General features: G+C 47.2%; 6 protein-coding genes, 1 long non-coding RNA gene, 1 other non-coding gene and 2 pseudogenes across 12 annotated transcripts; 6 read left to right on the plus strand and 4 right to left on the minus strand.

The window, feature by feature from the left end:
* Nucleotides 1-7,771: 7,771 nt before the first annotated feature.
* Nucleotides 7,772-16,014, plus strand: PSME3 (proteasome activator subunit 3). Of its 2 annotated transcripts, none has more exons than XM_003942736.4 (11): nucleotides 7,772-8,052; nucleotides 8,712-8,744; nucleotides 8,864-8,926; nucleotides 9,122-9,226; nucleotides 11,369-11,417; nucleotides 11,815-11,927; nucleotides 12,444-12,512; nucleotides 12,658-12,725; nucleotides 12,824-12,878; nucleotides 13,007-13,093; nucleotides 14,286-16,014. In XM_003942736.4, the coding sequence occupies exons 1-11, from the start codon at nucleotides 8,011-8,013 to the stop codon at nucleotides 14,364-14,366; spliced, it is 765 nt and encodes a 254-aa protein (XP_003942785.1). In that variant the 5' UTR covers nucleotides 7,772-8,010; the 3' UTR covers nucleotides 14,367-16,014. The 2 variants fall into 2 exon arrangements, with proteins under 2 accessions (XP_003942785.1, XP_010328888.2); XM_010330586.3 differs by lacking the exon at nucleotides 7,772-8,052 and adding an exon at nucleotides 8,086-8,623.
* A 100-nt stretch (nucleotides 16,015-16,114) lies between these two features.
* Nucleotides 16,115-23,950, plus strand: AOC2 (amine oxidase copper containing 2). The gene is made up of 4 exons (XM_003942737.4): nucleotides 16,115-18,999; nucleotides 21,823-22,108; nucleotides 22,346-22,475; nucleotides 22,823-23,950. The coding sequence occupies exons 1-4, from the start codon at nucleotides 17,412-17,414 to the stop codon at nucleotides 23,087-23,089; spliced, it is 2,271 nt and encodes a 756-aa protein (XP_003942786.2). The 5' UTR covers nucleotides 16,115-17,411; the 3' UTR covers nucleotides 23,090-23,950.
* A 343-nt stretch (nucleotides 23,951-24,293) lies between these two features.
* Nucleotides 24,294-31,159, plus strand: AOC3 (amine oxidase copper containing 3). 2 transcript variants are annotated; one of them, XM_074389113.1, is made up of 5 exons: nucleotides 25,233-25,323; nucleotides 25,500-26,034; nucleotides 27,504-27,789; nucleotides 28,527-28,656; nucleotides 29,344-31,159. In XM_074389113.1, exons 1-5 carry the CDS (start codon nucleotides 25,315-25,317, stop codon nucleotides 29,617-29,619), a joined length of 1,236 nt encoding a protein of 411 aa, XP_074245214.1. In that variant the 5' UTR covers nucleotides 25,233-25,314; the 3' UTR covers nucleotides 29,620-31,159. The 2 variants fall into 2 exon arrangements, with proteins under 2 accessions (XP_039332722.1, XP_074245214.1); XM_039476788.2 differs by having other exon boundaries at nucleotides 24,294-26,034.
* A 2,453-nt stretch (nucleotides 31,160-33,612) lies between these two features.
* On the plus strand, nucleotides 33,613-48,941 carry LOC101047774 (amine oxidase [copper-containing] 3). The gene is made up of 4 exons (XM_010330583.3): nucleotides 33,613-38,059; nucleotides 42,172-42,457; nucleotides 43,784-43,913; nucleotides 44,834-48,941. Exons 1-4 carry the CDS (start codon nucleotides 36,463-36,465, stop codon nucleotides 45,107-45,109), a joined length of 2,289 nt encoding a protein of 762 aa, XP_010328885.2. The 5' UTR covers nucleotides 33,613-36,462; the 3' UTR covers nucleotides 45,110-48,941.
* LOC104650041 (uncharacterized) lies at nucleotides 42,369-68,527 on the minus strand. Of its 3 annotated transcripts, none has more exons than XR_743779.3 (5): nucleotides 68,443-68,527; nucleotides 67,792-67,876; nucleotides 65,225-65,311; nucleotides 44,375-44,646; nucleotides 42,369-42,527 (listed from the first exon to the last, which is right to left on the minus strand). It is a non-coding gene; the product is annotated as an uncharacterized LOC104650041 (long non-coding RNA). The 3 variants fall into 3 exon arrangements; XR_012514761.1 differs by lacking the exon at nucleotides 68,443-68,527 and adding an exon at nucleotides 68,243-68,426; XR_012514762.1 differs by lacking the exon at nucleotides 67,792-67,876.
* On the plus strand, nucleotides 52,771-53,730 carry LOC141581936 (thioredoxin pseudogene; annotated as a pseudogene).
* On the minus strand, nucleotides 59,793-59,899 carry LOC120366999 (U6 spliceosomal RNA). The gene has a single exon (XR_005581504.1). It is a non-coding gene; the product is annotated as a U6 spliceosomal RNA (small nuclear RNA).
* Nucleotides 68,528-71,084: 2,557 nt separating the features above from the next.
* G6PC1 (glucose-6-phosphatase catalytic subunit 1) lies at nucleotides 71,085-84,973 on the plus strand. The gene is made up of 5 exons (XM_003942732.4): nucleotides 71,085-71,516; nucleotides 75,981-76,090; nucleotides 79,206-79,311; nucleotides 80,603-80,718; nucleotides 82,590-84,973. The coding sequence occupies exons 1-5, from the start codon at nucleotides 71,281-71,283 to the stop codon at nucleotides 83,099-83,101; spliced, it is 1,080 nt and encodes a 359-aa protein (XP_003942781.1). The 5' UTR covers nucleotides 71,085-71,280; the 3' UTR covers nucleotides 83,102-84,973.
* A 22,856-nt stretch (nucleotides 84,974-107,829) lies between these two features.
* On the minus strand, nucleotides 107,830-108,954 carry LOC101033250 (hsc70-interacting protein pseudogene; annotated as a pseudogene).
* An 11,213-nt stretch (nucleotides 108,955-120,167) lies between these two features.
* Nucleotides 120,168-134,648, minus strand: AARSD1 (alanyl-tRNA synthetase domain containing 1). The gene is made up of 12 exons (XM_039475991.2): nucleotides 134,546-134,648; nucleotides 134,261-134,392; nucleotides 129,809-129,968; nucleotides 126,843-126,900; nucleotides 126,418-126,574; nucleotides 126,208-126,324; nucleotides 125,886-126,016; nucleotides 125,527-125,593; nucleotides 125,245-125,336; nucleotides 124,092-124,146; nucleotides 121,884-121,978; nucleotides 120,168-120,370 (listed from the first exon to the last, which is right to left on the minus strand). The coding sequence occupies exons 1-12, from the start codon at nucleotides 134,582-134,584 to the stop codon at nucleotides 120,235-120,237; spliced, it is 1,239 nt and encodes a 412-aa protein (XP_039331925.1). The 5' UTR covers nucleotides 134,585-134,648; the 3' UTR covers nucleotides 120,168-120,234.
* Between the last annotated feature and the right edge of the window lie 1,276 nt (nucleotides 134,649-135,924).

Below are 135,924 nucleotides of genomic sequence, written 5' to 3' on the forward strand. Positions count from 1 at the left end.
TTGCCTTCTTTGATTATTTAGTTATTGGATTCTTAGTATTTTTCTCAATTTTTTTGTTTTTTTGAGATGAGGTTTTGCTATTGTTGCCCAGGCTAGAGTGCCCACCACCATGCCAGGCGAATTTTTTTGTATTTTTAGTAGAGATGGGGTTTCCCTATGTTGGCCAGGCTGGTCTCGAACTCCTGACCTGAGGCGATCCACCAGCCTCAGCTTCCCAAAGTGCTGGGATTACAGGCGTAAGCCATCGCACCCGGCTTTTCTCAATATTTTTAGTAATTTTTCATGTATGCTTTAACATTTTTTCCAGATGTTCAAAACAGTTCCAAATTTTCAAGTCAAATTTGCTCATTTTTCTTGATGTATATTGCTTAGAAAGTTATTCCCACTTTCAGAAGTGTCTTTCTTTTCTTTTAAACGTATGTGGTCTTCTTATAGTTGGTATCGAATGTGATATGTGGAACTAATTGATTTTTCTCTTGGCTTTGTGACTAGTTAGAGATAGTGTTTACAGTTCTTCTTCCTCTTGGCTCTTTCAGCATGAAAGCCCCTGTGGGGTGGTGACTGGAATTATCCCCAGAGAATTCTCACCTAGTCGTGGTGTGGCTGCCTCATAGTCCTAGGTTTCTTCCTATTTGGCTGTCCCTAACACCATCTCAGAAAAGCATAGAGAAGTAAGGCGCTTCTAGAGAGGTCATGTTACAACTGAGGATTTGGAAGTTGAGACCACCTCGCTCTTTACCATACACCAACCATTGTGCAATGTATTCAACTGTTCTGGGCTTTGTTTTCTCATTTACAAAATCAGAATTTTAGTATACAGTAGTATATATTATAAAGTGTAGTGTGATAAATGAACAGAGGGCAATGCCTGGCACATTGTAAATGCTGTGTGTGCCCTCCCACTTGGGAAGTATACATAGTCACTGCATGTAGTGCTTGAGGGATTGTGAATAATCAACAACATATCCTAAATCATCAATTCAACAGATGTTTATTGAGGATCTGTTATGTGTCAGTCCCTATTCTAGGTCTGAGAGGATATATTGGTGAGCTGTTCTAATAGTTTACATTCTCAAGGAGATAATTTGACAATAAACATGTAACCAATGTTTGGTTAATAACTTGGTTAATAATTTCAAATAATGGCAGATGCTATGGGTTGAATTTTGTCCCCCGAAAGATGTTGAAGTTGAGAAATCACATTAGAGTGGACTGGAGTAAATGGGGCATGAGTGCCTGTGAATGTTACCTTTTTTGGAAATAGGATTGTTGCAGATGAGGTCTTTAATGTTAGCCCTAGACCAATATGACTGTTTCCTTATAAATAGGGGCAATCTGGACACACAGAAAGACATGTACTGCGTCTGACAGAAGATGATGTTAAGAGACACACAGGGTCATCTCTAAGCCAAGGAAGACCTGAGGCTATTGGAAGCCAGGAGAGAGGTCTGGAACAGATACTTCTCTGACTCCTTTAGAAGGAACATCAATGTTGAACTGCTAGCATCCAGAACTCTGAGACAATATATTTCTCTGGTTCTAACAACCCACTTTGCGGTACTTTGCTACAGCAGCCCTAGAAAACTAATACAGTAGGTAAGAAGATGATGTGATAGAGAATAAGTTGGGGCAGAGTGGGGGTAGCTACTTCCACTGGGGGATTCAGGAAGGCCTGTGTTATCTGGAAACCACTGAGGGTGATAAGTAGGGAAGAGACATGGCTGGTTTACTTTAAAAAAAAAAAAAAACTATTTACTGGGAGATAGAATATGGATAGAACATATAGGGGAAAGGACAGAAATCATAAGTGTATTTCCAATGAATTTTTTTTTTTTTTTTTTTGGTAGAGTCTTGCTTTGTTGTCCAGACTGGAGGGCAGTGGCACAATCTTGGCTCACTGCAACCTCCACCTCCCAGGTTCAAGCAATTCTCCTGCTTCACCATCCTGAGGACCTGGGAATACAGGCACATGCTACCACACCTGGCTAATTTTTTGTATTTTTGGTAGAGAGGTTTCATCGTGTTAGCCAGGAGGGTCTCCATTTCCTGATCTCATGATCCACCCGCCTCAGCCTCCCAAAGTGTTGGGATTATAGGCATAAACCACCATACCCAGCCTCGATGAACTTTTACAAAATGAACACATCAGTGTAACCAGTACCCAACTGCCTTTCCCATGCCTCCTTCTAGTTGACAACCACCCTAAGGGCAAACAATATCCTCAATTCTAACACCCTAGATTCAGTTTTAACTGTTTTCTGAATTCCATGTAAATGGAATCATACATGACATACTCGTTTCTGTTTTCTTTCACTCATCATGAGATTCATCCATCTCGTGTAGTTTTAGTTCATACATTCTCAATGCTTTGTAGTACTCCATTGTGTGACTATATATATATATATATATATATATATATATATATATATATATATATTTTTTTTTTTTTTTTTTTTTTTTTTTTTTTTTTGAGACGGAGTTTCGCCCTTGTTACCCAGGCTGGAGTGCAATGGCGCGATCTCGGCTCACCGCAACCTCCGCCTCCTGGGTTCAAGCAATTCTCCTGCCTCAGCCTCCTGAGTAGCTGGGATTACAGGCACGTGCCACCATGCCCAGCTAATTTTTTGTATCTTTAGTAGAGACAGGGTTTCACCATGTTGACCAGGATGGTCTCGATCTCTTGACCTCGTGATCCACCCACCTCAGCCTCCCAAAGTGCTGGGATTACAGGCTTGATCCACCGCGCCCGGCTTGTGTGACTATATTAAAATGTCGTTATCTCTCTTGCTGTTAAGAGGTATCTGGGTAGTTTCCAGTTGGGGGCTGTTGTGAATAGTGTTGCTATGAACATTCTTTTTCATGTCTTTTGGTGAATATATTTATGCATTTCTCTTAGGTAGGTCTCTAGAGTGAGGTTTCTGGAATATCTATCTATCTATCTATCTATACATAGAATATGGGCAAGATTTAGCTCCATAGATAAGGACAGAAACACAGGTCTGACAAGTTACATCGATATGTCTATGAATATAGATCGATAGATATAGATATATATTCAGCTTGAGTAGATACTACCATAACTGTGATTGACATATTAAAAGATTATTTAAAGCTGACCTGATGTGCACCTGTAATCCTAGCTCCTGAGCAGGCTGAGGCGGGTGGATCACTTGAGCAACAGCCAATTAATGAATGAATGATAGATTTTGGGTGCTGAGTGAAGAATAGAATGTAATAGTTGTTGGGGGGTGGCACGAGTGGAGAGACCAGACAGGAGCCCAATGCAATAGTCCCAGCAAAGGATGACAGTGGCTTTGTCCAGGGTAACAAGTGAAGAGATGGGGGAAAGCACTCTCACACAGGGAAGGCTGATAGGACCTGCTGATGGGTTGAATGTGGAGACATGAGGGAAAGAGAGGAATCAAGGTTGACTGTTAGGTTTTTGGTTTGAACAACCAGGTGGACAGTTATGTCAGTTACTGAGATGGAAAAGAATAGGAAAATCGCCGGTGTGTGGGAGAATCAAGAATTCCGGTTTGGCCATGTTAAGTTTGATATGCTCATTAGGTTTCTAAGCAGAAATATCAAATAGATGGTTGTAACTCAGTGAAGATGTCAGGATGGGAGACATTAATTTGGGGCTCTCAAATCAGCATACAGATGACATTTAAAGCTATGAACAAGCACAGATCCTCTTAGGGAGAAAGTGTAAGCAGAGAATAAAGGACATAAGTCTCCTGGAGCATGCCACCATTAAGAAGTGGAGCAGAGGGCTGGATGTGATGGCTTACGCCTGTAATCCCTGCACTTTGGGAAGCTGAGGTGGGTGGATCATAAGGTCAGGTGTTTGAGAACAGCCTGACCAACATTGTGAAACCCCATTTCTACTAAAAATACAAAAATTAGCTGGGCATGGCGGTACACGCCTGTAATCCCAGCTCCTTGGGCACATGAGGCAGGAGAATTGCTTGAACCTGGGAGGAGGTGGAGATTGCAGTGAGCCAAGATTGCGCCGCTGTACTCCAGCTTGGGCAACAGAGCGAGACTCTGTCTCAAAAAAAAAAAAAAAGAAGTGGAGCAGAGGAGAAAGACCCAGCAAAGGAAATGGGGAAACCTCTGTTGAGGTTTTACAAAGATCAGAACAGGTTGCTGTGTGTATTTTAAGAAGGGGAGTAGCTAATGTGTTGAGTACTACTGAGAGGTTCAAATAAGAAGAGAGGTGATCACTGATGCTGTCAGCATGAAAGTCACTGATAACCTAACAAAAACTGTATCAGTGAAAAAGTAGGGTTGGGAAGTCTGATTAGAGAGGAATGGAGTAATGGGGCATGAGGTCTTGCCAGAAAGGAATGCACAGAAAGGGTGGGATAGCTACAGAGGAACCTGGGTTCAGGGGAGGGTTTTTCTCAAGACAGGGGATATTGGTCATGTCTGGAAATGACCCAGCAGAGGATAAATGTGATGTAGGAAAAAGAGGGGCTAATCATGGGCACAGACATTAAGAAAGTGAAAGGAGATGGAATCCAAAGCACAAAAGGAAGAGATGGGAACAGGTACGCTTCCTTCAATGAAAGAGGAGGAAAAGCAGAAAGCATTTTGCAGACTGGCAGATTTGGTGGTGAGATGATGAGGAAGCTCTCATTTGCTTCTGTTTCTCAATAAGGAATCAGCTCAGAACATAAATTGGAGGTGGGAGAGAAGGAATACTGGAGGTTGAGGGAGATGAGAAAGTATGACAGTCATTGGGAGGGTGGGAGAGCAAACGTGTCAGGAGCCACGTAGTAGGAGCTCAGGTAGTGTTGTGCACTCATTTGAGATTTGGGGACATGAATTTAAAATTAGATCAGTCATCAGTGATCACATGTGACTTGTAAGCACCAAGAAATAAATAGTTATTGTTAAATGGAGTGGTACTCTCCAGTTGTTCACTGAATAAACAAGTGAATGAATGGAGTATTATATAAAACATTTGGATGGGGAGGAGGAAGGGAAATAAAGAATGTGTATCTGTCTTATAACCTACTTGAAGGAGACAAAACATAATTATTTGAGAACAAAGCATATTTTAACAGGCACAAACATTAAGTTTTCCAGTTGAAGTTACAAATTCTGAAAGAAATACAGAATAGTGGCATACTTAAAATAGGATGTAGTTAATGTGGGAAATAATTCCCGAAGTTAAGTTTCAAATCAGATCTCAAAAGTTCCCAGGGAAATGTGTTAACAAAAAACAGAGGCAAAAGGGGGAAAACTGTTAGATGTTTATGAGCAAGATGGATAGTATGGGCTATGTTATATGTGGCCTTGTATAAGCTGAAAAGGACTTTGAGCTTGAAAGCAGGAATGAAGATAATTACTCTATTTTTTTTTTTTTTTTTTTTTTTTTTTTTTCTGAGATGGAGTTTTGCTCTTGTTGCCCTTGCTGGAGTGCAGTGGCGCAATTTCAGCTCACTGCAACCTCCACCTCCTGGGTTCAAGTGATTCTCCTGCCTTAGGCCTCTCAAGTAGCTGGGATTACAGGCACCCGCCCCCATGCCCAGCTAACTTTTTGTATTTTTAGTAGAGACAGGGTTTCAGCATGTTGGCCAGGTTGGTCTCAAACTCCTGACTTCAGGTGATCCACCAGCCTCAGCCTCCCATCGGCCTCCTAAAGTGCAGGGATAACAGGCGTAAGCCTCCATGCCTGGCCATAATTACTGTTATTTAAGGAGTAACCTCTTTATGCTAAGCACTAACAGATCACTTACTCATCTGACAGTGGCTATTTTGCATCTAAGCACTGTGCTAATTGTTTTACATATATTATTTCTTTTTTTTTTTTTTGAGACGGAGTTTCACTCTTGTTACCCAGGCTGGCGTGATCTCTGCTCACCGCAACCTCCGCCTCCTGGGTTCAGGCAATTCTCCTGCCTCAGCCTCCTGAGTAGCTGGGATTACAGGCATGCGCCACCATGCCCAGCTAATTTTTTGTGTTTTTTTAGTAGAGACGGGGTTTCACCATGTTGGCCAGGATGGTATCGATCTCTTGACCTCGTGATCCACCCATCTCGGCCTCCCAAAGTGCTAGGATTACAGGCTTGAGCCACCGTGCCCGGCCATACATATATTATTTCTAATATTCACACCACTACAAAATTATATACTAATTATTAAAATTCCATTTTACAGATTAGGTAATTGAGACTCAGCATTTCAATAATTTGCCCAAGATTCCATCCAGTTAGTGAGGAGCTGAGGTGGGATCTGAAGCCCAGGTCTCTGATTCCAAAGGCCATAGTCAGTGTTCTGTTCTTCATTACATTTAATTGTGTATTTCCCTCATTTCAAGACAGGGGATAGCACAGTAGAGTGGGCAGACTAGGATAAATGTTCAACAGCAAGAGCGACCCCAAAATATAAATCTGATGAGCTTTTTTGCACTTAATCTAGATTGTTTACTAACAACCCTCCTCACCCCCAGCTCACTGGTCTTTGTCTTCAAGACAGCAAGACAATCTCTTTCCTTCCCTAGAGCATTTACCTGAGCTGCACTTAGACCTCTCAAGTTTCTTCTCACTCTTCCCATGTTAACCTCTTTATATCCTTAGATCACAGCTTGTCACTTGTTCAAAGAGGCCTTCCTTGGCCATTCTATCTAAAATATATCTCTGGTATTTTTCATGTCTGCCACTTGTTTCCTAACATTTATCAAATTTTGCAGCTAACTTGTCAGTTTACTTTCTGGTGTTTTTCCAATATTATGCCCCATTGGAGCCAGCCACCTTGAGTCTTGTTTGCCTTTGATTTCCCAGAGCTGTGCTGTTCAATACAGAAGCCACCAACTACATGTGGCTACTGACCACTGACAGCAAATGTGGTGTTGCCTTATTGTGATGTGCAGTTACGTATAAAATATGCACTGGATTTTGAAGACTTGGTATGAGAAAAGAATGCATAAGATCTGGATTTTTAAAATGTTGATTACTTGTTGAAATACTTGGATAAACTGGGTTAAATACATAACTAAAATGTTCAGTTGTTTCTTTTACTTTTTAATCGTGGCTGCTAGAAGATTCCAGCCTACGTATGTGACTCACATATTTCTAGGTTCTGAGATAGTGCCCTAGCCCATCTTATTGAACGAAATATCCAATGTCGAGAGGTCGAATTAATGGGTGAATGAAAAGGTAGAGTCTCAAGCTTCCATTAGAAAAATAGATACAGCATTGCCGTGGAAGTTAGGAGATACGGGTTCTGGCTCAGGATGTACTGGAAACGCCTTGGACAAGCCCTACCCTACTCTGGCCGTCAATTTGCCCATTAGACAATTTGCCCATTTAAGGTCTGGAAGCTTACGAGAATCAGTGGAAGAGAAATGTACCAGGAAAGCTTGATAACAACGGCACTTGTCTTTTCCGCTCTAGCCTAAACACTTGACGCTCGGCGGAGCCAGCGGGAATCAGGGACTACACCCCGAGAACCCAGTACCCGGGTCCGCGACTTCCCCGAGCCTACGTCACTGGGGCGCGACGGCGTTGTCCTCGGGACTGCAGCAGCTGAGAAATTCCATTCAGTGAAGGCGAGCTCTGGGCCAACAGAGGGTCACACCGTTTCCGAGTCCCTCGGAAGCTCAGTTCTCAGTGCACCATCGCCCACCGCTCTCCCTTTTACTTCACCCTATCTGACTCTTGCCCCGGACCTTGTGAACCCCGCCCGGAACGTCCAAAGCCGAGTCTCATCGCGGCTGCGCAGGGCACGTGCACAACCTCGCAGAAGTCTCGGCGATTGGCTGTGACGCAATTTCCGGCGTGAGCGGCGAAAGCCGGGAGGGCGAGCGAGAGTGCGACCAGGCAGCAGGCTGCCGGCGGGCGGGCGGACGGCACGGAGGGAGGGAACAAGCGAGCAGTGAGTGAGCCAGTGAGGGCGGCCGGGTCCCGAGGTCAGCCGAGATTCCGCAGGTACCTCTGGCCCCCTCCCCGGAGTCCACAGCGCCTCCGGTGTCCAGCGGATCGGACACGGCCCGGCTCGGCCATGGCCTCGTTGCTGAAGGTGGATCAGGAAGTGAAGCTCAAGGTAGCGGCACCGGTCCGGCCTTTTTGCCCCTCGCTTTGATCCCCCAGCAGTCTGAACGGCTTCCTACCCCCCATGGCGTCTTTGTCTCCCTGGGGATACCAGCTCTGAGCTTCCGCTCGGCTCAGCCCAGCCCCCAGCTCCCGGGGTCGGCTTCGCGGGAGAAGAAAATATAGGATGGCTTTCTGTACCGCGTCTGATGATGAAGAGTGCGGGGGACACCTCCGCGAACACGTGTTGGACTCAGGGCTTTAGGCCGGTGACAGCTGGAAATCCCCCAGCCCAGCAACGTACCCGGGCACTGCCCCTGCCCTTGGTGGCTGGTCTGCCTCGTATCATAGGCCAGATCTGGGTGGGGGTTGGCACGTTTGTGAGCTCACATCTCCCCTAACTACCTATCTTTTGTCTGCTTATGAAATTCAGACAGCATCAGACACAGGGAGGGAGAGGAGAGGAGACAAGCAGGTGCTGCCCTCAAGCCCTGCGTCCTTCTCCTGAGATGGAAAAATGGGTCCTCAAAAAAATAAAGTATTTGCAGTCTGGGGGCCTCTCAGCTTCTTATTACAGTTACAAGGTGAGGGAAAGACAGTTGGATTTGGGATTCTCTATCCTGCTCTTACCTCTGTCACCAGGTACTCAATTGCTCTCTTTGTTAATTTTAGGTTGATTCTTTCAGGGAGCGGATCACAAGTGAGGTGAGTGAAATAAATAGAAAAATAGGTGTTGGTTAATTGAGAGTTTCCCAAAGAGGAGATATCTATATAGAGAGAGACCTTCCCACAGATACTAATTCAGCTGTATTTTCCCTCTTTAGGCAGAAGACTTGGTGGCAAATTTTTTCCCAAAGAAGTTATTAGAACTTGATAGTTTTCTGAAGGTGAGAGACCCTTTTCTTTCCTCAGATTCCCCAATATTTTTGGCCCTGGTACTACTGTCAAGTGGGACAAATTGTGTGTTGATTCTTCTTTTTATTTTTTTAAACTGTAAAAGCACTTTCATTTCTTGCCCTTCAAATCAAATACTTCTTTGCTCAACTTGAAAAGATTAATGTTTTGGGGTGGGTGTCTTTCAGGAACCAATCTTAAACATCCATGACCTAACTCAGATCCACTCTGACATGAATCTCCCAGTCCCTGACCCCATTCTTCTCACCAATAGCCATGATGGACTGGATGGTGTAAGTGTCCTATGTTTATCTTTGTGTTCTTGAGCAGTAGGTCCTCTGTCCTCTCTTTCCTTGTCAGTTTAACATGTACAGAGGGAACAGTGGGATTTGGACCTGGGAACCAGGACTCTGTTATAGACATGATGACTCTAGTGTACTCCTTTTATTTCTTATTTATTTATTTATTTTTGAGAAAGAGTGTCACTGTTTTTTTTTTTTCCCCGGGCTGGAGTGTGGCAGCTCAGGCACTGCTCACTGCAGCCTTGACCTCCCAGACTCAAGCGATTTTCTCTCCTCAGCCCCCCAAGTAGCTGGGACTACAGGAGTGCGCCACCATGCCCAGCTGATTTTTGCATTTTTTGTAGAGACAGGGTTTCACCATGATGCCCAGGCTGGTCTCAACTCCTAAGCTCAAGCAATCAGCCCACCTCGGCCTCCCAGAGTTGGGATTACAGGCGTGAACCACTGCATGGGGCCTCTAGTATATTCCTTTTAGACCCTGAGTTTCATTTGTGACATGAAGTCAATATGCTAATGCTACTCTCAGTGTTAGAGTGAGTTTCAAATAAAACTGGCTTCATCAGGTTACCTGGATTTTCCCATAGCTCTGAAGAAGACTTTACTTACCTTTTTACTATGTCCTGAGTAGTATTATGGAATACAAAGTTGTTCTTGCTGTAAAACTGCAATCATAGTCTTTGCTCTGCATTTTTAACACCTCGTCCTTATCAGTCATGTGTCCACATGCTGTTAGAACACTGATGATACTGTATTATTGTCTGTAGTACTGCGTCACTGATGGAACTTGTATATCTGGAAGGCAGAATCTATCTTCTTTTTTGTTTGTTTGTTTTTTGAGACAGAGTCTCACTCTTGCCTAGGCTAGAGTGCAGTGGTACGATCTTGACTTAATGCAACCTCTGCCTCCCAGGTTCAAGTGATTTTCCCTCCTCAGCCTCCTGCGTAGGTGGGATTACAGGTATACACCAACACGCCTGGCTAATTTTTTTATTTTTAGTGGTGGCAGGGTTTCACCATGTTGTCCAGACTGGTGTCGAACTCCTGACCTCAAGTGATCCGCCCACCTTGGCCTCCCAAAGTGCTGGGATTACAGGCATGAGCCACCGTGGTCCAGCTGGAAGGAACTGTCTTAATCTTTGTATTCCCAGCACCTAGTGTTGATCCTGGTCTATGGCAGTTGCTAAATACATGTTTGTTGACTGAACAATGTGCTCCTTTGTGGAACCAGCAGATTTGTACATATTCCCTTAATTGCCTTCCCTGCTTTGATTGGTTCGTTTTTCCTATTCTTTATAATACTTAATGTCTTGTATTTCTGGAAAGATTGGTCTTCCCAACTAGAGCATAATTTGCTTTGTGGCAAGAACCCTTTCTTTTTTTGAGGGAGGACAGAGTCTCACTCTGTCACCTAGGCTGGAGTGCAGTGGCACAGTCTCGGCTCACTGCAGCCTCAAACTCTTGGGCTGAAGCCATCCTCCTACCTCAGCCTCTCAGATAGCTGGGACTGGAGGCACATGTGCCATCATGTCCAGCTAGTTTTTGTAATTTTTGTGGAGATGGGGTTTCCCTACATTGCCTGGGCTTGTCTCAAGCAATCCGCATGCCTCGGCCTCTCAAAGTGCTGGGATTACAGGCGTAAGCCACGGCGCCCAGCCCAAGAATCTTTTTTCTTTTTCTTTTTCTTTTTTTTTTTTTTTTTTTGAGAAGAGTTTGGCTCTTGTCACTCAGGCTGGAGGGCAGTGGTGTGATCTCAGCTCACTGCAACCTCTGCCTCCCAGGTTCAAGCAATTCTCCTGCCTCAGCCTCCCAAGTAGCTGGGATTACAGGTGCCTACCACCACGCCCGGCTAATTTTTTGTATTTTTGGTAGAGATGGGATTTCACCATGTTTACCAGGCTGGTCTCAGGTCATCCACCCACCTGGGCCTCCCAAGGAGCTGGGATTACACGTGTGAGTCACTGCGCCCAGCCTCCAGGAACCTTTTCTTAAAGCTTTATATGTACTTAGGAAATTGTACAGAAATTAATAACACAAGCTATGAGGCTGAGGAAGGGATTAAACTTGTTTGAAGTATCTTGTGATGGAGATGTGGGTGTCAAAAGCAGGCTTATTTCTGCCTCTTTGTATCCATAGCCCACTTATAAGAAGCGAAGGTTGGATGAGTGTGAAGAAGCCTTCCAAGGTAAGAGCCACCCTTACCTCCTCTCCCCTCACCCCACCCCTGACTTGCAGCCCTGAGAAGCAGGATGGATCTAGTGTTCTCCTGACCAGGAAGCAAGATCTAATCTTATTTCCCAGAAGTAGCATTCCCAGCTCCTCCAAACGTGCTCATTATTTAGTGCTCTAAATCTGGTTTTCCAATAAACAGAGTTTAAGGCTTTTGTCATATTTTAGATGCTCATCTGTTGTTCTTTTGTTCATCCATTCTCGTTGATTCTCACAGTGGTGTCATGGTAGGATTGTGACAAATGGAAGGCAGAGTTCATAGCATGTGATAGGTGTAGGGAAAATGAGAGAAAAGTAGGGGATGCTGTGTCCTTTCCTCTTCCCTGATCGTTTGACTTTTGTATCTCTGCTAGGAACCAAGGTGTTTGTCATGCCCAATGGGATGCTGAAAAGCAACCAGCAGCTGGTAGACATTATTGAGAAAGTGAAACCTGAGATCCGGCTGCTGATTGAAAAATGTAACACGGTGAGGCACAGGCTAGTGACCTATGGGCCTGCCCCAAGTACCCCACTTGAAGTACAAAAAACAGTAGGTGTAGGGGTGGTGTGGGAATTGACAGACTAGGTTTTGTGTGTGTGTGTTTTTTGAGATGGAGTCTTGCTCTGTCACCCAGGTTGGATTACAGTGTAGCCATCTTGGCTCACTGCAACCTCTGCCTTCTGGGTTCAAGGGATTCTCCCGCCTCAGCCCCCCGAGTAGCTGGGATTACAGGCACCTGCCAACACACCCAGCTAATTTCTGTATTTTTAGTAGAGACGGGGTTTTAACATGGTAGGCCGAGCTAGTCTCAAACTCTTGACCTCAGGTGATCCACCCGCCTTGGCCTCCCAATTTGTTGGGATTACCGGCGTGAGCCACCATGCCTGGCCAGACCAGGTATTTTGACTTCTCTGTTCCTGGCTCTGGTCCCAGCAGTCTGAATTGTGTACTTCATGGCTTCAGCCTTCAGGCAAAGGTCTTCATATATTTTTTGGCATCCAGGTGAAAATGTGGGTACAGCTCCTGATTCCCAGGATAGAAGATGGAAACAACTTTGGGGTGTCCATTCAGGTAATGTACCTGCATCACGAACTAGGAAGAGAGGTTTGGGAGAGATGCTCTCATCTTTCCTGCCTTATCTTTCTTCCCTTTCTCTTTGGGGCTGCTATGGATGACATGGCTTTTGATGCACCTGTTGTTTGTTTGTTTGTTTTAGGAGGAAACAGTTGCAGAACTAAGAACTGTTGAGAGTGAAGCTGCATCTTATCTGGATCAGATTTCTAGGTAGGGCTGCTTGGGCTTGGCGAGGCACTGGGGGCTGATGAGGTGGTGGGCATCATCAAGGGTTTCCTGCAGCTTCCTCCTCTTCTCTCTCCTTCCAGATATTATATTACAAGAGCCAAATTGGTTTCTAAAATAGCTAAATATCCCCATGTGGTAAGTAAGGGGTTTGTGGCCTGAGGGTGGAGGTGGCAGCATAGTGAAGAGTGACTGCTACTGGAAAGGAGCTGTCTGGGAGCAGCTGGGCCTCGGGGACTTAGCTTTTTCCTCTACTCTCCTTGCAGGAGGACTATCGCCGCACCGTGACAGAGATCGATGAGAAAGAATATATCAGCCTTAGGCTCATCATATCAGAGCTGAGGAATCAATATGTGAGTAACCTCAATCCTTGTCCATAGTTGCTGTGGTTTCTCTTAGTTGAGAATATTGAAATTTTCTGAAGGGCTAAGATGAGGGTCTGAGGTAAAATGAGTAGAGCAAATTCTGTTCATCAACTCAATGTTGACAACCATGAAGTCATCTAGCAGGATATCTCACTGCTTTCTACCTGAGTGGAGGGGTGTGCAATATAGTATGGTTAAGATACGGGTGTCAGAGTCAGACAGACTTAGGTTTGCAACCGGGTCTACCTGTATTGTGTGACCTGGAACAAACTGTTCAAGCTCAAACTTCAATTTCTTCTTTAAAATGGGACTGAAGAGGCCAGGCACGGTGGCTCACACCTGTAATCGCAGCACTTTGGGAGGCTGATGTGGGTGGATCACAAGGTTAGGAGTTCAAGACCAGCCTGGCCAACATGGTGAAACCCTGTCTCTACTAAAAATACAAAAGAATTAGCCAGGCATGGTGGCAGACACCTGTGATCCCAGCTACTCCGGAGGCCGAGGCAGAAGAATCGCTTGAACCCAGGAGGCAGAGGTTGCAGTGAACCAAGATCGCACCACTGCACTCCAGCCTGGGCAACAATACTGAAACTCCGATTTTAATAAGGGGTGTGGGGGACTGAAGAGTACCTGCTGCACAAAATTGTTTTGTTTTGTTTTTTTAAATAAGTGAGATAACACATTAAAGGACTTGGTGCAATTCTCACTATGTTAAGGGCACAATACATGTTAGTTGTTATTAGACACTTGGGGCCTTGGAAATACCCATTTACACCCAGTTGTAGTGTAAGAGAGGTGGCACTGCCTCCCTGAATGCAGGCTCTAGTGAGATTAGAATTACAGGAAGTCCTCACTTAACATTGTCCATAGGCTCTTAGAAACTGAGACTTTAAAAATGATGTATGTCAAAACCAAGATTTTTTTCATTAGCATTGTAACAAAACGACATTGAACAAAGTGACATTGTTCGAAACCATGTTATCTGGGGACTTTCTGTACTTGGTTTGTTTACCTGCTGTACGTTGATTTGCTTAAAGTCGAAGTTGCTAAGAACTTATTGATGACATTAAGGACTTACTGTATGCAAATGATTGCTTGGGGATTTGTGGAGGGGTCTCTCATTTTCTTGGTGAGGTAAGCTTGTACAGATGTGTGATTCTCCTGATTCCTCTTCTCCCAGGTCACTCTACATGACATGATCCTGAAAAATATCGAGAAGATCAAACGGCCCCGGAGCAGCAATGCAGAGACTCTGTACTGAGGCCAGGGCCAGGGCCAGGGGACTCTGTGAGTCTGGCTCAAGACCGACATTGCCTTGGTTTGTTACATGACTATCGTGATGGGGAAACTGGCTGGAAATAGTAATCACACCTCTCTGTTTTTAGTTAGAGTCTAATGAAACTCTCATCTAGTTCTGTGATGTGTTTACCTCTTTTTTCAGGCCTCAGGAACTCTTCTATTTCCTTCCCTAATACCCCACACCCAACCTGTCCTAATTTCTGGAGAACTCCAGGTTTGTGTGTGCAGGATGTTGGCACAAAAATACTTGTGTTTCCACTCTCCTCTCCCTCCTGTGTCTTGGGCTTTATGTTTTCTTCCTTTTGATGATTAGTTGGTTAAAAGCTGAGGGAATTGGAGGGAAAGTGCCAGGTGTTTTTTAGGAACTGGGGTGGTGGGGAGGGGGGATCAAGTCTTCCTCACATGAGGTTATTGTCTCTTTCCTCTATGGGCATTGGATCCTCCCAAGTTGCCCTGGTGATGACTTAGGGCTTCACATCTGTGTACATCCCACCTTGAATCTTGATCATGACGAGAAACACCTTAGGCCTTCAGTCAATTCCCAAGCTCCTTCAGATGTTTTTATAATGGGGGTTTTCACATGCACATATGTGTATGCATGTATACACCCATGCAGACATGCGCACACACCCTCCTACTCCATTACCTAACATACCCTCTCTTTCCATGATCCCTGTCACATACCTTTCAGGAGGTGATGGTTGTCTTAGTTGTCATCTACCCAGACAAACATCTTGGGCCTGTCCTCCCTCCTAATACTGTAGCCTGTTGGTACCCAGGGTGAGTTGGTGGAGAACACAGAGATGAGAAGCAGAGGACTAGGAGAAGGCCTGTCCCTCTCTGACTCAGTCCTTATTATCATTATTGCAAAAGCTGGTCCTTTTGACTCCTGTTTGCCTTTTCCCAGGCAGTTGTCAGTTGGGGTGAAGGTGTCGGCAGGTGTGAGGTCCGGATGCTGCTGCTCATGTTGGGCTTTCCTTTTGGGAAATACTTCTCTTATATATAGTGTTGGGACTCCAGGGAAAGCAGTCATTGGGGTGTGTGTGTGTGTGTGCATGCACACACATGCATATACATGTTTGTGTATGTGGAAATGTGCTAGGCAAGTGAAAACTATAGAAGAGTTGCCTCCTGTCTCTTGAATCTTCCAGAGATACCACTTAATTGTTAACAGCTTTTGTGTTAATCCCCATCAGCCCCCAGCTCTTTTATTCCACCACTGCTGGAGAGTTGATATCTGCAGTCAGCCTGCCAGTGACTCTTAGTGTCTGTTTCTTTTATTCTTCCTGTCTCTGTCTTCCAACCCCCAATAATATTTCCACCTGGCTTTTTTTACTCCCAATATTCTGTAGAGAAGGAGTCAGGATGCTGTCTTCCCACGAATAGTACTCAGTAACAAACCAATTGCATTTTAGTTGGGCAGTGCCCCCGCCCACCCTCCAGATCGCTTCCAGTTGAAACCCTTCCCTCCTCCCACCATGTGTTCCTCAGTTTCCCTTTCTCTTTGTTGGATTGTTCCGCTGCCGCCCCTCCTCACCCTACCACCCTTGGATCGTAATGTAAAATTCTTTTACCATGTCAAGAAATTATTAAAAATACAGGTACTTTGACCTCTTTCTAAAGCTGCAGACCCTGGTGCAATGCTCTGGTGGCTCAGGACGTACTCATGCTCACGTGTGCACGTTCGGACACCCACCTCCATGGACACCTAGCCATCCTGTCGTGTGTCCTGATGCCAGTCAAGCTGAATCTTTTCCCCAGTATAGTGGAAAGACTCAGGCTTCTGCCTACCAAGCAAGGGTGGGTCCTTCATTTGTGTTCATTCTGAATTACTGAAAGTGAGTTCTTCCCAGACCTGAGCTGCCTTCTCTCCCTACTTTCAGAAGATCCTTGTTCCTTCCTTCCCCGGCGATACCCATGAACTGCCAGTAGAGGCTGCTGTAGTTCCGTGTGTAGGAAATGAACTGGTTCAAGGCATGTCCTACCCAGTCATTTTCTTTACCTTATATGAATCCTCCCTGAATAATGTCTTAAGTTTCTTGAGGAGACTCTAGTTTTGGTTTTCACATTCCTTGGAGGGCTGCCTAGGAATCTATCTCCCTCTGAAATAAAGTTTCCTCAACTTCCACCTTGCAAGTAGCCTTCTGGTTTCCAGTGATCCCCTCGTGGTCTCTGTAAAAAGAGTCTAAGGTCTTGAGCAGTGGAAGGGCAGCTAGCTGCTATGTTGTGTTTCAGAGATGACTACCAAAAGCCAGCAGTTTGTGAGTGCCCCCGCTGGGCCAGGCTGTTAAGTACCTGATGTGCATGATGACATTTAATCTTAAGGAATATGTAGAGTAGTTGTATCCATTTGTTACAGATGAGGACACTGAGACTCAGGATGAGTATTCCCGCTAGGGTTACACAGCTGAGGGAACTGGGATTGGTGGACAAACCTGATTACTAAGGCCAGGCCCTCAACCACTCCACTGGATGGAAAAGGCCTGAGACTACAAATTAAGGGCTTGGCGTTAGGCCACAGGCAGAATTGAGTGCTTACTGCTGAACAAGGCAGTACATCCTGGAGCTTTGAGTTGCAGCTCCTGCCAGGAGGTAGGAAAATGGATAGTTTAGTGCTTGCAAGCAGGCTGCAGAACTTAATTGGGCATCTGAGGTTTGTACTCTTCCTGAGACCCATTCCGGGTGGAAACTGGAGGTCAGCATTGTTAACTCTGATTCCCTCTGATCTGGTCTAAATGATGGAAATCAGTAGTTGGTACTGACTGCTACCAGTGGGACTTCAGGGGCGAGGAAGAGGCTGTGCATGTGGAAGTAGTGCCTTGGGCCAAACCACAGGACAGAAAATTGGAACAGAATTACATAAAACAAGGTCAGAAATTTCCTGTCCAACCCATGGGGTGGAGTTTTCTCCATTTCTCTCCATCCTAGTGAATATAAACCTGGACTTGATGTCAGTAACTGGAAGGAGCAGCTGTTAGAACTCTGATTTCAACTCTCAGCATCCGCCATGCATCTCAAGATAGTCCTGGCTTTCCTGGCACTGTCGCTCATTACCATCTTTGCCCTGGCCTATGTTTTGCTGACCAGCCCGGGTGGTTCCAGCCAGCCTCCCCGCTGCCCCTCTGTATCCCACAGGGCCCAGCCCTGGCCACACCCTGGCCAGAGCCAGCTGTTTGCAGACCTGAGCCCAGAGGAGCTGACAGCTGTGATGCGCTTTCTGACCCAGCGGCTGGGGCCAGGGCTGGTGGATGCAGCCCAGGCCCGGCCCTCGGACAACTGTGTCTTCTCAGTGGAGCTGCAGCTGCCTCCCAAGGCGGCAGCCCTGGCCCACCTGGACAGGGGGAACCCCCCACCTGCCCGGGAGGCACTGGCCATCGTCCTCTTTGGTGGACAACCCCAGCCCAACGTGAGTGAGCTGGTGGTGGGGCCGCTGCCTCACCCCTCCTACATGCGGGACGTGACTGTGGAGCGTCACGGTGGGCCCCTGCCCTATCACCGTCGCCCGCTGCTGAGAGCTGAGTATATGCAGATGTGGACACATCTGAAAGAGGTGGAGCTACCCAAGGCACCCATCTTCCTGGCTTCCGCCTTCAACTACAATGGCTCTACCTTGGCAGTTCTGCATGCCACCCCTCGGGGCTTGCGCTCGGGGGACCGAGCTACTTGGATAGCCCTCTACCATAACATCTCAGGTGTTGGTATTTTCCTTCACCCTGTGGGGCTGGAGCTACTACTGGACCACGGGGCCCTGGACCCTGCCCACTGGGCTGTCCAGCAGGTCTTCTACCTTGGGCGCTACTATGCAGACTTGGGCCAGTTGGAACAGGAGTTTAAGTCTGGCCGGTTGGAAGTGGTTAGAGTCCCTCTACCCCCACCAAATGGGGCTTCATCCCTGAGGCCTCAGAATTCCCCAGGTCCTCCTCCCCCTCTTCAGTTCTCACCCCAGGGTTCCCAATACAGTGTACAAGGAAATCTGGTGGTATCCTCCCTCTGGTCATTTACCTTTGGCCATGGGGTGTTCAGTGGCCTGAGGGTTTTTGATGTTCGGTTCCAGGGTGAGCGAGTGGCCTATGAAGTCAGTGTCCAAGAGTGCGTGTCTATCTATGGTGCTGATTCACCCAAGACAATGGTGACTCGCTATCTGGATAGCAGCTATGGACTTGGCCGTAACAGCCGAGGCTTGGTGCGGGGAGTGGACTGCCCCTATCAAGCCACAATGGTGGACATCCATGTATTAGTGGGCAAAGGGACAGTCCAGCTGCTCCCGGGTGCTGTGTGTGTGTTTGAGGAAGCCCAGGGACTGCCTCTTCGAAGGCACCACAATTACCTTGAAAATCATTTCTACGGTGGTTTGGCCAGCTCAGCCCTTGTGGTCAGGTCTGTGTCGTCTGTGGGCAACTATGACTACATTTGGGACTTTGCGTTCTACCCAAATGGGGCACTTGAAGGGCGGGTCCATGCTACGGGCTATATCAACACCGCTTTCCTAAGAGGGGGAGAGCAGGGTCTCCTGTTTGGGAACCGTGTGGGGGAGCACGTGCTGGGAGCGGTGCACACACATGCCTTCCACTTCAAGCTGGACCTGGATGTGGCAGGTGAGTGCTGAGCGGATGAGGATGGAGGTTGGGGGTAGGGTGGGGTGGGCAGAGGGAAAGGAAGGGAATCTCTCAGGTCAAGCTGAGATCTCGAGTGGCAAGAGTGAGGTGTTCCAGCACCACAGCTCCAGTGGCAACAGAGCAGGGACTGTGAGCATATTCAGTGCAGTCAGCCTGGTACTGGGCTACTGGGTCTCTGGCAAAAGGTGAAAGGTGTTCCCCTGCCCAGCCCTTCGGACTTGCTGTGATTGTGAAATTAGTTTAAATGTAATGCTGGGCATGATTGCCTTAGCCTCAAGTGACACTGGGTAGGTGAACGGGCCCTGTCAGAGGCCCAATGGGGCTGGAGTTGGAGCACTTTGCTTCTTCCTTTCTGAGGGCCAGTGGGGGTGGGGAGAGCAGGGATCTGAGCTGAGGTCGGGAGCGATCTATCTAGAGTCTTCAGGGTGGGGGTGGACCTGGAGGCTTGAGAAGGGGAGGGTACTATAGCTGGGGTTGTTCCCCAGGATAGGGCCACTGCTGGTTGGGAGGGCCATCTCATTCCTGTCATCTCTTGACTGGTGACATGGCAGACAGCTTGGTGCGGGTATGGAAAGGGATTTTTCAAGCACAAAGGGCTCAAAGCACAGAGGACTTGCTGTTCCAGCAAGACTTTGTCAAGGACAGAAAAACTTCAGAATCACAGACGTTTAGATTCACAAAGAAAATTAAACTCACTGGACCCTCTCCATTTTAAGGGAAACTAAGGAAGGTGGGGAGAGATGGGACAGGAAGTGACTGCCAAAGTATAGTGCAACGTAAACTCAACTTGGATTTCTTGCGCGATGTTTCCTCATCCTCATGACATGTGCCTGCCTGCGTGTGTCTGTATGCGTGCACTTGCACTGTGGTCGCAGTGGGCTGGAGGGCAGAGAGGACTAATAGCATGATTGGAATGATCATATTAACTAGATTATCCTTTGACATACTTGGATTTTGACTGTCTTCTGATTGGAAGTTTTTCTTTAGCATCAAAGAGCCTGGTTTTGGGAAGTAACATTTATTGGATCCCTAGCATGTGCAGCATGGGCTGCGGCTGTGGGCCAGAGAGGCTGTGTCAGGCACCAGTGCACAGGATGGCTTCAGAGGCACCAGCATCAGCACAGTGTCTCCTGTGCCAGGTGCCTTCATATAGGTCTCGTTTAAAGGAACTAACAGTCCAGACCTGCAGAAAGTGTGTGGCCAAGTGCTGAGTTAGGCGACGCAGGTTATGGATGCTGTAGAATTCTCAGGAGCTCCCAGACAAAGGTGTGAATGTGCTCGCTTCTGAAAAAGACCGACAGTACTTCCTACCTTGCTGAGATCAAAAGTGAAGTCAGAGCAGGGAGGAGTATGTGGGGGACCAGGGGAAAGGATTGGATTTTCTTTTCTTTTTTGAGGCAGAGTCTCACTGTCACCCAGGCTGGAGTGCAGTGGTGCTGTCACAGCTCACTGCAGCCCCAACCTCCTGGGCTAAAGCAATCCTCCTGCCTCAACCTCCTGAGTAGCTGGGACAACAGGCACACACCACCATGCCCAGTTTTTTTGTTTGTTTTTTAATTTTTTAAACAGTCTAACTCTGTCACACAGGCTGGAGTGCAGTGGCACAATCTCAGCTCACCACAACCTCCGCTTTCCAGGTTCAAGCGATTCTTGTGCCTCAGCCTCCAGAATAGCTGGGATTACAGGCATGCACCACCCCAGCTAATTTTGTTAGTAGACACGGGGTTTCACCATGTTGACCAGACTGGTCTTGAACTCCTGGTCTCAAGTGATCCACTCGCCTCAGCCTTCCAAAGTACTATGAGCTACCATGCCCAGCCTTTTTTATTTTTTTTAAGGCAGTGTTTTATTCTGTTACCCCAGCTGGTCTCCAGCACCTGGGCTCAAAGGATCTGCACCACCCTGCCACCAGCCTCCCGAGTCACAAGCCCCCACACCCGGCTCGGGAGTCAGTTTTTCAGCTAGCTTGTCCAAGACAAATACTGTTATCCCTTTCATAGTTAAAAGAATGTCACCAGTCAACTGCATGTGCCTTTCTATTTATTGGGGACAGCCATAGAACAGCTTTAATTATGTCCAGTGTAGGGATTCAGAAAATGAATCTGTGAAGCAAATTAGTCTAGGGACTGTTTGGTAGTCCATTGCTAATAGAACTTTCTGCAGGGATAGAAATGTTCTATATTTGTGCCACGACTCTCAACAATAGTCACTATCCATGTGTGGCAACTGGGTGCTTTTAATGTGGCTAGTCTCAGGGATTTATTTTATTTCATTTTTATTTTATTTTTTTGAGACAGGGTCTTGCTCTGTTGCCCAGGCTGGAGTGCAGTGGTGTGAACTCAACTCACTGTAGCTACAACCTCCTGGGCTCAAGTGATCCTCCCACCCCAGCTTCCCAAGTGGCTGGGACCACAGGCATGCACCTCCATACCTGGCTGATTTTTTTTGTTTGTAGAGTCAGGGTTTCGCCACGTTGCACAGACTGGTCTGAAACTCCTGGGCTCACATGATCCACCTGCCTCAGCCTCCCAAAGTGCTGGGATTGCAGGTATGAGCCACCTCACCTGGCCCTGAATTTTAATTTTCATAGCCACATATGGCTAGTGGCTACCCTATTGGACAGGCAAGTGGGAAGAAGATAGGAGTTTCCGCTTGCCCAGACCTCCCGGCTTCCAGCACAGTGTGCTCTGATGCTCTCCACCTTTTGTCACACCAGTGCAGTGGACATCATGGAAAAGACAGGGATCTGGCCCAGAGACCTTACCTGGTATGGAACTCATCTTCCTTCCCTCACCCTGGCAGGGCTGAAAAACTGGGTGGTAGCTGAAGACGTGGTGTTTAAACCTGTGGCCGCCCCCTGGAACCCAGAGCACCGGCTACAGCGCCCACAGCTGACTCGGCAGGTGCTGGGAAAGGAGGACCTGGCAGCTTTTTCCTTGGGAAGTCCCCTACCCCGCTACCTCTACCTGGCTAGCAACCAGACTAATGCGTGGAGTCACCAGCGTGGGTACCGAATCCAGATCCACAGCCCCCTTGGCGTACACATGCCCCTGGAGAGTGACATGGAGAGGGCCCTCAGCTGGGGGAGGTGAGGAGGGCCCTGGACTGGGTGGAAGGGAAGGACTGTTTCTCCCCCACCCCAGCCCTTGGAGACTCCCAACTCCCTGTCCACGGCTACCATTCATCCCTGTACCTCCCCTCACACCCAAGTTAGATACACAGTGGGAAGTGGTCTCACACAGAATCTGATGTAAGGGACTTCTGGGGCCAGTAAAGGCACTTGGCATTTTCCAACACCACCTTCTTGACAATGATTCCTGGTCAGATACCAGCTTGTGGTGACCCAGAGAAAGGAGGAGGAGTCACAGAGCAGTAGCATCTATCACCAGAATGACATCTGGACACCCACAGTTGCCTTTGCTGACTTCATCAACAATGAAACCCTCTTAGGAGAGGTTGGTTGCCCTAGGGATGGAGGAAAGGGACACCCGTGGGCATGGCATCTTGGCTATCCGGCCTCTGGCTATAGGTTAGGAGGAATGGCTGATTTCCAGTTCATAGGTTCACAGGCCATGCAGTTTTCTGATGACCAACACAGGTCATCCCTCCTGGGGTGAGATTAGCTCTGGGACACTGGCTCCCTGGCTCCCTGCACAGCTGCTTACATTGATTGCTCCTCTTGTATAGGCACAAGCCGGGGCGGAGTGGAAGCCAGGCTGAGGCTGGAGGCTGGGATTGTGGCTGAAGGGTGGTTCTTTGGGTCTTGCTTCCATAGTCTTCCAGCTCCTCCCTCTTCCTGCAGGATCTGGTGGCTTGGGTCACAGCCAGCTTCCTGCACATTCCCCATGCCGAGGACATCCCCAACACAGTGACTCTGGGGAACAGAGTTGGCTTCTTGCTCCGACCCTATAACTTCTTTGATGAGGACCCCTCCATCTTCTCCCCTGGCAGCGTCTACTTTGAGAGGGGCCAGGACTCTGGGCTCTGCAGCGTCAATCCCGTGGCCTGCCTCCCCGACCTGGCAGCCTGTGTCCCAGACTTGCCCCCTTTCTCCTACCATGGCTTCTAATCCTGAGGGTGTGGTGGGGGCCGTGGTTAGGCACAGGTACCTTTCTCTGTTTCCACTTTCTGTTCCATGTGCTTTTATTACACCTACTGCCCATATTCCCACCCTCTCAATGTTCCTCTCACACTAAACCCCCATCCGTCCCTTTGGTTAATTCATTCTTCCTGTTCATTTCTAAAATTTTAAGTTATAAAAATGATTTAAAGCCGGGCGCGGTGGCTCAAGCCTGTAATCCCAGCACTTTGGGAGGCTGAGGCGGGTGGATCACGAGGTCAAGAGATCGAGACCATCCTGGTCAACATGATGAAACCCCGTCTCTACTAAAAATGCTAAAAATTAGCTGGGCATGGTGGCACGTGCCTGTAATCCCAGCTACTCAGGAGGCTGAGGCAGGAGAATTGCCTGAACCCAGGAGGCGGAGGTTGCGGTGAGCCGAGATCGCGCCATTGCACTCCAGCCTGGGTAACAAGAGCGAAACTCCGTCTCGAAAAAAAAATAATATTAATAAAAATAAAAAAATGATTTTAAAATATTCAGGCAAAAATACCACAACTCTTACTACTCAGAAAGAGCTGGTGTTCACATTATAGTAGACATTTCTTTATGCATGTGCGTTCAAAAAGAAAAGCAGATAGAATTTTGGAGAACATGTTATATGTAATTTATAATAAAAAATATGAGAGGAATTTTACTTGAATTTATTGTTTGACATTTTAAGTATCTAGGGTTTTCCAGAGAATACTAAGGACTCTGGCCAGGGAACTTAGCGACGGAAGACAGAGGGTAGGGGGATAGACCTGGCCAAGGAATGTTGTTTGGAAAGCGAAAGGGGCAGGGGGTGGGGGTCTTTGGAAGGAGAACAATAGTGTGAAGTTACAGGAAAGAACATCTGGCCCTGACTAAGTCGGGGGTTGGGAAAGAAGCTGGGCTGAGGGCAAGCGAGGCCGCTCTGCACAGATCCCCTCCCTTCCCGGGATGAGCTGCATTTTCATGCTCAGCTTGGCTGGCTGCATTATCTTGAAATTTTCCTTCCCCTTCCCCCAAGCCTCAACTCTCCCCAACTCCAACCCTGACCCAGAACGTAGAATCTGATTTGGAGCGTGGAAGACAAAACCATGTAAGGTCTGTGGAAATCACAGCTGCTCAGACCCGCCTCCAGCTCCGGCCACCCCGCCCCCTTGCCCGAGCCTCCCTGTGTCCTTCCCACCCTTAGTCCCAGGCATCTGACTACTGGGAACCTCAGCCAGAGTCCAGGAGTGCCCCCCGCCACCATCAGAGCCCCCGTCTTGCTGGCCTGAGAATACATTGCTCTCCTTTGGTTGAATCTGCTATCCCTCTTCATGGGAAAATGAACCAGAAGACCATTCTGGCGCTCCTCGCTCTGGCTGTCATCACCATCTTTGCTTTGGTTTGTGTCCTGCTAGTGCGCAGGGGTGGAGATGAGGGTGAACCCAGCCAGCTTCCCCGCTGCCCCTCCGTATCTCCCAGTGCCCAGCCTTGGCCACACCCTGGCCAGAGCCAGCTGTTTGCAGACCTGAGCCCAGAGGAGCTGACAGCTGTGATGCGCTTTCTGACCCAGCGGCTGGGGCCAGGGCTGGTGGATGCAGCCCAGGCCCGGCCCTCGGACAACTGTGTCTTCTCAGTGGAGCTGCAGCTGCCTCCCAAGGTGGCAGCCCTGGCCCACCTGGACAGGGGGAGCCCCCCACCTGCCCGGGAGGCACTGGCCATCGTCCTCTTTGGTGGACAACCCCAGCCCAACGTGAGTGAGCTGGTGGTGGGGCCGCTGCCTCACCCCTCCTACATGCGGGACGTGACCGTGGAGCGTCATGGAGGCCCCCTGCCCTATCACCGCCGCCCCGTGCTATTCCGAGAGTACCTGGACATAGACCAGATGATCTTCGACAGAGAGTTGCCCCAGGCTTCTGGGCTTCTGCACCACTGTTGCTTCTACAAGCCCGGGGGACGGAACCTGGTGACAATGACCACGGCTCCCCGTGGTCTACAGTCAGGGGACCGGGCCACCTGGTTTGGCCTCTACTACAACATCTCAGGGGCTGGGATCTTCCTCCACCATGTGGGCTTGGAGCTGCTGGTGGACCACAAGGCCCTGGACCCTGCCCGCTGGCGCATCCAGAAGGTGTTCTATCAAGGCCGCTACTATGACAGCCTGGCCCAGCTGGAGGCCCAGTTTGAGGCCGGCCTGGTGAACGTGGTGCTGATCCCAGACAATGGCACAGGTGGGTCCTGGTCCCTGAAGTCCCCTGTGCCCCCGGGTCCGGCTCCCCCTCTGCAGTTCTATCCCCAGGGTCCCCGCTTCAGTGTCCAGGGAAGTCGAGTGACCTCCTCACTGTGGACTTTCTCCTTTGGCCTCGGAGCATACAGTGGCCCAAGGATCTTTGACGTTCGCTTCCAGGGAGAACGACTAGCTTATGAGATCAGCCTCCAAGAGGCCTTGGCCATCTATGGTGGAAATTCCCCAGCAGCAATGGTGACCCGCTATGTGGATGGAAGCTTTGGCATGGGCAAGTACTCCACGCCCCTGACCCGTGGGGTGGACTGCCCCTACCTGGCCACCTACGTGGACTGGCACTTCCTTTTGGAGTCCCAGGCCCCCAAGACAATACGCGATGCCTTTTGTGTGTTTGAGCAAAACCAGGGCCTCCCCCTGCGGCGGCACCACTCAGATCTCTACTCCTACTACTTTGGAGGCCTTGCAGAAACGGTGCTGGTCATCAGATCTGTGTCCACCTTGCTCAACTATGACTACGTGTGGGATATGGTCTTCCACCCCAGTGGGGCCATAGAAATCAGATTCCACGCCACAGGCTACATCAGCTCAGCATTCCTCTTTGGTGCTACTGGGAAGTACGGAAACCAAGTTGCAGAGCACACCCTGGGTACAGTCCACACCCATAGCGCCCACTTCAAGGTGGATCTGGATGTAGCAGGTAAGGCATTTTGGTGGGGAGAAGACTTCTGGAAGAAGGGCTGGCAAGTTGTTTCCATTTGCTCTGGTTTTATATATATCCCAGAAAGGAAGATGTGGATTTTTTGTGCTTCCCCTTTTGCTGGATGAGAGAGAGTTGGCTGCTGAGTTTTATTTGGATCTTAGCTCACTGGCTGGGTGCAAAGCTGCAGCCTTCCTCCACGTGATCTCATCAGAAGATCTTGGGAAATGGCCAAGCTGAGGGAGGAAGCAGGATCTGGGCTAACAGGGTCCCCATTGCCCTCTTCCCTCCCTTATACTGATCTGGGCTCCGCTGCTGGGAGGCAGCCCTCCGCTTCTCAGCTCGTTTCTGTGTCTGGCCTGTGGTGCTGGTGTGTTGGAGGATCTCTTTGTATTCTACCAAGTCCCTGGCATGTGCAGGTCAGACATGGAACATTCCAGGTTGCACATTTCCTTTGGAGATGGACCCTCCTCTCTGATTTTCCTTCTTTCTCTGGGCACAATTCACTTAAGTGTGAGGGGTTGCATGGATCCTGTCGAGCATTCTAGATAGATCCTGGAGTCTGGTCACAGGGAGAGGCAAGGCTACATGATGGCTTGGAGTCTTCATCTTTGTCATTTCACTGTCCTGCCCCACATTGAGTCCATCATCAGGTGGTTTTTTTTTAAATTTTCCTCCGTTTTGCACCTGCAGTATCTCACCGGATCACACTGCCATGCCCTGCATGCCCTCTCTCTGCTGTTTCCACTGTTCTTGCTCTCGGATCCAAGAGCCACTCTGCACCCAGAGGACTTCCCATGCACAGCAGCCTGCCCTGCACTCAGTTCTCACTTTCCTCCTTGCCTGTGGGGATCCCATCCACAGAACCCCCTCAACACTCTGTCCTCCACAGTGCGGCTCCAACCTGCCTGGCCGTGCTCCGCGCAGCTGCGCCCCGACACTCCACATCCCTGGACACGTTACAATCAGGCATCCTCGTTTTTCCTTATGCTTTGTTTCTCCTTAGAATGTCCTTCCATGGCATCTCTTTTGGTAATGTCCTTTAAGGCCAGGCTGAAAAGTGGCCCAGAAGGGCCCCCATTTCCTGCCTGCACCTGTATTCCTCTGACCCGGAAGCTGCCTAGGCCATGCTCCTCTCACAGGACAGGCCAGTCAGTGGTTTGCCTGTCTGCATGGAAAGCGAGAGGGTAAGGATGATGCTCATTCATCTCTGTCTCCGGGGGCGAGTACAGTCCTCTCTGCTAATGAATGCTGAAAGAATGAATGAGTGAAATTGAATGAAATATTTTAATTTATAGGTCAACAGCTTTGGCTGAAGGATTGCAGGTATCTTGGGGAGGGGGAAGAGAAGCAGGGCACACTGCGTTCTGAGCTGCTCTTTGGCCCCCACTCTGAAGCCAGGTGGGGGCAGAGTCCAGAGGAGCAAGGGCAGTTGCATGACAGGCCCTCCCCCATCCTACCCCGAGCAGGACTGGAGAACTGGGTCTGGGCCGAGGATATGGCCTTTGTCCCCATGGCTGTGCCCTGGAGCCCTGAGCACCAGATGCAGAGGCTGCAGGTGACCCGGAAGCTGCTGGAGACGGAGGAGCAGGCCGCCTTCCCTGTGGGAGGTGCCACTCCTCGCTACCTGTACCTGGCCAGCAACCACAGCAACAAGTGGGGTCACCCTCGGGGCTACCGCATCCAGGTGCACAGCTTTTCTGGAGAGCCGCTGCCACAGAACAGCTCCATGGAGAGAGGCTTCAGCTGGGAGAGGTGAGTGGTCAGCAGTCAGAAAGGAAGGGGGCGATCAGAGTGGGAAAGGAGCGTTGGAGGACATTCAGCTCACACTGTATGGGAAGGGAGAGATCTCTCAGGAAGGCTTTTCCTTTTTTTTTTTTTTTTGAAACGGAGTCTTGCTCTGTTGCCCAGGCTGTAGTGCAGTGGTACAGTCTCACTGCAACCTTCGCCTCCCAGGTTCAAGCGATTCTCCTTCTTCAGCCTCCCTAGTAGCTGGGATTACAGGTGCACACCACCACGCCTGGCTAATTTTTGTATTTTTAGTAAAGACAGGGTTTCACCAGTCTCTACTAAAAACACAAAAATTAGCCAGGCATGGTGGTGTGCCAGGCTGGTCTTGAACTCCTGACCTTATGATCCACCCGCCTCAGCCTCCCAAAGTGCTGGGATTACAGGTGTGAGCCACTATGCCTAGCCAAAGGCTTTTCTAGTTATCCAAAGGCACCATGGTGGGCAGGTTTTCCCCTTGAAGGCTAAAGCCCAGTAGTGAGAACTCTTCTGTTTTGGATGTGAGAGGGGTTGTGCTGTGAAATGGCTGGGGATAAAAGGAGGACCAGACTCCTCTTAGGGTGTCGTCAGGGATTCTGTAGCACTGAGTCGGTTGTGTGAATGCAACTGGGGAAGCTGAACTCTGAGCACTCAGCTCTCTTTCATCATAATCAGACAGCAAGATGGGGTCAATGGCCATGGAGGCCTGACCAGTGCCTCCCTAGGTACCAGCTGGCCGTGACCCAGCGGAAGGAGGAGGAGCCCAGTAGCAGCAGCGTCTTCAATCAGAATGACCCTTGGGCCCCCACTGTGGATTTCAATGACTTCATCAACAATGAGACCATTGCTGGAAAGGTCAGCTGGCCAGGGTGGGGGACATGGGAGGAGCCTTACTTTCTCTTGGGAGGGTCCCTGAAAACCACCTGCTTTCCTCAGGGGTGCTGTCTCCTGCCTTCTGCACTTCAGGGGATCTGATTATTATCCTTTGAGGGAATCATCCTGAGCTAGGTGTCCATATGCAGACAGTAAGTGAGGCTCTGGGACTGAGATCCTAGAGCCCTTGTAGTTCCAGTTTCATGGACTGAATCCTTTCCAGGCTCCAGGACTCAAGGAGGGATGGAAGTTACCAGGGAAAATGACATCTCCTGTATCTGAAGCTTCTCTCATTCCTGACTTGATGAATTTCACAATGTTGGCCTGTTTCTGCTTCCCAGCTGTGGTTCTCACTCCTCCACCCTTCTTCCCTCAGTTGTGGGGAACTGTTAGAGAGTTAGGGAAAGAGGAGCTGAAGTAGCCTGTGGGTTTCACCCTGTGGGGGTAGGTAGGCAGAGGGCAATATAATGGGAAATGTCAGAGATGGAGGCTGCAGGCCGGGGGCAAGAAGGCAGGTGTTCCTAATATGAAATGGACTGCTTATGCTTTGACTTCCATCCAGTAGGAAAAAATGTTTAAAGACTCCAGACTCCTTGGTAGCTGAATCCCTGTCAGGAAATGTCCTCAGCAAAGCCAGACCTCGTGATCCTCTTCCTTCACCCCTGCTAGGACTTGGTGGCCTGGGTGACAGCTGGTTTTCTGCACATCCCACATGCAGAGGACATTCCTAACACGGTGACTGTGGGGAACAGCGTGGGCTTCTTCCTCCGACCCTACAACTTCTTTGACGAAGACCCCTCCTTCTACTCTGCCGACTCCATCTACTTCCGAGAGGACCAGGATGCCGGGGCCTGTGAGGTCAACCCCCTGGCTTGCCTGCCCCAGGCTGCTGCCTGTGCCCCTGACCTCCCTGTCTTCTCCCACGGGGGCTTCTCTCACAACTAGGCCGTGCCTGGGATGGGGCACGTGGCCAAGGGCTCCAGGGCCAGGGCGTGAGGGATGGGGAGCAGCTGGGCACTGGGCCGGCAGCCTGATGTCCTCTCCCCTGCACCAGGACTCTTTCTTCTACTGCCCTCCCTCACATCCCCCTCTATGCCAGGAGCCTCCTGAGCCTGCGATGGCTGCCACAGGGGACACTCAGCCTTGTGGATGCCAGCCGTGCTGAGTTCCCATCCAGAGAGGCGAGGCATGGTCCAGCCTGGAGCCTGGAGCTGTGACCGAGGGCTTCCCTAGATAATTCCCTTTTTTTGCTATCTGGCTTTCCCAAATCTTTTTAGGCCACTTCCAAGGACTCTAAAGGGGGATGATTCCCTGGAGACCCCATGGTAGGGTTACCAGTCCTGCAAGTCCATACTGAGCTGGAAGGGATGCTTCTGCTCACATTCCCTCTCATCCAGGTTCCTTCTCTTCCTCTCTCTTACCTACTTCCTCCTCCTCCTGTTCCTGCCTTCTCTTCCATCCTGTAATTTTTCCTGAAGCCTGACATGATATTCGTACCTCCCAGCCCCTGGTGCTCCCCCAGCCCTAAGTTCTTAATAGCTTCAGTCTCCTCTCCAGCCCTGTGGAAGTCTCAAAGATGCAATGGGACACCTAATTGGAGTGGCCAATCCTTGTGTGTCCCTTGTGTCTGTTGCTTATTGGGAGTAGGAGTTGCTCCCACCTCTGTCCTGGGGCAGGGTGTGCTTCAGGACAGCTCCCTCTGCACATTTGTGTCTGCCTGCCTTGTGCTCTCTAGAGGAGGATGGTCATCGTGACAGAAGCAGCTCAAGTTAGCATTTCAAGTGGTTTTGTGGGTTCAATGATAATGAAGAATAGTCATTTTGTGCCTGGGCTCTGTATTCTGCAACAGCCTGTTTGGGAGGCTGGAAATGAAGGGTGAGCATCAAAGGTGAGAAGCCAAAGCCCCTAGAACTCCAGCCACTCAGCCAGGGGCTGTCCAGTCACATTCAGGCATGCAAATGAGCGGGGCCCTGGGTGGTGGGGGGGAGGGGCCTGGCCTAATGGGAAGGGGCCTGGCCTTTTCCAGGCTTGGGCTCCCCGCATCACTGCTATCCCTCCTGAGGTCTGGATTGGGGATGGGAACAAAGAAATAGAAAGAGTTGAGAAACAACAGAAATGTTTCTCCCTGAAGGATTGGTTAAATCAATTCTCATACAGCCTTACAATACTATGCAGCTAAAAAATAATTGTATGTCTTTATATACTAATATGTAATAATCTTCAAGTGAAAAAAGCAAGGCACAGAAATGTGTATAGCGCACTTCCCATTTGTGTTTTAGAAAGGAGGAGAGTATAAATACATGTTTGCTTATGTATGTCTATTCATTCAGCAGAGATGGATAACACTGATTACTTCTGGGAGGGGAACCAGGAGGTTGAGGGCAGGGGACGGAAGGCTCTTAGCACTTACGCCCTTTTGTACATTTTGAATTTTGAAACATGTGACTGTATTATCTATTCAAAATAAACAATAAATGGGCCCAAACAGGATTGACTTTTTTTTTTTTTTTGAGATGGAGTTTCACTCTTGTTACCCAGGCTGGAGTGTCATGGCACAATCTCAGCTCAGCACAACCTCTGCCTCCTGGGTTCAAGCAATTCTCCTGCCTCAGCCTTCTGAGTAGCTGGGATTACAGGTGTGCACCATCATGCCCAGCTAATTTGTAAATTTTTAGTAGAGACAGGGTTTCACCATGTTGACCAGGATGGTCTCGATCTCTTGACCTCATGATCCACCGGCCTCAGCCTCCCAAGACTTTTTTTTAATTACATTTTTTTTTTTTGAAGCAGGTTGGGGATAGGGTAAAGTGGGTTAAGGAATGGGATCTGGGATGAAATTTTCTCAAGTTCCTGAGAGCCAGAGAAGCAGGTGTGGCCTCTAGTAACTCCTTTTGCCTTCTCATGTTTGTACATCTTTTTTTTTTTTTTTTTTTTTTTCTGAGACAGAGTCTTGCTCTGTTGCTCAGACTGGAGTGCAATGGTGCAATCTCGGCTCTCTGCAACCTCCGCCTCTCAGGTTCAAGCAATTCTCCTGCCTTAACCTCCTGAGTAGCTGGGATTACAGGCGTGCACCACCATGCCCAGCTAATTTTGTATTTTTAGTAGAGATGGGGTTTCACTATGATGGCCAGGTTGGTCTTGAACTCCTGACCTTAGGTAATCCGCCCGCCTCAGCCTCCCAAAGTGTTGGGATTACAGGTGTGAGCCACCATGCCTGGGCTGAACTTCTCCTTTCAATGCATATACTGTTGTCCCCACCTCCTTACAGCTCCTTCTAATGTCTACTTGCATCATTGTCAGTGCTGGGGGAGGGGGAGCAAAGAAATTCAGATATCCACCCCCACCCACTCAGCATCTTGTTCACTTGAATTTAGTTGCCTTGAACCCCATCTTCAGACCAAAGATCATGAGTATATGTGGTGTGTGTGTAATTGTGTGTCAACTGTCACACACTTTTAAATGAAAACGTGACCTGTTGTGTCTGCCTCCTTACATCTCAGCATGGTGATGATGCCATCTGCTCCAGACCCCAGATGAGGGGAGGCAGAATGGACATCTAGATTCTTAGAGCATCAGTTAAGCTCAGGTCAGGAGGGCCGCAAGCTGAACCCCCAAGCCACATGCCCCAATTCAGTCTCTCAGACCACAGAATTTGTCTGGAGTCTTGGCCTCAGACTTGTGGTCAATTGTCTAAGAGTGATTACTGGCTGAGGATGGCAGGTTCTGAAGGAACTGGTGCCACGAAGGCTCAGATCTTTAGGACCTGGGACCCAGTGGCCTGAGATGAAGGAGCTCGACAAGGAAATCCCTAAGGCTTGGGTCACAGGGCATGACTGGGACTTCTCCAGGAATGTGGACATGGCAACCCCCTGTGAGGACCTGAGATGTGGCCACTTTCCTCACCTCTTTTGTTTTTGAGATGGAGTTTCACTCTTGTCTCCCAGGCTGAAGTGCAATGGCACCATCTCGGCTCACTGCAACCTCCGTTTCCCAGGTTCAAGCGAGTCTCCTGCCTCAGCCTCCCAAGTAGCTGGGATTAGAGGCGCCTGCCACCACACCCAGCTACTTTTGTATTTTTAGTAGACATGGGGTTTCTCCATGTTGGTCAGGCTGGTCTTGAACTCCTGAGCTCAGACAATCTGCCCACTTCGCCCTCCCAAAGTGCTGGTATTACAGGCCTGAGCCACCGCACCTGACCTACTTTTCTTTTTGTTTATTTTTCTGAGATAGTATGTTGCTGTGTTCCCCAGGCTGAAGTGTAATAGCAGCTAATTTTTTTTTCACTTTTTTGTAGAGATGTGGGTCTCACTATGTTGCCCAGGCTGATCTCAAACTTCTGGGCTCAAGCAATCCTCCTGCCTCAGCATCCCAAAGTGCTGGGATTACAGACATGAGCCACCATGCCCAGTTACCTTTCTTTCTTTCTTTCTTTTCCTTCTTTCTCTCTCTTCCTTCATTCCCTGTCCTTCCCTTTCCTTCCTTTTCTTTTCTCCCCTCCCTCTCCCTCCTTCCCTTCCTCCCTCTCGCCCTCCCTCCCTTCTTTCCTTCCTTCCTTTCTTCTTTCCTTCCTTCTTCTTACTTTTTTTCCTGAGATGGAGTCTTGCTATGTCACACAAGCTGGAGTGTAGTGGCACAATCTTGGCTCACTGCAACCTCTGCCTCCCAGGTTCAAGTGATTCTTGTGTGTCAGCCTCCCAAGTAGCTGGGATTACAGACGTACACCACCACGTCCATCTAATTTTTGTATCTTTTGTAGAGATGGGGTTTCACCATGCTGGCCAGGCTGGTCTCGAACTCCCGATCTCAAGTGATCCACCTGCCTCAACCTCCCAAAGTGCTGAGATTACAGGCATGAGCCACCTTGCCTGGCCTTATTTTTTTTTTTTTATATTAGATAGCCAGCTCTATGACCTTAGAAATTAGGGCCGGGCATGGTGGCTCACGCCTGTAATCCCAGCACTTTGGGAGGCCGAGGCGGGTGGATCACGAGGTCAAGAGATTGAGAACATCCTGGTCAACATGGTGAAACCCCGTCTCTACTAAAAATACAAAAAATTAGCTTCCCACATTGATCCAGGGTATGGTGTCACGCGCCTGTAATCCCAGCTACTCAGGAGGCTGAGGCAGGAGAATTGCTTGAATCCAGGAGGCGGAACCGAGATTGCGCCATTTCACTCCAGCCTGGGTAACAAGAGCGAAACTCCGTCTCAAAAAAAAAAAAAAAAGAAGAAGAAGAAAAGAAATTAAACTCCAGGCATGTTTGTTGAGGGTGCTCATCTTTAGGTTTAGGTCAGACTCTGGAATCTGGGATTTTCCAGGACTCTCTGCTAGTCTTCAGTGGACAATGATCACTACTGTTAAACTCACTTTGCACTGCCCTTGCCAAGGTGAAGACAGAGGAGGGGCCTGGGCATGAGTTCCTCTCTGAGGCTGTCACTTCCCTAAGGCCTTGTTTGGGTGGGAGAGTGGGCTCTAGCCTCTTTCCCTCAACACACACACACACACACACACACACACACACACACACACTCACTCTCTCTCTCTCTCTCTCACACACACTCACTCCCTACTTGTGAATCTCACAAAATTCCCCAAAGACCTGCCCTCGGTAGGGTACCTCTCAAAAACCTTTCTGCTTCCCACGTTGATCCAGGGAGCTGTCATCTGTAATCCAAGCATTTAGGGAGGCTGCAGCACAAAAGCCCAGGAATTGGAGATTGCCATGAGCTGTGTGATGACATCACTGCACTCCATTCACTCCAGCCTGGGTGACAGGGCAAGACCACGTCTCCAAAAAAAAAGTCTTTTTAAAATAGCTTTTTCATGAAGAGCTTTTACAGAACATGAAAACCAGCTCAGCAAGAGAAAATGTGGTTCTTGGTTTCCCTGAGGACAAGGAGGGCTCGCCTGACTGGAGAGGGGAGTTATGTTGAAATTTCATCCTGAGGACAAGGGGAACCTACTTTTCTCACAGCCTTGAGATGAAAAGTTCTACAGCTTTAAAGAATAAGAGAAAGAGGCTAGGCGCAGTGGCTCACGCCTGTAATCTCAACATTTTGGGAGGCCGAGGCTGGAGACTGTAATTACAAGGTCAGGAGACCAGCCTGGTCAACATGGTGAAACCTCGTCTCTACTAAAAATACAAAAATTAGCCTAGGGTATGGTGGCATGTGCCTGTAGTCCCAGCTACTCTGAAGGCTGAGGCAGGAGAATTGCTTGAACCTGGGAGGTGGAGGTTGCAGTGAGCCGAGATTGTACCACTGTACTCCAGCCTGGGCAACAGAGTAAAACTGTCTTGAAAAAAAAAAAGAAAGAGAAAGAGGAAAAAAGGAAAGAGAAAAGAAAAGAAAGAGAAAGAGCAAACAAGAGACAGAAAAACCAGGCAAGTTTCCTTATCAAAATACATCCAATGGCATAAACATTTCTGGATAGCCTGACCCTTCTGGTGTTGATTTATCTGGTTAAACTCTCCAGGTTTCCAGGTGCCTATCTCACTGCCTTCCTGCAACCACAACCTTGCTGAAAACATGCGCCACACAAGACTTGATGATCCTACCTCCTCTGCCCACTCCCATCCTCATCCCCAACTCCCACCAAAGAGGCTGATCCTTGGATGCTCCCCGCTTGTGCTGAGCTTTTACAGGTTCCAGTGTCTTTGCTGGGACATCCCCTTCCCCTTCTCTGCCAGGTGAATGCATCAGCTTCAAGGTCAGCTCATGTAGTGGGGAGACCCCATAAAAGTAGCGAGACAGGAGCCAGAAGCCTCAGCCTATTTCCATATAAATAATGAAGAAGAAAGTAACTAGAAACATAACCGTAGTAGTTATTCATAGGTGATCTAATTCGTTTACTAATGCCTCTGAGGTCGGAAGTGTGAACCTGGGGTGACATTGTGAAAGAAATGACCCATTGCACTCCAGCCTGGGCAACAAGAGGGAGACTCCATCTCAAAAAAAAAAAAAAAAAAAAGCTGGGAGCCATGGCTCACACCTGTAATCCCAGCACTTTGGGAAGCTGAAGTGGGCAAATCACAAGGTCAGGTTTTTGAGACCAGCCTGGCCAATACAGTGAAACCCCGTCTCTACTAAAAATACAAAAATTAATTGGGCGTGGTGGCGCATGCCTGTAATCCCAGCTACTTGGGAGGCTGAGGCAGGAGAATCGCTTGAATCTGGGAGGTGGAGGTTGCTGTGAGCCAAGATCGTGCCACTGCACTCCAGCCTAGGCGACAGAGCTGTACTCCGTCTCAAAAGCAAAACAAAATAAAAACTAGAAGAGGGAAGGAGGGAATCTGGCTGTGGGGGGTGGCCAGGTGAGTCTCCCTTGCCGTCTTGCAGCCAGGAGAAAAGTTGCATCTGGAGGGAAGAGAAAGGAGAGCTGAGGACGGTCACCTCGCCTTCCTCTTGCACCTTCCCAGCTCTGATCTCCAAACCCACCTCTCCACCCACTTGGTTCATTCACCCTGACCCAGAGTGAGTGGTTTGATTTGGAACAGGAGCACAGAGGCTCACATGGGCCTTTTAAAGTCAAAGTTTCTAATTCTGCCCCACCTCCTGAACCTGGCCTGATTCCTAGTGCCCTCTAGCTCCACCTCCGACCCCTCTGCCCTTGGGGTTTTTCACAATATCCATTATTCCTCTTTACCAGCAGCACCACACAGAGACCAGGACCCTCCAGAGGCTGAGAGAAACATCCCAACCCAGGTCCTCTCTGTCTGTTTATTGTTCTGTCTATTTGCACTCTTGTCTTCACAACCAAGAGCCTGAAGACGACCCAGGAGCTTTAGCTATGCCTGTCTTCATTATTTTGTCCCTATTTAGTGTTCTGCTGACAGGCATGAGTGAAGGTCGGGCTGGGAGTGAGAAAGGAGGTGAGAGGGAATGTCAGCTGAACCAGCTTCCCCGCTGCCCCTCCATATCTCCTAGTGCCCAGCCTTGGCCACACCCTGGCCAGAGCCAGCTGTTTGCAGACCTGAGCCCAGAGGAGCTGACAGCTGTGATGCGCTTTCTGACCCAGCGGCTGGGGCCAGGGCTGGTGGATGCAGCCCAGGCCCGGCCCTCGGACAACTGTGTCTTCTCAGTGGAGCTGCAGCTGCCTCCCAAGGCGGCAGCCCTGGCCCACCTGGACAGGGGGAGCCCCCCACCTGCCCGGGAGGCACTGGCCATCGTCCTCTTTGGTGGACAACCCCAGCCCAACGTGAGTGAGCTGGTGGTGGGGCCGCTGCCTCACCCCTCCTACATGCGGGACGTGACCGTGGAGCGTCATGGAGGCCCCCTGCCCTATCACCGCCGCCCCGTGCTATTCCGAGAGTACCTGGACATAGACCAGATGATCTTCGACAGAGAGTTGCCCCAGGCTTCTGGGCTTCTGCACCACTGTTGCTTCTACAAGCCCCGGGGACGGAACCTGGTGACAATGAACACAGCTCCCCGTGGTCTACAGTCAGGGGACCGGGCCACCTGGTTTGGCCTCTACTACAACATCTCAGGGGCTGGGATCTTCCTCCACCATGTAGGCTTGGAGCTGCTGGTGGACCACAAGGCCCTGGACCCTGCCCGCTGGCGCATCCAGAAGGTGTTCTATCAAGGCCGCTACTATGACAGCCTGGCCCAGCTGGAGGCCCAGTTTGAGGCCGGCCTGGTGAACGTGGTGCTGATCCCAGACAATGGCACAGGTGGGTCCTGGTCCCTGAAGCCCCCTGTGCCCCCGGGTCCGGCTCCCCCTCTGCAGTTCTATCCCCAGGGTCCCCGCTTCAGTGTCCAGGGAAGTCGAGTGACCTCCTCACTGTGGACTTTCTCCTTTGGCCTCGGAGCATACAGTGGCCCAAGGATCTTTGATGTCCGCTTCCAAGGGGAGAGGGTGGCCTATGAAGTCAGCGTCCAGGAGGCCTTGGCCATCTACGGAGGCAATTCTCCTTCTGCTGTACGAAGCCGGTACATAGACAGTGGCTTTGGCTTGGGCCACTTTTCCACGCCCCTGACCCGTGGGGTGGACTGCCCCTACCTGGCCACCTACGTGGACTGGCACTTCCTTTTGGAGTCCCAGGCCCCCAAGACAATACGCGATGCCTTTTGTGTGTTTGAGCAGAACCAGGGCCTCCCCCTGCGGCGACACCACTCAGATCTCTACTCTCATTACTTTGGGGGCCTTGCGGAAACGGTGCTGGTCGTCAGATCTGTGTCCACCATGCTCAACTATGACTATGTGTGGGATACAGTCTTCCACCCTAATGGGGCCATAGAAATCAGACTCCACGCCACCGGCTACATCAGCTCAGCATTTCCCTTTGGTGCTGCCCGGAAGTATGGGAACAAAGTTTCACAGCACACCCTGGGCACAGTCCACACCCACAGTGCCCACTTCAAGGTGGATCTGGATGTAGCAGGTAAGGCATCCTGGCAGAGGCAAAGGTGCGGGGGGGTGAGAGGCATGAGCTGAAGTCTCCATGCCTAGCTTTAAAAGTTTTCACTGGGCTGGGTGCAGTGGCTCATGCCTATAATCCCAGCACTTTGGGAAGCCAAGGCGGGTGGATCACTTGAGGTCAGAAGTTCGAAACCAGCCTGGCCAACATGGAGAAATCCTGTCTCTACTAAAAATACAAAAATTAGCTGAGCATGGGCACACTTACAATCCTAGCTACTCAGGAGGCTGAGGCAGGAGAAGCACTTGAACCTGGGAGTCACAGGTTGCACTGAGCTGAGATCATGCCACTGCACCCTATCCTGTGTGACAGAGCCAGACTTTGTTGCCAAAAAAAAAAAAGTCTTCAATACTTTAAAAATATTACCTCTTTGAGGCCGGCCATGGTGGCTCATGCCTGTAATCCCAGCACTCTGGGAGGCCGGGTCAGTAGTTTGAGACCAGCCTGGCCAACTTGGTGAAACCCCATCTCTACTAAAAATACAAAAATTAGCAGGACACGGTGGGGCATGCCTATAATCCCAGCTACTTGGGAGGCTGAGGCAGGAGAGTTGCTTGAACCCAGGAGGCAGAGATTGCAGTGAGCCGAGATTGTGCAACTGCACTCCAGCCTGGGTGGCAAAGTGAGACTCTATCTCAAAAAAAAATACTACCTCTACTTTTATAGAATTTATTATATTGTATACTATGTACAAATATGATATACTGATATAAGTATTTAGATTTCTATTACTCAAATGTTATCATAATGTACCTATGTTTTGCCACTTCTGTTTTCTCACATAACAACATCATTCAAACAAGTAACGAAAATGTGTGAATGCACACTTGCACCAAGCACCCCATTATGCAAGTTAACAAAAGAAACAACATTGTTGTTCCCAGGTGGTTTACATTCTTTTTTTTTTTTTTTCATTTCTTTTTCTTTTTTGAGACAGGGTCTCACTCTGTCACCCAGGCTGGAATGCAGTAGTGTGATTATAGCTCATTTCAACCTCCAACTCCTAGGCTTATGTGATCCTCCCACCTCAATCTCCCAAAATGCTGGGATTATAGGTTTGAACCACCATGCTCAGCCCTTATCATTTTTTGGTGGTGACAGCACTTAAAATCTACTCTTAGCAATTTTCAAGAATATAATACATTGTTATTAACTATAATTACCATACTGTACAATAGATCTCTTTGGGGTTTTTGTTGTTGTTTGAAACACGGTCTTACTCTGTCACGCAGGCTGGAGTGCAGTGGCGTGATTATGGTTCACTGCAGCCTCAACTTCCTGGCCTCAAGCAATCCTCCCACTTCAGCCTCCTAAGTAGCTGGGACTGTGGGTACATACCATCATGCTTGGCTAATTTTTTTTTTTTTTTTTTTTTTGAGACAAAGTCTCTGTCACCCAGGCTGGCGTGCAGTGGTGCGGTCTTGGCTCACTGCAACCTCTGCCTCCCAGATTCAAGTGATTCTTCCACCCCAGCTTCCCAAGTAGCTGGGACTACAGGCGCATGCCACCACACCCAACTAATTCTTATATCTTCAGTAGAGACGGGTTTTCACTGTCTTGGCCAGGCTGGTCTCAAACTCCTGACCTCATGATCTGCCTGTGTCAGCCTCCCAAAGTGCTGAGATTATAGGCATGAGCCACTGTGCCCTGTTGCTTGGCTAATTTAAAAAAAAAATTTTTTTATAGAGATGAGGATCTTGCTGTATTGCCCAGGCTGGTCTTGAACTCCTGGGCTCAAGTGATTCTCCCTCCTCAGCCTCCCAAAGTGCTGGGATTAAAGGCATGAGCCACCATGCCCAGTCCAAAAGATCTCTTGAACGTCTGAAATTTTGTATCCATTGAGCTACATCTTCCCAACCTCGCCCTCCTTAAGCCCCTGGTAACTCCATTCTACTCTCTACTGCTATGAGTTCAACATTTTTTAGATTTCACCTATAAGTGAGATCATACAGTATTGTCCTTCTGTGTCTGACTTATTTCACTGAACCCCTAGGTTCATCCATGTTGTTGCAATGAGATCTTCTTTTAAGGCTGAAGAGTATTTCATTATGTATATATATAATATTTTCTTTATCCTTAAATTTTTTTTTCCTTACTCCTTATACATTTATTGATTGGGATTTTCTGTAAGGAAGAGTTGTCCTTCCTTTTTCACTTATTTGTGTTTTCAATTATTTATTCAAATTGTATAGATTCATAGCTTTTTACTATACTCTAAGGGTTACAACCCAGTACTATCATTTATTTTGTTCCTTACATTTTTCCAACTTTGGCCATTGGGAGGTCCTTCAGATTAGTTCCTTTGTCCTTTGCACATGCCTCCACACTTTTTTGAGCACTTCCTTGCTTTCTGGCACCCAAAAACGTTTCAGTTTCATCTGGCATTTTCCCTGCTCCTACCCTAGAATTAACCTGTCTCCAAGGAGATCAGATTCATTTTACTGGTGAATGGTATTTAGAAACCAAGATCTGGGCATCAAGTGTGCTCATTATTGCTGGAACGTCATTGCTTTTAGGCCCTCTCAGTGGACTTAGCTAGAAAATTTAAGCATATATCTAACCAACCCATACACACACATCTATCTTTATCTCTGTATCTAAATGATGACAACTTTTAAAGCACTTGGAACAGTCCCTGACACATAGTGAGCCCTTGAGAAATAATAGCTATTGTTGTGATTAGCCACATGAGCCTACTTGTGTGCACGGACCATAAAGAACTCTTAGTCTGTGGCCGGGTACAGTGGCTCACATCTGTAATCCCAGCACTGTGAGAGGCCGAGGCAGGTGAATCACCTGAGGTTAGGAGTTCAAGACCAGCCTGGCCAACATGGCAAACCCTGTCTCTACTAAAAATACAAAAATCAGCTGGGCATGGTAATGTACACCTGTAATCGTAGCTACTCTGGAGGCTGAGGCAGGAGAATCACTTGAACTCAGGAGGCAGAAATTGCAGTGAGCCAAGATCATGCCACTGTACTGTAGCCTGGGTGACAAGAGAGAAACTTCATCTCAAAAACAACAACAACAACAAAAACCTGTTAGTCTGCAATTCTCACCTAAGGGTGGAAACACTGGGATATGGATTACGGGCAATGAACCTACAAAAGGAAACTAAGTGTTTGCTGAATCAGTCTCTTCTCTCTCCTGGTCCTTGTAAGGTGCAGAGGGAGCTACCAGCAGGGTTTGATTTATTGTTCCTTGTCTCAGATCACTTAACTTGACTCCTAATATAGGACCTAGTTAGGCTCAAAATCATTCAGACTCCAAAAGTTCAGGGAACAGATTGTGTCTTAAACCCTGCTCCCAGCTCCCTGCCTAGTTTGAAGCTGCAAAAGCTCCCTCCAAGCCCCAGCAGCATCAGGCCCAGTGTTGGTTTTCTTTCTCTTTGGTCCCCACGTCTGCTATTCCTGTGTTGTGGGGTCTCTCTATGCGGTCGGTCTTCCCCTATGTGCTGATGTGTGGGCAGTGTAAGGCCAGACTAAGACCCAGTTCTCCAGCACTGCCATGGTATTAACCATGTCTCCTTATTGACCAACCAAGGTACATTATTGAGTTTTCTCAGCCTCAGTTGTCCTATCTGTAAAATGAAGACGATTATAGTTCCTCCTTTATGAGATTGTTGTAGAAGTGAAAGCATTAACACACAGAAGGCACTCTGCATGCTGCCTGCACAGCTCCATCAGGCTCAGTCAATGTGAGACTTATTTTCATGATAAGGCAGTCCTGGCGATGTCACAGAGCTTCAGATGTGAGGGGAAGGCTTCAGGTTAGAGGGAATGCCACCCGGCCCATTGCCCATGAGGTTGTTCTAACCTCAGGTAAACAGCCTCCCTTGCAGCCCGTCAGAGGCAGGAGGCTGGTGGAAGGCATCTGGAATCATTATGAGAAGACACTAGAGAGAAACACCTCCTTCAAATCCCTGGACTGGGGCTATCTCAGGGAGAGGGAAGAGAAGCAGGGCACACTGAGTTCTAAGCTGCTCTTTGGCTCCCACTTTCAAGCGAGGTGGGGGCAGAGTCCAGAGGAGCAAGGGCAGTTGCATGACAGGCCCTCCCCCATCCTACCCCGAGCAGGACTGGAGAACTGGGTCTGGGCCGAGGATATGGCCTTTGTCCCCATGGCTGTGCCCTGGAGCCCTGAGCACCAGATGCAGAGGCTGCAGGTGACCCGGAAGCTGCTGGAGACGGAGGAGCAGGCCGCCTTCCCTGTGGGAGGTGCCACCCCTCGCTACCTGTACCTGGCCAGCAACCACAGCAACAAGTGGGGTCACCCTCGGGGCTACCGCATCCAGGTGCACAGCTTTTCTGGAGAGCCGCTGCCACAGAACAGCTCCATGGAGAGAGGCTTCAGCTGGGAGAGGTGAGTGGTCGGCAGTCAGGAGGGAGTGGGGCAGGCAGACTGGATGAAGTGCTCCACACTGCTCTACCTCCTACAGGTACACACAAACACACATACACATTCCTATGGCCACAATCTGTAGCCACTCAAAACAAAGCCTAATGGGTGGGTGGAGGAATGCCAAGATATGAGATATTGAAGGAAATCTAGGAAAATATTAGTGGTAGACTCTAGACTGTGAGTATGTTTATGTTCACCATAGAATTCTTCCAACTTTTCTGTATGTTTAAAACATTCACTGGGCCGAGTTCGGTGGGTCACACCTGTAATCCCAACACTCTGGGAGGCTGTGGCAGGCAGGTCACCTGAGATTGGGTGTTCAAGACCAGCCTGACCAACATGGAGAAACCTGGTCTCTACTAAAAATACAAAAATTAGCCGGGGGTGGTGATGCATGTCTGTAATCCCAGCTGCTTGGGGGGCTGAGGCAGAAGAATCGCTTGAACCCAGAAGGTGGAGGTTGTGGTGAGCTGAGATCGTGCCATTTCACTCCAGCCTGGGTGACAAGAGTGAAAGTCCATCTCCAAAACAAACAAACAAACAAAAACGTTCACATGAGCCGGGCATGGTGGCTCAAGCCTGTAATCCCAGCACTTTGGGAGGCCGAGGCGGGTGGATCACCGAGGTCGAGAGATAGAGACCATCCTGGTCAACATGGTGAAACCCTGTCTCTACTAAAAATACAAAAAATTAGCTGGGCGTGGTGGCGCGTGCCTGTAATCCCAGCTACTCAGGAGGCTGAGGCAGGAGAATTGCCTGAGCCCAGGAGGCGGAGGTTGCAGTGAGCCGAGATCGCGCCATTGCACTCCAGCCTGGGTAACAAGAGCGAAACTCCGTCTCAAAAAAAAAAACGTTCACATGAAAGGTTGGAAGAAAAACACAGTGAGCTAGCGACACAGATTGGAGGGAGGATTCCCCAAAATCGAGGCATTTGAGGTACTGAGCTTGACCTAAGATGGGAAACAGGCCATGTCCATATGTCTGGTTCCAAGGCCAAGGCTCAGCATCATGCTCTGATCCAGATGGATGGATGAGCAACATTCCTGCCTGAAGTCTTCTGGGCCAGTTGATGTTTAAGGTACAGGAGAGAGGATAAATGGGGAAACTCTACAGAGGAGAGAGAGAGAGAGAGACAGAGACAGGCAATGAGAAGTGGACAGAGAATGATCCAGAGGCTCAAGACTCCAAGACTTTGGGGCCCATTTCCCACTTGTGTTCACTCTTTGGTGCAGCTTCAGGCAGTGGCACAGTTGATGACCTTGTAGCTCTAATAAAAAACTCCTATAGGTACCAGTTGGCAGTAACCCAGAGGAAGGAAGAGGAGCCCAGTAGCACCAGCATCTACAATTTGAATGACCCTTGGACACCCACTGTGGACTTCACTGACTTCATCAACAATGAGACCATTGCAGGGCAGGTCAGTTGCATGCAGTGGTGAACAGGGAGTTGGGGGTGGGAGAGGGGAGGAGTCAGGGGAACCAGATGAGCCCCTTCACTACCTCCGAAGCCAGATTCCTCGGGGATCTCCAGAATCCACTAAGAATGAAACTTTGACCGGGTGCAGTGGCTCATGCCTGTAATCCCAGCACTTTAGGAGGCTGAAGGAGGTGGACCCCTAGCACTTCAGGAGGCTGAGGCAGGTGGATCTCTTGAGGTCAGGAATTCAAGACCAGCCTGACTAACATGGTGAAACCCTGTCTCTACTAAAAATACAAAAAAGAGGCAGGGCATGTTGGCTCACACCTATAATCCCAACACCTTGGGAGGCTGAGGTGGGCGGATCACCTGAGGTTGGGAGTTCGAGACCAGCCTGACCAACATGGAGAAACCCCATCTCTACTAAAAATACAAAAATTATCTGGGCATGGTGGCACATACCTGTAATCCCTCAGGAGGCTGAGGCTGGAGAATTGCTTGAACCCAGTAGGTGGAGGTTCTGGTGAGCCCAGATCACGCTATTGCACTCCAGCCTGGACAATGTCGTGATCTAAACTCCATCTCAAAACAAACAAACAAAAACTAGCAGGATGTGGCAGGACACACCTGTAATTCCAGCTATTCGGGTGGCTGAGGCTTGAACCCAGGAGGTGGTAATTGTAGTGAGTTGAGATCATCCCACTGCACTCCAGACTGGGTGATAGAGCAAGACTCTGTCAAAAAAGAAAAGAAAAGAAAGGAAAAAAAGAAAAAAAAAACTTTATGATTTCACATTTTTCCTGATGAACTAAGAACATGTAGGTAGGTGAGCTGACTCCCTGTCTACAGGGTCACTGTGGGAGGCAGGGCACATCCTCAGCAAAACCAGAGCTCGTGATCCTCTTCCTTCTCCCCTGCTAGGACTTGGTGGCCTGGGTGACAGCTGGTTTTCTGCACATCCCACATGCAGAGGACATTCCTAACACAGTGACTGTGGGCAACGGCGTGGGCTTCTTCCTCCGACCCTACAACTTCTTTGACGAAGACCCCTCCTTCTACTCTGCCGACTCCATCTACTTCCGAGAGGACCAGGATGCCGGGGCCTGTGAGGTCAACCCCCTGGCTTGCCTGCCCCAGGCTGCTGCCTGTGCCCCTGACCTCCCTGTCTTCTCCCACGGGGGCTTCTCTCACAACTAGGCCGTGCCTGGGATGGGGCACATGGCCAAGGGCTCCAGGGCCAGGGCGTGAGGGATGGGGAGCAGCTGGGCACTAGGCCGGCAGCCTGATGTCCTCTCCCCTGCACCAGGACTCTTTCTTCTACTGCCCTCCCTCGCACCTCCTCTATGCCAGGAGCCTCCTGAGCCTGCGATGGCTGCCACAGGGGACACTCAGCCTTGTGGATGCCAGCCGTGCTGAGTTCCCGTCCAGAGAGGCGAGGCATGGCCCAGCCTGGAGCCTGGAGCCTTGGCTAAGTGTTTCCCTAGACCACTCCTGGTTTTCTTAACAGTTTTCTTTTTTTTTTTCTAATGAGACATAATTTACTTACCATAAAATTCATCCCTTTAAAGCATACAATTTCATGTTTTGTTTTGTTTTTTGAGACAGTTCCATTGCTACTAATTCGAGAACATTTTTATCACCCCAGAAGGAAACCCTGCACCTGTTTTTTTTCTCTTGAGATGGAGTCTCGCTCTGTCACCCAGGCTGGAGTGCAATGGTGGAATCTCTGCTGACTGCAACCTTTGCCTCTTGGATTCAGCTGATTCTGCCGCCTCAGCCTCCGAGGTGGCTGGGATTACAGGTGCCTGCCACCATGCCTGGCTAATTTTTGTGTTTTAGTGGAGTCGAGCTTTCATCATGTTGGCCAAGCTGGTCTCAAACTGCTGACCTCAAGTGATCCGCCTGCCTTGGCCTCCCGAAGTGCTGAGATTACAGGCGTGCACCACCACACCCTGCTAATTTTTTTTGTATTTTTAGTAGAGACGGGATTTCGCCATGTTGACCAGGCTGGTCTCAAACTCCTGACATCAGGTGATCCACCCACCTAGACCTCCCAAAGTGCTGGGATTACAGGTGTGAGCCACCATGCCCAGCCTGCCCTGGGTCTTAAAGGTGAATAGGAAGCCTCTAGAGACCAGACTGTTCTCCCAAAGCCTCAGGGCAAGTTCCCCAGTAGAGGTGCATCTCAGTTTCAGGCCTTAGACAGCTGGTCCTTCTCTCTGTCTGTTCCCTCTTACGCTGACAAAGTCCTCCTCTTCCTGGTCTTTCTGCTACTTCAGCTTCCATTCCCTACTGGGTTTTGTTTTTGGTTTGAGACGGAGTCTTAGGCTGAAGTGCAGTGGTGTGATCTCGGCTCACTACAACCTCCACCTCTCAGGTTCAAGTGATTCTCCTGCCTAAGCCTCTAGAGTAGCTGAGACTACAGGAGTGCATCACCACACTTGGCTACTTTTTGTATTTTTTTGTAAAGATGGGGTTTCACCATTTGGCCAGGCTGGTCTCAAACTCCTGACCTTAAGTGATCCGCCCGCCTCAGCCTCCCAAAGTGCTGGGATTACAGGGTTGAGCCACTGCCCAGCCTGTTTCCTGCTGTTTCTAGCGGAGGTCGTGTGGGAGTGTCCCTGCTGCCTCAGGTCTTGCGGTTCCTTCCTGCACTCTTCAGTTCTGGTGGCCTCCACTGTCCCTGGGCTGGGGAAGCCTTGGATCTGCAGGGACTGTCTTGTTTGAAGAAGGACAGCGCTTGGTTATCTCCTTGTGGGAGACCCATGTCTCTGAACAGCTTTCTTCGTCTTGTCTGTCTGCCTTTCATTGTCATAAAAAATGTTTCTCCTGTCATCTTGTCATCTGCCTACACTGACAAATAATCCTCTTACGAGTTCCTGCATTTACACAGGCCATGCAGAGTATGCATGTGTGAGGGGGAAGAATGGTCAAGTGTCAGCAGCAGCCTAGGGGGGTTGTGGGTGGAAGGATGAAAAAGATGGAGGGTCATCTGGTCCCAGGGCCCTGGTGACAGTAGCCTCTGTTAATCTGCAGCAGCCAGTGTAGGTGGCCAGAATGTCACCAAGGGTAGGCACTAAAAAGCCTCAAGAGCTCCGGCAGCCGGGTGGGGAGCTGGCCAATCAGGAGAGGGCATGCAAATGAGCCAGGTGCTTCCCAGCAGGGACCGGAGGCCAGGTGAAGGCAGCAGCCTCAAGGGCTGGCCCTTGTGGGCTGTGGACTTTGGATGAGCATAAATGAGAACCAGGACACCGGGCACAGTGGTGGCTCATGTCTGTAATCCCAGCACTTGGGGAGGCTGAGGCGGGCTGATCACCTGAGGTCAGGAGTTCAAGACCAGCCTGATCAACGTGGAGAAACCCTGTCTCTACTAAAAATACAGAAATTAGCTGGGCATGGTGTCAGGCACCTGTAATCCCAGCTACTCGGGAGGCTGAGGCAGGAGAATTGCTTGAACCCAGGAGGCAGAAGTTATGGTGAGCCAAGATCATACCACTGTACTCCATCGTGGGCAACAAGAGCAAAACTTTGTCTCCAAAAAAAAAAAAAAAAAAGAACTGGGACAATTTGCAGGAAGGGATATTTGGGGGTGGGAGTAAGGTAGGGTTCAAACATCAAACTTTCTGAGGTGTGTCAAGGCCAGAGAAACTTATGCAGTACGTGACATCCACACCTCTGCTCTGTCAGTGTCTTTTCCTGGGAGTAAGATCAAGAAGAGAGAGGGATCCCAGCTAATTTTTGTATATATATTTTTTTATTTTCTTTTTCTTTTTTCTTTTTCTTTCTAGAACCCCTTAGAGAACTTGGAATTAATAATATTTGTATTTTTAATAGAGACAGGGTTTCACCATGTTGGCCAGGCTGGTCTCGAACTCTTGTCCTCAGGTAATCCACCTACCTTAGCCTCCCAAAGTGCTGGGATTACAAGTGTGAGCCACCACACTTAGCCCCTTAGAAATGCTACTTCTAAGAGGCTATCAATATGTCTTTGCATTTCAGAAAACTGGGTCTAGTCAAGAAATAAGGATGGATGGAGGTCAAAATGGAAAAGGATTTGGAGAACAGAGTGAGGGTGGGGACAGAGTAGGATGGAAGTGAGAGAGGGGTTGCGGGGAGGTCAGTGATGGGGAGGGGACAGGATAAGGAACAAGACGAGGAAGGGGAAAGGTAGAGTTGGAGTGGAGACGAAGATGAAAGTGAGGAAGGTTGGGTCATCCTCTGGCCTCTCGTACCATGCCCATCTACACAGATGCAAAGAAAACTTCATTCACTCATCGAATGTTTCTGGGACTCTTCCTGAATGCCAGACTTGTATTGGTACAGAAAAATGACTCTCTCCATACTTGCCTTCAAAGAGCTCACAGTCTGGGCTTCGGAGAGCTCTTTTTATAAACAAAAACACTAGCCAGGCATGGTGGCTCAAACCTATAATCCTAGCACTTTGGGAGGCCAAGGCAGGTGGATAATATGAGGTCAGGAGTTTGAGACAAGCCTGGCCAACATAGTGAAACTCCATCTCTATTAAAAATACAAAAATTATCCAGGCATGGTGGCGCATACCTGTAGTCCCAGCTACTTGGGAGACTGAGGCAGGAGAATCACTAGAACCCCAGAGGCAGAGGTTGCAGTGAGCCGAGACTGCACCACTGGATTCCAGCCTGGGCGACAGAGCACGACTCTCTCTCAAAACAAACAAACAAACAACAACAAAAATAAAAACACTGACATAATAACTATGACAGACAAGTGGAGCACAGAAAGAGGAGCCATCTGTCACTGGCGGGAGTCTGGGAGGACTTGAGAGAGGAGGTGATGGATATGTGTGTTTAATTGTATTCGTTGATTTATTTCAATTAGTGATACATTCACATGTTCAAAATCCTAAAGGCACAAAAGAACTTGTGTCTGGTGTTGGTTGCACAATTCTGTGAATGTACCAAAAACCATGGAAACCATTGAATTAGGCACTTTAAATGGGAGAATGATACAGTATGTGACTTATAGCTCAATAAAATTGTATTTTAGAAAAGGGTTTGTGTCTGCATCCCACATCTGATTCTAGTCCCTCCCTGAAATCAAGTAATGCAGTGAGTTTCTTCTGTGTCTTTTTCGTTGGGAGTCAGAAGTGACTTTTGAAGTGGCGAATGAGCTGAATTTAGTCAAGTAGTAGACCGTGAACACAGTGTTCTGGCAGTGACACAGGCACCAAGGCTCGTGGTTCGGTGAATGCCCCTATGGCTGGAGCATGGGGTGAGGGCAGCAGAATGGCAAAGGCTGACTGGGACTGGGTGGGCAGAGCTTTGGAGGCCATGCAAGGCAGTCTGTACTTTATCTGTAAGCAATGATGACCCAGACTTTTAAACTGCATGAATAACAATGTGACAATAATTTTAAAACACCCAAATCTCCCTCCAACATCCCGTTGTCATTCATGTAATTTAAACTGCAGCTCTTGTCTCTAACACTCATGCGTTCACCTAGTTAGGTAAGTATAGTCTAAATACACTTTCGTAGTCTACTTTTTCTGTTTAATATTAATCAGAAGCATTTTTATAGGTTGTCATGTAGTATTCAAATGGATTTTTTTTTTTTTTTTGAGACGAAGTCTCACTCTGTTGCTTAGGCTGGAGTGCAGTGGCATGATCTCAGCTCACTGCAACCTCCATCTCCTGGGTTCAAGTGATTCTCCTGCCTCAGCCTCCTGAGTAGCTGGGATTACAGGTGCCTGCCACCAAGCCGGGCTAATTTTTGTATTTTTAGTAGAGACGGGGTTTCACTATGTTGACGAGGCTGGTCTTGAACTCCTGACCTCATGATCCGCCTGCCTTGACCTCCCAAAGTGCTGCAGTAATCCACTTCATCCAGTGGAGATATATATATATATATATATATATATATATATATATATATTTTTTTTTTTTTTTTTTTTTTTTCCTGAGAGGAAATTTTGCTGTCACCTAGGCTGGAGTGCAGTGGTGCAATCTCGGCTCACTGCAGCCTCTGTCTCCTGGGTTCAAGTGATTCTCCTGCCTCAGCCTCCCAAGTAGCTGGGACTACAGGTGCCTGGCATCGCACCTGGCTAATTTTTGTATTTTTAGTAGAGACGGGGTTTTCCCATGTTGGCCAGGCTGGTCTCAAACTCCTGACCTCAGGTGATCCACCTGCCTTGGCTTCTCCAATTGCTAGGATTACAGGCGTGACCCACGGCTTCCAGCCAAATGGGTGGTTTTTAAAGGATAAGAGGTACTCTATTAAGTTGACGGTAAACAAATCATTCCCCATTGGACAATTGGGTTGGTTCCCGTTTGCTATCCAGAGGGAGAATGACCCAAATGGATCTTGGCTTTGGACAATGGCCTTTACATGACCAACTCACAGGCTCAGAGCTAAGAGGGACTCAGGGGGTCATCTGGGTTCATCCTTAGGGCTTCTGTGGTTGTGAGTAAGCACCCCATCTGAACCCATTTCTTTATCTGGAAAATGATAATGTATTTCAATCACTAAAAGCTTTTTAGGCCTTGGTAGATTTCTCTGCCACTGGAAGGTCCGTCCCCAGCCTACCTGTATACTTCCTATGTATCAAAGAAACTATTTGAAGACACTGGGGTCCTGGCCAGGTAGAGTGGCTCATGCCTGTAATCCCAGCACTTTGGGAGGCTGGGGCAGGAGGATTGCTTGAGGCCAGGAGTTTGAGACCAGCCTGAACAATAGAGCAAGATTCTGTCTCTACAAAAAATGTTTAAAATTAGCTGAGCTGGTCGGGCACAGTGCCTCACGCCTGTAATCCCAGCACTTTCTGAGGCCCAGGCGGGCAGATCATGAGGTCAGGAGATTGAAGCATGCTGGCTAACACAGTGAAACCCCATCTCTACTAAAAATACAAAAAATTAGCCAGGTGTGGTGCCATGTGCCAGTAGTCCCAGCTACTCAGGAGGCTGAGGCAGGAGAATCACTTGAACCCAGGGGGCAGAGGTTGCAGTGAGCCAAGATTGAGCCACCGTACTCCAGCCTGGGCGACAGAGAGAGACTCCGTCTCAAAAAATAAAAATAAAAAATTAGCCGGGCGCGGTGGCTCACGCCTGTAATCCCAGCACTTTGGGAGGCCGAGGCGGGTGGATCGCGAGGTCAAGAGATCGAGACCATCCTGGTTAACATGGTGAAACCCTGTCTCTACTAAAAATATAAAAAATCAGCTGGGCTTGGTGGCGCGTGCCTGTAATCCCAGCTACTCAGGAGGTTGAGGGAGGAGAATTGCCTGAATCCAGGAGGCGGAGGTTGCAGTGAGCCGAGATCGCGCCATTGCACTACAGCCTGGGTAACAAGAGCGAAACTCTGTCTCAAAAAAAAAAAAAAAAAAAAAAAAAAATTAGCCGAGCATGGTGACGCATGCCTATAGTTTTAGCTACTTGGGAAGCTTGAGGTAGGAGGATCTGGGGCAGATGAACTCTGAAGGCTCAAGAGGAAACACCCAGGGCTGCCTGCAGCAGTGCTGAGGCTGGAATTCAATTTTCTTTGACACCAGTGGTAGCATTTGTCATCTAGGGGCCGGGCGCAATGGCTCACCCCTGTAATCCCAGCACTTTGGGAGGCTGAGGTGGGTGAATCACCTGAAGTCAGAAGTTTGAGACTAGCCTGGCCAACATGATGAAATCTATATCTACTAAAAATACAAACAATTAGCTGGGCATGGTGGCAGACACCTATAATCTCAGCTACTTGGGAGGCTGAGGCAAAAGAATCGCTTCAACCCAGGAGGTAGAGATTGCAGTGAGCTGAGATTGCACCATTGTATTCCAGCCTGGGCAACAAGAGCAAAACTCCGTCTCAAAAAAAAAAAAGAATTTGTCTGCTAGGTACTGTGCTAGGTGCTGGCAGGGGGTTAGTGGGTCCCAGACAGACAGACATGGCCCACTGACTGGCTTGGCCCAGGGGAGATGCTGCTGGAACAAGAAAACCTCTCTAATGGTTCTTGGAAGTGGGAGCTGGCCCCTGGTCCTCCATCTGCCCCTCTTCTGCTCCCAGAGGCTGCTCTTCTTCATCCAGACTATCTGGCCCCATCTTCCCTGTAGCTGCCACAGAGACCTCGTCATATGAAGGGAAAGAGAGTGTAGCATTCTCAATACGGACGGGGTCTCAAACACCTCCCTGCTGCATGTCTCTTCTACCTTTTTTTTTTTTTTTGAGACAGAGTCTTGCTCTGTTGCCCAGGCTGGAGTGCAATACCATGATCTCAGCTTACTACAACCTCTGCTTCTCGGGATTAAGCGATCTCAAGCCTCAGCCTCCCAAGTTGCTGGGACTACAGGCATGCACCACCATGCCCAGCTAATTTTTGTAGTTTTAGTAGAGACGGGGTTTCACCATGTTGCCCAGGCTGGTCTCGAACTCCTGAGCTCACGCATCCCATCTGCCTCAGCCTCCCAAAGTGCTAGGATTACAGGCATGAGCCACAGTGCCCAGCCCCTTATGCCTCTTTTTTTTAATAGGAGGGAATGGAGTCTCACTGTGTCGCCCAGGCTGGAGCGCAGTGGTGCGATCTCGGCTCACTACAACCTCCACCTCCCAGGTTCCAGCTGTTCTCCGGCCTCAGCCTCCTGAGTGGCTGGGACCACAGGCACGTGCCACCATGCCCATCTAATTTTTTGTATTTTTAGTAGAGATGGGATTTCACCACATTGGCCAGGATGACCTCCTTCTCCTGACCTCGTGATCCGCCCCCCTCAGCTTCCCAAAGTGCTGGGATTACAGGTGTGAGCCACAGTGCCCGGCCCCTTATGCCCCTTAACTTTCTATCTCTGGGTCAGAATATGATAGGGAACTCTCCTTTCCTGAAGACCGCCAAGGAATGTGATGTCTCAGTTGCTCCCAATTCTCCCATTGAGAAGGAGATACCATGTGAATGTATTTTCACTTAAAAGAAAAATTAAAAAAAAAAAAAAAAACAGAAGGAGAAGCCGGTACAGGACAGACTACTCCGAGCCAGATGATTTCCATCTTTGCTTTACTTAATCCTCAGAACGACCTTGAAAGGCAAATGTTAATTACACCCATTTCACAGATGCAGAAACTACAATTCAGAGAGATTAGGAAACATGCCCAAATCACCTGGCTGGTAAAAGGTAGGGCTGGGAATGAACCCAGATCTTTGCAGAATTACACCTCACTGCCTTTCCTGGGCCGTGGCTCTTTTTCACTGCCTGGTAGGCCTGTTTGAAGAGTTAAACAAGGTATCAGACTTGTAAGAAAGGAAAAAAAAAAAAAAGAATGAAACAAGGTAATGCTTGAGAAGCCCTTGGCATGTGATCCATGTTAAGTGACCCTCTCAGAGCAAAGCCAACACTCAAAGGGCAAGGGCAGAAACACGCACAGGGCATGCCGGGCGTGCCCGCCTATAAAGGGAGAGCCAGCAGCAAGTCTTCTCCAAGCTCAGTCTAGTGCTTTGGATCCTTGTCCATCGGTCCTTACAGCTATCCTAGCAGCCAAGATGGTGAAGCAGATCGACAGCAGGGTTGCTTTTCAGGAAGCCCTGCACACTGCAGGCAATAAACGTGCAGGAGCTGACTTCTCAGCCAGGTGGTGTGGGCCTTGCAAAATGATCAAGCCTTGTTTTCATTCCCTCTCTGAAAAGTATCCAACGTGGTATTCCTTGAAGTAGATGTGGATGACCGTCAGGATGTCACTTCAGAGTATGAAGTCAAATGCATGCCAACATTCCAGTTTTTTAAGAAGGGACAAAAGGTGGGTGAATTTTCTGGAGCCAACAAGGAAAAGCTTGAAGCCACCATTAATGAATTAGTCTAAGCATGTTTTCTGAAAATATAACCGTCTTTTTTGGCCGGGCGCGGTGGCTCAAGCCTGTAATCCCAGCACTTTGGGAGGCCGAGGTGGGTGGATCATGAGGTCAAGAGATCGAGACCATCCTGGTCAACATGGTGAAACCCCGTCTTTACTAAAAATACAAAAATTAGCTGGGCATGGTGGCGCGTGCCTGTAATCCCAGCTACACAGGAGGCTGAGGCAGGAGAATTGCCTGAACCCAGGAGGCGGAGGTTGCGGTGAGCCGAGATCGCGCCATTGCACTCCAGCCTGGGCAACAAGAGCGAAACTCCGTCTCAAAAAAAAAAAAAAAAAAAAAAAAAACTTGCTTTTTTTTGATTTACAAAAAATAGAAAGACTGTAAATCCAATTGCCATCTGGGTGACAATAAATCATTAATTCTAACACTTAAAAAAAATATATGCACAGTTGCTTTTCACAAAGGCACTCAACCTTTACTGCACATTGAAATCACCTGGAAAGCTTGTAAAACTCAACATACCCAGACTGCACCTCAGCTTAATAAGATCAGAGCCTCTGGGGGCAAAATTCAGACATGACTGGCTTTTAAATTTTCCCAGGTGAGGCTGGGTACGGTGGCTCGTCCCTGTAATCCCAACACTTTAAGAGGCCAAGGCGAGTGGATCACCTGAGGTTAAGAGTTCAAGACCAGCCCGGCCAACATGAAGAAATGCTGTCTCTACAAAAAATACAAAATTAGCTGGGTGTCGTGGTGCCTGCCTGTAATCCCACTACTCAGGAGGCTGAGGCAGGAGAATTGCTTGAATCTGGGAGATGGAGGTTGCAGTGAGCTGAGATCACAACACTGCACTCTAGTCTGAGCAATAAGAGCGAAACTCCATCTCAAAAAAAAAAAAAAAAAAACTTTCCCTAAATGATTCTGATTCTACTGTATAGCCAAGGTTGGGAGAACTCTGGAGACAGTAGTTCAGTTCCAAGCCTCCCAAGAGGAGGCCCACTAAAGAGTCTAAGACATAAAGACTGCGTCCATCAGAAGGCACAGAAAGGGGCCGGGCACAGGGTCTCACACCTATAATCCCAGCACTTCAGGAAGCTGAAGTAGGCAGATTACTTGAGTCCAGGAGACCAGCCTGGGCAACATAGCAAAACCCTGTTTCTACAAAAATACCAAAAAAAAAAAAGTTAGCCAGTATGGTGACATGCACCTGTGGTCCCAGCTACTAAGGAGGCTGAGGTGGGAGAATCACTTGAGCCTGAGAGGCAGAGGCTGCAGTGAGCCAAGATCATGCCACTGCACTCCAGCCTGGGTGACAGAGTGAGAAGACCCTGTGTCCCTCAGAAAGGGAGCATCACAAAGCCTGTCCTGAAAGTGACAATCAGCCACATCTGGAGCCGAGGACCTGACCAGAGCCAGGACACATCCCATCCTAAAGGCACTTTAGCCATGCAGATGGAGGCACCCAGCCCTATTGAAGCTGTCTTGTGACCAACTGCTGGTTCTAATTCCCAGCTCGACAGGCCAGCTTCCCACCACATCATGGCGATGGGAGAAAATGGACACATCACTTACATATCTTATTGTAAATGAACTAATTGGCAGCCTAAGAAGAATTACTTTTGCTTTGACAGTTAAAGTAAATCAACAGATGGACCTTCAGGTGTAATTTTGGTAAATATAGACCTTCCCTGAAAGGCAATTCCCCTTGGTGAGCTGAGCCGAGGAATCTGGTTTCTGATTCAGGCTTCTACCTTGGGCTGGGGTGAATTCACCAAGAAACCATCTTGAGGTATCCTGGGAGATGCCAGCCAGCCTCCTCTGAAGCAACCAGCCTAGCCAGGGACTTCACATCCAACTTTCAGAGCAGAAACTCCATGTAAGCAAATTCCTCCCCTCCTTCCCTCCTCTCCTATATTTCTGGCTTTCTGTATTTTTGTTTGTTTTCTGAGATGAGGTCTTGCTCTGTCACCCAGGCTGGAGTGCAGTGGCTCAATCTCGGTTCACACACTGAATTCTATTTCCTTGACTACGTGTGACCTCCCCTCATTCCCCACACTGAACCCGGCTTTGGTGGCCTGGTGCCCAGTGTGGTGTCACGCCCATGTGTGGATGCTTAAATACATCTTTGAAATTTGAATAAACAGCAAGCATTGTTACATAGGAGTCATTTTTTCCTCTTTAAAAAATTCAGCCTAAACCTCTTGAGCTCAAGTGATCCTCCCAACTCGGCGTCCTGAGTAGCTGGGACTATAGGCACATGCCACTACCACCAGCTAATTTTTTTTTCTCTTTTTTTTTTGCGACAGGGTCTTGCTCTGTCACTCAGGCTGGAGTGTAGTGGTGCAATTACAGCTCACTACAGCCACGGCCTCCCATGCCCAAGCAATCCTCCTGCCTCAGCCTTCTGAGTAGCTGGGATTACAAGTTTACACCACCATACCCAGCTAATTTTTAAATTTTTTGTAGAGACAGAGTCTCCCTATGTTGCCCAGGCTGGTCTTGAACCTTGAGCTTAATGGGTCTTCCTACCTTGGCCTCCCAAAGTGCTGGGATTAATAGGTGTGAGCCACTGTGCCTGGCCCCCTCCTCTAGTTTTTCCCTGGCCAACATCCCTCTTATAAATCTGCATAGCTTCTCACTCTCTGCAAGGAATATTAGGTTGTTCACATACCTGGGTTCAGTCCCTACACTGCGGTCATCCTGATGCTCACACCCCAGACACCCCAGACCGTGCCTCCTCCTTCAAACAGGCCATTCCCACCAGCTAAGGCTCTGCCCATGTGCTCTGATTTCGCCCTCTCTTCTTTCCTCTGCTTCCTTCCTCCTTCCTCTTCCTTCTTCATCTAGTGACAGCTTATTCATCCTCCTCTGAAACTGAACTTGAATACCACTCTCTCTACCTTTCCCTGAATAGCATTATTTGCTTTGTTCTCTCTGCTCCCACAGTACTTTGGACAGAACTCTGCCACGGAGGTTCACACACTGAACTCTACCTCCTTGACCACGTGTGTCCTCGCCTCACTCCCCACACTGAAACTGGCTTTGTCCTGGTGCCCAGCATGGTGTCTTACCCATGTGTGGGTGCTTAAATACATTTTGAAATTTGAATAAACAGCAAACATTGTTACATAGGAGTCATTTTTTCTCTTTAAAAGCCACATCGCCGAATGCGGTGGCTCAAGCCTGTAATCCCAGCACTTTGGGAGGTCGAGGCGGGTGGATCACGAAGTCAAGAGATCGAGACCATCCTGGTCAACATAAAACATTAGCTGGGCATGATGGCGTGTGCCTGTAATCCCAGCTACTCGGGAGGTTGAGGCAGGAGAATTGCCTGAACCCAGGAGGCGGAGGTTGCAGTGAGCCAAGATCGCGCCATTGCACTCTAGCCTGGGTAACAAGAGTGAAACTCCGTCTCAAAAAAAAAAAAGAAAGAAAGAAAAAAAAAGCCACATCATGGTTGGGTGTGGTGACTCACACCTGTAATCCCAGCACTGTGGGAGGCCAAGGCGGGTGGATCACGAAGTCAGGAGTTTGAGACCAGCCTGGCCAACATGGTGAAACCCCATCTCTACTAAAAATACAACGAAAATTAGTCGGGCACAATGGTTCATGCCTGTAATCCCAGCTATTCTAAGGCTGAGTCAGGAGAATCTCTTGAACCCAGGAAATGCAGGTTGTAGTGAGTGGAGATCATGCCATTGCACTCCAGCCTGGGTGACAGAGCAAGACTCTGTCTCAAAAAAAAAAAAAAAAAAAAAAAAAAAAAAAAAGCCACATATCCATTTTCTCATTGGACTACTTCAAAAGAGAAGATCTAGAAACATCCAAAGATCCTAAGTGAAAAAACCCTGGCTGCACGGGTCGGGCCAGGACACAGGGCCAAAGGGCAGCAGCAACACACTGAGCCCAGGCGTCTCCTTTCCAGATGAGACCTGACCACCTGGACCAGTAACACAGCAGAGGCAGCAGGAAGGGGGAGACGGGGCCAAAGGGTTTCTGGGCAGGTGGTAGCTGGCAGATCTATAAATCAATTCCCCACACTGGGCTGTCACTGAAACAGCCCGGGAGTAACCCAGAGCCTGGAGGTAGACCCAAAAGGGCAGGGTGTGGGAAGATTAGAAAGAAGCATAGGCTAGAAATTGGACCACAAATATAGAATTTGACATGTGGGTGGAGAGGGGTGTTTTGGAGGCTGCAAATCAATAAATTAATGTTTTCCTCAATCTGGGTAAGCAGAGGCAATGCGGTATAGTGGTTTACAGTGTGGCTTCTGGAACTAGATTCCTGGGGTTTGAATTCAGCACATGTGACCTTGAACAAATTGTTTCTTTTTTTTTTTTTTTTTTTTTTTTTGAGATGGAGTTTTGCTCTTGTAGCTCAGGCTAGAGTGCAATGGTGCAGTCTCAGCTCACTGCAACCTCTGCCTCTGGGGTTCAAGAAATTCTCCTGCCTCAGCCTACAGAGTAGCTGAGATTACAGGCACGTACCACCATGCCCAGTTAATTTTGTATTTTTAGTAGAGACGGGGTTTCTTCACATTGGCCAGGCTGGTCTCAAACTCCCAACCTCAGGTGATCCACCCACCTTGGCCTCCCAAAGTGCTGGGATTACAGGTGTGAGACACTGTGCCCTGCCAACCTTGAAAGAGTTATTTAACCCCCAGGTGGCAGGCCCCTTGCCTGCAAACTAGCCCCAGGGCTGCCAAAAAAAAAAAAAAAAAAGAGTTATTTAACTTTGTATTTTACTTTCCTCACTTGCAAAAGGGGAACAGTAATAAAATCTACCTCAGGATTTTTATGAAAATTAAATTAGTAAATCCATGTAATTTTTCAAAACAAGTCCCTGGCTTATAGTAAATGCTCAGTGAATGTGAGCTATTATTTAATATTTTATTAACTAGCATCTATGAGGTGTTTCAGTGACTGTGTAAGGAAACCACGTGGCTTACATCTGTAATGCCCATACTTTGGGAGGCTGACGCAGGAGGATTCCCTTGAGCCCAGGAGTTCAAGACCAGCTTGGGCACAACAGCAAGACCCTGTTTCTTAAAAAAAAAAAAAAAAAAAAAAAAAAAGTCATGGCCAGTTGCTGTGGCTCACGCCTGTAATCCCAACACTTTTGGAGGCTGAGGTGGATGGATCACAAGGTCAAGAGCTCGAGACCATCCTGGCCAACATGGTGAAACCATGTCTCTACTAAAAAAAAAAAAAAAAATACAAAAAATAGCTGGGCCTGGTGGCACGTGCCTGTAAATCCCAGCTACTCCAGAGGCTGAAGTGGGAAAATTGCTTGAACCAGGGAGTTGGAGGTTGCAATGAGCTGAGATCTTGCCTCTGAACTCTAGCCTGGTGACAGAGGGAGACTCTGTCTCAAAAAACAAAAAATATATATTTTTTTAAGTTAGCCAGGTGTGATAGGAAGCACTCATAGTTCTAGCTACTTGGGAGGCTGAGGCAGGAAGATTCCTTGAGCCCAGGAGTTCAGGGCTGCAGTAAGCTATGACGATTGCACCCCTGCACGCTGACCTGAGCGGCAGAGCAAAACACTGTCTTAAAAAAAAAAAAGAAAAGAAAAGAAAAGAAAAAGGAAACCACCATAAAACACAGTGGCTTAAAACAATACATCAATGCCTTGCTCACAATTCTGTAGGTCAGCAATCTGGCCCAGGCTCTGTGGGCAGTTATGCCAAATTCTCCTGGGATCACTCCATGGATCACCCATGTGGACTGGGGCTGGGATTTAAATTTTTTTTTTTTTTTTGAGACGGAGTCTTGCTCTGTTACCGAAGGTGGAGTGCAGTGGCACAACCTCTGCTCATTGCAACCTCCGCCTCCCAGATTCAAGCTATTCTCCTGCCTCAGCCTCCCGAGTAGCTGGGATTACAGGCGCCTGCCACCACGCCTGGCTAATGTTTTGTATTTTTAGTAGAGACGAAGTTTTATCATGTTGGCCAGGCTGGTCTCGAACTCCTAACCTCAGGTGATCCACCAGCCTCAGCCTCCCAAAGTGCTGGGATTACAGGTGTGAGCCACCGTGCCCGGCCCTCCAAGCTTTACTTTTTAGATTTTATTATTTCTTATTTAATTTTTATTGGAATGCTTCACGAATTTCCATGTCATCCTTGTGCAGGGCCCATGCTCATCCTCCCTTTGCTGCTGCAGTTTTAGTCTCTGTGCTGCCGAAGCGATCACTGCAGTCCCCAAGAAGGAGCAACAGGCATTTTGCTCTCTGGGATGCAAGGCTGGAGAGATCCCCTGGACTTACATGACCCTGGTGCTGGCCTGTCTTTCCACCCACTAGAGTGAATGAAATGTTAAAAATAAAACAAACACTGCTGTTCCCTCCCACCCTAAAGGAGGGAGGCACGCTAGACTCTCCCTGCCCCTCTCCCGGTCTCTCTGGCCTGCTGGCTGGAGATCAGGCACCGTCAGGGAGACAGATGCTGTCGGGACAGGAGGCTGTTTACTTGTTAGCAGAGCACTGCTGTATTTTCACAGCCCAGAATAGCTCCATAGCCATCCCCAGGCTCGGGGATCTAGGAGCCTCACTGTTTGTTTTCATGACAATTCTGGGTCTCACCTCTTCCCTTCTCTGAGTCAAGGTCCTCATCTGAGAACTCTCAGAGGGGGTATGGTGTGGGTTCAAGGGGCCAAGACTACTAATTTCCTAATTATCTCTCCCAGCTGGCGCGGGAAGGGGGAAGACTAATAACTGACTGTGCAACACCGGCGTTTCAGTTGGGATGGAATTTCCCCAGCTAGTAATGAAAGAGGTGATTGAAGGACTGCATGGCCAGGGCCGAGGTGGGGTGGGAGGAGGGGAGGGGGAAGAAAACAAGGGAACGAAAGAGCATAGAAGGGATGACTCCAGTCTGGATTGCAGCAGGTTCTGTGCCGAAAGCTTTCACTAGAGAATGCTGGGGGCTTCTCTGACTCATGGTGCCTCTCAGGTCAGGCTGGGTTCTGGCTGCCTGATGTTTAGAAGGAATCGCGGGTAGGAGGAAGACTGGCTTCACAGAATACTCTTTCAAACTACAATTTTTTTTAACGATGTGAGCGAGTTACTTTTGAAAATATTTTAGGTTCACACTCTGTAATCCTAGAACTCTGGGAGGCTGAGGCAGGTAGATCACCTGAGATCGGGAGTTCAAGATCAGCCTGGCCAAAATAGTAAAACCCCATCTCTACTAAAAAAAAAAAAAAAAAAAAAAAAAAAAAAAAAAAATTAGTGGGGCCATGGTGGCATATGCCTGTAATCCCAGCTACTCGAGTGGCTGAGGCACAAGAATTGCTTGAACCAGAGAGCAGGAGATTGCAGTCAGCCAAGATCGTGCCACTGCACTTCAGCCTGGGCTACAGAGCAGGACCCTGACTCAAAATAAATAAATAAATAAAGAGGCTGGGCACAGTGGCTCATGCCTATAATCCCAGCACTTTGGGAGGCCAAGGTGAGTGGATCATCTGAGCTCAAGAGTTCGAGACCAGCCTGGGCAACATAGTAACACCCTATCTCTACTAAAAATACAAAAAATTAGCTGGTCATGGTGGCACATGCTTGTAATCCCAACTACTCGGGAGGCTGAGGCAGGAGAGTTGCTTGAACCCAGGAGGCAGAGGTTGCAGTGAGCCGAGATCTTGCCACTGCACTCAAGCCTGGGCAACAGAGAGAGACCCTGTCTCTAAAAAAAAAAAAAAAGAAAGAAAGAAAATATTTTAATTTTTAAAATATGACCACATTTATCTTTCTTTCTGAGAATCATTAATCTTTTACTTCTGTTAGATAATTCAAAGCCAGGCATCCCTTCATTGGAGCTTCATTCAAAGGACTGCCACCACTCAGAATATCAAAGCTGAACAGAGGGTGAGGGTCTTATTTTACAGTTGACAAAAGCAAAACCCAGAGACTCCAGTGACTTGGCCAAGGTTGCACAGCTCTTTAATTTTATTTACTTTGTTTTTAAAACTCTGGTGATGGCCATGAGGGAGGGATGGTTTCCTGGCCTGCCTGCAGGATCCTTGAGAGTGTTTCTTTTTTCTTTCTTTCTTTTTTTTTTTTTTTTTGAGACAGTTTCAGTCTGTTGCCCAGGCTGGAATACAACGGCACAATCTCGGCTCACCACAACCTCTGCCTCCTGGTTCAAGTGATTCTCCTGCCTCAGCCTCCCGAGTAGCTGGGATTACAGGCATGTGCCGCGACGCTCGGCTAATTTTGTATTTTTAGTAGAGACGGGGGTTCCTCCGTGTTGGTCAGGCTGGTCTCAAACTCCCAACCTCAGGTGCTCCGTCTGCCTCGGCCTCCCAAAGTGCTGGGATTACTGGTGGGAGCCACTGTGCCCAGCCTGAGAGTGTTTCTGCTTGTCTTCTAAGGAAAAGGAAGAAGCACCTTCTGGCCCCTGCCCACCTCCTACCCACCACTCCCAACCTCTCTCCCATCTACATCCAGCCTGAGCAAGGGCTGTGCAATTGATGACCTGGTTTTTCTTCCCTCCTTTTTCAGTCCGTCTCAATGCTTCCAAAGAATCCTTGGATTGAAGCAAGGAGGAACAGCAGTTTGGGCTTAGGTCAAGTCACACTTCCCTTCTCTCCTCAAATAGCCCTTTTTCCCTCTGGGATACAGACCAGGACCAAGGCGAAAGTCAGCCTTTTAAAAATAGTCCTGACCACACTTTTGCAGGCTTCCTTCCCTTGCCTCTACCTCTGTAGTTCGCCATCAACAAAGTTTAACTCCTGGCAGAAAGGATGAAATTTGACAGCAAAAATGCTTTTTTTTTTTTTTTTTTTTTTTTTAAGACGGAGTCTCACTCTGTCGCCCAGGCTAGAGTGCAGGGGCGCAATCGTGGTTCACCGCAACCTCCACCTCCCAGGTTCAAGCGATTCTCCTGCCTCGGCCTCTTGAGTAGCTGAGATTACAGGTGTGCGCCATCACACCTGGCTAATTTTTTATTTTATTTTTAGTGGAGATGGGGTTTCACTATGTTAGTCAGGCTAGTCTCAACTTGCCTGACCTCGTGATCCTTCCCCCTCCCAAAGTGCTGGGATTACAGGCATGAGCCACTGCACCTGGCCAACAAAAATGTTTTCTAACTGCAAAGGTGGTTTGACACTGCAAAGCGTTGATTAAGAATGGAAGAAGAGACTGGGCACGGTGGCTCACGCCTGTAATCCCAGCACTTTAGGAGGCTGAGGCGGGCAGATCACGAGGTCAGGAGATGGAGGCCATCCTGGCCAACATGGTGAAACCTCGTCTCTACTAAAAATACAAAAACATTAGCTGGACATGGTGGAGCATGCCTGTAGTACCAGCTACTCAGGAGGCTGAGAAAGGAGAATTGCTTGAACCCAGGAGGCGGAGATTGCAGTGAGCCAAGATCACGCCACTGCACTAGTGCCTGGGCAACAGTGTGAGACTCCATCTCAAAAAAAAAAAAAAAAAAAAAAAGAATGGGAGAAGAGGTTGGGCATGGTGGCACACGCCTGTAATCCCAGCACTTTGGGAGGCTGAGGCGGGTGGATCACTAGAGGTCAAGAGTTTGAGACCAGCCTGGCCAACATGGTGAAACCCCAGTCTCTGCTAAAAATACAAAAAATTATCCGGGTATGGTGGTGTGAGTCTGTAATTTCAGTTACAGGCTCTTCAATTACAGGCTGAGGCAGGACAATTGCTGGAGCCTGGAAGGCGGAGGTTGCAGTGAGCTGAGATCGTACCACTGCGCTGCAGCCTGGGTGACAGAGCAAGATTGTCTCAAAAAAAAAAAAAAAAGAAAAATGAACAGGAGAAGAGTCTACCATCTGTTTGTGAGGGAACTGGTTGAATGTTTGTGGAAACAGGTTACTTCCTGGAGGGAACAACAGCTTCTTTTGGGAAAGGGGCCTAAGGAAGAGGGAGGAGAAGGAGAGGAAGGGCAGGCCGTGCTTCCTGTAAAGGTTCTAGTGACTCATGTGACTCTGGAAGAAGGCAGGCCCTGGGATGATGGCAGGGGGAAGGTATCGAGTGGGTTGTTCTGACCTGTTTACAATGCAGCAAATGCCTTCAGGTTTTCTTCTGTGGACACAATGTGCAGCCATCCTGAGACATGCTGCATGCTTCCCCTACCTGGTCAGCAGAAGCACGGGTCAAGGTCCTGAAGCTGAACTTTCTCACTGTGCCAGAGAGAAGCCAGCCCTTTGCACCGGCAAACAATAATTAACCCACCTCTCCCTCCGCCTGTTTTTCTCAACATGTTTTTCTAAAACATAAACTGGGTCACTCACTTAGAAGGTGAGTGTTGATCTGGCCAGTTTCCCAAGTCCACCGTGAAACACTTCCTCCACTGATCACTTGGTAGGTGAAAAAAAAGCATACAAAAGAAAAGTAATCAAAAAATAATAAAACTGTACATTTTGCAGTTTGGGCTGTATCCCTTCAGAGAAATCTACCCTGCTGCTCGGATTAAGCTGTGGACTAGAGCTAGGTTTTTTTTGGAGGGGAGGAGGTTTTTTATAGTTTATTTCAAAGAGACGGGGTCTTGCTATGTTGCCCAGACTGGAGTGCAGTGGCTATTCACAGGCGAGATCCCACTACTGATCAGCACGGGAGTTTTGACCTGCTACGTTTCCGACCTGGGCCAGTTCATCCCTCCTTAGGTAACCTGGAGGTCCCCGCTCCCAGGTCACCATATTGATGCCGAACTTAGTGTGGACACCCAATCGGCATAGTGGACTGCAGCCCAGAACTCCTGGGCTCAAACGATCCTCCCACCTCAGCCTCCCAAGTAGCTGGGACTACAGGCAAGCGCCACTGCACCCAGCTGGAGCTAGGTTTTGAATACCATCTATAGTATGTAGACAACATCGATTCTAGACCAGGCGCAGGGGCTCATGCCTATAATCCCAACACTCTGGGAGGCTGACACAGGAGGACGCTTGAGCCCAGGAGTTACAGACAAGCCTGGGCAACAAAGTGAAACCTTGTTTCTACAAAAAATACAAAAAATTAGCCAGGCATGGTGACGTGGGCCTGTAGTCTCAGCTACTGGAGAGGCTGAGCTGGGAGGATCACTTGAGACTCAGGAGGTTGAGGCTGCAGTGAGCCATTACGGGACCACTGCACTCCAACCTGGGCAACAGCGTGAGACCCTGTCTCAAAAAAAAAACGAACCATTGTGGGATGATAACTGAGTAAAGGAACGGTGGTTCCTTTCTTAACAGAATCCAGAGCCCCCACCCAGAATAGAAGATTCGGCTTCAGGTAAAATCAGACTTTTTTTTTGGGAGTAAATGCAATTTTTGGATGAGGTGTGTGGTAAGTTACAGCTCCTTTTTCCTCTTTGCGTTCTCGTCTGCAAATAAACTTGTTTGAGTGAATGAGTCAACCTTGGCCTGGAAGAAGGTGCCAGGGCCCTGGACCCAGCTGCCCTTATTTATCAGCCAACCAGACTGTACTCCCTGGCACCTTTCCCTCATGTTCTCCAGATCCAAAGCCTCCAGATTTCTAGCTGTGGGGAAAATGCCTGAGGAGTGGCTTGCTTGGGCACCTACCAAAGACGAGCCTGAATGATTATCCATCTTCATTCCTTCCCCAACTCGGCTGGCCATTTTCCCAAAGAGGATTAACCATCTTCTCCACTGAGGATAAAATAATAGGGAACTTACTGATATTTCTACAAAGGAAATCAAAATATTTCACCCCAAACTATGGCTCCCCAGTACAATAAGTACTTTGTTTGTTTGTGACAGGACCTCCCTCTGTTGCTCTGGCAGGAGTACAGTGGCCTGATCACGGCTCACTGTATCTCCCGGTTCAAGTGATCCTCCCACCTCAGCCTCCTGAGTAGCTGGGATTATAGGCTCCTGCCATCGCACCATGCTAATTTTTATATTTTTTATAGAGATGGGGTTTCACCATGTTGGCCAGGCTGGTCTCAAACTCCTAAGCTCAAGTGTTCTGCACACCTCAGCCTCCCAAAGTGCTGGGTTTACAGGTGTGAGTCATCTGGAGTGCAACGGCATGACTGTAAGCCATGACTATACTAAATAAAAGACCCTTGGGAGGTTTTTTTTTTTTTTTTTTTTTTTTTTTAACCCTTGGGAGACTGGAAGAGATTTTTTTCCCCTATCTTTGACCTATAAAGATAGGACTAGCTGGGCGTGGTGGTTCATGCCTGTAATCCGAGCACTTTGGGAGGCTGTGGCGGGCAGATCATGAGGTCAAGAGATCAAGACCATCCTGGACAACATAGTGAAACCCTGTCTCCACTAAAATACAAAAATTAGCCGGACATGGTGGTATGCGCCTGTAGTCCCAGCTACTCGGGAGGCTGAAGCGGGAGAATTGCTTGAGCCCGGGAGGTGGAGGTTGCAGTGAGCCAAGATCGCACCACTGCACTCCAGCCTGGTGCCTGGTGACAGAGTGAGACTCTACCTCAAAAAACAAAAACAAAACAAAACAAAAAACCACAATAGGACTAGCCAGGCATGGTGGCTCATGCCTATAATCCCAGCACTTTGGGAGGCCGAGGCGGGTGGATCACCTGAAGTCAGAAGTTCAAGACCAGTCTGGCCAACATGGTGAAACCCCCATCTCTACTAGAATTAAAAAATTGGCCAGACATGGTGGCATGCGTCTGTAATCTCAGCTACTGGGGAGTCTGAGGCAGGAGAACTGCTTGAACCCAGGAGGCAGAGGTTGCAGTGAGTCAAAATCGTGCCACTGCACTCCAGCCTGGGCAACAACAGCAAAACTCTAAACTCCATCTCAAAAAAAAAAAAAAAAAAAGGACTGACACACAAAAACAACTTTTCTTCTTCTTCCTTTATCCAATTATCCAGTACAAAAAAGAAGACCAAAAATCTAACCATAAAACGGGTCTCAACAGACCCTTTTTCACAATAATGACTGTCTCTGGGGATCATTTAAAATCCAGGGAGAAATATTTACAAGTTAACTTCTGTTCCTGGATTCAATCATTCTCCCTCTGCCCTTTGATAGAATTACTTTTCTCCCCCACTCCCATAACCTGTTTTTGTGAGAATCCAAGCCCCCATTCTTTCTGTAACCTCAAGATGGTAGATAAGCTTCCATACCTCATTGGGAAGTTGGATCTTCATTCTGAAGCCTCCCATGTACACATGTTAAATACATTTGTATGCCTTTTCTCCTATTAATCAATCTGCCTTATGTCAGTGATTTTTCAGCGAACTTGCACCTTGTCACCCACATAAGAATCCTCTAGTTTACATAGTTTTGTAAATGTCAGGCCACCCTGTCCCACTAGACTGCCAAGGTCCTGGAGGACAGCTGGGATTTAACTTTTTTTTTTTTTTTTTGATACGGAGTCTTTCTCTGTCACTAAGGTTGGAGTGCAGTGGCGCAATCTCTACTCACTGCAACCTCTGCCTCCCGGGTTTAAGTGATTCTCCTGCCTCAGTCTCCTGAGTAGCTGGGACTACAGGTGGCTACCACCACACCCAGCTAATTTTCATATTTTAATAGAAACGAGGTTTTGCCTTGTTGGCCAGTCTGGTCTTGAATTCTTGACCTCAGGTGATCTGCCCACTGCAGCTTCCCAAAGTGCTGGGTTTACAGGTGTGAGCCACCATGCCTGGCCTGGGATTTAACTTTTAATTCCTCAGAGAGCCAGGCATGGTGCTTTGCTCAGGAAGTGTTGGTTGAATTAAACTAGAGCAATCTTGAAAAGGGAAAATAACAAGAGTTAGAGGGAGATGGCAGGAAGCCCTCTCTGAAGATAGTTCTTTATATGAGTGGATTCTGCAGGGCACTGTTGCTCATACCTGTAATCCCAGCATTTTGGGAGGCCAAGGCAGGAGGATCATCTGAGGCCTGGAGTTCAAGACCAGTTTGGGCAACATAGTGAGACCTCCATTTCCACAAAAAATAAAATATTAGCCGGGTTTGGTGGTATGTGCCTGTAGTCCCAGCTACCCAGAAGCTGAGGCAAGAGGATCCCTTAAGCCTGGGAGATTGAGGCTGCAGTGAGCTGTGATGGTGCCACTGCACTCCAGCCTGGGCAACAGAGTGAGACCTCATCTCAAATAAATAAACACATCAGTGAGTGGATTCTCAGCAAAACTTCCTAGCCACTCACCTCCTGTAGCCACAGGAGCTTTGAGAATCCACAGCGTCTCGATGCAGTCAGCTTTCTAACAAGTTCAGGTCCTTTGGGGCCTCACCTGTTTTCCCACAGATAAAAACATGCTGGAGGAAGCAGAAAGGGGCTGGAAGGTAGACAGGTGAGGACTTGCTCATCATCTCATGCCTGTGAGGTTGCTCTGACCCAGAGGGTCCCGCTGCCTGGCAGGCACCTGCCAGGAAGACTCCCACTGCCCCTGGATGCCCAGAGCGGGATGCCAGCTCTGTCACTTATGAAGTCCTTATCCACAGGGGCATTCTCCCTGGGGCTCCTCAGAAAACAGGACCCTCCATTGGCTCCCCATATGCTGAGCACATGATAGAACCCCTCCTGACTCAGAGACCCTGGCTCCTAGCTGCCCTGCCATGACCCAGACGGCGGCCTTTGGATATTTTTTTAGACTCACCTTGCCTCACCTCAGACCATAGAAACTCTAATCCCAGAGGTCACTGCAATAGTCACTCCACAAGAGAGGCTTATCTGGGTAGAGAGAGGCTCCCTACCTGTGGCTCAGCCATCCTGACAGTGCAAATCACATACACCCCGTGCCCCAACACTGTACACATGGGCTTTCTTTGCACCCGCCCACAATCACCACCACATTACCTGCTCTCCGAGGTTAGATGTGGCAGGAGAACGTTGCTTGGACCAGCAGAAACCATGCGGTCAAGGGCAATTGGAGTCAGCATGAGCTGGGTGGGAGCCCTTGGTGGGGTGGGGAGGAGAATTCAGGTCATACCTCCTTGAGGATGTTTTAATCATTTCCAGCATGGAATGCTGTTAACCTTTGCCACAGATTCATTAGGTCCGAGTTTCTTTTCTCTGTCCCGAGCTATCCCTTATATGTCAATATAGACTTCATGAAGGAAAATTGAGGCAGGTTTTTAAACGCATTATTCCCTCGAACTCTGATTCTCAAAAATGAGTGAATTTGGAGGCAGTGGCTCCTAGCTGTAATCCCAACACTTTGCGAAGTTGAGGCGGGAGGATCACTTGAAGCCAGGAATCTGAGACCAGTCTGGGCAGCATGGTGAGACCCTGTCTCCAGAAAAATAAACAAATAAATAAATAATAAATAATAGTGATATGAAGCATGATTAAATAGCCCTATTTTTAAAAATACATGAATTCATTACCTAATTCATTCCCTGATTCCTTTCACAGTCCTCTGTGACCAAAGTGTGAGGGTTTTGGTCACTCTGCTATTTGCAGGCTGATATGTAGTATACACACATACACACACAGGATGTATCTTAAGCTTTCTTTTGTACGTATACAATATATACAAGAAACTCAAGACACAGAAGCCCTTTTTCAAAATTAACTAAAAGTTTCAAACTCTTTTAAGTCTTCAGTAACCAATTTGCTAGTATGCTTATTTAGAACCATATATTCATCATATTGTTGTACAATATAACTATACATTCATTCTATTGCTTAAACGTATGAATTAAAACACTTGGCCAAGCATGGTGGTTCACACCTGTAATCCCAGAGCTTTGAGAAGCCAAGGCTGGCAGATGGCTTGAGCTCAGGGGTTCAAGACCAGCCTGGGCAACGTGGCAAAATCCTATCTCTACAAAAGATACAAAAATTAGCAGGGCATGATGGCATGTGCCTATGGTCCTAGATACTCAGGAGGCTGAGGTGGGAGGATCATGTGGACCCAGGAGGTTGAGGCTGCAGTGAGCCTTGATTATGCCACTGCTCTCCAGCCTGGGTGACACAGAGAGACACTGTCTCAAAAAAAAAAAAAAAAAAGAGAGAGAGAGAAAGTTAAAAAAGAAAAAAAAAAAAAAAAAAACCAGGCCAGGCTCAGTGGCTCACACCTGTAATCCCAGTACTTTGGGAGGCTGAGGTGGGTGGATCACAAGCTCAAGAGATTGAGACCATCCTGGCCAACATGGTGAAACCCCATCTCTACTAAAAAATACAAAAATTAGCTGGGTGTGGTGGTGCACACCTGTAGTTCCAGATACTCAGGAGGCTGAGGCAGGAGAATGGCTTCAACCCAGGAGGCGGAGATTGCAGTGAGCCGAGATTGCACCACTGCACTCCAGCCTGGCGCCTAGCAACAGAGCAAGACTCTCTCAAAAACAACAACAACAACAACTCCACCACCAAGGGCTGTAACTTTAAGATCATTAAATGAATTAATCACTGCATTCAAAAATGATTACTTTCTGGCCCTAAGAGATGTGAAGCCAATACCAGGAAGGGGCTTAATCTCCCAAACCAGAGGCAGACTGGAGACTCTAATACAGTTAAGGAAACACCAGCAAGATGGCAGTCCCTAATACAATAGAAGTTACTATATTTTATTTGTTGTTTTTCTTTTGTTTTGTTTTTTTAGAGACAGGGGTCTTGCTCAGTTGCCCAGGCTGGAGTGCAGTGGTGGGACAATACCTCACTTCAGCCTTCAACTCCTGGGTTCAAGCAATCCTCCTGCCTCAGCTTCCTGAATAGCTGGGACTACAAGTATACACTACCACACACACCAACCTTTTTTTTTTTTTACTTGGAGTCGTGCTGTGTTGCCCAGGCTGGAATGCAGTGGCGCAATCTTGGCTCACTGCAACCTCCGCCTCCTGGGTTCAAGCAATACTCCTGCCTCAGCCTCCCGAGCAGCTGAGATGACAGAAGTACACCACCACGCCCAGGTAATTTTTGTATTTTTAGTAGAGACAGGGTTTCACCAGGTTGGCCAGGCTGGTCTTGAACTCCTGGCCTCATGATCTGCCCACCTCGGCCTCCCAAAGTGCTGGGATTACAGGTGTGAGCCACCGCACCCAGCCCAAAAATTTTTTTTTTAATTTTTGCGTAGGGATGAGAGTTTTGCTTTGTTGCCCAGACTGGGCTCCAACTCCTGGCTTCAAGGGATCCTCTCACCTCAGCCTCCCAAATTGTTGGGATTATGAGTGTGAGCCACCACAACCAGCCAGAACTTACTAATTTTAAAATTAGGAACTTAAAACTTGAGTAGCTGGAGCGCCAAGATTTTTCTTTGTCCCCAAATAAGTACTGTTGCAGACATAGAAAATCTGACATCTTTGCAAGAATCATGGTGGAGGTAGACTCTGTCCTATCTCTGGCTTGGTTTCGGGGACCTGGAAGGCAGCCCCTTGCACTGCCAAGAAGCATGCCAAAGTTAATCATTTGCCCTGCTGAGTACATGGCCGATCAGGCTGTTTTTGTGTGCCTGTTTTCTATTTTACGTAAATCATCCTGAACACGTCTGCATCAACCTACTGGTGATGCACCTTTGATCAATATATTTTAGACAAAAGTGGTTTTTGAGTCCAAAGATCAGGGCTGGGTTGACCTGAATACTGGATACAGGGCATATAAAACAGGGGCAAGGCACAGACTGATAGCAGAACAATCACCACCAAGCCTGGAAGAAGTGCAAGGGCTCTGCTGACGGCTTCCTAAGGTGCCAAAGAAATGAGGATGGAGGAAGGAATGAATGTTCTCCATGACTTTGGGATCCAGTCAACACGCTACCTCCAGGTGAATTACCAAGACTCCCAGGACTGGTTCATCTTGGTGTCTGTGATCGCAGACCTCAGGAATGCCTTCTACGTCCTCTTCCCCATCTGGTTTCATCTTCAAGAAGCTGTGGGCATTAAACTCCTCTGGGTAGCTGTGATTGGAGACTGGCTCAACCTCGTCTTTAAGTGGTAAGAACCTATAGAGAGGAGATCCACAAGGAAAGAGGCTGGCATTCACTCTGGAAATGTCTGTCCGTCCGAAGTTGCTTTTCCCAGGCTATTCAGGAAGCCACGGGCTACTCATACTCCCAACCCCTCTCTCTGATTTTGGATCATCTACATAAAGAGGGAAGACAGAAAAAAATCCTACCAGTGAGTTGAAAATACGGGAAAGCCAATTTCCTATGGGTTAAAGGGTAGAACAGTTGAATTTCCTGATAAGTCTGATTTATATAGACTTTGAGAAAAGAGTTTTATTACTATGAAGCAGAATAGGTAAAATAAAGATAGATGTATGGGGCCAGGCATGGTGGCTCAAGCCTATAATCCCAGCACTTTGGAAAGCCAAAGTGGGCAAATCCTGTCAGCTCAGGAGTTCAAGACCAGCCTGGGCAACATGGCGAAACTCCATCTCTACAAAAACATTAGGAAAAATAGCTGGTCATGATGGCATGCACCTGTAGTCCCAGCTACTCACGAGGCTGAAGTGAGAGGCAGAGGAGGTTGCAGTAAGCTGAGATTGTGCCACTGCCCTCCAGCCTGGGCAACAGAGTAAGACCGTTGCAAAAAAAAAAAAAAGATAGATGATGTTTGCTGTATGAAAAAAAAGAAACACACATATGATTCAAAAGCCTGTTTTGTGGGGTAATGAAAAGTCAGCCTGAGAACTGGGCTCCAGCCCTCGTTCTGCCACCCACCAACTACATGTCCTTGGCAAGTCATCAGTTCTCTGAGTTTCTGTTTTATAATCTACAAATAGGTTATCTCTGGCAGCTTAATAATAATCAGGGTTAACATTTATTAAACACTTAGTGTGTGCCAGGCCATGAGCTGTGTGCTTTTCTGTGAGAGAGTTGCTGCTATTTAGAAAGAGTAGATGCAGAGACCAAGGTGCTGAGTTAAATGATTAGGCTAACATGGTTAGTATATGCTGAGTCAGGATGGAATCTGGCAGGCTGGCTTCTGAGGCAATGCTCTTAAAAACTATGTTATAGTCAGGGTGTAGTGGTACACGCCTGTTATCCCAGCTACTTGGGAGGCTGAGGCAGGGGAATCGCTTGAACCTGGGAGGCAGAGGTTGCAGTGAGCTGAGATTGTGCTACTGCACTCCAGCCTGGCAACAGAACGAGACAAAAAAGAAGAGGAAGAAGAATTATGTTACATCCAGTGCTGATTTGCCAGTTTCTACCATGCAAACATTCCCATTATGGCCACTTTCTTTTTGCTTGTTTGTTTGAGACAGAGTCTCACTCTATCCCCCAGGCTGAAGTACAATGGCATGAATTGGCTCACTGCAACATCCACCTCCCAGGTTCAAGCAATTCTTCTGCCTCAGCCTCCGGAGTAGCTGGAATTACAGACGCCTGCCACCACGCCTGGCTAATTTTTGTGTTATGGCCACTTTCAAGCTACGGTTGGTTCCTGCTTGCAAAATTCCTGATATTTAATCATTGACTCTTCTTGGCCAGCTCCGGAGGACTCTAGCACACTACTGCTTTGGCCTCTATGTTCTCATCTAGAAAATGAAGGGGATCAGCTGTCTTCTAAGATTTTTACCATCCTCAAAACTACCTACCACCAGCTGATTCTTTTTTGTTTGATCGTTCAAGACAAGGTCTTGCTCTGTCACCCAAGCTGGAATACAGTAGCAGGCATAATCTTAGCTCACTGCAGCCTCAAACACCAAGGCTCAAGCTATCCTCCCTTCTCAATCTTCCAAGCAGCTAGGACTGCAGGTGCGCACCACCATGCCTAGCTATTTTTATTTATTTATTTTTTTTGAGACGGAGTCTCGTACTACCAGGTTCAAGTGGTTCTCCTGCCTCAGCCTCCCAAGTAGCTGGGACTATAGGCATGTGCCACCATGCCTGGCTAATATTTTGTATTTTTAGTAGAGATGGGGTTTCACCATGTTAGTCAGAATGGTCTTGATTTCCTGACCTTGTTATTTGCCTGCCTCAGCCTCCCAAAGTGCTGGGATTACAGGCATGAGCCACAGCACCCAGGCTGCTCAGCTAATTTTTTTTTTTTTTTTTTTTTTAAGACAGGGTCTCACTATGTTGCTCAGGCTGGTCATCAGGCAATTTTATTTATTTATTTATTTATTTATTTATTTTTTGAGACTTGCTTTGTCACCCAGGTTGGAGTGCAGTGGTGTGATATTGGCTTACTGCAACCTCTGCCTCTCAGGTTCAAGCAATTCTCACGTCTCAGCCTCCCAAATAGCTTGAATTACAGGCACCCACCATCATGCCCAGCTAATTTTTGTGTTTTTAGTACAGAAAAGTTTTCACCATGTTGGCCAGGCTGGTCTCGAACTCCTGACCTCAGTTGATCTGCCTGCCTCAGCCTCCAAAAGTGCTGGGATTACAGGCGTGAGCTACCACACCTATATATATATTTTTTTTAAGGGGGGAGGGCGGAGTTTCACTCTCGTTGCCCAGGCTGGAGTGCAATGGCATGGTCTCAGCTCACTGCAACCTCTGATCGGGCGATTCTTAAGATCTCTTCTAGCTCTAATATTCTTTTGCTATAACAATTAAAGTCCTTTAGCATAGGGGAAAAAATATATTAGTTTCTGGAGCCCCAGGTAGATTGATAAGATTCCTGAAACCACTGTTGAAAAAGCTACTAAATTTTGTTTGCAGTGTCTCCTTCAGCAGCATAATTCTAAAAAATAAAAAGGTGAAGTGTTGGCCAGGTGCAGTGGCTCACGCCTGTAATCCCAGCACTTTGGGAGGCCGAGGCAGGCAGATCACGAGGTCAGGAGATAGAGACCATCCTGGCCAACATGGTGAAACCCCATCTCTACTAAAAAAAGAAACAAAAAATACAAAAATTAACTGGGCGTGGTGGCATGTGCCTGTAATCCCGGCTGCTCGGGAGGGTGAGGCAGGAGAATGGTTTGAACCAGGGAGTTGGAGGTTGCAGTGAGCCGAGATTGCGGCACTGCACTCCAGCCTGGCGACAGAGCAAGACTCCCATCTCAAAAAAAGAAAGAAAGTAAGAAGGAAGGAAGGAAGAAAGAAAGAAAGAGAAAGAAAGAAAAAGAAAGAAAGAAAGATAGAAAAGATGAAGTGTTATTCCAACATCAGATCTCCATTGAAGAACCATGCAATCTCTCTGGGTTGGTAGGGGTCAGAGTTAGTGGTTCTCCCTGATTTCGGTGAGAAATCACTATACCTTCATCACAAGGGAAAAAAGGCATCCTGACTGACACTTGACATCTGTTTCCACAGTGAAAAATGTATCTAATAAGTTTAAAGGGAAAGTGGTTTGTCTAAGATACTCTGTTTCAAAGCAGAGAGAATACAGAACAAGCATCTGAAGCTATATACATCCTTACAGAGAGCAATTCTGATGGAAATGCAGGCCATGTTTCCTGGAGGGGCTTGTCCTAGGGGATAGAGAGCATTCTTTGATGTCAGAGGAAATGTAAGATTCCCTGAGGCCTGAAGAAAGAAAAGGGAACCCATGGTATATGCACATCCAAGTAGAAAACTGTAGTTCCAGGGCAAATACTTCTGGAGGTAAAGAAAAAAAAAGTCACATAGCTGCCATTATATGGATTTCAGGATTTTTCTTTTCTTTTCTTTTCTTTTTGACAGAGTCTTGCTCTGTCTCTAGCCTGGAGTGCAGTGGCACAATCTTGGCTCACCGCAACCTCCACCTCTCAGGTTCAAGCGATTCTCCTGCCTTAGCCTCCTAAGTAGCTGGGATTACAATCATGTGCCACCACACCTGGTTAAATCTTTATATTTTTGGTAGAGACAGGGTTTCACCATGTTGCCCTGGCTGGTCTCAATCTCCTGAGCTCAGGCAATCCTCCCACCTTGGCCTCCCAAAGTGCTGGGATTACAGGTGTGAACCACCATGACTGGCCAGAGTTCAGAATCTTGGGCTTCATTATTTGTGTTTAAATAAATCATAAGGCCAGGCAAGGTGGCTCATGCCTGTAATCCCAGCACTTTGGGAGGCCAAGGTGGGAGGATTGCCTGAGCTCAGGAGATTGAGACCAGCCTGGGCAACATGGTGAAACCCTGTCTCTACTAAAAATATGAAAATTAGCTGGATGTGATGGCATGCATCTATAGTCCCAGCTACTCAGGAGGCTGAGGTGGGAGGAGCCCAGGAGATAGAGGTTGCAATGAGCCAAGATTGTGCCACTGCACTCCAAGCTGGGTTACAAAGCCAAATCCTGTCTCAAAAAAAAAAAAAAAAGATAATACATTCAAACAGTTCTCAATGCAAAAGTTACATACATAAATATGTGTCATAAAGCATGTCCCTCTCATACTTCTCCCCAGCCACCCAGTTCTCCCTTCTGCAGGCAACATGTGAAATCCTTCTCAAGCTACACTTTTCTTGAAGGTGTGGGCTTTGGGCCAAAGCATTCATTCAGTAACCCCAGAAACTGGTTCTGGTTTTCCACAGGATTCTCTTCGGTCAGCGTCCATACTGGTGGGTTTTGGACAGTGACTACTACAGCAACACCTCCGTGCCTCTGATAAAGCAGTTCCCGGTCACCTGTGAGACTGGACCAGGTGAGTGTCCCAGCCCCTGTAGAGGCGGAGGCTGGGTGGACCTCGCTCATCTGTTATGGATGAAACTGACCTTGAGGGGACATGAGGAGGGCCATTCCTTTGTACTTTTATTATGCTCTACAATTTGCACAAATTAATTCACTTCAGCAATGTTTTCCTGAATAGCACAATGGTATTGGAAATCTGCCTGTTGCAGAACCTGGATGGAGTCCGGAGAGGCATGGGCACCCAGAGGCAAAGAGCTTTTGAGAGTCACCACCCTGCAGCCCTGTGTCCTGATAAAGGAAAGGGCAGAAGCCTGAGTCCTGGGGGATCCTTCCCAATGGCCTGGCCCACTGGATGTGCCCTCCTGAGCTGACCATCCAATCCCTCGCTGTGCCTACATTTTATTGGTTACAGCCAGATGGGTACTGTCAGATCAAATGATAGATTTCATTTTCAGTGTGTAATAGGAAGCCCCCTCCCTCACCCTAAGGTCTAAGCTGCCCTCTAAAACTAGTATCCTCTAAGGAACTAGCATCCCTTCCTCAGAGACCCTTTCCCTGCCTCAAAACTAGGGAAGATTCCTTAGTTATTCGCTCTCACAGACCACTCATTCACCTCAGAGCATATTCACTCATTCAGCTATTACTTATCAAGCACCTGCTGGGAGCTATACCCTGTTCTATGTGCTAGGGATGCCTCTGTCAGTGAACAACACAGACACAAAGATCCCTGCCCTTATGGAGCTGAAATCTGAATAGAGGAGGTGAAATATACAAAAATCATAATAAATAAGTGAACTAGGCCAAGCGCAGTGTCTCACGCCTGTAATCCCAGCACTTTGGAAAGCCAAGGCAGGTAGATCACCTGAGGTTGGGAGTTCAAGACCAGCCTGGCCAACATGGAGAAATACTGTCTCTACTGAAAATACAAAAATTGGCCAGGCATGGTGGTGCATACCTGTAGTCTCAGCTACACAGGAGGCTGAGGCAGGAGAATTGCTTGAACCTGGGAGTCAGAGGTTGCAGTAAGCCGAGATTGTGCCATTGCAGTCCAGCCTAAGTGACAGAATGAGACTGTCTCAAAACAAAACAAAACAAAACAAAACAAAACAAAACAATTAATATATAGGATAGGCCAGGTACAGTGGCTCATGCCTGTAATCCCAGCACTTTGGAAGGCCAAGACGTGTGGATCGCCTGAATTCAGGAGTTCGAGACCAGCCTGACCAACATGGCAAGACCCTGTCTCTACTAAAAATACAAAAATTAGCCGGGCATCTTGGCACATGCCTGTAATCCCAGCTACTCAGGAGACTGAGGCAGGAGAATCACTTGAGTCTCGGAGGCAGTGAGCGAAGGTCACACCATTGCACTCCAGCCTGGGCAACAGAGTGAGACTCAATATGAAAAAAAAAAAAAGAAAGAAAGAAAAAAATATATAGGATATTAGAAAATGATTGTTTATAGGCAAAAAGAAAAAAAAGGAGAAGGAAAGAAGGACCAAACATCTTTGGTAGAAAGATGCTTGCTTTCATCATAATAGCTTATTATCAAGGATGAATTTCTCCCTGAAATTAACAGAGGCACAAACTGGAAAGTTGAAAGGGGCTTTAGAAGTTGTTTGATTTAGTCCTCTGTCTTTACGAAAGCAAATTACTATCTCTGCTGCTTAGGTGGAGTAGCTAAGGTCCAGAAAGTTTAAATGAATTACCCAAAGTATATAATTAGCGTTCAAGGGAAGAAGGGAAGGAGGAAGGGCGGGAGGAAGGAAGGGAGTGAAGGACGAAGGAAGGAAAGAAAGAAGGAAGGGAGGAAGCGAGGGAGGCTGGGAAGCAGGGAGGGAAGAAAGCCTTTATTTATCGATGGGCTTCCCTGGAAAGCAGGCTGAAGTGGAGACTCACCTGCAGGAGTTTTGATACTCTGGGGAACTATACTTGTAAAAGGGAGGGAACAGGAACCAACATGGCAGGAGAAGCCCGGTTGTGAGTCTGCCTCGTCCAACCCCACAGGGATCTCTGAAGCTGGGGATGGCTCTTCAGACTTGGATCAAGGGAATCAGACCCCAGGGAGAGCATAACCTTGATCAAGGTGATTCTCCTTAGCCCAGAGCAATGCCCGGAGAAGGCTGAGAGCAGAGAGTCATCTGCCATCACACCATCAACAGCTACGAAATAAGTTCTGCAGTTCAGGAGGGAGGTCTGGGGGGCACATCTCAGGACCCTGTGTCTCTCAGGGTAGAGGAATTAAGAATGGGATGGGAACCAGGCTGGGCATTGTGGCTCACATCTGTAATCCCAACACTTTGGGAGGCCAAGGGTGGGAGAATTGCTTGAGCCCAGGAGTTCAAAACCAGCCTGGCAAAAAGATAAAAAATAAAAACTTGCTGGGTTTGATGGTGTGCACCTATGGTCCCAGCTACTCAGGAGGCAGAGGCAGGAGGCCTGCTTGAGCCCAGGCGGTAGAGGCTCCAGTGAGCTTTGATCATGCCACTATGATCATTGCAGCCTGGGAGACAGAGCAAGACCCCGTCTCTTTAAAAAAAAAAGAAAGAAAGAAAGAAAGAAAGGAACCAGTTGCATGCAGGGTTAAATAGCAGAGTAGGACTCACTGAGAAAGTGAGATCTGAGTCAAGTCTTAAAGAATATGAGGAAGTAAGTTTCTGGCAGAAGAGCTGTGAAGAGTCACCTGCTCAGAGAGGATTGCAATGCAGAAGCCCCGAGGTGGGAAGGTATTTGGTGTGTTTAAAGGAAAGCAATGAGGCCAGCGTAGCTACAACAGAGTGTGCAAGGAGAGAAGGAAGAGATGTGGAGAGCGCCGTACACCCAGTATGCCAATTCTTTGTGTAATCTCCCAACTGTATTTAACTGCAAGAACAGGGACTCTCTCTTAATTTGCTCACCATTGTATTCCCAGAGCCTTGCACAATGCTTGGTGCATAGTAGATGGATATTTGTTAAATATATTTGAGTTATGGATAACGAATGAATGGTAAGATGGGTGGATGGATGGGGGGGTGAATGGATGGATGAATGGGTAGATGGGTGAATGGCTGGGTGGCTGGGTAGATAATGCCCCCTGGCAGTCTCCTGGATGAAGGCCTTTGTACCTTTATTCTCTTTCCTGCCCTTTAGGGAGTCCCTCTGGCCATGCCATGGGTACAGCAGGTGTATACTACGTGATGGTCACATCTATTCTCTCCATCTTCCGGGGAAAGAAAAAGCCGACCTACAGATTTCGGTGAGACCTCAGCACGGGGGTGTCGGCGGTGGAGGGCAGGAGACGGCTCTCTCTGTAGCTGGCACACCATGTGCTCTTCCTCACATTCCCCTAGCCCGCTCCCACTCCTTGGGCAGGCACTGATTAGAGTTGTGGCAGTTTGGTTAAAGGTAAGCCTCAGAGTCACGGAATGTTTGGGCTGAAAGGGATCCAGTGGTGCAATCCCTTGTTTTACAGATAAGGAAACAAGGCCTGACGCCATGAAGGGAGTTAGAAGATCAGGTAGTGAGGTAGCAGCAGGGCTTAAATAAAAACCCATGTCTGCACCAATCATAGAGTTGCCCATCCAGGTTAAAATAACCAGAAAAACAGAAGACATTTCTGCTACAGAGAATTCGATGTGCAGCCACAGTGCAAATCATTTTTTTTTTTTTTTTTTGAGATGGAGTTTTTGCTCTTGTTGCCCAGGCTGGAGTGTCATGGCACAACCTCCAACTCCCAGGTTCAAGTGATTCTCCTGCCTCAGCCTCTCAAGTAGCTGAGATTACAGGCACGTGCCACCACGCCCAGCTAATTTTTGTATCTTTTGTAAAGATGAGGTTTCACCATGTTGGCCATGCTGGTCTCGTACTCCTGACCTCAAGTGATCCGCCGCATCAGCCTCCCAACGTGCTGGGATTACAGGCATGAGCCATTGCGCCCGGTCTTATTTTTATCTTTTTTAATCTTTTTTTAATCTTAATTTTGTTGTTGTTGTTGAGACAAAGTTTCGCTCCTGTTGCCCAGGCTGGAGTGCAATAGCAAGCTCTCAGCTTACTGCGACTTCCTGGATTCAAGCAATTCTCCTGCCTCAGCCTCCCAAGTAGCTGGGATTACAGGTGTGGGCTAACACACCTGGAAAATTTTGCATTTTTTTTTTAACTAGAGACAGGGTTTCACCTGTTGATCAGGCTGGTCTCAAACTCCTGAGCTACCCGCCTCAGCCTCCCAAAGTGCTGGAATTACAGGCATGAGCCACTGTACCCAGCCAATTTTAATGAGATGGGGGTCTTGCTACATTGCCCAGACTGGTCTTAAACTCCTGGCCTCAAATGATCCTCTCACCTCGGCCTCCCAATGTATTGGGGTTACAGGCCTGAGCCATTGCACCCAGCCCCCAGCAGGCATCTTTGGGCTTTTGAGTACGGCTTCAATTTGCAAAAATTCCACTGAAAGCACGTAAGTTTGCCAGGCTCCAATATTCCTGCCGGGGCTGTTTTATTTGCTAAAGGAGCTGCACCTGCCCTCGTTACGGTCACCTCTTCCACTGCAGGTGCCTGAACGTCATTTTGTGGTTGGGATTCTGGGCCGTGCAGCTGAACGTCTGTCTGTCACGAATCTACCTTGCTGCTCATTTTCCTCATCAAGTTGTCGCCGGAGTCCTGTCAGGTATCAGCTGATCTGACTCTCTTCCTCCTCCCCCCAACCCTAGTCCATTTCTCCCCCTAATCAGGACAAAAATCCCAGCATTCCAGCCACGTCCTGTGTGTAATCAGTACTGTTAGCATTTCTGCGGGTTGAAAGTCAAGGCTAAGCAACTTGAAATGATTAATTTCTAGAGGAGTGCCCAGATCTACAGAATGAATGATGCAGAAGTTACCATACAACAGATTAACTCACCAAGTTGAATGAGCTTGACATGTCAGAGCTTTTTACAATCTTTATTTCTTACTCATCTTCAACAGGCCCTAATTTACTTTTCAGGGAATCTGCCAAATTTAGCAAATTAACACGGTGTCCTAGGAAAGCTCTTTATCTCAATGCATTCATTTGCAAACCAAATAGGTATCTGCAGTTGATCTCTTTCATAGAGATCTTAAATATCTGTGTTTTCTTAGATCCAGTTAACAAGGATAAGACAAGATTTAGGCTAAACATAAGAAAGATTTTGGCCAGGTGCGGTGGCTCACGCTTGTAATTCCAGCACTTTGAGAGGCTGAGGCAGGGGGATCACAAGGTCAGGAGATTAAGGCCATCCTGGCTAACACAGTGAAACCCTGTCTCTACTAAAATTACAAAAATTAGCCAGGCATGGTAGTATGCGCCTGCAGTACCAGCTACTGGGGAGGCTGAGGCAGGAGAATTGCTTGAACCTGGGACGCGGAGGTTGCAGTGAGCCAAGATCACGCCACTGCACTCCAGCCCTGGTGACAGAGCAAGACTCCATCTCAGAAAGAAAGAAAGAAAAGGAAGCAAGGAAGGAAAAGAGGGAGGGAGGGAAGGAGGGAAGGAAGAATAGACTTTGCGGGAGGCACTGGACTGTAAGACCGACCTTAAGCCAGGTGCGGTGGCTCACACTTGTAATCCCAGTACTGTGGGAGGCCAAAGTGGGCAGATCACCTGAGGTTGGGAGTTCGAGACTGGCCTGACCAACATGGAGAAACCCCGTCTCTACTAAAAATACAAAATTAACTGGGCATGGTGGCACATGCGTGCAATCCTAGCTACTCAGGAGACTGAGGCAGAAGAATCTCTTGAACCCAGGATGCAGAGGTTGCGGTGAGCTGAGATTGCGCCATTGCACTCCAGCCTGGGTGACAAGTCCAAAACTCCGTCTAAAAAAAAAAAAAAAAAGACTTAACAAAATTGTGGCCTTTCTTCCCTGGAGATTTGAAAGAGCCGAACACAGCAGCATTCAAAGAAGAATGCTGAGAACAAGAGAGATAATGGTTTCATGGTAATCACAAAAGTAACACAGCATTTAGTACTGGCTTCCATGTTTGAGAAAGAACCTGGAAGCCATATTACATGAAAAATCTGGGAATGTTTAGGTTGAAGAGAATAACTATGTTCAAATGTGTAACAGAGGGACTAGATTCACCACTTACTAATTACCGCAGAAAGAACTGAGAAAAATAGATAGTATTAGAGGGGGACCAATTTCACACAGCACAAGGAAGAACCAGTCAGCAATTATTGCCATTCAAAGATAAAATGGACTGTTCTAGTGGGAGTGAACTCCCTACCTCTGAGAGTATTCAAGCAGAGCTAGGAGGACTTCCTGGTAGGAAACCTGCCTATGGTGGGAGGATTTGTGCAATATGACACTTCCATCTGAAAGAGTCTATACTGAGGGCAGGCTGGAGTCACACATCGGAATAAGCCAGGCGACCCTCCAATCTGCCACCTGTGATTTAATTTCACAGTCACAGACGTGTAATTCCACAAATGGATGGCATGTCACCCATTGCTCCAAACCCACCTTTAGCAAAGGTCCCAGATCCTTCCTGTCTCTCACAGTCATTATTTCTTCCACTCAGGAATTGCTGTTGCAGAAACCTTCAGCCACATCCATGGCATCTATAATGCCAGCCTCAAGAAATATCTCCTCACCACCTTCTTCCTGTTGAGCTTCGCCATCGGATTTTATCTGCTGCTCAAGGGGCTGGGTGTAGACCTCCTGTGGACTATAGAGAAAGCCCAGAGGTGGTGTGAGCGGCCAGAATGGATCCACATTGACACCACGCCCTTTGCCAGCCTCCTCAAGAACGTGGGCACGCTCTTTGGCCTGGGGCTGGCTCTCAACTCCAGCATGTACAGGGAGAGCTGCAAGGGCAAACTCAGCAGGTGGTTCCCATTCCGCCTCAGCTGCATTGCAGCCTCGCTCGTCCTCCTGCACCTCTTTGACTCCTTGAAACCCCCCGCCCAAGTTGAGCTGGTCTTCTACATCTTGTCCTTCTGCAAGAGTGCAGCAGTGCCCCTGGCATCCGTCAGTGTCATCCCCTACTGCCTCGCCCAGGTCCTGGGCCAGCCGCACAGGAAGTCTTTGTAAGGGATGTGGAGTCGTCAGTATCTAAAGTCAACAACTATGCCAGGGATTGAGGAGAACTAGTATCTGAAGCAATGGCTCCAGTGTTTGGAGCAAGTGACATGCCATCCATTCTGCCATTGTGGAATTAAATCACAGATGGCAGATTGGAGGGTCGCCTGGCTTATTCCCATGTGTGACTCCAGCCTCTTTCAGATGGAAGTGCCATATCACATACACCCTCCCACCACATGCAAGTTTCCCGCCAGGGGTCCTCCCCTCTCTAGTTGAATACTCTCAGAGGTGGGGAGCTCACTCCCACTGTAACAGCCCATTTTATCTTTGAATGGTGTTCTGCCAGCCCATGTTGAGGCCAGAGGTTCTGTCAGCTCAAGTGGCCCTCTCCCCCTTTTACAATTCTAATCATATTGGTGTTGAAAAGCTAATGAAGCTATTGAGAAAGACTTGAGACTAGAAGTTGGGTTGTTCTGGATTTTCCCTTGTTCTTTTGTCAGATATACAAAAGCAAGAGTTCCAGGTAGGGCCAGCTCACAAGCCCAGGCTGGAGTTCCTAAATGAGAATTTTCTACCTGTGCTCATCTTTACCAAAGAAAAGGAGAAAGGAGCACTGAAGCTGATAGGAAAAGAAGACTGTTTAAGGAGTTTTTAGTATGTGGTGTATCAGGCAAATGCTATGCTAAGCCATGTCTAAATGGCTTTAATTATATAATAATGCACTCTCAGTAACAGGGTGCAGCTGAAGTATAATTAATAGGTGGTTGGTGAGGTAATTCTGCTTCTAGTATTTTTTTTTACTGTGTATACATGGTCATCGTATTTCCCTGGATTTCTGAATGGCTGGAGTGACCCAGACATTGTACTAGGTCAGAACATTCAGGTATAGCTGACATCTCCTCTGTCACATCACATATTCCTCTTTATAAGCCCAGCCCTGCTTTTCACAGATTTTTCTACTGGCTCCACATCCACCCCGCTGGATCTTCGGATGGCTAGAGGGCGACTCTGGTGGTGCTTTTGTATGTTTCGATTCAATTCTGAAATCTTGGGCAAAATGAAAAGGAGAGGGCCAGGATTCCTCTCTCAGAAGGTCACTCCAGTGTAGAGGGTAAATGTGACTCCTTTCTCTATTGCAAGCCAACCAAGAGCACATTCTTAGAGGAAAAGTCAACGCCTTCTCTATTTTTTTTTTTTTTTTTGAGACAGAGTCTCACTATGTTGCCCAGGCTGCTCTGAACTCCTGGGCTCAAGCGATCCTCCCACCATACCACAGCCTCCCGTGTAGCTGGGACTACAGGTGCAAGCCACTATGCTTAGCTAGCCAGCTCCTTCTTTCCTGTTTTCCTTTTCTTTCCTTTTTTTGAGAGGGAGTCTCACTTTGTCACCCAGGCTGGAGTGCAGTGGCACGATCTTGGCTCAAGGCAACCAACCTCTTCCTCCCAATTCAAGCGATTCTCATGCCTCAGCCTCCCCAGTAGCTGGAACTACCAATGTACACCACCATGCCAGGCCAAGTTTTATATTTTTAGTATAGATGGGATTTCGTCACGTTGGCCAGGCTGGTCTCAAACTCCTGACCTCAAGTGATCCGCCCACCTCGGGTCCCCCAAGGTGCTAGGATTACAGGCGTGAGGCACTGCACCCGGCCCTCCTTGCCTGTTTTTCAATCTCAGCTGATTTGCAGAGTATCCTCAAAAAAAACAAAAACAAAAAAACAAAAAAAAACAGAAGCCTATTTATTTGAAAGTCCTTGTTTTTGCTACTAATTATATAGTATACCATACATTATCATCCAAAACAACCATCCTGCTCATAACATCTTTGAAAAGAAAAATACCTATGTGCAGTATTTTATTAAAGCAACATTTTATTTAAGAATGAAGTCTTGTTAATTACTGTATTTTAGATGCAGTGTGATCGGAAGTTTCTAATTCTGGCCCAACTAAATTTCTAGCTCTCTGTTTCTCTAAGCAAATAGTGTGGTTTCTCTGTGCCTGCATTTTCCCTTTGGAGAAGGAAAGCACTCTGTCTTGAGTTGACCAAGAGTCCCATCAGGGTTAGGGAGACTTATAATGCATCCACAGGGGCACAGGCAGAGTTGAGCACATAAACGGAGGCACAAAATCAGCATAGAACCAGAAAGATCCAGAGTTGGCCAAGACAGAACGTTGCTACTAGACCACAAGTCAGCATGAGTTGCTCTATGGTATCAAATTGCAGCTTGTAGCAGACAGGCAGGGTCACTATCAAGCTAAGCAATCAGGGCACACAGGTTGCAGTTACCCAACAAGACTAGGCCAGCTCTGGAATCCGATAACTCAATGTCAGCAAGATTTTGGGTGATAGTTCAAGAAAGTCTAACCAGAGCCAGTCATAGCACCAAGGAATGCTTAGGGAAGCTATTGCAGGTTTCTCCGCTAAGAGATTTATTTCATCCGGTGTGCAGGGTTCTACCTTCAAAGGTGTCTCAACTCATCACCATATCCCTGGATTTCCTAAGGGTGAGATCTGCTATTTCACACCACAACTCTGGAGTGTATCTTCAGGGAAGATTGCATTCTACTACTGGATTTGGGCTCGTAGAGGGTGTTGGGGGAACTAGGCCCCTCGCAAAATCAAATGGTCCCACCCAGGGAGAAAGAAAATCATCTTTTTTTTTTTTTTTTAAATAGAGATGGGGATCTCATTATGTTGCCCAGGCTGGCCTTGAACACATGGGTTCAAGTGATCCTCCTGCCTCAGCCTCCCAAAGTGCTGGGAGCACAGTGTGAGCCACTGCACTTGGCCAGAAATGGTTTTGATCTGTCTGAATTGAACCCCACTGCTTAGGCACAGCCCCATCCTTTATGATTTATTTGCTCCCAGGGACCAAGTCCGAGATCCCTATGAGAGAGATCTGGCAAAAAGTAAATAGTGCCCCCACTCCCTGAAGTTTATGAGATTGATAAGGAAACATAATAACAGATAAAGTTTATTGAGTGCTAACTTTATGCCAGGCTCTGTTCTATGTACTTTATTTACACAACTAACTCACTTAGTTCTCCCAACATCTCTGTGAGTTGGCTACCATCATTTATCCTCATATTACATGCAAATAGGCCGGAGGGGTTAGGCATCTTGTCCAGAATGTGGAACCAGGTTAAGGACCAGGGAGTCTGGGCTGGGCATGGTGGCTCACACCTGTAACCCCAGCACTTTGGGAGGCCAAGGTGGCAGACCTCCTGAGCTCAGGAGTTCAAGACCAGCCTGGGCAACATGGTGAGATTCCATCTCTACCAAAAATATAAAACATTAGCGGAGCATAGTGATGTATGCCTGTGGCCCAACTACGCAGGAGACTGAGGTGGAAGGATTACTTGAGTTCAAGAGGCAGAGGTTGCAGTGAGCCGAGGTTATGCCACTGCACTCCAGCCTGGGTGACAGGGAGACAGACTGAGACCCTGTCTCAGAGAGAGAGAGAGAGAGAGAGAGAGAAAGGCAGTCTGGGCTGGGCACTGTGGCTCAAGCCTGTAATCCCAGATACAAAGTGATACAAAATGATCATTTTGTAATATAGCTAGCTTATTAGACAGAAGATTTTGATCCCTCGTCTGTTCCCCAAGTTGTAGATTAATGTCCACTTTAGAAATGGCTTGTGAGGCAAGTTTAAGTAACCAATGACAGTTTTAAAGCAAGATCCGTGTCATGTCATAGCATAATTTGGTAAAATGCTCTAGTAGTGTATCAGTTTTCAGGTGGTAGGCTTAAGGATCACATACACACACACACACACACACACACACACACACACACACACCCCTCCCACTTTAGCCTCCCAAAGTGCTGGGATTACAGGCATGAGCCACCGTACCTAGCCATGTTTTTGATTTTTAACAAAATTATAACACCTTTAAAAAAATGTGTAGCTGGGCACAGTGGCTCATGCCTGTAATCCCAGAACTTTGGGAGGCCAAGGTGGGTGGATCACAAGACCAAGAGTTCAAGACCAGCCTGGCCAACGTGGTGAAACCCCATTTCTACTAAAAAAATGCAAAAATTAGCTGGTCATGATGGTGCATCCCTGAAATCCCAGCTACTCAGGAGGCTAAGGCAGGAGAATTGCTTGAACCAGGACCCAGGAGGCAAAGGTTAAGTGAGCCAAGCCAGGCTGCACTCCAGCCTGGGCTACAGAGTGAGACTCTGTCTCAAAAAAAAAAAAACAAAAAAAAACAAAAACAAAAAAAACATATTTTGTTTATCTGTTCATCAGGCCGGGCATGGTGACTCACATCTGTAATCCCAGCACTTTGGGAGGCTGAGGCAGGATGATTACTTGAGCCTAGGAGTTCAAAACCAGCCTGGCAACACAGGGAGATACCATGTCTACAAATAATAAAAGATTAGCTGAGCATGGTGGCACATGCCTGTAGTCTCAGCTACTCAGGTAGGAGGATACCTTGAGCCTGGGAGACGGAGGCTGCAGTAAGCCACTGCACTCCAGTCTGGGCAACAGAGCCAAACTCTCTCCAAATAATAAACTAATGGATGAATGAATAAATAAATAAACGTGTTAATCAGTTGATGGATAACTGGATTGTTTTCACTTTTTGGTTATTATGAATAACAGTGCTACGAACATTTGTGTGCAAGTTATTGTGTGGATGTCTGGTTTCATTTCTCTTGGGTACATTCCTAGGAGTGGAATTGCTGGGAGATGTGGGAACTCTATATTTAACCTTTTTAGGAACTGCCAGACTGTTTTCCTGAAGGCTTAGTTAGGAAAAGTTTTACAGTATTTTGGTTTTGTCGTCTCTTTTGATTTCCTAGGATTATACCCTTTGTCATAATTTTGTCTACTTCTACGGTTTGGAAGGGTTTTAAAGCAAGACCAATTAGGTGGTCAGATTGTTCTTTTGCTTTTTTTTTTTTTTTTTTTTTTTTTTTTATAGACAGAGTCTCTCTCTGTTGCCCAGACTGGAGTGTAGTGGCACCATGACTGCTCACTGCAGCCTTGACCTCCCAGGCTGAAGCGATCCTTCTGCCTCAGACTCCCGTGTAGCTGGAAGAACCACCACACCCGGCTATTTTTTTTTTTTTTAAGAGACGAGGTCTCACTATGCTGCCCAGGCTGGTCTCCAATTCCTGGGCTCAAGCGATCCTCTCACCTTAGCCTCCCAAAGAGCAGGGATTTCAAGTGTGAGATTTTGTGTGACGGTGGCCAGGTGGTCAGATTTTACTGAGGAACTATCGGTGCGCTCCTCCGCTTTTGCTGCCAGTGACTTTGTTGTTCCGACAGGCATTCTGGGAACAGTTCATTTGAAGACATATCTGTATGTCTGAAATTCCAGCCCTAATCAATTGACTCATTGTTTGCAACCTGTCAAAATTTGCTGACTTGTTTTCTGAAAACCATGACTGCAGCTGCTGAATTGCTAATATTTATTGACTTCACTCCTTAGTAACTGCTGAGTTAGGTTTTAAGGCCTGTATGTGTAAATAAGATAGGACTGTATCATTTGTATGCAAAAGTTTTTCAAGAGCCTCTTGAGAATAGAAAACACTCTGGCTAAATAGTCTTCTGGTTATGTGGTCAAGGAAATAATTGACTAGAAGTGGCACGCAGAAGCAGACAACAAAAGTCACTTCCAGCAAAGAACTAAGACCTTCATTAATCCAGAGGGAAAGCTCAAAGCTCAAAGTCTAATTTCAGGGAGAATGATTAAAAAGATGCATCCAGCCAGGTATGGTGGCGGACACCTGTAATCCCAGCATTTTGGGAGGCTGAAGCAGGAGGATCACCTGAGGCCAGGGGTTCGAGACAAGTCTGGCCAACATGGTGAAACCCCGTCTCTACTAAAAATACAAAAATTAGCCAGGCGTGGTGGCACATGCATGTAGTCCCAGCTACTCAGGAGGATGAGGCAAAAGAATCACTTGAACCCGGGAAGTTGCAGTGAGCTGAGATGGTGCCACTGCACTCCAGCCTGGCGACAGAGTGAGACTCAATCTAAAATAATAATAAATAATTAAAAATAAATAAAAAATTAAAAATACAAAGCTGCATCTGGACTGGGCATGGTGGCTCATGCCTGTAATCCCAGGACTTTGGGAGGCCCACGCAGGAGGATTGCTTGAAGCCAGGAGTTCAAGACCAGCCTGGGCAACATGGCAAGACCCTATATCTACCAAAAAAACAATTTTTTTAAATAAAATTAGCCGGGCATTATGGTCCCAGCTCCTATAGTCCCAGCTCCTCCGAAAGCAGAGCTGGGAAGATTGCTTGAGCCTGGGAGGGTGAAGCTGCAGTAAGCCATGATTGTGCCACTGCACTCCAGCCTGGGTGACAAAGCAAGACCCTGCCTCTAAAAAAATAAATAACTAAAAATAAAGCTGCATCTGGGCTGCCTTTCTCAATAAAAGAAAGAAGTCTATAAATATTTTTTGCTTCTCCTGAGTTGGTCTTTATTTCAAAAAAGAAAGTTGCTTACTATAAATTCTACTCAAAATTTTTTTTCATTTCATGGATATAGAAAAGAAGGCCAAGAGAGGTGAAATGGTGCATCCAAGTCACGTAACTAACGTGTCCACAGGTCTCCTGACTCTTAGCAAAGAGACGTCTCCTCTCTGCCAGTCTCCTGCGTGTATTTGGCTGCCGTGTCAACCTGCAGCTGTTGAAACAGAAGTAAAAGACATCTGTAAACAGTAGAGCCAGATTATTGGAGCCAGACTGAGGGCTTGTTAACCAAATTAAAGGCACAGCTAGAATAATTGTGTTTGAAATGGCCTTCTCCTAATTATATTATGGGTTTCTTTCTTCTTTTACTTTCGTAAATCTCCCCAGGATACAAGAATAATAACTAACTACAACTAGGAACAGCTGGGTGTTTTTATGGGGTTTGGGGTTTTTTTTAGCAAGAAGCTGGTCTTTCAGCCAGCAAATTTTCAGTACTTTCCTTTCTGCTACCTTCCCTCTTTCTTATTCTGCTCTTTGCTTTCCATAGTCACTGCCCTCACATCAGTTCAACTCAACTTCAACACTGGAATGGTATCATTCTGCTCCATCACAGAACTGGAGATTCTAATCTTTTATTATTCTGTGCTCCTTCCTCTCTTTCCAGAGGCAAAAAGAATGAAAACTGGGGCCAGACGCAGTGGCTCATGCTTGTAATCCCAACATTTTGGGAGCCCGAGGCAGATGGATCACTTGAGGTGAGAAGTTCAGGACCAGCCTGGCCAACATGGCAAAACCCCATCTCTACTAAAAATACAAAAATTAGCCGGGTGTGGCAGCACATGCCTGTAATCCCAGCTACTCAAGAGGCTGAGGCAGGAGAACTGCTTGAACCCAGGAGATGCAGGTTGCAGTGAGCTGAGACTGTACCACTGCAGTCCAGCCTGGGAGGCAGAGTGAGAGTCTGTCTTAAAAAAAAAAAAAAAAAAAAAAAAAAAAAAAAAAAAAAAAAAATTCTGAGATGTCAAGCAGTTAAAAAAAAAAAAAAGAAAAAAAAAGAAAGAAATTTGTGGAAAAAAAGAATGAAAATCAAATTTCTTTCCCTCCATTGTGAACTGTTTTGGGATTCTTGACAGAGGCGTGTCACCTTTGAGGGCAGGAATGTCATCTTTTCGACCCCATCTTTTATTCTAATCTCCTTCTACCCCAGCTGATTGGCAATGCTGCCACTGATCCCTGCTTGATCCACCCTGGCCATTAACTCAAATGAGCCTTTTGAGAGATGTAATTTGGCTTAATTGATTTAATAAGGTAGGTGGCATAAGTCAGTTTCTTTACTTAGATCTTTAAGCTACCAAAGTTTCCTGCCAGTCCGTTTTTTCCCTCCACAGTGACTGCAATGGAATGACAGGGGCGTTGTCTCTCCTTGCAGACTGTTGTGAGACCACTAGGGACAACCCCTGCACCAAAGCCTCCAAAGGGCTCCTTGGTGTAGGAGCCTTAGGTAGGGCCCTGACTCCTGATGGGTACTAGGGCTGATCAGGGAGAAGCTGACATAGCAGCCTTGGTCTTTGATCTGGCTCTCTGAGCTTTGTCAGCAGGCTCGCTAGCTACAGTGGCCGACAACTGTTATCTCTAGAACTCTGCCCTCTCCCATTTTTCACCTTCGGTGCTCAGCACAGATGTGAGATACGCCTCTAGGAACTTCCAAAGTGTAAATGATCCCAAACATAATGATTTCATCAACTGGAGAGTTAATTTATGCTCTAGTTAGGAAATAGCTGAACTCAACCTGTTTTGTTGCTGTTGGCTGACACGGGGGTCTCACTCTCTTTCCCAGGCTGGAGTGCAGTGGCCCAATCACGGCTCGCTGCAGCCTCCACCTCCCAAGCTCACGTGATCCTCCCACCTCACCTCCCAAGTAGCTGGGACTACAGGTGCAGGCCACCATGCCCAGCTAATTTTGAAGGGTTTTTTGTATGTATTTGTAGAAATAAGGTTTCCTTCTGTTGCTCAAGTTGGTCTCAAACTCCTGGGCTCAAGCAATCCTCCCACCTCAGCCTCCCAAAATGCTGGGATTACAGGCATGAGCCACTGCACCCAGCTCAGGTCTATATTAAGTAGATTTGTCACTCTAAACTCCAAAATCTTTCCCTACCATCAGGTCTACTTTTTAAAACAACTGGAGTTGTCACATGAGTTCACATAAGTAAAATGACTCTTGGCTCCAGGCCTCTTGTAGAGACCTTGAGCTGAATATGTTACTAGGTACCCACAGATGTGCACATCGTTAAATACAGGATAAAATGTGGAGCCAGACTGAGAGTCTTGGCCGAAGAGTGAGGGGGAAATGGGCAGGGTTGGCAGAGAGCCACCTATTGTAAGTTTGGTAAATAAACTGCTCTCCCTAAGAAAGGCTCTGGGTGTACTTCACATTGTTGTTAAATCACCAGGGAGAGGAAAGAGTAGAACAAAACACATTCTCAGATGAACAAAGAACATAGTTAAGACAAACTCTGGCTAACTCTGGTGCTGAATGATTCTCTGCTTGGATTCGACTTCTTTGGAGAAGGTGGAAGAGATGACATACTTCTCTGTTGTCTCATTGCTGTAAAATTCATGTCCAATACTGTTGGTACATACTCCCGTTTTAATTTTTGTTCGTTACTAATAAAAAAGATCCTGATTTAATTGTTTCTTACTGTCCAAGTTAAGGTTGAGAAAGGAAAAAAAAAAATCCCAGGCCAAATAGCCTTCTGATGAGGTTGTTTCGTTTTTGTTTTGAGACAGGGAGTCTCACTCTCTTGCCCAGGCTGGAGTGCAGTGGTGCAAACTCAGCTCACTGCAACCTCTGCCTCCCTGGTTCAAGTGATTCTCTCACCCCAGCCTCCCACATAGCTGGGATTACAAGTGCCCACCACCCCACCTGGCTATTTTTTGTATTTTTAGTAGAAACGGGATTTCACCAGGTTGGCCAGGCTGGTCTCGAACTTCTAACCTCAGGTGATCTGCCCGCCTCAGCCTCCTAAAGTGCTGGGATTACAGGAGTGAGCCACCGCGCCTGGCCTCTGATGAGGCTGTTAAGGTAAGAATTCACTAGAAAAGTGAATTTTAAATAATGTGTAAACTTTAATAATAGTTCATTCCATTGTGTGTTTTCTTGCTTACCGGTTGTTAAATATTAATTTACATCCAGGATATATTATTTTAAAAATACTATATAGCCCCTAAAGCTTGCTACAAATATCTATCCACCTCCTTCCTATTTCTTACAGTTCCTCGATGCAATATCCTCTTAGTTTCTTGATCTGACTGTTCAGTTTCGTATTCTGAATTCTTGTGTTCCGTATTAAAAAAAAAAAAAAAGAAGAAGTATGAGTCTTCTGTAGGCCTGACTCTGTATTAGTAATTTAAGAGCCAGTGCTACTTTTCTGTAAATGTTTCTTGGCCATCTCTGATTTATTTGGCTTCTAAAATTTAATTTCTTCCTCTCTCTCCTCTGAAAAAGTAGGTTCCTTCCACTCAGTTCGTTGTGGTGAGCCCTGAGCAATGTCTGGAGATTGATCTTCCAGCAGACAGTGGACCGATTCCAGGAAGATTTTAGCACCAGCATGTCTTTGCAGCTCTCCAGTCCTCAGAGTCTCCAGACTCCACAGCAAACTCTGATGCTGCTAGCGTTCACATTTTCCAGTGCATGGGGACAAAATGACAAAGACTTTTTGCTGCCAAACAAAAACCCATTGGCTGGTCTACCTTGTAACTGCTATCTACTTTATATACTCAAATAGCTGTGTTTAGGATCAAAATGGTCAGGCCTGGAACATACTGCAGTAGATACTGCAATTCACAAGCAACTTTACAGACAAAGTACCCAAACCTGACTCTAAACCATGTTTTCCTTTCCTCAAGAGTCACTTCTAAACTTTTTTTCACAGCACGCATTTTTCACAGTACGCATTTTTCACAGTTGTAACCTTTCCATTTGGTATTTTATTTTGTTTCGGGGTTTTTTGTCACTTAAAATAATTAATCTACACATTCCCTAGAACGGGCAGAGGATATATTCCTGTCATTTAAAATCATTTGCTGGTGTTTTTCTTAGGCCGCTATACCATAATTTGCTGAGTTATTTCCTTATTTGGTATTTGGATTATTTCCAATTCTTCACCCCTATAAATAGCAGCACATGAACATTTTTGCACAAATTACATTTTTTCCTTTTTGGGTTATTTCCTTGGGGTATATTCCCAAAACTGGTATTGCTGGGTCAAAGGTTTGCAAAGTTTCATAGCTCTTTTTACCCACTGCCAGAATGTTCCCCAGGCAGATTGCGGCATATTTGAGCATTTCAAATGTTTAAGGAGGTTTCCCACAATATAAAATAATATTAACCATCATCTTTTCTGATTCTTCCATAATCTTCATGAGGGAAGGAATTGCAAAATTTCAAAACAAAATAAAAACAAAGACGAAAAAGTGCTTTCTGTAGCCAGAGAGGAGCCCTTTGGGGCTGGTTTGATTGTAATGTCAGCTGATGAAGATCTGAGACTGAGATCGTTTTAGGGAGAATTTAAACCCTTCCAGTGGCAAGCGATCAGGAAAACTTAAGAAGAGTGGGTAAGGAAGCTGAAAATAATAAGAAAGGTTGTATTCTCTTTGCTCAGCTACCCTTAGGGTAATGTCCCCAGCAGAGAGAAAAATAAAGACTCCATGCCTTTCAGATGCAGGTTATCCATTTTCTGTAGGTGACTTCTAAGGATTGTGAATGCTTGCAGACCTTGCTCTCCTCGGCTTAAGAACTGGAAGGACTTTTTGGTTTTGGTTTTGGTTTTATTTTATTTTATTTTTTTGAGACGGAGTTTTGCTCTTGTTACCCAGGCTGGAGTGCAATGGCGCAATCTCAGCTCACCACAACCTCCGCCTCCTGGGTTCAGGCAATTCTCCTGCCTCAGCCTCCTAAGTAGCTGGGATTACAGGCACGAGCCACCATGCCCAGCTAATTTTTTGTATTTTTAGTAGAGACGGGGTTTCACCATGTTGACCAGGATGGTCTCAATCTCTCAACCTCGTGATTCACCCACCTCGGCCTCCCAAAGTGCTGGGATTACAGGCTTGAGCCACCGCGCCCGGCTGTTTTATTTTATTGAGATAGGGTCTTACTCCGTCACCCAGGTTGGAGTGCAGTGGTGCAATCATGGCTTACTGCAGCTCCACCTCCTGAGCTCAAGGGTTCCTCCCACCTTAACCTCCCAAGTCGCTGGCACCACATGCACGTGCCACCATACTGGGTTTTTTTGTTTGTTTGTTTTGTTTGTTTGTTTTTGAGATGGAGTCTCGCTCTGTCTCCCAGGCTGGAGTACAGTGACATGATCTCAACTCACTGCAACCTCTGCCTCTCGGATTCAAGCAATTCTCCTGCCTCAGCCTCCAGGATAGCTGGGACTACAGGCACACGCCTCCATGCCCAGCTGATTTTTTGTATTTTAGTAGAGACAGGGTTTCACCATGTTGCCCAGGCTGGTCTCAAACTCCTGAGCTCAGGCAATGTGCTAGCCTCAGCCTCCTAAAGTGCTGGATTTACGGATGTGAGCCACCACGCCCGGCCTCTACTTGTAATTTTGAAAAAAAATATCAAATTTAAAAATTGCAATTGTTTGCAATCAGCCTGGGCAACATAGTGAAACCCCATCTCTACTTAAAATACAAAAAATTAGCTGGGCCTGTAATCCCAGCTACTCCATTGGCTGAGGCAGGAGAATCACTTGAACCAGGGAGGCAGAGGTTGCAGTGAGCTGAGATCATTCCACTGCACTCCAGTATGGGCAACAGAGTGAGACACTGTTTCAAAACAACAACAACAAAAAAAGCAATTAATTTCTGTATATTCTTCATGCAAATCACCAACTACAGTATCCACATTTTGCCACATTGCTCTGTCACTCTCTCTCCCTATGTATGTGTACCTATTCTTGGTTTTTGATCATTTGTTTCAGCAAAATTTACAGTCATCATAGCCCCTTTACTTCTTTTTTCTTTTTTTTTCTTTTTTGTTACTTTTTTTGCCCCTTTACTTCTAAAATAACTTCAGTGTCTTCCAAAAGCAAGAACAATTTCTTGCCCTTTTTTTTTTTTTTTTTTTTTTTTTTGAGACAGAATCTTGCTCTTATCACCCAGGCTGGAGTGCAGTGGCACGATCTTGGCTCACCGCAACCTCCGCCTCTCGTGTTCAAACAATTCTCCTGCCTCAGCCTCCTGAGCAGCTAGGATTACAGGCATGCGCCACTGCGCCTGGACAATTTTTTTGTATTTTTAGTAGAGACAGCGTTTCACCACATTGGCCACGCTGGTCTTGAACTCCTCACCTCAGATTATCCACCCGCCTCGGCCTCCCAAAGTGCTGTGATTGAGCTGAGAGCCACCGTGCCCTGCCGCACAAAGTCTGATAAAGCCAAATAAGCGATGGAGCTGTCGCTCAGGCTGGAGTGCAGTGGCTCAATGCAGCCTCCACCTCCCAGGATCAAGCCATTCTCATGCCTCAACCTCCCAAGTAGCTAGGATTACAGATGTGCGCCACCATGCCCAGCTAATGTTCGTATTTTTAGTAGAGAACGGGTTTCACCGTGTTGGCCAGGATCATCTTGGTTTATTGACTTCATGATCTACCACCTCAGTGCCCCAAAGGGCTAGGATTACGGGCATGAGCCACCGTGCCTGGCCAGCAAGGATGTTTTCCTACATAGCCACAATAAAGGAACCTCGGTTTCAAAAAACCACAGTTTAATTTTTTAAAAAATTAAAAATAGGCCGGGCGCGGTGGCTCAAGCCTGTAATCCCAGCACTTTGGGAGGCCGAGGTGGGTGGATCACGAGGTCAAGAGATCGAGACCATCCTGGTCAACATGGTGAAACCCCGTCTCTACTCAAAATACAAAAAATTAGCTGGGCATGGTGGCACGTGCCTGTAATCCCAGCTACTCAGGAGGCTGAGGCAGGAGAATTGCCTGAACCCAGGAGGCGGAGGTTGCGGTGAGCCGAGATGGCGCCATTGCACTCCAGCCTGGGTAACAAGAGCGAAACTCTGTCTCAAAAAAAAAAAAAAAAAAAAAAAGAAAGAAAAGAAAATTAAAAATAAACTGAGGCAAATTAAATATTTTCTGTTTCAATACCTTGCACTCTGAGTTCAAAGACCTCCTTGCTCACTGAAGCTCACCTGCCCTGCCTGCCGCTCATCCAAACCCACAAGCTGTGGCCCATCCCTGCTGGGGAACCTTCCAGAAAACCTGTGACTCCTTGGCTCTGCTGAGCCTCAGCTTCCTGCTAGGGCTTTGGATATCTTAGTGCCAATCTATACATTTCATTTCCTTCCTTCTCTGTTTTGTTTGTTTGTTTGTTTGTTTTGAGTAGACATGTCACTCTGTTGCCCAGGCTGGAGTGCAGTGACATGATCTCTGCTCACTGCAACCTCTGCCTCCCTCTATCTCTGCCCAAATAAAGATGTTAACTTTAAGTTGACAGTAATCTAAGTGTTTTGTTAATTAAATAGTCAACTTGTTCACTTTCCTAGAAGGGAAGAAACTGGGTGTGGTGGCTCACACCTGTAATCCCAGCACTTTGGGAGGCTGAGGCGGGCAGATCACGAGATCAAGAGATTGAGACCATCCTGGCCAAAATGGCGAAAACTGTCTCTACCAAAAATACAAAAATTAGCCAGGCATGGTGGTGTGCACCTGTAGTCCCAGCTACTGCGGAGGCTGAGGCAGGAGAATTGCTTGAACCCAGGAGGCAGAGATTGCAGTGAGCCAAGATCATGCCACTGCACTCCATCCTGATGACAGAGCGAGACTCCATCTCAAAAAAAAGACAAGGTCTCTCTATGTTGCCCAGGCTGGTCTCAAACCCCTAGACTCAAATGATCCTTATGCCTCAGCCTCCCAAAGTGCTAGGATTCCAGGCATAAGCCACCACGCCCAGTTAGGTTCTTAATATTATACCCCAAACCTGGTCATCTCTAGAATTGTGTGTCTCAGTGAACGGTAAGTCCATCCATCCACCTGCCATCTTCCTCCTTCCCAATCTATCAAATCCTCTTACTTTTACCCCTTAAATATCTCTAAAATCTGCCATTTCTTGCCATGTCTGGTGCTGCATACCCCCGGTCAAAGTCGCCACCATCGATGGCAATGGCCTGCCATGGCCTTCTAACTGGTCCCCACATTCACTCCCCCTTTTCATATCCATTCACCAGGAGACTGACAGTGATCTTTTTAAACACAAAATCTGGTATCACACTCTAGCCTGAAACTTTTTAATGGATATTACTGTTCACAGGATGTAAATCTTTATTATGAAACACTTGGCCAGGCACTGTGGCTCATGCTTGTAATTCTAGCACTTTAGAAGGCCGAAGATGTAGGGTTGTTTGAGTCCAGGAGTTTTAGACCAGCCTGGGCAACATAGTGAGAACCTGTCTTTACTTTTTTTCTTTTTTATGTGTTATTTCATTTCTGTTTTTTTGTTTTCTTTTTTTTTTTTTTGAGACAGAGTTTCGCTCTTGTTACCCAGGCTGGAGTGCAATGGCGCAATCTCGGCTCACCGCAACCTCTGCCTCCTGGGTTCAAGCAATTCTCCTACCTCAGCTTCCCGAGTAGCTGGGACTACAGGCGTGCGCCACCATGCCCAGCTAATTTTTGTATTTTTAGTAGAGACGGGGTTTCACCATGTTGACCAGGATGGTCTCGATCTCTTGACCTAGTGTTCCACCCGCCTCGGCCTCCCAAAGTGCTGGGATTACAGGCGTGAGCCACCGCGCCCGGCCTTGTTGTTTTTTTTTTTTTTTAAGATGGAGTCTTGCTCTGTTGCCCTAGAAGGAGTGCAGTGCCTCAATCTCGACTCACTGAAACCTCTGCCTCCTGGGTTCAAGCAATTCTTCTACCTCAGCCTCCTGAGTAGTGGGGATCACAGGCGCACACCACCACACCTGGCTAATTTTTATATTTTTAGTAGAGATGGGATTTCATCATGTTGATCAGGCTGGTCTCCAACTTCTGACCTCAAGTGATCCACCTGCCTCAGCCTCCCAAAGTACTGGGATTACAGGTGCGAGCCACTGTGCCCGGCCTCATTTCTTTTTGTATCTTTTTTCTTCTTTTTTTTGTTTTAGTTTTTTTAGTTTTTTATTTTCTACCCATATCCATTTTTTAATTAAAAAATATATATATATAATTTATATATACATAAATTTTAAAAAGGAAAGAAACACTTGTACATGAATATTCGGAGCAAGATTATTCATAATAGCTAAAAAGCAGAAACAACCTGAATGTCCATCAACAGATGATAAACAAAAAATAGTCCAGCCATACAGTGCAATATTATTTGGCCACGGAAGGAATGAAGTCCGAATACCTGCTAGAGTGTGGATGAACCTTGAAAACATTATACTAAATGAAAGAAGCAAAGCACGAAAGATCGCATACCATATAATTCCATTTATAAAAACGTCCAGACCAGGTAAATCCATAGCGACAGAAAGTGGATTGGTGGTTGCCTAAGGCTAGATGTCTGGGGGAAATGGAGAATGACTGCTGAAGGCTGCAGGGTTTCTTTTTAGGGTGATGAAAATGTTCTAAAATTGACTCTGGTTACTGTACAACTGTGAATATACTAAAAACCAACGAATTGTATTTTTTCTTTTTTTATTTCATTTTTGTTTTTACAGCATGAATTTTTTTTTTTTTTTTTTTTTTTTTTCTGAGACAAGGTCTCACTCTGTCTCCCAGGCTGGAGTACAGTGGCATGATCATAGCTCACTGCAGCCTCAACCGCTTGGGCTCAAGAGATCCTCCCAACTTAGCCTCCAGAGTGGCAGGGAATACAGGCACATACCACCATCCTTGGCTAGCTTTTTTTTGTTGGGGGGAGAGATGAAGTTGCACTATGTTGCCCAGGCTGGTCTCAAACTCCTGGCCTCAAGCAATCCCCCCACCTTTGCCTCCCAAAGTGCTGGGATTACAGGCATGAGCCACCATGCTCTGCCGAATTTTACTTTCTTCCTTTCATTTTTGAGACGGAGTTTCGCTCTTGTCCGCCAGGCTGGAGTGCAATGGCACGATCTCAGCTCACTGCAACCTCCACCTCCTAGGTCCAAGCGATTCTCCTGCCTCATACTCTCAAGTAGCTGGGATTACAGACACATGCCACCACACCTGTCTAATTTTTGTATTTTTAGTAGAAACAGGGTTTCACCATGTTGGCGAGGCTAATCTCAAATTCCTGACTTCAAGTGATCCGCCCACCTCGGCCTCCCAAAATGTTAGGATTACAGGCATGACCCACCCCCTCCCCCTGCCTTTTATTTTTAATTTTACTTTTATTTATTTATTTATTTAGATCGAGTCTTGCTCTGTCCCAGGCTGGAGTGCAGTAGCATGATCTTGGATCACTGCAACCTCTGCCTCCTGAGTTCAAGCGACTATCCTGCCTTAGCCTTCTGAGTAGCTGGGACTACAGGCACACGCCACCATGCCCGGGTAATTTTTGTATTTTTAGTAGAGACAGGGGTTCAGCATGTTGGCCAGGCTGGTCTCGAGCTCCCGACCTTGTGATCCGCCAGCCTCGGCCTCCCAAAGTATTGGGAGTACAGGCATGAGCCACCGCACCTGGCCTTTTATTTATTTTATTTTATTTATTTATTTATTTTGAGACGGAGTCTCACTCTATCCCAGGCCGGAGAGAAATGGTGTGATCTCAGCTCACTGCAGCCTCCACCTCCCGAGTTCAAGCAATTCTCCTGCCTCAGCCTTCTGAGTAGCTGGGACTACAGGCATGCGCCACCACCTCTGGCTAATTTTACACTTTTAGTAGAGACGGGGTTTCTCCATGTTGGTCAAGCTGATCTTGAACTGCGACCTCAGGTGGTCCACCCACCTCAGCTTCCCAAAGTGCTGTGATTATAGGCATGAGCCACTGTGCCCCGCCTGTTTGTTTTTTGAGATGAAGTCTTGCTCTGTCACCCAGGCAGGAGTGCAGTGGCGGGATCTCAGCTTATTGCGACCTCTACCTGCTGGATTCAAGCAATTCTCCTGCCTCAGCCTCCTGAGTATCTAGGATTACATGTGTCTGACACCACGCCCAGCTAATTGTTTGTATTTTTAATAGAGATGAGGTTTCACTATGTTGACCAGGCTGGTCTCAAACTCCTGGCCTCAAGTGATCCACCTGCCTCTGTCTCCCAAAATGCTGGAATTACAGGCGTGAACCACCTTAACCAGCTACCAAACTGTACTTTTGTGTGTGTGTGTGTGTGGGTGTGTGTGTGTGTGACAGAGTTTCGCTCTTGTGACCCAGGCTGGAGTGCAATGGCGCGATCTCGGCTCACCGCAACCTCCGCCTCCTGGGTTCAGGCAATTCTCCTGCCTCAGCCTCCTGAGTAGCTGGGATTACAGACACATACCACCATGCCCAGCTAATTTTTTGTATTTTTTGGCAGAGACGGGGTTTCACTATGTTGACCGGGATGGTCTCGATCTCTTGACCTCGTGATCCACCCGCCTCGGCCTCCCGAAGTGCTGGGATTACAGGCTTGAGCCACCACGCCCGGCCTCAAACTGTACATTTTAAATGGATGAATTTGTGGTATGTAAATTATATCTCAATAATGCTCTTACCAAAACAAAACAAAACCTTTATATAGCCTCCAAAGCCTACTCCAACCGGACCTTGTCTACCACACCTGACCTGGCCACCTTCACCTCATTCCACAAAGCGCAGCCAATGCCCTCTTGGTTCCCCCGGTGCAACACACTCCAACCCTCCTCCGAGCTGAGGGTTTCACACACCCCTCTTCTCAGAACACTCTCCTGCCTCTTCACATAATTCACTCTCCACATCGATAGCACTTTCTCAAGGAAGCCTCCCTGCCCACCCACCCTGAGTCGTGATCAGGTTCTTCTTCTGAGCCCGCCAAAGCACCCCTTTCACTTTGCTCTCTCCCAAGCGTCACTTTGTGATCATTTGAATCAGGTCCATCTTCCCCACTGGACTTGGCCCCATGAGGGCAGCTCCATGCCTGCTTTGCTCGCCCTGTGCCTCGCCCTGGCCTGACACATGAGGAGGCCTCCAGCAATCTTGGTTGAGTCATGAATGAAGCAATATATTACTGTTTGCTTCCCAACTTGGAAAACAGATGATAGAGTCAACAATTAGAGAGCTCCACAAATGGCTTAACAACAGCAAAAAAATGTTCGTAGGGACTCCCAACTTGAAATGAGAAGAAGGTTGGAAATTCACAGGATGGGTCAGGCTTAGATGGAAACATTGGCCTCTTCCCAGGAACGTTTCCCCAGGAGGTGGCTGTTCCCCACCTCCGTGAGCAGCCAATGACTAGAAAGACATGACCAAGCTCTGCTGCTGTGTATCAAGATACAGACTGACTCTCAGAAGTTCTAGAGGGAACCAAATCCTGCTTCAGCCCTATGGGCCTTCAGGATAGGACTTTTTCTTTTTGTTGGTGATCGAACACCCTGCTGGTGGCTTAACCAATTACTTTGCCTCAGTCTCTGTGACACTCCAGCTCCCTGTCGCCTTTATGGTGCTTCAAGTATCACAAAAGCAGAGAAAAATTATATGTCATATTATCAGAAAATCTTATGTCAATTTTTTGTTTTGAGATTTTTCATACCCTGAACTTATTTTAATCGTAATTGGTAGTTATAAATAAACATAATTACTGTGTTCCTTTTTGGATGTGAAATTGCTACAATTTGGTCAGTGGCTTTCTTATCCTTCTACCTTTACCGGCCTAAAATCCTTATGTTCTAGGCCCTTTCTAAATTTTCCTTGTTCCAAAACACAGAATCAGCCACCCACTAAGAAGTCTTGTTTCCTTTTGACGGGTGCACGAGAGTGGGGGTTGGTGGAAGAAATGCTATTGATGAACCAGACGCGGTGACTCACGCCTGTAATCCCAGCACTTTGGGAGGCCGAGGCAGGCAGATTACCTGAGGTCAGGAGTTTGTGACCAGCCTGGCCAACATGGTGAAACCCCATCTCTACTAAAAATACAAAAATTAGGCACAGTGGTGTGTGCCAGTAGTCCCAGCTACTCCAGGGCTGAGGCAGGAGAATCACTTGAACTCAGGAGGTGGAGCCAAGGTTGTGCCTGCTACTGCACTCCAGCCTGGGCAACAGAGAGAGATTCCATCTCAAAAAAATAGAAAGACAGAAAAGAAATGCTGTTAATTAACTGTATTTTAGGGTCAAAACCAGGAAATTACATTTATCTTAAAGGTTATGAGTTCACAATAATGTTTCCAATTCAACTCTACGTTGTAACTTTTTCAATATAAAATATTTTCAGGACAGGCCTGGTGGCTCATGCCTGTAATCCCAACACTAAGAGGCAAGACAGGAGAATTGCTTGAGGCCCAGAGTTCAAGACCAGCCTGGGCAACATAGTGTAGCCCTGTCTCTATAAAAGAAAAAAGAAGCAGCATTGATTTTACCTGCAATATTCCTGCATAGAGATTTAATCGTCGCCCTCATTGTAATTGCATTTCCTTTACTAGTCCTCATTTGCCTTGCCAACAGCCATTAATTCCACCCCTTTGCTGATGATGGCTGCTGGCTTGGTCTCCTTGTTGTGGTTGACCAGACTATCCTCCTGATTTTCGTGGTTTTTTTTTTTTTAGATGGAGTTTCCGCTCTTTTTGCCCAGGCTGGAGTGCAACGGTGTAATCTTGGCTCACTACAACCTCCGCCTCCCGGGTTCAAGAGATTCTCCTGCCTCAGCCTCCCGAGTAGCTGGGATTACAGGCACGTGCCACCATGCCCAACTAATTTTGTAGTTTTAGTAGAGATGGGGTTTCTTCATGTTGGTCAGGCTGGTCTTGAACTTCCAACTTCAGGTGATCCGCCCACTTCGGCCTTCCAAAGTACTGGGATTACAAGCAGGAGCCACCCCGCCTGGCCTAGCCTCCTGCTATAAACAGCAGGAAACACAATCTCAAAACATACATATACCACACATCAGAAGCCCATGTGAATTTCACGTGCATCGTTTGAGGCAGCCTCCTGAGAGCCAGTCATCCTTCCAAGGCAGTGACTGCTTTGGTAGTAAAATCATAATTGAGAGTTTCAGGGAACTTGGTTGTTTTGTGTTTTACTGAGTTGACATTTGGAAGTTTAAGGTTTTTGTTGCTCTGACGGAGTATTTTAACTTGTTGTTGTTGCTGAGGCACAGTCTGGCTATGCTACTCAGGCTGCTCTCGAACTCCTGAGTTCAAGCGATCCTCCTGCTGCAGCCTCCTGAGCATCTAGGATTACATAGGTGCATATCCCCACACCTGGCTCTTTATCCTGCTTTTTGTGATTAGAAAAATATCACACAAAGGAATTACAAAGAAGACCATTTCTTTCAGAAATGCTGGAAAATACTGAAAAGTATAAAGATGAAAATAAAAATCACTCCAATCTCATCATTGAGAAATAACTGAGGACTAAGTCTCAGTGGCTCACTATGGGAGGCTGAGGCAGGAAAATCACTTGAGCCCAGGAACATAAGACCTGCCTGGGCAATATAGGGAGACTCCATCTCTACAAAAAACTAAAATAAAAAAAGACAAAAGCAAAGCAGAAATAACTGATGCTAACATTTGGAAAAAAGAAGTACTGAGAATATGAGAGACATTTTTTATTTTTATTTTTTTGTGTGTTTGTTTGTTTGTTTGTTTGAGACGGAGTTTCGCTCTTGTTACCCAGGCTGGAGTGCAATGGCGTGATCTCGGCTCACCGCAACCTCCGCCTCCTGGGTTCAGGCAATTCTCCTGCCTCAGCCTCCTGAGTAGCTGGGATTACAGGCATGCGCCACCATGCCCAGCTAATTTTTTGTATTTTTAGTAGAGACGGGGTTTCACCATGTTGACCAGGATGGTCTCGATCTCTTGACCTCGTGATCCACCTGCCTCAGCCTCCCAAAGTGCTGGGATTACAGGCTTGAGCCACCGCGCCCGGCTGAGAAACCTTTTTTAAATCCTAGATCCATCAATGCCTCTTGAAGAGAGTATCAAAAATCAGTATGAAACTGAAAGAGCTATTGAACTTCAGACAAATATTTCATCAGATACATCAGAGATTTCTCTAAAGGTTAAAAAAATGTGAGAAATATTAAGAGTCAATGTCTGGGTGTGGTGGCTTGCTCCTACAATCCCAGCTACTCGAGAGGCTGAGGCAGAAGGACCCCTTGATCCCAGAAGTTGGAGGTTACAATAGCGCTACTGCACTCCAGCCTGGGCAACAGGACAAAGAGACGCTGTTTAAATTTAAAAAAAAAAAAAAAAAAAATTAAAAAAAAGTCAGTTGTACTATTCTGCTTTGTGGTTTTGTGTTTTGTTTGTTCATTTATTTTTTGAGACGGAGTCTCTCTCTGTCCCCAGGCTGGAGTGCAGTGGCAATCTCCCATTCACTACAACCTCTGACTCCCTGGTTCAAGCGATTCTTCTGCCTCAGCCTCCCAAGTAGCTGGGATTACAGGCACATACCACCACGCTCAGCTAATTTGTGTATTTTTAGTAGAGACGGGGTCTCACCATGTTGGCCAGAATGGTCTTGATCTCCGGACCTCATGATCCGCCTGCCTCGGCCTCCCAAAGTGCTGGGATTACAGGCGTGAGCCAATGCACCCAGCCGGTTTTCCATTTTAATCCACAATTTACAGAGTTTTAATGAAAAGTCATCAGTGTTGGTAGAATTCTGATTTCAATGTATTTACGAGAAAATGTCACCTAAGTTAAAACACCCTAATAATCAAAATGGCAGGGTAAAAACTGTGGGCTGCAAAGCTCATGCTTTCCCTAATTTGTTTTTTTCTTTTTTTAGGGGGTAAGTATGTTTTGTTTTATTTTTGACTAACATTTCTTTTTTTCTTAAGCCAGTGAAATTTAGCAGCGGGGGGTTGTAAGCCAACTTTAGTGACACTAATGTTAATAATTTCTGATAACCCACTACCATCGGACCAGCCTAATGTTTCTTAATGAGAAACATTTGTTTCTGGGTGGTTAAACTTAGCCAACCACCCCATAAAAATCAGAAGACCCCTCTGCTGCCTAACTAAACAATCAAAACACCTTTTTTTCTTTTCCAAGCTCAAATGCAAGTTTATATTATGTTTTTAAAGGATTTAAAAAGCATGCTCCATCAGCATAATAGCCTTTTCTCATTTACGTAACAGATGCATTTCTGTCTGCTTGTGTACAGCAAAGGGTTAGAACATGAATCAACTCATTTATGATTTCAGAAATGTGCTATTTCAGAAATGTGCTCCACAGGATTGACTTCACTGCTCCTACCACTGATTCTTCAAATAAGCAAAGTACCGGAAGGTCTTATCCCTTGAAAATGTTTTTAAACACTAGCACTTTAAGTTGAAACATCGGTAGAAACGTAGCAATGTCAGGATGCCTATACTTAGTCTTATTTAAAATAAGAATTGAATGCACAACAGAAAAGTTATCATTTTCTTTATCATTGGAGGGAAGGGAAAGCAAGCAAGCAGAGGTGGGAGTATGGTTACACTATTTAAGGAAGAGCTGGATACAAAGACAATGAGTCTTTCATAGTCTCAACAACGCCACAATGAATAACTGTCGATTATCTCATTTATAATTTACACTGGATAAAAAAAAATTGGTTCCCCTCTGTGCATATCAATTTAATTCAAACCTTATTATCTTCAAAATACAAAGATGAATACTACAAGATAAACTCTAACTGCAATAGGTATTTTCTTTTTCTTTTTTTCCTCCCTTTTATTAATTTTTTAAAAATTATTTTTTCTACACAAAAATCACAGGATTTTATTTCCTCAGTTGTGGCATATACCTTTGCAAATATGCAATAGGTATTTTCTAAGTAGAAGACCAGACACCAAAGGGAATCCTTCTTTCCAGTGTCTTTCGATATGACAAGATTTTGCCAGAGTGGAACTTAAATAAGCATTCTCATGGCCAAGTAAGAAACTACAGTTGTTGTGGGTATTACCCTACAATTACCATATGTATTACATATTAAATTAAACTCAGCATTAAATATTCTTGTATAATTATGCTGTTAATGATGATAGCAGTGATGATATTGGTGGGAAAATCCTGTCTTTAGCCCAAGAAAAGTCAGGGAGAAAAACTAACAAGCAGAAAGCAGACACAGAGTTGGGCATTTTTTGACTAGGAAAGAGAATTTGAAGCATAGAAATATAAAAAGAAAAGTAATCCCTTATTTCCCCTATGTGGAAGTAATATGATATATTTATTTGATACACTAGACAAGAACAGAACTAAGTACTCCAACTCCACTGCAGCATTACAAAAAAAATCATCCCTTCACTACAGCGTAAGATTTAAGGGCAACCTGCCCAAGGGTGCATGTTATATAAAACACAGCAAGATTGCTGCCGCCCTGCCAAGCACTTCCAGTCCCTAACCAAGCCCTACTGAAATACTGGTGGTCCCGATTAGTTTTATTGAAATAAACCTTTAAAGAAAAAGATAAAGCATTTAAAAAGACAACTCAAAATGCTTCAGGAACCACATATTCAACACAGACTTTATCCTCAAATGAGTTATGTTTGCCTTGCACTAATAAACTTTTATTTCACTCAAAATAGAGCAAAAATCTTCTATACATTAAGTATCTTCCCTGCCCAATAATTCAAAGAAAAAAATCCAAAATGATTAGTAAGGAAAAATATGGCCAGACGCGGTGGCTCACGCCTGTAATTCCAGCACTTTGGGAGACCGAGGCGGGTGGATCACGAGACCAAGAGATCAAGACCATCCTGGTCAACATGGTGAAACCCCATCTCTACTAAAAATACAAAGAAAAAATTACCTGGGCATGGTGGCATACGCCTGTAGTCCCAGCTACTTGGGAGGCTGAGGCAGGAGAATTGCTTGAACCCAGGAGGCAGAGGTTACGGTGAGTGAAGATCGCACCATTGCACTCCAGCCTGGGTAACAAGAGCAAAACTCCGTCTCAAAAAAAAAAAAAAAAAAGAAAAATATAAGAATTAACAATGCTTTAAATTTGTTTTAAATATTTTTAAGGTTAAAAAGTGTTTAAAGTTTGTAATTCCTAGTAGGAAAACATTATCTGAATGAATATCCTCATGGCAAACCACCGTAAACTGCTTCAGCTGCATTTGGGGAGAGGAGTAGGGATTATCTTCAAAGCATCCAGCTCTCTTGATGAGAAGGTCAGAGATACACTGGTTTGTATTACTGTGACATCCATAAGGTGATCTAGGTTGCTTTTCCTTCAGCAAAGTCTTTATTTATCAGAAGGGCATTACGCTTGACCTCCAAATTTGGCTGACAATTTGCTGATAAGATTCAGAACCTTTGGGTTGCTCAGATATTTTGACATATTTGCTGGGTTCTGAGCCACATCCTGGAAGCCCATCATAACTTCTGGATCCTGCATGGCTGCAAGAACCTCTGGATCACTAAGAATTTCATTGAGTCCGGGCATTTTGGCCATTCCAGGCATGCCCCCTCCCATTCCAGGCATTTCTCCGGGAAAACCACCAGGCATTCCCCCAGGAAAGCCACCTGGAAAAGAGTCATCCTGAGCTCCTTCCTGGCTGTCATCTGGCTTCTTCCCCCCTCTGGGCAATCTCATGCTCTTTCTATTCTTTCTTTGATCTCTCGCTCTTCACATTTTCGCTCATACTTTCTCCGATGTTCTGCAATTTTCTGTGCCCGAGATTGAACTATTTTCAGCATTGCACTCGCGTCTTCATCATAATCCAATTTACAGGCAAGGGCAAGATCATGGGCTGCTTCCTCCCAGAGGCCTAGAAGTCTGTGCTTCCCCTCGCCGCTTGTAAGGCTGAGCTGAATCAGGACTTATTTCAATGGCTCTGTCACAGAGTCAGATGGCAGCATTTGGCTTCTGTAATTTGACGAAGACACTGGCTGGCCCTCTTGGCGTACAAAATGGCCAAGCGAGGATTCAGCTTGATGGCATCTGTGAATATAAGTCAGTGGCTTTCTGCAATTCACTATCATTTAGGGCTTCAATAGCAGCCACTTTCTTATCGATTTCGTGATCCGTCATCTCCTCTGTTATCTCTGCATCCTCGTCTCCCGTTTCTTGAGGGGCATAAGTGTCTGGTTCAATCACACCTTCATTATCAGTTTCTAGATCACTTTCCTCACGTGATGGTTCGTCTGCCTTTAAGTCTTCCTCTACCTTCTTACTATCAGGTTTTTCTTCCTTGATATTTTCTTCCAATTTAGCTTTCTGAGTAGCAGGTGGTATTTTACCCCCCAAACTCTCCACCCACGCCCGAAGCGCATTTCCTCGGTGTGCTGAACGCTTGGATCCTGCTTACACATCTTCACAAAGGCCCAAAGCTCGTTCACTTTGCGGGGGTCCATGGTCGGGAGGCGGTGGGTGGAGCTGAGGGTCTGCGGCCCGTTTCCAGACTCGGGCAATGGCTCCATGTGACCTCGCAGAAGGGGGCAAAAAACCTTTTTTTTTTTTTTTTTTTTTTTTAAAAAAAAAGAGAAATGAGTAAGTAAAGACTGAGCTATAATCACAACGTCCAGCGCTGCAATCAGTCTCCAAGCACCAGAACAGAGACACGGGCTCCTGAGCCCCCCCAGGGCCCCTGCTGCCAGCACTTACCCCGAGAAGAATGGGGTTGGTTCTCCTGGCAAGTAACAAATGGCTTGCCATGAGAACACAGGGTTTTATTGTTGTTGTTGTTTGTTTTCTGTGTGTGTGCGCGCGCGTGTGTGTGTGTGTGTGTGTGTGTGTTTTATTTTAGACAGTCTCACTTTGTCACCCAGGCTAGAGTGCAGTGGCACAATCTTGACTCACTGCAACCTCTACCTCCCAGGTTCCAGCGATTCTCCTGCCTCAGCCTCCTGAGTAACTGAAATTACAGACGCATGCCACCAAACCCAGCTAATTTTTTGTATTTTTAGTAGAGACGGGGTTTCACCATGTTGGCCAGGCTGGTTCCCTACTCCTGACCTCAGGTGATCCATCGGCCTCGGCCTCCCGAAGTGCTGGGATTACAGGCGTGAGCCACTGCCGGAGAAAGCGGGTTATGATCAATAGGAGTTTTACTCAGCACTAGTGAGGAGGATACTGGGTGTGTTCTCCGAAGCAGTGTCTCCCCAAGGAAAGTGACAGGAGGGTTTTCCAGGGTGATGGAAACGGGAGAGGGTGCGTCATCGCTGGTGGAGGAAGGGTCCCAATTGTCCAGATGCAGTGAGGCCTCGTGCCATCCCATAGGTCACACGTGATGGTCATGAAGCCAGTGCTCCTGCTGGGGCGCAGACTCTAGCACAGTCCCGAGGAACGTTCACTCTGGTTCATCTATGAGTTGGGGTCTGTTAGGGGCTGGTTCCAAACAACAAGGGGCCCACATTCCACATAGGGTTTAGGGGAAAACAGGCTGCAGGGCAGGAGGCTGGAAAACAGGCTGATTGCTCAAGTTGACTAAACGCCTATAATCCCTGGAGACTCTCCCTGTCTGCTTACAGCACCTCCCCATCCCCCGACACTGCCACAGCAATGAAGGGCCCAGCAAGGCACCCCCAGATCCTTGTTCCTGCCCCAGCAGAGCATCCTTCACCCCTCTCTTTCCCTCTCTCCCCCATCCAATCATCAAGTATGTCCAAACCCACTCCTCCCCAAGACCTGAGTCTCCATCTCCTCTCACCAGGATCACAGTATCAGCCTCCAAACAGACGCCCCCTCCTCTACCCCCTCCTGTACCTCCCCCTACAGTCTCTCAACACAGCAGCCATGCTGTTTACTTTAAAGTGAATGTCAGACACTCGCCCTGTGCTTAAAACCCTTTATGGGTGGGATCTCACTCAGAGTAAGAGTTGTAACCTTACAGGAACTCACAAGACCCCTTTCTCTCTAACTGCATCTCCTCCCACTTCCCTGCAGCCCCCATTCAGCCCCTCCAGCCCCTGAGGTCCCTGGAGCAGGCCAAGTACCCTCCAGGCATAGGGCCTTGGCATTGCCCACCCCTCCATTGCTCTACCCCCAGATACCTGCTTGTCTGATGCCCTCATCTCTAGCAAGTCTTTGCTCATTTCTCAGTTCCCCTCCCTCTCCTTCCCGCCCCTTTCCTTCCCTCCTCTCTCCTTCTCCCTTCTCCCTCCCATCCCCCTCCCTCCCTGCCTCCCTCCCTCTCTCTCTCCTTCCTTCCTTTCTTCTTTCTTTCTTTCCTTCTTTCTCTTTTTCTTTCTTTCAATGGAGTTTTGCTCTTGTTGCCCTGGCTGCAGTGCAATGGCATGATCTTGGCTCACTGCAACCTCCTTCTCCAGGTTCAGGTGATTCTCCTTCCTCAGCCTCTCAAGTAACTGGGATTACGGGCACCCACCACCATGCCCGGCTAATTTTTGTATTTTCAGTAGAGATGGGGTTTCACCATGCTGTCATCCAGGCTAGTCTCAAACTCCTGACCTCAGGCGATCTGCCCACCTCACCCTCCCAAATGTGCTGAGATTACAGGCATGAGCCACTGCACCTGGCACTTTTTTTTTTGATTCTCACCCTTTTTGGGGGGTCTCACTCTGTCATTCAAGCTGGAGTGCGGTGGTGCAATCACTGCTCACTGCTCAAGTCCAGGCTCAAGTGATCCTCCCATCTCAGCCTCCAGAGTACCTGGGACTATAGGTGCATGCCACCACACCCAGCTGATTTTAAAATTAGCTGGACATACTGATGTGAGCCTACTACGGGGGCTATGGCAGGAGGATAGATTGAGCCCAGACAGAACTCATCTCCACCAAAAAATACAAAAATTAGCAGAGCATGATGGTTCATACCTGTGGTCCCAGCTACTCTGGAGGCTGATATGGGAGGATTGCTTGAGCCCAGGAGGCAGGGATTGCAGTGAGCCAAGATTATGCCACTGCACTCCAGCCTGGGTGACAGAGTGAGACCCTGTCTTAAAAAAAAAAAAAGGCCGGGTGTGGTGGCTCACACCTGTAACCCCAGCACTTTGGGAGCCTGAGGCAGGTAGATCACTTGAGATCAGGAGCTCGACACCAGCCTGGCCAACATGGTGAATTTCCCGTCTCCCATCAAGTTTCATGTCAGTCTGATTCTTTGTCTCCTTTTAGCTGCCACATAAAAGGTGCCACATAAAAAATACAAAAATTAGCCAGGCATGGTGGTGGACACCCTGTAATCCCAGCTACTCAGGAGACTGAGAATCACTTGAACCTGTGAGGTGAAGGTTGCAGTGAATTGAGATCACACCACTGCACTCCAGACTAGGTGACAGAGCAAGACCCTGTCTCAGGGGAAAAAAAAAAAGGAATATCTGGTTCGGCTAGAATGATGGAGTTAAATACACAAAATATCAAGCATCAATTTAGTTGGAGAAGAATTGAAACTCATCAAAAACAGAGATGATAAATAATTTCCAAAAGGCCACAGCTTGTCCTTTGATTCCCTGCCTGCATTTTGGAGAACGCCATACTCCACATCCCATGGGCAAGGTCATTAGAAGCCACAAAGGAACAGGACAACCAGAAGCCTCCTTTCAGGCTGGCTGCACGAGGGGCTCTTTCACCTTTTCTTTCTTCTGGCAGAGGCCTTGGCAGCCACAGGCTCACAGCACCCTCTGCTGTTAAATTGCAAAGAATGCTGCCTGGGTTTTGAGACACATTGCTAAAGGATTCTGGTCTGGGGCAGGAAGCAAATTACATGAGCAGAAGATATTCAAAATTGTTTTAATGCCTCTAAATAAGTAAGTAAATAAAGAGCCAGATGTGGTGGCACCCAATGACAGTCCGGGCTACTCAAGGGGCTGAGGTGGGAGGATCGCTTGAGCCCAGGAGTTTGAGGCCAGCCTGGGCAACATAGCACACTCCATCTCTAAAAGAAAATATGGGGCTGAGTGTAGTGGCTTATGCCTGTAATCCCAGCACCTTGGGAGGCTGAGGTAGGAGGACTGCTCGAGGCCAGGAGTTTGAGACCAACCTGGGCAACAAAGAGAGACCTTGTCTCCACAAAAAAATATTTTTAAATTAGCTGGACATAGTGATGTGAGCCTATAGTTTCAGCTACTCTGGGGGCTGAGGCAGGAGGATAGATTGAGCCCAGGAGTTCAAGGTTACAGTGAGCTATGATTGTGTCACTGCACTCCAGCCTGGGTGACAGACAAGACCTCATATTGAAAAAAATTAATGTTCTTAACTGATTAATTTTTAAAAAATTGTTTTCATGCAGAACTTCAGGATGGGTTAATTTTGCTGATGACAGATAGCAATGATAAAGCAAAGAAAAATCATGCAGCTAAACTTTTCACCAAGGCAGACTTTCAGCCTTTTCCAAGCGTGGAAATCCCCAATTCACTCACACAGAGATTCCAAAAACAGGAAAAACACACTTTCTAGCAGTGTTAGTGAAACTCATGCAATACTATCTCCATCGAAGTCAGCCCTGAGTAACAAAAACAAGGAGACAAATAGGCTTAGAATTAAATATAAGGGATTAGGGGCATAGCTTTCAGACCCCATAAAGCAGGCGTCCCCAAACTTTTTACACAGGGGGCCAGTTCACTGTCCCTCAGACCGTTGGAGGGCCGCCACATACTGTGCTCCTCTCACTGACCACCAATGAAAGAGGTGCCCCTTCCTGAAGTGTGGCGGGGGGCCAGATAAATGGCCTCAGGGGGCCGCATGGTAGTTTGGGGACGCTTGCCATAAAGAACATACCTCTAGCTTTTCAGTTCCAGTGTTTTAATACGCCTACCTGCCCTAACAGAAGTAAAACTAGAGGACCTGACAACATTACAGTGGAAGGTTTTCACTTCTATTTATAACTTGCTTATTTGGGTATTTTTCCTTACCAAAAGTGCAAGATAGCCTCAATCTCCTTAAATGCCCCAAGTCCTAAAATGACTTATTTAACCCTGAGAGATCCAGTTTATAAACAGCTATTAGCCATGTATCATTTATGTGCTGGTTTTTTTTTTAAGTCAATCAATTTTTATTCAAGGAATTCCATTTGTGTTGTGATTTCTTCCACGGTCCATCAAGGTCACTTTAGATCCTCTAAAGAGCTGGAGTCGGCCGGGCGCGGTGGCTCAAGCCTGTAATCCCAGCACTTTGGGAGGCCGAGGCGGGTGGATCACGAGGTCGAGAGATCGAGACCATCCTGGTCAACATGGTGAAACCCCGTCTCTGCTAAAAATACAAAAAATTAGCTGGGCATGGTGGTGCATGCCTGTAATCCCAGCTACTCAGGAGGCCGAGGCAGGAGAATTGCCTGAACCCGGGAGGCGGAGGTTGCGGTGAGCCGATATCGCGCCATTGCACTCCAGCCTGGGTAACAAGAGCGAAACTCCGTCTCAAAAAATAAAAATAAAAATAAAAAATAAAAAAAAATAAAGAGCTGGAGTCAAGGCTGGACGTGGTGGCTCACGCCTGTAATCTCAGCACTTTGGGAGGCTGAGGCGGGCGGATCACGAGGTCAGGAGATCGAGACCAGCCGGGTCAACGTGATGAAACCCCGTCTCTATTAAAAACAGAAAAATTAACCAGGCGTGGCGGCACTGTAATCCCAGCTACTAAGTGCCTGTAATCCCAGCTACTGAGGAGGCTGAGGCAGGAGAATCCCTTGAACCCGGGAGGTGAAGGTTGCGGTGAGCTGAGATCACACCATTGCACTTCAGCCTGGGCAACAAGAGTGAAACTCCATCTCTAAATAAACAAATAAATAAATAAATAAATAAATGTTATTCAGAAGTCTTACTGAGCACTATAGATTGAGGCCTCCAGCCTCGGAGCAGGCTCTGGCAGTGTATCAGACCACCGCTTACGTACAGGGGTAGAGGTTCCATATGTGCAAAATCCCATCAGACTTGCTGAGACTACATGAAAACAGAATCACAGCAAGATTTGGGTATCAGAGTACCTCTGGTCCTAGATCACAGAGGCATCATCACTGACCCTGTCGGATGTCATCTTTTGTGTAAGAAAAGGCAGGGATTAGGGTTATTCTTTTTTGTGAGACTGTGCTGGGATTACAGGCATGAGTCACCACTCCTGGCCTAATACACTGTTATTAAACACCTACAGTCATTGTGTACTAATACAGTTCTCTTAAATTTATTTCTCCTATCTTGGCCAACCAAGGTGGCTCATGCCTGTAATCCCCGAACTTGGGGAGGCCAAGGCAGGAAGATCACTTGAACTCAGAGTTCAAGACCAGCCTGGGCAACATGGCAAGACTCTGTCTCCACAAAAAATAGGAAAAGAGTAGCCAGGTGTGGTGGTGTACACCTGTAGTCCCAGTTACTCAGGAGGCTGAAGTGGGAGGATTGCTTGAGCCCAGGAAAGTTGAGGCTGCAGTGAGCCAAGATTGTTCCACTCCAGCCCAGGAAACAGAATAAGACCACAAGCAGACAAAAAACAACAAAAAAAGAAACCTTATTCCTCCTGACTGAAAATGTGTATCCTTTGACCAACAACTCCTCAATCCCTCTCCCTCCTCCCAACTCCTGGCTTTGAAGTTGGTGTTTTAAAACGAACAGGGATATTGACTAACAGGCCTCTGCCACAGGTAACTTCTGCAGGGAGTTTATGCCTCAGCAAAAGAGACAGAAAGCTGTCCCTGTGAGTCAAGCCTCTTCTGCTCCAGATACAACTCCAGGCCAGTTAACTAAGTCCTGCTTATTCCTTAGTTTGGAGCCTGGCACTCTGCCTGCAGTATTCTGCACAGAAGCTACAGACCTTTCCAGAGAAAGAAGGAAACTCTGCCATCACTCGTTCCCAAATATCCCTGGTTGCCCTCTGTTGAGAACACTTTAGTCATAGTTTGGATCAAATTCTGGAAAGGAATGGGAGACACAGACGCTTTCTGAAAAAGAGTTTTTTCGTTAGAGCACACACTGTTTTCCCGCTGGTACCAGGTGGGGCCCTGACGTTTATTTAAGTTCTCATTCAGGGAAAGACCTGGCATTCTAGCATAGCTTGGCCGACTCACTGGTTTCCACTCAGGACTCCAGGGCAGGGTGGAGCACGGGACATGGGCACAATGCCTTCCTGAATTCAGTCTGTCTACTGCTCTGGGTCTCTTCCACCTGCCACCTTTCATCTTTCATACTAACCTCTGTTCCAGTACCTACATGCTTCACCTGAGTGGAACCCACAGCAGCTACATCTTCAGCAATTTATGGGTACGTGTGTAAAAAAAATTTCCTTAGAAGCCAAGGAGTCCCCCTTACTATTTCTATGCCATAAAGTAGGTTATAGCAATATTCCGAATATATAACCTGTGTGTGTGTGCCTAAAACTCTGTTACTCCAGTCAATGAACTCATTTTATCTCCTGGTGAACCTCATACAAGAAAATCCACCCCTTCCCCTGAAAACAAGTTGTTCTTCTCCCCATCTCCCTGGGGCACTGAATTAGGGCCTCAGTGACAGGCAAGAATGACATCACCAGTTCAAAAACTGCTGCTTTATTTTCCCTTTCTTTATACAACCAATTACTATTTTCACATAACTGGCTCAAGTGTTTATGCCTTTCCTTTTTTCTTTATTTTTTGTGGAGAACGGGGTCTCACGATATTGCCCAGGCAGGTCTCGAACTCCTGGGCTCAAGCTATCCTCCCGCCTCTGCCTCCCTAAGAGCTGGGATTACAGGTGTGAGCCACGGCACCCTGCATGTTTATGCCTTTTCTTATAAGATTAGTTATTTCACATGGCTCCTTCTTTCTTAGGACACCCAGCTCACATCCTCATTTTCAGATCAAGAAACTGAAGCTGGCCGGGCGCGGTGGCTCAAGCCTGTAATCCCAGCACTTTGGGAGGCCGAGGCGGGTGGATCACGAGGTCGAGAGATCGAGACCATCCTGGTCAACATGGTGAAACCCCGTCTCTACTAAAAATACAAAAAACTAGCTGGGCATGGTGGCGCGTGCCTGTAATCCCAGCTACTCAGGAGGCTGAGGCAGGAGAATTGCCTGAACCCAGGAGGCGGAGGTTGCGGTGAGCCGAGATCGCGCCATTGCACTCCAGCCTGGGTAACAAGAGCGAAACTCCGTCTCAAAAAAAAAAAAAAAAGAAACTGAAGCTCAGAGAGTCTCAGCAGGGAGACCAAACATCCAGGCTACCCTAACACAGTCTGAGTTTATGACTGGTGTTCTGGCAGGAGGTTTGCCTGACTTTGGATAATAAAATTATATGGTCACTCTAGATCCAAGTGACTAGAACCTACCTGAGTGGTGTCGAGCAAGCATGGCCTCCCAGCTCACTGTTGCACCCTGCTGTGTTCTGAATGTTTGTGTACTCCTAAAAATTCATACGTTGAAATCCTAAATCACTAAGTGATTCTAGGAGGCGGGCCCTTTGGGAGGTGATTAGATCACGGGGGCAGAGTCTTCATGAATGAGATGAGTGCATTATAAAAGAGGCCGAAGAAAGACTCCTTACCCTTTTCACTACGTGAGGAAAAGATGGCTGTCCATGAACCAGTATTTGAACCTTCACACCAGACACTGAATTTGCCAGCTCCTTGATCTTGGACTTCCCAGCCTCAAGAACTGGGAGAAATACTTTGTTGTTTATAAGCTACCTAGGTTTTGTATTTTCTTATAGCAGTCAGATCAGACTAAGGCACACCCTAATGAAACAAAGACAGAGATTTCACACACAGAGAGAGATAAATTCACCTGAGTCTCTGTTCAAGGGAATCCTGCCTGAGTTCTACTAAAGTAAGGAAACTTCTGTGAAGCAAATATTTCCCTTTTTCCCACTAATTGGCCCATTTTGTATAGTATGAATCTTAAACTATGGTTTTATCTAAAACATAGCACTCTGAGAAAAGCAAGATGCAGAAGAATTTACAGTGTGCTACCATTTATGTTTCAAAAGAGGGAAGATTTATATACATGTATTTTTTAAAATACTACCAGAAGGATATATAAGAAATTGATAAAAGGCTGCTGGCTCACACCTGTAATCCCAGCACTTTGGGAAGCCGAGGTAGACAAACTGCTAGAGCCCAGGAGTTCAAGACCGGTGTCGGCAACATGGCAAAGCACAGTCTCCACAAAAAATACAAACAATTAGCCTGGTGTGGAGGTACACACCTCTAGTCCCAGCTACTCGGAGAGCTAAGGTGGGAGGATCACCTGTGCCTGGGAGGTTGAGGCTGTAGTGAGCCATGATTGTGCCACTGTACTAGAGCCTGGGCAACAGAGTGAGACTATGTCTCAAAAAATAAAAAATAAGTGATTGGTTCTAGAGAGAGAAATTGGGTAAACCAAGTGGCAGGGTTGAAGGAAACTGTTTTAACATTTTTTTTTTTTTGAGACGGAGTCTCACTCTGTCACCCAGACTGGAATCCAGTGGCATGATCTTAGCTCACTGTAAACTTTGCCTACCGGGTTCAAGCGATTCTCCTGCCTCAGACTCCCCAGTAGGTGGGATTAAAGGCACCCACCACCATGCCCGGCTAATTTTTTTCTATTTTTAGTAGAGACGGGGTTTCACCATGTTGGCCAGGATGGTCTTGATCTCTTGACCTTGTGATCCACCGGCCTGGGCCTCCCAAAGTGCTAGGATTACAGGCGTGAGCCACCGCGCCCAGTCGAAATGCAGTATTTTTGTGCGGAATGTGATGCTCCACTTTGTGCTGTTCCATGCTTTGAAATTTACCACATGGGAGCCGGGCACGGTGGCTCAAGCCTGTAATCCCAGCACTTTGGGAGGCCGAGGCGGGTGGATCACGAGGTCGAGAGATCGAGACCATCCTCGTCAACATGGTGAAGCCCCGTCTCTACTAAAAATACAAAAAATTAGCTGGGCATGGTGGCTCATGCCTGTAATCCCAGCTACTCAGGAGGCTGAGGTAGGAGAATTGCCTGAACCCAGGAGGCGGAGGTTGTGGTGAGCCGAGATCGCGCCATTGCACTCCAGCCTGGGTAACAAGAGCGAAACTCCGTCTCAAAAAAAAAAAAAAAAGAAATTTACCACATGGGAAAAAATTATTAGGTACTGGTCATCATAAACATTTCTGTTACATTAGGATTAGTTCTGTTTAGAAATAACTCCAAGAACAGTGTTTATATTTTATTTTCACATTGAAAAATCAGATTTGCTTCAACCTCCAATAGTGTGTTCATGTAAAATTAAATGAACACTGGCAACGAGTTGCCCTATTTTTTCAAGTGGGAAGAGGGTTAAGGTCCAATTTGTCTGATATTATTAAGATTACCACACCAGCTTTGTTTGGGAGGTCGGCAGGCAGATCACGAGGTCAGGAGCTTGAGACCAACATAGTTTATCTTTTCCATCTTTTGACTGCTTCAGACTTGGGCATCTTCCCTTTTTTTTTTTCTTTTTGAGACAGAGTTTCACTTTGCCACCCAGGCTGGAGTGCAGTGGCGCAATCTCAGCTCACTACAACCTCTGCCTTCCGGGTTCAAGCAATTCTCCTGCCTCAGCCTCCCAAGCAGCTAGGATTACAGGTGTGCACCACCATGCCTGGCTATAAGTAGAGACAAGGTTTCACCATGTTGGTCAGGCTAGTCTTGAACCCCTGACCTCAGATGATCCACCCAACCCAGGCTCCCAAAGTACTGGGATTACAGGGGTAAGCCACCATAACCAGCCGGCATCTTTCTACCATATACTTTTGTGGCTTCCTGACCTATTTACAAAGTCATTGAAAAATAAGACTGGTAAAAGAAATAGGGGGAAAAAAAAGAAGAAAACAAGGAGATTTTAATAGGTTGATCCCTACCTAGGTCAAGACTCTGGACTAAACTTCACTCCCCTTAGGCAACTGAAGAAATGTTTCAGCTGAGTTTAGATAAATGAGTATATTTCGTCAACATAATGCCCACTCCTCATGTAGGCCATGCCCTGCAGGAACTAAATTAGAAAATTATCTAGGGCAGGGCGCGGTGGCTCAAGCCTGTAATCCCAGCACTTTGGGAGGCCGAGGCGGGTGGATCACGAGGTCAAGAGATTGAGACCATCCTGGTCAACATAGTGAAACCCCGTCTCTACTAAAAATACAAAAAATTAGCTGGGCATGGTGGCGCGTGCCTGTAATCGCAGCTACTCAGGAGGCTGAGGCAGGAGAATTGCCTGAACCCAGGAGGCGGAGGTTGCGGTGAGCCGAGATCACGCCATTGCACTCCAGCCTGGGTAACCAGAGCGAAACTCCGTCTCAAAAAAAAAAATTTAAAAAAAAAATGTTATTTTAGGCCGGGCGCGGTAGCTCAAGCCTGTAATCCCAGCACTTTGGGAGGCCGAGGCGGGTGGATCACGAGGTCAAGAGATCGAGACCATCTTGGTCAACATGGTGAAACCCCGTCTCTACTAAAAATACAAAAAAAATAGCTGGGCATGGTGGTGCGTGCCTGTAATCCCAGCTACTTAGGAGGCTGAGGCAGGAGAATTGCCTGAACCCAGGAGGCGGAGGTTGCAGTGAGCCGAGATCGCGCCATTGCACTCCAGCCTGGGTAACAAGAGCGAAACTCCGTCTCAAAAAAAAAAAAAAGAAAATTATCTATTTACAAACAGAAAGTAACCACACAAGCACACTTGAGTATACTGTATGAATTAATCATATAAATATAAGCGGTATCACAACCATTCTGGGTCAAACGATTTTATTGAACAAAAGATTCCTGTGGAGACAGGAGGTGAACACCCTAAGTCCTCACTCCTTGGTACTCTGCGTGCTGATGCAGTCCTGGAGAAGCGCCTGCGCCTCGGGCCGCCGGCTCATCTTCGTGGCCTTGCCCTGAAAACGGCCTTTCTTGCCTGCTCCTTTGCCTTCCAGGACCTCAGCCACCCTGGAGAACAGAGATGTAGTCAGGAAGACTCTGAGGGAAAAGTCACCAAAAAACTCAAGGACAGCCCTGAGTCTTTTTCTAGGGACTGGAGGAGGGATAAGAGTAGATGACTTCTAGGAATCTTTCTTAAAAACACTTGGTCATAGGCCAGGCTTGGTGGCTCATGCCTGTAATCCCAGCACTTTGGGAGGCCAAGGCAGCCAGATCACCTGAGGTCAGGAGTTCGAGACCAGCCTGACCAATATGATGAAATCCTGTCTCTACTAAAAATATAAAAATTAGCCGGTGTGGTTACACACATCTGTAATCCCAGCTACTCTGGAGGCTGAGACAGGATAATCGCTTGAACCCTGGAGGCAGAGGTTGCAGGGAGCCTAGATAGCGCCTCTGTACTCTAGTTGGGGCAACAAGAGCGAAACTCCATCTTAAAAAAAAAAAAAAAAAAAAGGCCGGGCGCGGTGGCTCACACCTATAATCCCAGCACTCTGGGAGGCCGAGGCGGGTGGATCACGAGGTCAAGAGATCGAGACCATCTTGGTCAGCAAGGTGAAACCCCGTCTCTACTAAAAATACAAAAATTAGCCGGGCATGGTGGTGCGTGCCTGTAGTCCCAGCTACTCGGGAGGCTGAGGCAGGAGAATTGCTTGAACCCAGGAGGCGGAGGTTGCAGTGAGCCGAGATTGTGCCATTGTACTCCAGCCTGGGTAACAACAGCGAAACATCGTCTCAAAAAAAAAAAAGAAAAAAAAAAAAAGAAAAAACCACTTGCCCATGTGCACAAAGATGTACCATGATCACATAAGAGTGAATAACTGGAAACAACATCAGTGTCTATGAACTGGGCTAAATTATGTTAATCTCCAGGGAGCAGGGTGAGCATCTGTAATCCCAGCACTTTGGGAGGCCAAGGCAGGCGGGATCACTTGAGGTCAGGAGTTCAAGACCAGCCTGGCCAACATGGTGAAACCCCATCTGTACTAAAAATACAAAAAATTGGCCGGGCGCGGTGGCTCAAGCCTGTAATCCCAGCACTTTGGGAGGCCGAGGCGGGTGGATCACAAGGTCAACAGATCGAGACCATCCTGGTCAACATGGTGAAACCCTATCTCTACTAAAAATACAAAAAATTAACTGGGCATGGTGGCACGTGCCTGTAATCCCAGCTACTCAGGAGGCTGAGGCAGGAGAATTGCCTGAACCCAGGAGGCGGAGGTTGCGGTGAGCCGAGATCGCGCCATTGCACTCCAGCCTGGGTAATGAGCGAAACTCCATCTCAAAAAAAAAAAAAAACCAATACAAAAAATTGGCTGGGTGTGGTGGTATGCACTTGAGTGGCTGAGGCAGGAAAATTGCTCAAACCCAAAGGACCATCACGTCTGAGATCTCATTTAATGCACATCCCCATGATGTGAATGAAATGAGATCACAGATGTGATGATCCTTTGAATCAGTAAAGGAATGTATTTGTAAGATACAGGCTCTACCACATGTGCGAGAGTCCACACAGGATTACCTGGGCCCCAGGGTCTCCACAGCCGCAGGTGGCCCTGCCAGTAAGAAGAGTCCAGCACCTTTCTCATCGCCCACAGTTAAGAACAGGAGGGTCTCCTAGGAGGTAAAACAAGGAGGTAAACCCTGATAATTAAGGATGTAGAGTCAACCCCCCTAAACCCTGCACACTCTTCAATCTTAAGAACAGGTATTTCTCCCAAACCACCAAGTGACACTCCTGATAAATGATGATAGAGTCCCTCCACCCTGGCCCACCTGGGCCAAGAAACTTTTTGAGAGCAACTACAGGAACTTGAGGCACTAAGAAGGTGGCAGAAGACTGCTGGTCCTGGCTAAGCACGAAATGCCTTTCACGGTTTCACTCTTGCAAACTTTTCCCCACCATGCATCCTATGCTTGCCACTGCCTAAACCACCAGGTTTCCCTCTGCCTGGCTGCCTCTGCCCCTTGTCTGGATGAACTCTAAGCAGTTTTTAAGGCCCCTCCCCTGAAACCTCCCTATCCTTCAGGTAATATGGTCCTCCACCTCTAGCATCACTCTATCACTCTAAATTATAAATGTCAACACACATATTTGTCTGCCAGACTAGAACATGAGCTCTTTGAAAATCAGCTCTGTCTATACAAAAGAATTATGAAAAAGAGATGCACAATGCTTTATCCAGAGTAGGCATTCCAAAGAAGGGTTCTGGAGTAAACACAAAAGAGACAGTGGGGGACTGTGGCTCATGCTTGTAGTCCCAACTACTCAGGAGGCTGAAGCGGGAGAGCTGCTTGAGCCCAGGAGTTTGAGACTGTAGTAAGCCATAATCACACCACTGTACTCCAGCCTGGGCAACAGAGCAAGACTCTGTCTCTTAAAAACAAACCAAAAAAAAGAGAGACCTGGAAATCTCTAGGCTAGAGACTATCAGGAATGGGAAGAGTAAGTAAAGCCAGAGGGAAGAGGAAAATGCATGGGACGGCTTTCAAAGAGGCTTGCCCACTCCTGTATTTCCTTTTTTTTTTTTTTTTTTTTTTTTTTTGAGACAAGAGTTTCCCTCTTGTTTCCCAAGCTGGAAGACAATGGCGTAATCTTGGCTCACTGCTACCTCTGCCTCCCAAGTTCAAGGCATTCTCCTGCCTCAGCCTCCCAATTAGCTGGGATTACAGGTATGTGCCACCACACCTGGCTAATTTTGTATTTTTAGTAGAGACAAGGTTTCTCCATGTTGGTCAGGCTGGTCTCGAACTTCTGACCTCAGGTAATCCTCCCGCCTTAGCCTCCCCAAAGTGCTGGGATTAACAGGCATGAGTGACCGCACCCAGCTGCTTTTTTTTTCTTTTTGAGACAGAATCTGTGTCACCCAGGCTGAAGTGCAGTGGTGCAATCTGGGCTCACTGCACCTCAGCCACCTGGGTTCAAGCAATTCTTTTGCCTCAATCTACTGAGTAGCTGGGACTATAGGTGCTCACCACAACGCCCAGCCAACTTTTGTTTCATTTTGTTTTGAGACAGAGTCTCACTCTGTAGGCCAAGCTGGAGTGCTGTGGAGCAATCTCAGCTCACCACAACCTCCACCTACTGGGGTCAAGAGATCTCATGCCTCAGCCTCCCGAGTAGCTGGGACTACAGGCACACGCCACCACACCTGGCTAATTTTTTGTATTTTAGTAGAGACGGGGTTTCGCCATGTTGCCCCAGGGTGGTCTCAAACTCCTGACTCAGGCAATTGACCCATTTTGGCCTTCCAGAGTGCTGGGATTATAGGCATAAGCCACCATGCCCAGCCTAATTTTTATATTTTTAGTAGAGATGGGGTTTCACCATATTGGCCAGGCTGGTCTTGAACTCCTGACCTCAAGTGATCTACCCACCTTGGCCTCCCAAAGTGCTGGGATTAGAGGTGTGGGCCACTACACCCACCAAACTCCTGTATTTCTAATATTGGATCCTCAGCACATATAAACCTGAATGGCTTTGAGGAGCTAGAGCTCTGATAAAAAGAGCTCAGAAGCTGATAAACATCACACCCCTAGAAAGAGCAATAGCATAGATCTAGCTCAACACCTGAAAGAGAGCTTGGCGCACAGCTAGTGCTAAGAAAACAGTATTGAATGAATTGCTATTCCCTACTCCTTATGTGTTCACGTGGAGGGACTTCAGCTAAACCCACGCCCCTCACATATGTCTCCCTAGGTCTCTACCCAGACCTCATGCTCCTCTTACCTCTGACCCAATCTCATTGGCAATGATATTCATGAACTCTGAATCACCCTCCTTCCTACAACAAAGGACACAGACATTAGACCCAGGTTGGAGTGGTGGCTGTGACACTGCAGGAAGCCTGGCCCCTCCTTCTGAGGCTGGTCTTGCTGCTGCCTATTTGTGCACATATGCCAAGAGAGAGTACTGGCTAAGAGGGCAGCTTGCTGGCTCTCAGCAATTGGGTTTCTTTCCATCTCCCTTAAATAGGATTCACCAGGATAAGCAGAAATCTGTTAGTGAGTAAAAGGAGGTAAGGATTAGTGCTAAAGAAAGATAGGCAGAGCACGGTGGCTCACACCTGTAATCCCAGCACTTTGGGAAGCTGAGGCAAATGGATTGTTTGAGGTCAGGAGTTTGAGACCAACCTGGCCAACACAGCAAAACCCCCATCTCTACTAAAAATACAAAAGTTAGCCACGTGTGGTGGCACATGCCTGTGATCCCAGCTACTCAAGAAGCTGAAACAATGCCGGGCGCGGTGGCTCAAGCCTGTAATCCCAGCACTTTGGGAGGCCGAGGCGGGTGGATCACGAGGTCAAGAGATCGAGACCATCCTGGTCAACATGGTGAAACCCCGTCTCTACTAAAAATACAAAAACTAGCTGGGCATGTGGTGCGTGCCTGTAATCCCAGCTACTCAGGAGGCTGAGGCAGGAGAATTGCCTGAACCCAGGAGGCGGAGGTTGCGGTGAGCCGAGATCGCGCCATTGCACTCCAGCCTGGGTAACAAGAGCGAAACACCGTCTCAAAAAAAAAAAAAAAGAAGCTGAAACATGAGAATTGCTTGAACCCAGGAGGCAGAGGTGACAGTGAGCCAAGATCATGACACTGCACTCCAGACACAGTAAGACTCCATTTCAAAAAAAAAAAAAAGAAAGAAAGAAACAAAGAAACAGAGTTACAGTAAAGGAAGAAAGATACAGAGTTACAGTAAAGATGTTAATATCAAATCAAACCCAGGAAACCTGGGAGGCAACATATTTCTTAGGATCTACTCAACCTTAAGAATACCAGTGTGATACCTACCTCCCACTGTACATTGCATATAGAGAAAACACTAAGCCCTAAGCCCAACACAGCCCCCCTTCCTTGTCTGTAGCCCCTAATTTCTCACCTGTGTAATACAACTACACCTCCCCAATCTGGGCTGTTCCTGAGGCTTTGGGCAATGTGCACAGCCAGGTCTCTGAGCAGAGTCAGGTTATTCTGAAATAGATATGATAACTCAGTAGGTAAGTGGAAAGGATAACAACAGAGAGTATCAGCTTCCCTCCACCTCATTATCCCCTTACTCCCACTTTGACAAAGTACACATCTGCCTAGGCAGAAGACCAAGTCTGGAGAGCCTATTCTAGCCAGAGCCCATGCCCTCTCCACCCTCCATGAAATAAATCACCTTCTGCAGGAGCTTGGTGGAGTTCTGGAGCTTTTTCACTGCTTCCACGTGATCCTCTGCTCCACATCTGCAAGAGAAAGGTCAGTGGAGACCTGCCCAGCCTCTCAGTTGTTTCTGATGTTGGGGGCATAAATCAATAATTCCCTTCTTGCTAGGGTGCCTCCCTGCAGGAGATATTCTGAGGAGGGCTTTCAGGCAACTGGGAGAAAAGATACAAAGAAATTAACCATTTTTTGTGGTTCTGATTTACTATCCAAAGCACTTTATCATTTATGATTGCATCTTGTCTCTCAGAGGTAAGAGATTATGTCCCAAATCTCAGAAATGGGAGGCAGGTGAAGGGGCTGGAAGAGGCATACTTCAGCAGAGCAGTCAGTGCTTTCTCAGTTCCATGACTTCTCCCCATCCACTTCAGCACCCGGTTCCCAGCCAGAAATATCAGGTTGGTTTTGTTCTTTTTCCCCTTCTCAGTGCCCAGCATTTTAATGACCTACATGAGGTAAGGGGGTAACACACATACACATGTGCATACATAAACCACAGTGGATCCTAGAACCTGAGGGCAGGAGAAACCTATCACTTAGGAGTCCTCGATTATCCCCCTCTGCCACTCCCAGCCCCATGTGATCCCCTCTCCCCCAACCCCTCTTCTGAACCACTCCACAGCCCTTCCTCACTTACCTGAAGGTCACTGAGATTGCTCACATGGGTCCCACAGCACATGTTGGAATCAATGCCCTTGATGGTAACAACCCGAATGGGCCCAGCATGATCATCCGGCAAACCCCGGCCTCTTACCTGGACTCAACGAGAGGGGAGGGGCTGTCTGAATCTGATGAGGATCCCTTGGAGAGCCATTCTGCAGAAGCCACCCCCTGGCTCTACCCTGACCTGCTCCACTTCAGGATCATCCAGGCTCAGTTCTTGGACAGTCACGGGCAGCCGATCTCTGATTTTTTCATTGACGCTCTGCTCAATGGCAGCTACTTGCTCTGCAGTCACAGAGGGGCTGTCCAGCTCAATCACACTCCGAAATCTCCCTAACTCCCTATCAGAAGTAGAGTGGCCACAGATAACATCTTACTGAACAAGAGGCTGAAAGCTTTTCCTCTAAAAACTGGAACAAGCATACCCTCTCACCACTTTTTTTTTTTTTTTTTTGAGTCAGGCTCGCTCTGTCACCAAGGCTGCAATTTGGTGGCAATCACAGCTTACCACAGCCTTGACCTCCCAGGCTCAAGAGATCCTCCCACCACAGCCTCCCTCCCAGTGCTGGGATGGGCCTGCCTACAGTTAGTCTTGTGCCTCCCACTCACCATGATGTTGTCTTCAGCTTAAATAGATGGTCAGCAACCGCTGTGATGAGATGCTGCCCTAAGCAGAGAGCAAGAGGCAGGAGAAAAGTGAGAAGCCTACATATTCTCACAGTGATAAAACAGAGCCACGATGATAAAAGCATAGAAATTCTCCTTGTTGAAGAGCTGCTAGGCACTTTAGATACTTTATTGAAAATCGCAATGAGAATTCTGCAAGAGGCCTTATGATACCATTTCACAGATGAGGAAATTAAAGCCTAGAGAGATCAAATAACTTTTAAGAGGTTGGACTTGAACTTAAGTTCCTTTTTTTTTTTTTTTGAGACAGAGTATCATTCTGTTGCTCAGGCTGGAGTGCAGTGGCTCAATACAGCCTCCATCTCCCAGGATCAATCAATTCTCATGCCTCAGCCTCCCAAGTAGCTGAGATTACAGACGTGCGCCACCACGCCCAGCTAATTTTTGTACTTTTAGTAGAGACGGAGTTTCACCAAGTTGGTCAGGCTGGTCTTGGACTCTTGACATCAAGTGATCCACATTCTCTGGCCTCCCAAAGTGCTGGGATTATGGGTGTGAGCCACCACACCTGGCTGAACTTAAGTTCCAATATGCAGCATTCATTCATTCAACAAGTATTTAGAATACCAACAACATGCAAGGCACAAGGCTTGACATCAGAGATAGAGCAGCATCCCTGATTGACAAGAGTGATGAAGAGGAGGAGGAAGAAAAGGAGAAAGAGGAGGAACTGACTATCAAGGAAGAGGAAACAAGACAGCCAAAGGCCTCAAGGAAGAAAGAAACAGAGTATGTCAAAGGAATCAAGACACAGCCAGCACAGCCAGGATGCAGCCAGCAAGAGGTGAAGGGGCACTGGATGAGGCTAGAGCAGTAGACAAGAGCTACCCAGATACAGCTTGTACACCACGGTAAAAAGTTTGGCTTTACACAAGGACCTACAGGAAGCCTCTGAAGAGCTTTAAGCAGAGAAGTGAAATAATATTTTCACTTTTTAAAATTTATTTCATTTTAAATATTATTTTTTTGTTTTTATTTTTCTTGTTTACATTTCTACTTTATGTTTTGGGTTTTTTTTTTTTTTTTTTTTGAGACAGAGTCTTGCTCTGTCGCCGAGGCTGGCATGCAGTGGTGCCATCTCAGCTCACTGCCACCTCCAGCTCCTAGGTTCAAGTGATTCTCCTGCCTCAGCCTCCCAAATAGCTGGCAATACAGATGTGTACAACCATGCCCAGCTAATTTTTATATTTTTAGAGATGGGGTTTCACCATGTTGACCAGGCTGGTCTCAACTCCTGACTTCAAGTGATCCGCCCACCTCAGCCTCCAAAAATGCTGGGATTACAGGCATGAGCCACTGCATCAGGCCTATATTTATTTTTTGAGACAGGGTCTCACTATCTTGTCCAGGTTGGTGTAGAACACCTAGCCTCAAGTGATCCTTCGTCTCAGCCTCCCAAAGTGCTAGGATTACAGCAGTGAGCCACAGCGCCCAGCCATATTTTCATTTTTTTTTTTTTTTTTTTTTTTTTTTTTGAGACGGAGTTTCGCTCTTGTTACCCAGGCTGGAGTGCAATGGCGCGATCTCGGCTCACCGCAACCTCCGCCTCCTGGGTTCAGGCGATTCTCCTGCCTCAGCCTCCTGAGTAGCTGGGATTACAGGCACACGCCACCATGCCCAGCTAATTTTTTTGTATTTTTAGTAGAGACGGGGTTTCACCATGTTGACCAAGATGGTCTCGATCTCTTGACCTCGTGATCCACCCGCCTCGGCCTCCCAAAGTGCTGGGATTACAGGCTTGAGCCACCGCGCCCGGCCCATATTTTCATTTTTAAGATTCTTCAGCTGGGCACTGTAGCTCACACCTGTAATCCCAGCACATTGGGAGGCTGAGGTGAACGGATTATGAGGTCAGGAGTTCGAGACCAGTCTGGCCAATGTGGTGAAACCTTGTCTCTACTAAAAACACAAAAATTAGGCAGGTGTGGTGGCACACTCCTGTAATCCCAGCTACTTAGGAGGCCGAGGCAGGAGAATCACTTGAACCTGGGAGGCAAGGTTACATTGAGCCAAGATTGTGTCATTGCACTCTAGCCTGGGCAACAGAGCAAGACTCTGTCTCAAAAACAAAAAAAAGACTGTTCTGGTGCTATGTGGAGAATGGGCTCCAGAGGAGCAAGACTGAATGTGGGGTAATCAACTAGGAAACTGTTAGAGAGGTCCAGAAGAAAGACAGTTGGGAGCTGGGACTCGGATGACAGTGACAGTGGAAAGAAGTGGACAAACACTTAGAAAACAAACCAACAGGGCTGGGCGCGGTGGCTCACGCCTGTAATCCTGGCACTTTGGGAGGCCAAGGTGGGTGGATCACCTGAGGTCAGGAGTTCAAGACCAGCCTGGCCATTCATGGTGAAACCCCATCTTATAAAATAAAAATTAAAAAAAAAGAAAAAAAAAAAAAGAAAACAAACCAACAGGACTCAGTGACTGGCTGGCTATCTCTGCCTGAAGAGGTATCTGAAACGCCTTCCAGAACTTGAGTGACAGGGTGTATGCTGATACCCTGCCATGAACACACAAGATGCTAATGAAAGACCAGGAGGGAGGGGAAGGCTTTTCATTTCATTCTGGACATTTTGAGTGTGAAAAGGCTGTGAGACACCCAGATGGAGCCATCAAGTGATAATTGTTGATAATACCTAATTTTATCAACCTAGATCCAGTTGATAATACCTAAATCCAGCAGTTATTCTAATATCTTTTTTCACTTCGGTTGTTCATGTTGCTGTTATAACATTTAGCATATCCTTTCTGAATCACAGCTGATTCGAACAATCTGTCTCTTTTAAATGGTTAACTCCTAGAGAACCCAAACCACATCTCAGTTATCACAGCATCCCCATACATGGCAACTGCCGCAGTGTTATGTCCCCCATCCCAGCCCTTACCTGAATGCTGTTGCATGTGGTCAAACCTCCGCTCCCAGTCTACCTGGACCAGAACCTGGCTTCCTGGATCCAGCGGCGTCTGTGTGAAATGATCAGCCTGTTCCCCACGGCGAGTCACTCTCAGCACAGGGATGTCATTGATTGTACCACGGTCATCAGGCTGGTGGAAATAAGTAAAGGTAATCAATGGCAAGGCAGGGCTCATCTTAACTCCTAGGTACAGAGACTCTCTAGGATGAGAGACAGAACCAGAATTTGGGCTCCCTAAGGGAGTGGGAGAAGGCAATGCCAACTGAGATGAGTCCACTTTGTTCCATGAGAGGATTCTCAGTCCTTTTCATTCTAAACATCTATGTGTTGTGACCTTCAGAATAACAGAATTAAAACAAAAACAGATTGTAACTATAGCAACAAAAATTTTAGTACAACCCAAAGAACCTTAATCCTCAATGCTCATTGCCTTAGCCTAGATTTTCATCTTTAGTAGTCTCTAAAATGATCTGAATTTTCCTCCCTCCCGCTACTCCATTCTCTTGCACTGCTACTAGAATTAGATTCAAAAATGTTCATATAGGCTGGGCATGGTGGCTTATTCCTGTAATCCCACCACTTTGGAAGGCCAAGGCAAGAGGATCCCTTGAGACCAGACTGGACAACATAGTGAGACCCTGCCTCTACGTAAAAGTAAAAAATTAGCAGGCCATGATACTTTCTGCTACTTGGGAGGCTGAGGTGGGAGAATCACTTGAACCCAAAAGGTTGAGGCTTCAGTGAGCTATGATTGCACCACTGCACTCCAGCCTGGGTGACAGAGTGAGACACTGTCCCTTAAAAAGAGAAAAAAAAAGTTTATTTATTCATTTTTAAAAGTTTCAAGTGCCAACTGCTTACAAGACACTGTGCCACCTCAAGAACACAATATAAACAAGATATGGTGCCTCATGGAACTTAAGAGTCTAGAGAACACAGGCTGGAAAACAGGCAATTGCAATATGACCTATAACATGCCATAATATGAAAAAGTATATGATACTAGAGCACCTCAAAAGAAAGAGACCTAATAGTCTTGGGGAATCAGAAAAGACTTCCTGAAAGAAATGATATCTAAAAGGAGACCTTCTATGGATACCTGAGGTCACGGGTTTTCCTTCAGCAGATCACAGAAATCTTCATGTTGGGAGAATCATTGTAACAATGACTGATACGCAATCGGAACTTTCTCTGTACCAAGTCTGCTGAACATGTTCTCTCTTATCACTTCTTTGCTGAAGAACCTGGATGGAGGCCACAGCAGTGGCTCACACCTGTAAGCCCAGCACTTTGGGAGGCCAAGGTGGGAGGACTGTTTGAGGCCAGGAGTTCAAGATCAGCCTGGGCAACAAAGCGAGACCTCATCTCTTCAAAAAAATCAGCCAAGCATGGTGGTGTGCGCCTGTAGTCCTGACTACTGGAGAGGCTAAAACAGGAGGATTGCTTGAGCCTAGCAGTTCAAGACTGCAGTGAAGGCCGGGCGCAGTGGCTCAGCCTGTAATCCCAGCACTTTGGGAGGCCGAGGCGGGTGGATCACGAGGTCAAGAGATCGAGACCATCCCGGTCAACACGGTGAAACCCCGTCTCTACTAAAAATACAAAAAAATTAGCTGGGCATGGTGGCACGTGCCTGTAATCCCAGCTACTCAGGAGGCTGAGGCAGGAGAATTGCCTGAACCCAGGAGGCGGAGGTTGCGGTGAGCCGAGATCGCGCCATTGCACTCCAGCCTGGGGTAACAAGAGCGAAACTCCGTCTCAAAAAAAAAAAAAAAGACTGCAGTGAACTAGGATCATTTTACTGCACTCCAGCTTGGGTGACATAGCAAGATCCTGTCTCTTAAAAATAAAAAAGAGGCCGGGCGTGGTGGCTCACGCCTGTAATCCAAACACTTTGGAGGCCAAGGTGGGCGGATCACCTGAGGTCGAGAGTTCAAGACCAGCCGGACCAACATGGTAAAACCCCGTCTTTAAAAAAATAAAAATAAAAAAGAAATAGCTGGGCATGGTAGTATGTGCCTATAACCCCAGCTACTCAGGAGGCTGAGGCAGGAGAATCACTTGAACCTGGGAGGCAGAAGCTGCAATGAGCCGAGGTCACATAATTGTACTCCAGCCTGGGCGACAGAGTGAATTTCGTCTCAAAAAAAAAAAAACATGAATAGGCTGGGCGCAGTGGCTCATGCTTATAATCTCAGCACTTTGGGAGGCCAAGGCAGGCAGATCACAAAGTTAGGAGTTTGCAACCAGCATGGTGAAACCCCATCTCTACTAAATATACAAATATTAGCCAGGTGTGGTGGCATGCGCCTGTAATCCCAGCTACTCAGGAGGCTGAGACAGGAGAATTGCTTGAATCTGGGAGGCAGAGGTTGCGGTGAGCCGAGGCCACTGCACTCCAGTGTGGGCAACAGAGCAAGACTCCATCTCAAAAAAATAAATAAATAAACCTGCATAATTCACTGCAGTTTCCTGAATGAAGCCCACACACCTTAACACATCTTTTTTTTTTTTTTTTTTTTTTTTTTTAAGATGGAGTCTTGCTGTGTCCCCCAAGCTGAAGTGTAGCGGTGCAATCTTGGCTCACTGCAACCTCCGCCTCCTGGGTTCAAGCAATTTTCATGCTTCAGCATCCCAAGTAGCTGGGACTACAGGCATCTGCCAGTATGCCTGGTTAATTTTTATATTTTTTAGTAGAGATAGGGTTTCATCATGTTGGCCAGGCTGGCCTCAAACTCCTGCCCTCAAGTGATCCGCCCACCTCAGCCTCCCAAAGTGCTGGCATTACAGGCGTGAGTCACCATGCCTAGCCAACACATTCTTCAAGGCCCTCTACACTGGCCCCCAGTAACTGGGGATGTGATCGCCAGCCTGTCATCAACACACATGATGGGCTCCAACTATACTGGACTATTTAGTTAACTAGGCTTGTCAGATTCTTTCAGCCTTTTCTGCCTTTGTGCTATTATTATTATCTCTGCTAGAAAAGCCTTTCTAGCTGGGCATGGTGGCTCACGCCTGTAATCCCAGCACTTTGGGAGGCCGAGGCAGGTGGATCACCTGAGGTCAGGAGTCCAAGACTAGCCTGACGAATATGGTGAAACCACATCTCTATTAAACACACACACACACACACACACACACACACACACACAAATTAGCTGGGTGTGGTGGCATGCACCTGTAGTCCCAGCTACTCAGTAGGCTGAGGCAGGAGAATCACTTTACCCCAGGAGGCAGAGGTTGTAGTCAGCCAGATTGTGTCACTGCACTCCAGCCTGGCAACAGAGTGAAACTCCATCTAAAAAAAAAAAAAAAAAAAAAATGCCTTTCTTGGCCGGGCGTGGTAGCTCACGCCTGTAATCCAAGCACTTTGGAGGCCAAGGTGGGCAGATCATCTGAGGTCAGGAGTTCAAGACCAGCCTGACCAACATGGTGAAACCCCATCTTTTTTTTTTTTTTTTTTTTTTTTGAGACAAGTTTCGCTCTTGTTACCCAGGCTGGAGTGCAATGGCACGATCTCGGCTCACCGCAACCTCCGCCTCCTGGGTTCAGGCAATTCTCCTGCCTCAGCCTCCTGAGTAGCTGGGATTACAGGCACGTGCCACCATGCCCAGCTAATTTTTTGTATTTTTAGTAGAGACGGGGTTTCACTATGTTGACCGGGATGGTCTCAATCTCTTGACCTCGTGATCCACCCGCCTCGGCCTCCCAAAGTGCTGGGATTACAGGCTTGAGCCACCGCACCTGGCTCCCATCTTTAAAAAAAAAAAGAAAAAAAAAAAAAAGCCTTTCTCATAAAGTCTACCTTTGTTATTATCCTCCTCTTCCATGTTCACAATGTACCTCATTTGCACTCATGTTGCACCTAGTCCTCATCAAAGCACTGATTAAGTATCCTCTCTGCTAAACCGTCTATCTCATCCTAACTCCTCCAGTGACACCTTTTTTAGTCCTTAACAAAGACCAGAAACTAATTCTGAGCCTTTGTATGCATGCGCTATTCGATCTGCCTGAATGCGCCCCCTGCCGCCAGCACCACTAGATAATTGCAAAGACTCAGCCCTTCACTTCATTTAGGTCTCTACTGAAATAACTTATCCTTCATCTAGACAAGCATCCCATCGGTCTTTCCCTTTACTCGGTTTTTATTTGATACTTGTTATACCTAGCACACACAGTTGTCTTCAATAAATATTCCACGTATATAAAGGCACAGCGTTGTTCACCTGTTATCCTTGCAGCCTGGAATCATATCTAGCATATGTTACGTTTAGATAAGCATTTAGATACTTAAGTGAACAACAAAACGAATTAAACTAAAGCTCATCTGAATTCGTAATGGCTGAGAAAAAGGGCAGGAGAACATTTTCTGCCTGAGCACAAAGAAATTTGAGGGCTTCCTGGGAAGAGAGCGGCTTTTACCTGTCCCCCGCCCTCCGGGAAAAGCAGTGTGTCTTCCAGCACCACTTGGAAACCGCTCAGCACTTCCTTCTTGCCGTTGCTCCCTTCAGTCTGCAGCTCCGCGGGATGGCAGGAGACCACGGTGGTGGTGAACTGAACAGAGAGAGGTGAGAGAATAAGCCCCGATCCCAGCCCTCTCCACACCGGGACTGAATCCCATGTTGACACTCCCTCTACGTGGCGCCCTCTTCCCCAAACCGCCTTGTCGGCCCAACAGTCTCAAGTGCCTCGCCCACGACGCAGCACCTCTCGGGCATAACTGTCACGCTGACACCGGAACGCCATTGCTGCAGGCCAATGGGGAAGCGCACGCGCGAAGAAGCCTGTGAGCGAACGGAGAGCGACTTGGGACAAACGTCATTAAGGGCGCATGTCTGCGCAGAAGCAGGAGGGTCAAGAATGGAATGCGATTTGGGTAAATTTACTGAAAACACGAATTGCCGATTTGCTGGGTTGTTTAGCGACTGTTCTGAGGCTTCACAAAGGACAAGACCAGGAGACAAAAAAAAATACAAAATTACAAAAAAACGCGGCCTGGACAAGGCACGTGGTTTAATGAGCCCCTTTGGGCCCCAGGGATGTAAGTATTCTGGCTGCGGAATCCACCTGCTTAGAGGCACTAGCTGGCGTGGTTACTGAGCAGCACTGCCCAGTAAAAACAGAATGCAAGCGGCTGGGGGCGATGGCTCACGCCTCTAATCCCAGCATTTTAAGAGGCCGAGGCAGGTGGATCACCTGAGGCCAGAAGTTCGAGACCAGCCTGGCCAACATAGCGAAACTACCTCTCTACTAAAAATACAAAAATTAGCCGGGTGTAGTGATGGGCGCCTGTAATATCAGCTACTCCGGAGGCTGAGGCAGGAGAATCGCTTGAACCCGGATGTTGCAGTGAGCCAAGACCCCACCATTGCACTTCAGCCTGGGCAACAAGAATAAAACTCCATCTAAAAAAAAAAAAAAACAACAACAACAACAACAAAAAAAACTTTTGGTTTTCAGAATTGTAGATAAAGAGATAATGTGCTTTAAAGGTTCAAGTCTCAACTCTGCCATTTATTATGACCTGTTTCATCACCTATGAAGAAAAGACCTACTTTCATTTTTTCATGAAATCATATATAAATACCAAGTAAGTTGTAAAACATGATAGTAATATAGCTTTGTATTATCAGTTTTTTTTTAAAAAAAAGTTTTCAGACCGCTGGGAGCTTCTGGGTCCCGTGGTTCACGCCTATAATTCTCAGCACTTTGGGAAGCCAAGACGGGCAGATCACATGAGTTCTAGAGTTAGAGACCAGCTTGAGCAACATGGTGAAACTCCCTTTCTGCAAAAAAAATACAAAGATTATTGAGGCATGGTGGAGCATGCCTGTAGTCTCAGCTACTCAGGAGGCTGAAGCAGAAGGATGGCTTGAGCCCAGCAGGCAGAGGTTGCAGTGAGCCAAGATCCTGCCACTGCATTCCAGCCTGGGTGATAGAGTAAGACCCCTGTCACCAAAAATAAAAATTTTTAAGAAGAAGACTGGCTGGGCATGGTGGCTCACGCCTGTAATCCCAACACTTTGGGAGGCCAAGGTGGGCAGATACCTGAGATCGGGAGTTCAAGACCAGCCTGACCAACATGG

Source organism: Saimiri boliviensis, chromosome 17 (assembly GCF_048565385.1).
Source record: "Saimiri boliviensis isolate mSaiBol1 chromosome 17, mSaiBol1.pri, whole genome shotgun sequence".
Classification (NCBI taxonomy): domain Eukaryota; kingdom Metazoa; phylum Chordata; class Mammalia; order Primates; family Cebidae; genus Saimiri; species Saimiri boliviensis.

Bases quoted from the DNA above. Each gene is read 5' to 3' on its own strand.
- LOC101047774 (XM_010330583.3), top strand. From the start codon at position 36,463: ATGCCTGTCTTCATTATTTTGTCCCTATTTAGTGTTCTGCTGACAGGC. The intron at 38,060-42,171 runs GTAAGGCATCCT...TACCCCGAGCAG, and splicing joins GGTGGATCTGGATGTAGCAG to GACTGGAGAACTGGGTCTGG. The intron at 43,914-44,833 runs GTCAGTTGCATG...CTCCCCTGCTAG, and splicing joins ATGAGACCATTGCAGGGCAG to GACTTGGTGGCCTGGGTGAC.
- AOC2 (XM_003942737.4), top strand. From the start codon at position 17,412: ATGCATCTCAAGATAGTCCTGGCTTTCCTGGCACTGTCGCTCATTACC. The intron at 22,109-22,345 runs GTGAGGAGGGCC...ATTCCTGGTCAG, and splicing joins AGGGCCCTCAGCTGGGGGAG to ATACCAGCTTGTGGTGACCC. The intron at 22,476-22,822 runs GTTGGTTGCCCT...CTCTTCCTGCAG, and splicing joins ATGAAACCCTCTTAGGAGAG to GATCTGGTGGCTTGGGTCAC.
- AARSD1 (XM_039475991.2), bottom strand. From the start codon at position 134,584: ATGGCGTTCCGGTGTCAGCGTGACAGTTATGCCCGAGAG. The intron at 126,017-126,207 runs GTAAGTGAGGAA...TACCTCATGTAG, and splicing joins GCAATCTCAGTGACCTTCAG to GTCATTAAAATGCTGGGCAC. The intron at 125,337-125,526 runs GTGATTTATTTC...TATCTATTTCAG, and splicing joins CCACCAAGCTCCTGCAGAAG to AATAACCTGACTCTGCTCAG.
- G6PC1 (XM_003942732.4), top strand. From the start codon at position 71,281: ATGAGGATGGAGGAAGGAATGAATGTTCTCCATGACTTTGGGATCCAG. The intron at 76,091-79,205 runs GTGAGTGTCCCA...CCTGCCCTTTAG, and splicing joins CACCTGTGAGACTGGACCAG to GGAGTCCCTCTGGCCATGCC. The intron at 79,312-80,602 runs GTGAGACCTCAG...CTTCCACTGCAG, and splicing joins AAGCCGACCTACAGATTTCG to GTGCCTGAACGTCATTTTGT.
- AOC3 (XM_039476788.2), top strand. From the start codon at position 24,435: ATGAACCAGAAGACCATTCTGGCGCTCCTCGCTCTGGCTGTCATCACC. The intron at 27,790-28,526 runs GTGAGTGGTCAG...GTGCCTCCCTAG, and splicing joins AGAGGCTTCAGCTGGGAGAG to GTACCAGCTGGCCGTGACCC. The intron at 28,657-29,343 runs GTCAGCTGGCCA...CACCCCTGCTAG, and splicing joins ATGAGACCATTGCTGGAAAG to GACTTGGTGGCCTGGGTGAC.
- PSME3 (XM_010330586.3), top strand. From the start codon at position 8,462: ATGAAATTCAGACAGCATCAGACACAGGGAGGGAGAGGAGAGGAGACA. The intron at 9,227-11,368 runs GTAAGTGTCCTA...TTGTATCCATAG, and splicing joins GCCATGATGGACTGGATGGT to CCCACTTATAAGAAGCGAAG. The intron at 12,879-13,006 runs GTAAGTAAGGGG...CTCTCCTTGCAG, and splicing joins TAGCTAAATATCCCCATGTG to GAGGACTATCGCCGCACCGT.